Source organism: Schistocerca serialis, chromosome 11 (assembly GCF_023864345.2).
Source record: "Schistocerca serialis cubense isolate TAMUIC-IGC-003099 chromosome 11, iqSchSeri2.2, whole genome shotgun sequence".
Taxonomy (NCBI): Eukaryota; Metazoa; Arthropoda; class Insecta; order Orthoptera; family Acrididae; genus Schistocerca; species Schistocerca serialis.
The window spans coordinates 143905347-144049525 of NC_064648.1; the positions used below are offsets into that span (position 1 = coordinate 143905347).

General features: G+C 43.3%; 1 protein-coding gene across 3 annotated transcripts; it reads left to right on the forward strand.

Annotated features, from left to right (window-relative positions):
* The first annotated feature begins 30102 nt into the window (after positions 1-30102).
* On the forward strand, positions 30103-101215 carry LOC126426950 (ankyrin-3-like). 3 transcript variants are annotated; one of them, XM_050089064.1, is made up of 4 exons: positions 30103-30220; positions 80388-80961; positions 84990-85136; positions 100771-101215. In XM_050089064.1, the coding sequence occupies exons 2-4, from the start codon at positions 80399-80401 to the stop codon at positions 101156-101158; spliced, it is 1098 nt and encodes a 365-aa protein (XP_049945021.1). In that variant the 5' UTR covers positions 30103-30220; positions 80388-80398; the 3' UTR covers positions 101159-101215. The 3 variants fall into 3 exon arrangements, with proteins under 3 accessions (XP_049945021.1, XP_049945020.1, XP_049945022.1); XM_050089063.1 differs by lacking the exon at positions 30103-30220 and adding an exon at positions 47305-47429; XM_050089065.1 differs by lacking the exon at positions 30103-30220 and having other exon boundaries at positions 78064-80961.
* The last annotated feature ends 42964 nt before the right edge of the window (positions 101216-144179 follow it).

Here is a 144179-nt window from a genome sequence, read left to right on the forward strand (position 1 = left end):
ACTTTATGGACTTTAGCGAGGTTTCCTACTCCAGTTTGCCACTGCGTGGAGTTCCCTTCACAATCACGGCTCAGAAACTGACTGGGAAGGACAAGCATTGACTAACAGCTGATATTTCTGTCAGGTTTGTAGCAATTTTGTGCCGTATTACATGTTTGCGAGATGGAAATCATTCGTTGCAGACATGTTGTAAAATACGCCTTGATACGCCAACAAATCAGGCAACTTCATTCACCGTGTAGCTATTGGCAGCTCCAAACACGGCAGCAGCTTTCTGTCACATCTCCACGCAAACAGATCTTTCGGTGTTCATTCAACACAATCGAGTGGCACATATCATCGACAGTCGCGTCTGCACGCTTTGTATCGCTTCTGTTGTGTGCGCAAATCGGTAGGAGTTGTCGCTATGATACAACGTGACGTCACAGCACTGAAGAGTCACTGACTAGAAGATGTCTCCGAGAGTGGGCTCGAATTTTTGAAACCATTATACGGTGATGGTCCAAGGCGTCACACCCTGCAGTCGGTCACACTGGTGCGCCCTCGTCTGTGAGTGATCGATGAAAAGAATTTCTGAATTTCGTGAGTAGCTCTACTAGAGCGTTGAGTAGGTTCGTATCTCGTTACAGACTTAGAATTCTTTTATTTTTTAATCTTTATTGAAATCACTTTGATCGTTAATTTTATTCAAATAACAGTTTTAAATGTAACATTTTTTATTCCTTTGTAACGTCAATTTATTTACACTGTTCATTCTTTCAATTGCTCTCATTTTTTCTTCCTAACATTCTTCTACCACTTGGGATACTTGTGCATGTGAATTTAATTATTGTGATTTATTGGTTACGATTTAATTTTTTTCCTTTTATCGTCTTATATTCTCGTCCATGTTATCGCCTTCATTATTTTTATTCCTGACTTTGCTACATACAGTTTTACTTATAACCCTTCTTAATTTGCATCTGCGTTGTTTTGTGCATAGTGCAATAAGAATTTTTTTCTAAATGTCAATGTGTCAGTTGCCATCCAAAAAAGCTATGCACCTTGTAACAAAAAATATGTTTTTGACACCATACCACAGTCAATAGGAGTAGGTTTGTTTCGTCTTTTGTTTTTTGAATGATAAAATGGCATTTTAAAGCGTTTAAATATTATGATAGATAAATTGAAAATAATGATATTCACATGCACAAAGATTCGAAGTGGAAAAAGAATGACGGGAAGAAGTAATTACAACAACTGAAACAATTAATACACTGATTAAAGTAACGTGATAGTGGAATAAAAATTTAAAAAATCACTTTCTTTCCAGTTAATTGAATAAAAATAACACTTAAATCAATACTCGATGTTAACAAATTTCTCTTCTTCAGAAATGCTTTCCTTGCCATTGCCAGTCTACATTTTATATCCTCTCTACTTCGACCATCATCAGTTATTTTGTTCCCCAAATACGAAAACTCATTTACTACTTTAAGTGTCTCATTTCCTAATCTTATTCCCTCAGCATCACCCGACTTAATTCGACTACATTCCATTATGCTCGTTTTGCTTTTGTTGATGTTCATCTTATATCGTCCCTTCTAGACACTGTCCCTTCTGTTCAACTGCTCTTCCAAGTCCCTTGCTGTCTCTGACAGATTTCATCGGCGAACCTTAAAGTTGTTATTTCTTCTCCATGGATTTTAATACCTACTCCGAATTTTCCTTTTATTTCCTTTAATGCTTGCTCAATATACAGATTGAATAACATCGGGGAGAGGCTACAACCCTATCTCACTCCCTTCCCAACCACTGCTTCCCTTTCATGTCCCTCGACTCTTATAACTGGCTTCTGGTTTCTGTACAAATTGTAAATAGCCTTTCGCTCCCTATATTTTACCCTGCCATCTTCAGAACTTGAAAGAGAGTATTCCAGTCAACATTGTCAAAAGCTTTCTCCAAGTCTACAAATGCTAGAAACGTAGGTTTGCCTTTTCTTAATCTAGCTTCTAAGATAAGTCGTAGGATCAGTATTGCCTCACGTGTTCCCATATTTCTACGGGATCCAAACTGATCGTCCCCGAGGTCGGCATCTACCAGCTTTTCCATTCGTCTGTAAAGAATTCGCGTTAGTATTTTGCAGATGTGACTTATTAAACTGATAGTTCGGTAATTTTCGCATCTGTCAACGCCTGCTTTCTTTTGGATTGGAATTATTATATTATTCTTGAAGTTTGAGGGTATTTCGCCTGTCTCATACATTTTGCTCATCAGATGGTAGAGTTTTGTGAGGACTGGCTCTCCCAAGGCCGTCAGTAGTTCTAATGGAATGTTGTCTACTCCCGGGGTTTCGACTTAGATCTTTCAATGCTCTATCAAACTCTTCCTGCAGTATCATATCTCCCATTTCATCTTCATCTACATCGTCTTCCCTTTCTATAACATTGCCCTCAAGTACATAGACCTTGTATAGTCCCTCTATATACTCCTTCCACCTTTCTGTTTTCCCTTCTTTGCTTAGAACTGGGTTTCCATCTGAGCTCTTTTCTCCAAAGGTCTCTTTAATTTTCCTGTAGGCAGTATCTATCTTACCCCTAGTGAGATAAGCCTCTAAATCCTTACATTTGTCCTCTAGCCATCCCTGCTTAGCCATTTTGCACTTCCTGTTTATCCAGGTCCCATCTCCTTAAAATCCCACCTTTTTGCAGTTTCTTCAGTTTTAATCTACAGTTCATAACCAATAGATTGTGGTCAGAGTCCACATCTGTCCCTGGAAATGTCCTACAATTTAAAACCTGGTTCCTAAATCTCTGTCTTACCATTATATAATCTATCTGAAACTTGTCAGTATCTCCAGGCTTCTTCCATGTATACAACCTTCTTTTATGATTCTTGAACCAAGTGTTAGCTATAATTAAGTTGTGCTCTGTGCAAAATTCTACCAGGCGGGTTCCCAATCCATATTCACCTATTACGTTTCCTTCTCTTCCTTTTCCTACTATCGAATTCCAGTCACCCATGACTATTAAATTTTCGTCTCCCTTCACTATCTGAATAATTTCTTTTATCTCATCATACATTTCTTCAATTTCTTCGTCATCTGCAGAGGTAGTTGGCAAATAGACTTGTACTACTGTCGTAGGCGTGGGCTTCGTGTCTATATTGGCCACAATAATGCGTTCACTATGTTGTTTGTAGTAGCTTACCCGAACTCCTATTTTTTATTCATTATTAAACCTATTCCTGCATTACCCCTATTTCATTTTGTATTTATTCCTCATAGCACTGATGTAAATAATGAAACATGGCAGTTCACCATTGGCAAGTGCAAATTCACTACGGTGACCCACAAGACAATACGTTCATTCTGATACTGTTCCGAAAACTCTGTGTTACATCTACATCTATGTACATAAGTCAGCAAGCCACCGTATGTTGTATTGTGGAGGATACCATGTACCACTACCAGCGATTTCCTTTTCTATTCCACTCGAAGCGAGGGAAAAAAAGATTGCTTACATGCCTCCGCAAGAGCTCTAATTTATCTGGTGTTTGTGATATTTATGCAAAATATATGTTGCTCACTGTAGAATTTTCTGCAGGCAGGTGTAGCTATTTCATGGGAAGTGTGTCGTCTTCCCTTTAGGGATTCCCATTTGAGTTTATGAAGCGTCTCAGTAGCAGTCTCACGATGATCAAATCTACTGGTAACAAATCTAGCAGAATGCTTCTGTATTGCTTCAATGTCTTTCTTTAATATTACTTTCTGAGGATACCAAATACTCTAAGAGTACTCAAGAATAGGGTTGCCTTAGTGTTGTATATGTGGTCTCCTTTTGTAGGTGAGCTACACGTTCCTAAAACTTTTCCAGTAAACTGTAGCTGAAAATCCACCTTTCTTACTGCTGTTTGAATGTGCTGATTACATTGCATATCACTTTGCAATGTCATGTGTAGATATTTAACCGACGTGGATTTGTCAAGTAGCACAGCACTGTCACTGTGCTCAAACATTACAGGATTTTTCTTCCTACTTATCTGCATTAATTTACGTTTTTCTACGTTTAGAGAATATGGCCATTCATCCAGACAAAACAGAAATTCTGTCTAAGTCACACTCTATAACTTTTCAGTCACACAAGGAGAACATTTCCGCATATACTACGGCTTCATCATACGGTGAGGAGTAAAAATTCTGCAAATTCTTTACTAAACAAAGGCAATTAATAACAAACTCCTTTTCTTATTATGGAAAGAAAGATGTTCCAGCTAATAAACCCAATATCCACCAGCCAAACAGTTTCTTTTTCTCTAAATATTATATGCACCTGCAGATGTTAATGGCACTGTATCACTTGGAAGTGAGTCTGTACAGCCAAACTAACTTACTGTGTCTCCATCCAGCTCGCATACTCAAAGTGTAACTATGTTCTGACAATTACGTCAAATGCATTTTCATCTTTAGTATGGAATGGAGATGTAGACGAAGAGAATTTTTAACGACTGTGCAGTGGCCAATAGCCAAGTAATGCTTTTCGCAACCACACTTCTTTCGTAGGTGTGGCCCTGGTGGAGTCGGTGCCGCTTTGGCCTTATCTGTAGTGTGCACAGGATCACACGGACCCACTGTCCCACCCGGACTTCTAACACTGGTCTTCTTTTCTTTCAGTGCTCAACCCTGAGGTTGGTTTGCAGCAGAGCGCCATTCCTCTCATCTGTCTGACTTTGTCTTCATTTCCACGTATGTGTTACATCCAACGTCATTCATGATGAGTTGCATGTGTGATATCCTTGGTCACCCCCACCGATTACTTCCCTCAGTAGCTCCTTCTGCTGTTGTTCCAATCATTTTGTTGTGTCGTAGGACGTGCCCTACAAGTTTGTCTCTTCTTGTTTAGATGTGCCTCCACAGACATCTGGTTTCCTGTACTCTTCCAAGCACCCCATCATTTGTTACTTTTTGTCTCTCCAGCTGATCTTCATCGTCCTTCTATAGCACCACATCTCCAGAGCCTCTAGCCGTCTTCTCTCTTCTCTTCCAATTGTCCAAGTTTCACACCCTTGTAGGGCCACACTTCAAACGAAAGCTTTCATGATACGTTTCCTCATTTTCAGACTGATGTTGTTGCCGGAGAGTAAGTTCCTCCGCCAGTTACATGCAATTTTGGCCTTTTGTATTCTGGTCGCAATTTCTTTCCAGCTTCTACCATCCCTTGTGATTTTGCTTCCCAGGTAAGTAAATTCCTCTATGACTTCCAGCTCCTCTCTTCCAATTCTCATTCTCAGACGTTCATATTCTGCTCCTGTACTGCATACCATCACTTTAGTCTTTTTCTTGTTTATTCTCATTCCACACTGATTGCATAGAATTTTTTCCATTGTTCTGAGGACTTCCCATAGATCTTCTTTTGTCTCTGTGACTATAGCAATATCATTTGCATAACGTACCATGTCTATCTTCAGCCCACTAATTTTGATACCCACCTTAGTAGTTTCTCGAACATGGTCTATACCTTCCTAGATGCAAGCATTGAATATAAGAGGAGCGAGAGCACATCCTTGTCTTACCCCTTTTCTAATATTTGCTTCTTGTTCCTGGTGACAGTCCCTAATCTCCGCCACCTCACTCTTATACAAACTGAGTATCACACGGATGTCTTTGTACTTTATTCCACTTTTCCTCAGCACTCTGAAAATCTCTTGCCAGATAACGTTATCAAATGCCTTTTCCAGGTCTACAGAGGCAATACAAGTTGGTTTATTTTTCTGTCATTGCCTTTCGATAACGAGTCTTAGTGCCAGAATCGCCTCTCTTGTTCCCAATCCCCTTCTGAAACCAAACTGATCTTCACTCAGCATATCCTCCACCTTCTCTTCAATTCTCTTCAGAACTAATTTTATGAGAATTTTCGATGCATGTGATATTAGACTTAGAGTTCGGTACTGTTCACATTTTGTAGCTGGTGTCTTCCTTGGTATTGTGCAACGTAACCTTCCAGTACTGGTGGTGGTAAAAGTATATTGAAAGGTGGCTACACTGAGTCACAGCGCCAGAGATCGCGCCAGAGAGTATTGTTCCGCCGCCTCCACTGGCAGTGATTATTGAGACGTAGCGGCAAGCAGTTCTTGCCGAGAAGTTGTGGTGGACACTGCTTGTCGTGAAGTCGGAGTGAGATGTGATAGTGGAGAGTGTTGTTCCATGTTTTATGCAGTTATTTGATGGGAGAGATAGCAGATGTTATTCTAATGGAGATATTGTAACGATCAGAATGCTTTCCGTCAATATAAATGAGGTAAAAAATTCACTTTTCCTTTTATTATTGCAATGTTTTAAATAATGTGTCATTACAGGTTCAGTCAACAAAGCATCTGGCTTGTGTTCTTGTATTAGAGTGTAATTCTGCTTTCCTTACGCAATTATAGTATTTCTAATTTTCTTTTATCACGTCAGTATAATTGGTATTTAAAAGTTCTTGTCTTGTTGAAGAAGAACCGTGCCAGATGTGCGTTGAGTCATACTACCACATACAGAACAGCTACACTTGTGCTTGTTGTGGCGTTGGTTTTATAGTTGCTGGGGACTTAATTAATTAATTGTGTTAATGAAAATTTTCATTTCATTCCTTGTTGTTGTTCTAAGCCGTCAGATTGCGTACTAAAACAGGGCCAGCCGTTTACGAGACTTGCGTAATCGGATTTACAGCTACAAAAAAAAAATATATCTGCAGTATTATTTTAATTAAGCCCCCATGCACGTGGCGACCGCTGCTTCGGATCGTCCCTTGGAATCTTCTGATTGTGAAAATAGTAGACAGTAGTATTGTTGTAGTAAATTGTAGTTTAGTAATTGTAGTCTATATTGCATGTGTAGATTTGGTAATTGTCATTCTTCTAATGGTATTTTTCAAAATTTATTTTTTTTGTTGTCTTGTATACGCATTTGACAATTTAGTGCAATTATTTCAATTGTTCGTTAATCGTGTTTGAGGGAAACATTTCGTGTGAATGATATTGTTGATGATAAAGTGTCATTGTGTGTAATTTTCATATAGTGACGAGTTTTGTATATTTTGTAAATGATTACGCGATCAATGAAAAAGGCAAAAATGATGAATAGTGAGAATGACGAAATTGTTGATATGGCGAACTCGCCAACACAGGAGAACAGTGTGATGAATAATGAAGTTGAAAACAATTTAATAAGTCGGGAAAATAGTCCGGAACCATTTCAAAATTTTTCTCATTCAGAAAATTCACAGAATACAAGATTGACGATAGAAGATTCTGGAATAGTATCGAACACAGATAGCTTTACAGCTATGCAGAAGGAAGTTAGTTTTGTGGGAAATGTTAGGGGCGAAAAGAATTTCGAACCGGCTGATATGGAGCAGTTGATGAGTGCAATATTAAATTTGGGATCACAGTTACGATCTGAATTAAAAACAGATAGGGAAACAATGGAAATACGGTTAGACTCACTGGGATCACAGTTACGGTCTGAATTAAAAGCAGATAGGGAAACAATGGAAAAACGGTTAGACTCACGAATAGGGACATGTTTCAAAAATATGAAAGATGAGTTAAAGAAAGAAATCAGAGAAGAAGTACAACCGATTTTGAACTCTCACAATAATAGATTAATTGCAGTAGAGATTAGACAAAGGGAACAGGATAGAGAACAGGAAGAAAGAGATCGCATGATAGTACAGAAATTTTCAGAGTTAAATTTACAACGTGCACACGATAAGAAAGAAATATTTGAGAGAATCGAGGAATCCGTACCAAATGACAGAATAAATAGCTTAACGCAACAGTGTGAACAGTTAACGACTAAATGTGACAATACCGAAACCCGAGTCGCGACACTTACGGAAGACGTAAATAAACAGAAAGAACAATTAGGTGATTTATCGGAAAGAGTTGAGGAGATTTCAGATAGATTGACAAGTCTTAGCTTAAATGGGGACAGAGATTCAGATGATACAGCTCCATTGCCATTTTCAGAAACCGAAGAGTACCAGAACATAAATAAACATGTTGAAAATCAGGGAAAATTTAATGAACGCGTGAAAAGGGAATTTGAGGCATTAAAAAAGCAAGTCAAACAAATTGAAGGCGAAATCGTAGGAAAAGACGGCAAAAGAAATTTAGAATCACAGATACCAGAGGGGTTTGAAGAAAGTAATTTGTTTCATTTACGGAATGCAACAAGAGAGCGCCAGGCGCGCGAACTTGACAATAATCGACATTGGGACTGGGACAGACGCGGTAGGTCTTTGTCGCCACGAGGCGAAAACTTTGACTATAAACAGTTTTTGACTGTTCGGAAATTTAAGATCTTCCGCAATTCTAAGAATGACATACATCCATGTGCGTGGTTAGATCAATTTATGTACGCACTTCCACCAAATTGGCCACTAAGTCACAAACTGGAATTTATGTGTGGATATTTAGAAAACGAACCGGCGACGCGGATGCGCGCACTCATTAGAGATTGTAATAATCTGAATGATTTTTATCATGCATTTCTATCGGCATATTGGTCCGAAAACACGCAAGACAGAGTCAAACACAGTCTTATCATGCAGCGTAATTTCAAACAGTCTGAATTCCGCACGCCAGCAGAATATTTTGAAGACATGATTCGAAAGAATCAGTTCCTTTCCAACCCTTATAGCCCGACTGAATTAATTCGCATTTGTTTAACTAAGCTGCCACAATCCATAAGACAAATTGCTTTAGCTGGAAGATGTAAAGACGACATCGAGACTTTTAAGACTTTGTTGCAAGAACTTGAGTATGACAACGACGACGGGACTTCTTGTAACTTTTTCAGTAACAGTAATTACAATAGATTTTCAGAGAAAAGGGATAGTGATCGGAACGGGCGGTATATGGGTAATTTTGACAATGACAGACGTAACAGACAGGACAATAGATACCAGCCTTATGACAATAACAGACGTTCTGACAGAAATTACACAGACAATTATAACAACGGTAATTCGTACCGGAATGATCAATCATATGGAAACAGTAATCGGTATCACCAAGACAGAAATTATTCATACAGTAATAGAAATTCTTACTACAGAAATAATCAGGGTAGTAGATACAACAATAATTTCAGAAGTGACAGTCGAAATTATACAACAAGTAGTTATGCAGACAGACAGGAAAACAGAAATTTTAATAACAGACACAACCAAGAATTTGTATCTAACAGACAGGAGGGACCTAATTGGCATCCTCCACGTGACAGAACTTCAGAGAGACAAGTGCTAATCGTAAAAATGGATCCGCGAAATGACGCGAATAATCAAAGACGTGACGCAAACAATCGACAATGACTAGCAGCTTCGGCTTCTGGCAGCAATATGACACTACGGCTTTACACTACGTACGCCTGGAAGACATGAGAGACATTTTGTTAGACGAAAAGGAAAATAATGTAGACGCATTTTTACATCCTGTTATTGAAGTATGTGTGGGTAAGAATAAGTTCACTGCAGTTTTAGATTCTGGGAGCCCATTGAAAGTCATTTGTGAATCAGTTTTTCGTATATGTGAAAGGACTATTACCTGTCCTGTGTTACCTATTTCTGAAACTAAAATTCGAGGAGCGATTTCTGGAAAAGGTGTAGAAGTTAAACAACAGACCAACCTAAATTTCAATTGTCAAGGATACGAATTTTCTGCTAATTTTATTATTGTTCCATTACTCAGTACACAAATTATATTAGGTATGGAGTTTCTTAACGCACATAAGGCAATTTTGAACTTTAAAGAAGGAAGTGTGAATTTGACTGTTGCCGGAATGCCGAAATGTTTGAAATTTTTCGAGTGTTTAACAAGATCTGAGTCAGATACAAAATGTTTAAGGTTTCTTACTTCTGATGTTTTCGTTGAGCATTATGACGACAATGTGTTTATTCATGACAATGACAATAGATACAGAGACGCGATGGATGATATAATTAATAGCGAAGAATTAATTAATGAAAAGGTTAAGAAAGCTGAAGTGCCAGATGACGTTGCAAGAGAAGAGCTGCACCAAATTTTGACTTCACATGCTACAGTGTTTTTGTCATCACACAGGAACTATACAAGGCTTACAATATTTATTTAAAGTAAAAGAACACACACCATTTCGCGGGAGAACGTACGCTATTCCATTGGCTTACAGAGACAAGGTTAAGAATGAACTTCAGTACATGTTAGATCAGGGCATTATTGAGCCTGCAGTCAGTCCTTATACTAGCCCATTACACGTTGTTCTTAAAAAGGATGGGTCAATTCGTTTGGTTCTGGATTCCAGACAGATAAATAATATCATCATTCCTGAAACTGACCGCCCACAAAATTTAGATGAACTTCTTCAACATTTCCATGGAATTAAAGTTTTATCCACGATTGATATGCGCGCAAGTTTTTGGCAAATAGAACTCCACCCTGATTGTAGAAAATATACTGCCTTTTTAGCCTTTGGTAACTGTTACCAGTTTCGGAAATTACCGTTTGGACCTACTGTATCTTCAGCAGCATTCATTCGTAGCTTAAATGAAATTTTACCTGTTTATCTTCGTGACAATATTACTTCATATGTTGACGATATTCTTATTGCTAAACATTCTTGGAGTGAGCACAACAATATTTTGGATTCATTATTACGTATCTTTGCAAGAGTTGGCATTACAGTGAACTTGGAAAAATCTGAATTTGGACGTTCACAGGTGAAATTTCTCGGTCGCATTATTTCTACAGAAGGTATTCTTCCTGATCCAGAGAAATTAGACGCTATTCGTAACTATGCTGTTCCTACCACAAAACGTGATGTTCGTAGTTTCCTTGGTGCCTGTAATTTTCTTAGACGCTTTGTTAGATTGGACAATTTGGCCACACCTCGTTTATGTGAACTATCTGGAAAGAAATCTAATTGGTGTTGGGATGAGGAAGCTCAGTCAGAATTTGAACAACTCCGTGATGCTTTAGTTGCTGCTCCACTTCTTTCACACCCGTATTTATCTAAAGATTTTTGTTTGGCGACGGACTCATCATACAAAGGCCTAGGTGCACATTTATTTCAAGAGATAGAAGAAGACGGCGTTGTAGTACAAAAGACTATTGCATTTGGAAGTCGTGTTCTCTCTAAATCAGAAAACAATTATTCGATTACGGAACTCGAAGCTTTGGCTGTTGTTTGGGCTTTTACAAAATTTCGCACATTTTTGTTTGGCAGACATACTAAGGTTTATACCGATCATCGAGCTCTGGAATTTCTTATGTCGACAAAATTAACTCATGGCAGATTGTCACGATGGGCGTTGTACCTACAGGAATTTGATTTTAGTATTGTTTACATACAGGGTTCTTCAAATATTGTTGCTGATGCTTTATCACGTGCACCTATGGGTTTGAAACGAAGTGCTGAAGAGGACTGCAAGGAAAACAATTATTGTTTGATGTATATTCAAGGTGTTGCGTTTGAGAACTTTATTTCGTCTTCGCTCCAGGACATCGCTAAGGAGCAAAATAAGGATCCAATCTGGAAGGACATTAAGGAGAAGTGGAGGAGAAAGGAAAGCGTAGCGATTAGACAGCATTATTTAGTTCGCAATGACATTCTTTTCAAACGAAAATCGGTCGACAACTCTGTTTGGTTAGTTTGTATTCCTGATGAGTGGGTTAATAAGCTGATTTGGTATACGCATCTTATTTTAATTAAGCCCCCATGCAATATCTAAGTAGGTAGGTTACCGTCGCTTTGACCTGTCCAACCGCTCTTGCAAGCTACCGTCTGCAGTAAATGGTTTCTTAAATGTGTGTGGACCACGAAATTGCTGGCCCCTGCGAGTTATTGCTGGGTATTAATAATTTCTAGCGGAAGGTTTTAATGAACCGGTAAAAACTGGAACGCAACGGATAACGCATTGTTTTTTTTTTTTAAACCACTACAGAAGGCACCTATACAGGGCTTAATAGGCAGTACATAGCTTTTCTTTGCTTTCATGACCCAGAATTCACCTGGGGTACTCACTGCCACCTATTTTTTATGATGGACGGAGTAAAATCAGTGGGCATTAAAATCCGATACTTTTCCTAGTGGCACGAGTATTTTACTTAACACACAACATCGCCAACAAATCAGATCGTTATGGGGGTGCACAAGAAACATCACTGCAATGCTATTCGACCCACATGGCCAAGTTTCAGTAGCCAACAGAGCCCAGAAAAATATGGACACACACGATTATCCCTTCCCTATTTTACACTCGCTCACTGTCGTATGATTATTCATCGTGTACAATATACACTCCTGGAAATTGAAATAAGAACACCGTGAATTCATTGTCCCAGGAAGGGGAAACTTTATTGACACATTCCTGGGGTTAGATACATCACATGATCACACTGACAGAACCACAGGCACATAGACACAGGCAACAGAGCATGCACAATGTCGGCACTAGTACAGTGTATATCCACATTTCGCAGCAATGCAGGCTGCTATTCTCCCATGGAGACGATCGTAGAGATGCTGGATGTAGTCCTGTGGAACGGCTTGCCATGCCATTTCCACCTGGCGCCTCAGTTGGACCAGCGTTCGTGCTGGACGTGCAGACCGCGTGAGACGACGCTTCATCCAGTCCCAAACATGCTCAATGGGGGACAGATCCGGAGATCTTGCTGGCCAGGGTAGTTGACTCACACCTTCTAGAGCACGTTGGGTGGCACGGGATACATGCGGACATGCATTGTCCTGTTGGAACAGCAAGTTCCCTTGTCGGTCTAGGAATGGTAGAACGATGGGTTCGATGACGGTTTGGATGTACCGTGCACTATTCAGTGTCCCCTCGACGATCACCAGTGGTGTACGGCCAGTGTAGGAGATCGCTCCCCACACCATGATGCCGGGTGTTGGCCCTGTGTGCCTCGGTCGTATGCAGTCCTGATTGTGGCGCTCACCTGCACGGCGCCAAACACGCATACGACCATCATTGGCACCAAGGCAGAAGCGACTCTCATCGCTGAAGACGACACGTCTCCATTCGTCCCTCCATTCACGCCTGTCGCGACACCACTGGAGGCGGGCTGCACGATGTTGGGGCGTGAGCGGAAGACGGCCTAACGGTGTGCGGGACCGTAGCCCAGCTTCATGGAGACGGTTGCGAATGGTCCTCGCCGATACCCCAGGAGCAACAGTGTCCCTCATTTGCTGGGAAGTGGCGGTGCGGTCCCCTGCGGCACTGCGTAGGATCCTACGGTCTTGGCGTGCATCCGTGCGTCGCTGCGGTCCGGTCCCAGGTCGACGGGCACGTGCACCTTCCGCCGACCACTGGCGACAACATCGATGTACTGTGGAGACCTCACGCCCCACGTGTTGAGCAATTCGTCGGTACGTCCACCCGGCCTCCCGCATGCCCACTATACGCCCTCGCTCAAAGTCCGTCAACTGCACATACGGTTCACGTCCACGCTGTCGCGGCATGCTACCAGTGTTAAAGACTGCGATGGAGCTCCGTATGCCACGGCAAACTGGCTGACACTGACGGCGGCGGTGCACAAATGCTGCGCAGCTAGCGCCATTCGACGGCCAACACCGCGGTTCCTGGTGTGTCCGCTGTGCCGTGCGTGTGATCATTGCTTGTACAGCCCACTCGCAGTGTCCGGAGCAAGTATGGTGGGTCTGACACACCGGTGTCAATGTGTTCTTTTTTCCATTTCCAGGAGTGTATTTTCAGACCGAAACTACAATTTATCAATGCGGCAGTTGCTCCAACCGACCATGTGGCGCGAAAGCAAATTCACAAAGAAAACATATGGAAAATAAATAAAAATCCCCAAAACATTACTGTAAATGGAAGAGCAGATTAAAATATCCAGAATGAGATTTTCAGTCCGCAGCGGAGTGTGCACTGATATGAAACTTCCTGGCAGATTAAAACTGTGTGCCCGACCGAGACTCGAAGTCGGGACCTTTGCCTTTCGCGGGCAAGCGCTCTACCATCTGAGCTACCGAAGCACGACTCACGCCCGGTACTCACAGCTTTACTTCTGCCAGCACCTCGTCTCCTACCTTCCAAACTTTACAGAAGCTCTCCTGCGAAACTTGCAGAACTAGCACTCCTGAAAGAAAGGATATTGCGGAGACATGGCTTAGCCACAGCCTGGGGGATGTTTCCAGAATGAGATTTTCACTCTGCAGCGGAGTGTGCGCTGATATGAAACTTCCTGGCAGAATAAAACTGTGTGCCCGACCGAGACTCGAACTCGGGACCTTTGCCTTTCACGGGCAAGTGCTCTACCATCTGAGCTACCGAAGCACGACTCACGGCCGGTACTCACAGCTATACTTCTGCCAGCAAGTTTAGTTCTGCAAGTTTCGCAGGAGAGCTTCTGTAAAGTTTGGAAGGTAGGAGACGAGGTGCTGGCAGAAGTAAAGCTGTGAGTACCGGGCGTGAGTCGTGCTTCGGTAGCTCAGATGGTAGAGCGCTTGCCCGCGAAAGGCAAAGGTCCCGAGTTCGAGTCTCAGTCGGGCACACAGTTTTAATCTGCCAGGAAGTTTCAGATTAAAATACATTGAATGAGTGAATTTCCGTTAAGCATAGAGCAGTAACGTGACCGTGAGCTTAAGGCACATGGTGCGTTGCCTGAACAAGGCACTGACGCAAGGCCTACTGAAATGCGAGTAAATTAAGAAAATCAATTCCCTTACGGTGTTCAGTGGTAATCTCGCACCTGATTTCAACATCTGGACTTCATTACAGAGCAGATTTGAGACAATCTAATATCTATGTTAACATTACCAAGACGAGAGCTGCGTCTCCGTGTCTGTCCCGCACCACGACCCAGGAACAAGTGCTCTTCCAACCGAATTCGCCTAACCGTTCCGCTTACAAACGTGGTGTGGATGGCGTGTCAACCTGATAGAGCCAGTACGCGCGCCTACGTGTCATCTTTGCCCTGACCTGCAAACTTGGTCTCTGCTAAACTTGTTCGCACTTGGGGGGTTGGTACTACCCTACCCCAGAACGACCATTCATGCAGTGTTACAATCTGTGCCTAAAGCTTTCTGCTAGTTCACACATTCACTCATTTATACCGTTCAGGCCGCACAAATGAAAGGAAAATGGGAAATGTGGGACACAACACAAAAGAATTCAATAAATAACACTGTTTAGTCCATTCTCTCCTTTTGGACACGAGCCGAAGTATTACCTGCAAGAGAAGAAACTCTTGCTAATAATTTCTGCATGCTAGCAATTTAATAAAACATTGGAACGGTACAACAAGTTCCGTTTCATCACACTCTGGTATCTTCGAAGAAAATGGACTTGGGGCTGGCTTTCCGATGGAACGACAGTCCAGAACATTTTTCAATTGATGCCACACGGAGGAGACCCTAATCTCCACGCTGCACCAATCCGTTTTATATATATATATATTTAACATGCTTGCTAGGCACTGTTCAAAGTACAACATTGGACAGTTAGTCTGCCAAGACCGCACAAAATAATATCATTGACACAGTGACAATTGTAACAAATAATCTCAGCATTGTGAATGTTCTATAAGTGACATCATCTCAGGTAATTAATCTCAATTATAAAATACAGATGGGTACACATTACGCAAACACAATGAATTATTGCAACAAATATTCAGAGCATCCTTGAAGGTTCTAGAAACGATATCACCTTAAGTAATTAATCACAATTGTACAATACAGATGGGTACACATTACGGAAACACACTTAATTGTTTTAACACACTGTGAATTGGAACACTCATAACAAGGGGGCAGTTAGTGGTTCTCAATAGGCATCACCGAAGTACTGTTCAAAATATTAAAATGAGTAAATATTCACGTAATTACAGAGGCAAATAAATGCACATAATGGAAACACTCTTAGTTATGTCAAGACACTGTGAGATGAAACATTTATAGCAAGGGTGGCAGTTACTGTTTAACATCACATCAAAAATGAATAAACAATCACTTAATAAAAATATATCTCCTTCAGGGGCTACAAAACATTTTCTATTATTTGTCTTAACAGAAACTCTAATAAAAGCTCTAATTTCAGTTTCATTAGTTATTGAGTGTGCTAGCCTATCACTAAACCCTTAATAAAGCATTCTCATTATTGATTGCAATAAAGCTACGTGGGCCATGAAAGCAATGTCATGAACAATTATATAGGCACAAATAGCTCACAAAACAATATCCCTCTACACATGTCTTAGGTCCAGTTAAGATCAAGTATCTTATCTCTCCTACACCGAGGCTTGTGGCCGCCTTGTCATGACACACACTTAATTCTGGCCAGACAGGACTGAGAGAAACATTGTCGGCCTAGGTTCTGATTAACTCATTAGGCATACATTTTGATTTGGGGCAGAAAATTTACCCCATCTTACATCCCCAGTTTCAGGCTGGTGGATGACAGACTAACGACATGCACCTTACTATACTCCTAACTTTAGAGATAATACTTTATGTCAAAGCCAATGGTCCTCTCCTTTTCCTCTCTGCTCAGAATCTGCTACGAAGTCGTCAAAGGTGGATAAACCAATGACACGACTAACCTAGGACAAGTAACACTTTATACATCTTACTCAACACATTCACATGAATAAGATACAAGATCCTCTCTTGAGGTTAGAGTGGCATGATACAGAAACACTTGAAAGAAGGGGCTAGCTCTCTGGTTAGGTCGGGTATCACTGGCACTTCCTACACTTCAGTAGCCACACAGCACTGCTAAGTCACACGCACACAATCTAGGGTTATTGTCGGGGAGGGCTTTCTTCCAAAGTAACTTGGGGGGTAGCCTATTACACTCTGCCGACTCTCATTCCTCACACGCTGTCTCCTTAAGTTTTATTGCGCCCAGCGCCATTGTCTCCTGCGAAATTCTGATGGCAAGCTAGTCATCCATTGGCAGTGAACACACTGTTAAGGGGAGCCGGAGATGGTGAAATCCAAAAAAGCGCTAAGAGCGCGGAACATCGTCTCTTTGCTGTTTACCGTTTCGAATTAGTTCAGTGTTGCGCCTGTTGTTGGTAATATTATACTTCTTGTATAAAGCGTTGTTCTGGTTACGATGCCACGTTTTAGTAACCGTGTATATAAGAAGAGGAAGAACGTAGGGAAAAGAAAATTAACACTAATACCAACTTGCAATACTACAATTACTGAAACAGTGCGTTCTTCTGCTAAGCAACACATGGCCGGCCATAGCCCTGTGACATCTTCTAGCAAATACTACCTTGGGGATGGTGACTCCAAAGGTTTCAAGACTATACAGGAACTGAAACCATATGGAAATGAATTTGTAGTTGAAAAGTTGGAATGCATTGCGCATGTGCAAAAGCGTACGGGTGCACAACTTCGAAGGCTCAGACAAACTTTGGGTTCGAGTAAGCTCAGTGATGGAAAGACAATAGGAGGGAGAGGCAGGCTTACTGATGAGGTGATTGAACGTCTACAGAGATACTATGGGTATGCTATAAGGCAAAATACTTGTAATGTTAGTGACATGCGAAAAGCAGTGTGGGCATTGTTCCTTCATACTGCCTCTTCCAATGAATACCCTCAACACAGCCTGTGCCCAAAAGATTCCTGGTGCAAATATAATGCAAAAAAGAACTATGATCACAAACATGGTTTACCAGCGGCTGTGATAAATGCAATAAAACCAATTTTTCATGACTTAGCACAGCCAGAATTGTTACACAAATGTCTGCACAGAAAGACGCAGAATGCTAATGAGAGCGTAAACAATTTGATTTGGAAAGTGATTCCTAAAAGGGTGTTTGTAAGCATAAAAACACTGCACTTTGGTATTTATGATGCAATAGCAATCTACAACCAAGGGAACAATGTGAAGTGTGAAGTTCTGAAGGCATTAGGATTTACAGCTGGGGTGAACACTGTACGAGCACTAAGAAATATTGACAGAGAAAGGATAAGAGGAGCAGAAAGAAGAGAAAGGCATATAAAGTATGATGGAACAACAGGCTAGAAAAGAAGACAGAACAGGAAGCTTTTGGAGGATGAAGAAGAAGACCCTCATAATCCATCCTATAGTGCAGGAATGTATTGAGAAACTTTGATAGCCATTTCCCATAAATTAGAATTTTTCGAATATAAGGAACATTTTCCTAAAATCTACTCAAGCTAGAGAGATGAAATTTTTATACAGCACTCCTAGTGGTCAAACTTACATTGTGACACAGCCATTTGGCAATATGTTCAGTAGTTTCATTTCAGTTTAATTATAAAGCAATTATTTGTAAAAAAAATTTGGGTCATTAATAAGAAAAATAATTGGAAGGAAACTAGAAGAGATACTCCAAAATCCCTCTGTCATAACTGCAATACTAAACCATTCTATATGTAAAAAAAATTCAAATTTTTCTATTTGGTAGTTTATTCATAAATGTTCCTCAAACTTAGTGATTTTAACATGGCCAGCATAGGCACCTCCGGCTCCCCTTAAAGTGGTTGCCTTTGTTGTCCTGCAAGCACCATGACTAGTGGAATGGGCTGGACTAAAGGTAAAGCAGTTCCCGTAAGCCCACTTAAATCACCTGTCATACAATCGTTCTGAACGTTTGTTTCCCTTTATGGCTTGAAGTTTTCCTACTGTCCTCATTCAACCACTTTACATCTTGTATCTAGAGTGTCATCATCTTACGTCAAGATGTCATTCATGACTGCAATCGGTACTCCCTCCTGTTACCTCCCTGGGGCTTCCTCGTCATTCAGTCGTGCCTTCATTCCTCTGGATGGTTTACCTCCAGGAACCTTAACTTGCCTCCGTCTGATTATCCTTGCTATGGTGTGTCACATACTCCTTACCAAGTTCAGCTCGCTCTCGGGGTCTCTCAAAGTCATCACCGCATAAGTCGGTAACACTTCATAGCGCTGCGTCTCTGCACAACACTAAAACACAAATACCACAACCACACAAAAAAATTCGGTGCCTTTTGCAACCGACAATTGGTCCCGTTGCTACCTCGGCGCGAGCCTTTACTACCACATAAGCGCATCTATGGCGCGTTTCCCCATCAATATACTTTGCAAAGGTCTACCTTTCCCAGCGTAACTACTTCTCGTTTCCCTTCCGAGCGATCCTCGCTTCTCCAGAGCAAATCACCACCATAGCGTACGAATATCTTCCTTCGACACTCGTTTTACACACTTAGCTTCTAGCTTATGACCAGGCAAGGACAGCAAGAAGAGTACCAAATCCATTGCCCAAGATGTTGTGGAGTTCTATGATTATACTGAACTAAATGGTTGCCTGTACAGGATGACCCTCCTGTCCCTTGTTCTTACTCTATCCATTTTTTGATGTTGGATATGTGGTGCAAGCGTCTTGGCTTACGAGACCTGACAGTTTCGATTTCAATGGCGTTCCCTAGAGGGTCCTGAATACACGTTGAAAAACTTACTGCTAACATGCCGGTGTCTTTTGGACAATCTATGAGTCCTCACGAGAACCTTATCGCCAATTTCCAGTACTAATTGTCTAACGCGTCCCTTTTGTCGCCTTTTTCTACTTAACGCCTCCTTTCTGATATTTGCAATTGCTAACTCTACTACTACCCTGTGTCGTTGTCGCCTTTCTGGTGGCCAATCAACCAGTTCCCTAATTCTGTTGGGAGGTGACTGATTCTTCAGGACCAGTGTAGGACTGAGCTTCGTCGTCCCATGTGGAATTTCGCTCAGGATTCCTTGGAAGTCTGCCAGATATTGGTCCCACTGACGGTGCTTATTGTGGCAGTAGACTCTGCACAGTTTTCCTACTTCGTTTGTCATCCTTTCTGCGGGATTTCCGGCGGGAAAACAGCGGGAAATGAACACCGGCTTTATCCCTTTCTGCCTCAGAGTGTTTAGCCAACATCTCGACCGGAATTGTGGACCATTATCCGAAATTAGTTTCTCGACTCTTCCTACCTCTCTTAGGAAATGCCTCTTAAGAGCAGACACGACTGTTTTTCCGGTCGCAGAGCGCAATGGGGAAAATGTCAGAAACTTGGAGACTAACTTCACCGCAACCAGAACATATCTATAACCCTGGTTAGACTGCGGGACCGGCCCAAACAGGTCCACCGCTCCTAATTCCTTTAGCCGATTTCGTATTATAGGGTGTAAGGGTGCTCGACAACACTGGGTCGAGTGCTTCTCTCTCTGGCAGACTTTACACGTTCTCAATACTCGTTTGATTCTACGCTCCATGCTGAAGTTGCATAAAGCACTTCCGCACCCCGAAGTGGCCGTAACTGAGATGTGTATATCATATTAATTTATTGATTATTTCTCCCGGCACACAGACCAGCCATTTATCACTGTTGATTTCCCTTCTGCAAAACAACACGCCCTTCCTTAGCGCGTAAAACCGACGCCACTCTCCGGCGCTACCGTCCTGCAGCTGAGTCTTAATGTTGCCCCACACCTCATCGCTGTCTTGCTCTCTTGTCATGCTACTCAGCGCCGCTCTTGAATAGTTTTCAAATGTCACTGGGCTCATGTACATTACATCGAACCTATTCTCCTTGAATTCATCATCTTTCCCTTGCGTCAGTCCAGTCAGACCTCGCGATAAGGCATCAGCTACCACGTTTTGCGGGCCAGGAATATGGAAGATTTTGAATGAAAATTCTTGAAAATACAGGGCCCAGAGCAGTAGGCGGTTGTGCGTAAGCTTCGCCGTCATGAGAAACTGCAAAGCCTTGTGGTCCGAATACACCTTAGTAGTTCGCCCAAACAGATAGTACCGAAACTTAGTGAACCCCCATACAATGGCTAAGGCCCCTAGTTCGGTCACCGTGTAGTTTCTCTCGGCTTGGTTTAAAACGCGACTTGCGAAAGCCACCGTTTGCGTGAGAATATTTCCGTCCCGGTTTGCCTCTTGGTAAATGGTAACGGCTATGCCATCACGTGAGCTATCGCACGACATGCAAAATTCCTTCCCCAAGTCGGGATGAATCAGGATAGGCGCGTTTAACAATGCCCCTTTCAGGGCGTCGAACTCCTGTCGTGCCTTACTCTCCCAATTCCAGATTGTTCTTTTGCCTGTTATTTTTCACAGTCTTGGGGTAGTAACACTTTCTATCTTAATAAAACGTGTGTAGAAGTTGACTAACCCAAGGAAGGCGCGTAACGTGCGCTTTGTCCGTGGTGTCGCATATTCCCTTATTGCTCGCAATTTCTCGGGGTCACGACGGTTGCCTTCTGATGAGACTTTATGGCCCAGGAAGTGAATTTCCTTTCTTCCGAATTCAGACTTGGCCATGTTGACACTGACATTTCTATTTATCCTTCCAGTAATGACGCGAGCACTCTGTGATGTTCTTCCCACAACTCTTCCGCGATTAACACATCATCGATGTAGCAAGTAATTCTTTTACGGAGCGCCTCCGGTAAAACCGTGTCCAATGCGCGTCTAAAAGCGGCAGAAGAGACACTCAACCCGAACGGAAGCCGTTGGAACTGGTAAGATCTGCCAAAGCAGAGAAATGCCGTGTATTTCCTACATCCTTTCGCCAATTTTACTTGCCAGTAGCTTTTTCGCAAATCGATTGACGTAAGTATACGTACCCCATGAAATTTCTGGAGCAGGGTGTCGAGCATGTCTGGCCGATCGGTTTCCGTCTGAATAATATTATTAATCTGCCTAGAATCCAGAACTAGACGGATCGACCCGTTCTTCTTCGCCACAATGTGTATAGGACTATTGTAAGAACTTATTGCAGGCTCTATTATGGCCTGCTGCAGCATAGTCCTGATTTCCTGTTCCACAGCCGCGCAGTGAACAGTAGGTATCGGATATGTTTTCGCTGCAAACGGCGTATGGGGCTTCACTTTAAATTCATACTCGAAATTTTCGATAAGGCCAGGTGAATCTGCAAACACGGTTTGGTACGTTGTGAGAATCTCGCGTAGTTGTTCCCGCAATTCAGTCGATCCTAAATGACGCGTTTTCTCGTGGATTACCTCCTCGACCGTTTTCGCGTCAGTTTGCTCTCCCTCCTCGGTACTCCAAGCACATTGCACTGACATGGTGAACTTCACCACTCGGCATGGCAATGGTGTAAGCCCCTGTCACCTCTGGTCACGCTTCTCTGTCTCCGCGTTCCGTATCACCGCGGGAATTACGTGGCTCCTCTGGCATCCCGTCCGCTGCGTGCCGTGCATTATGCTCGTTAGGACGGAACCGCTCTTCCCTAGAGCGTCCCCAGCCTCTGCTGCGTTGTCGCGGGCTCCAAGAGGCACACCCACGCCTATCATGGCCACGACCGTGATTATTATTACCAGAAAACTGAGGTCTCCAACTCTGGTTGCGCCTTCGCTTGACATTCTCGTCGCGGTTTCCTTCAAACCTAACGGCGTTTTGCTGCTCACTTATATTTCTTTCAGTACCCAACTCTTGCAGCAGGTTCTGAAAGCCACTAACTTCGTCCATGCCTCTTCCCGCAATTGTAATTTCTTTGCGCAGTTTGCTCGGGAGTTTAGTAAGACAGATTCTATTGAGTTCCTTAGGATTATACGGTGCGTCAAGGAACTGATTGTTCTTGACCGTGTCTTTGTAGTATTCTACCGGGTGTCTGAACGTACTGTCGACGTAGTTCTCTCGCGTTAAGATGCCCAACTTCACCCACTCTTGCATGCTCCGAGACCAGAACTCGCTGCGGAAAGCCGCCTTAAAGTCCTCGTACGTTCGACAGTCCTTAAGCATTATTTGCATTCGGTTAGCCGCTTCACCTCGCAGGTGACTGCACGAGAATTTTATTCTTAGCACATCTCCCCAGGAGCGAGGCAGCGAGTGTTCAAACTGATTGAGCCGCATCGAGGGCGCTACGTCGTGGTTCGGGTCGGGGAAAAGAAAATAAGATTGCACTGAGACAAAGTGTCTCCTGCATTCTTCTTCATCAGTATCAAAAATTCATACCATCATCAGTCGTGCGGGTAGGCGGCTCCGGATTACGCCTTAAATTACCGAGTCTCCCTTCAAAATCACGGTATTCCTCTTCTTCTCTACGTCTACATTCACTTCTGGAACTTTCTGCTCCCCTAGCCGCATTACTAACAGAATTACTGCCGTTGGCGCTTTGATTTTCCTGCAGCTTATTATGCAGGTCAGCTATCATGCCCCGATTGCGTGTGTTAATATCCACCTGCAACGATTTAAACTGCAGAAGTGACTGAATTTCTGCGGATTCCGCAACAGGAACCGGCTGTGTCCTGAGTCCGTTCCATTATTCAGCGCGATTTCCCCTACCGCACTCGTCAGGACGCCTACCTGACTGATGACCTTATCAATCTCGTCTGCTTGCGCCGTTAGCTGCTCACTGTGAGCGGCCACCTGTTCGCTCATACGAGCAACCACTTCTCTCTGTTCCGTGCAGACGCTCTCTAATAATTCTCTAACTTGCGACTCGGAAGGAAGCACTATTTCTCGCAGGGACAGATCACTTTCAAGCACTGTGACCCGATTTTCGAGTCTGCTTGTGGCCTCACTGACTTCGGTTTGCACAGACTGTATCCCCTTTAACATGGAGTCAGCCAGTGCCTGATTTCCAACAGTGGCTGTTTCGACTCGGGTTTCTAACGCTTCTAGGCGTTCCTGTTGGTGCCCTAGCTTGTGTTCTTGTTCGTCGAAAGGGCTATTAATTGCACCTATCTGTTCATCTAATTTTCTTGTTAGTTCCTCTAGTAATGCCTTATTTGAGTTATTAATTTGTAAGGTCAAGTTATATTACAACGTCTTGTTTGAGTCTAGTAATGCCTTATTTGAGTCTTCTAACGCCTTATTTACCCTCTTCTGATCATCGGCTTGCTGCTTCATGAATTGCAAAATACTTGCTAGCAGTGGGTTTTCGTGGCCCATATTTCCCACGCTAGCCTGTGCTGTGAAAGTTGGCACAGATGCACATTCCTGAGTCGCACCCTCACTCATGCTGGTGGCTTCCAAGGTCGCCTCTGCACTACCTGCCTCGGGCCAGAGTCCTGTTACAAACGCACGAGGCTCCATTGTTTGTCCGTGGCCCGCGGTCAGCTCACCCTCGAAATTCATCGCCCTGGTTTGGTACTCCGCAACAGCCGGCAATCGCTGCATGCTGCACACACCACCATTTTAGTTGTGCAACATATCCATCTCTGCTATGCTTTTCGCGCGCACTCTAGTAATAATCTGACTCATTAACTATGCTTACGGTTTTAATCACTGTCCCCTACACACTATACAACATACAATAAAATAAGCCGGAAATATCTAATTAACTGATCTCATGTACCAAACACCCGTAAATTCTACAGTACGCCAAGACACAACAAAATCAACAGAATACAACATAGATAGAAGCAATGCTCTATTCAGCAAAAGCAGAATTGTGCTCCACTATACAAGAAAAATTTTTTTTATTTCATTCAGTTTTGTTAATTTAATGCAACCTAATTACTGATCAAAAGGACCTGTGACTCGAAATCCTGGCAGGGTCGCCATGTGCAACATAACCTTCCAGTACTGGTGGTGCTAAAAGTCGACCTATGTAGGTAGATTACCATCACTTTGACATGTCCTACCGCTCCTGCAAGCTACCATCTGTAGTAAATGGTTTCTTAAATTCGTGTGGTCCACGAAATTACTGGCCCCTGGGAGTTATTGCTAGGTATTAATAATTTCTAGTGGAAGGTTTTAACGAACAGGTAGAAATTTGAACGCAACGGATAACGCATGTTTTTTTAACCACTACAGAAGGCACCTATGCAGGGCTTCATAGACAGTATATGGCTTTTATTTGCTTTCATGACCCAGAATTCGACTGTGGTACTGACTGCCACCTATTCTTTATGATGGACGAAGTAAATAATCAGTCGAGGGTAGAGATTAATTAATATTTATCCAGTACCGATGGTATTTCAACAACTAGTCGTGTTTCTCTTGATATGTACATCATCAAAACCGGTCTCTAGTTAACATGGTTCAGTTTCGCCACGTAATTATGGAATGGGACAGATGAGCACAGACCTGGCTTCAATGTAATACTATACAACTGCACAATTATACCTAAACCCTTGGCTATTACATGCAGTTGCTATAGATTACTCAGAACAAGTTCCGCAAAGACAATACAAGCAAAACTAGGTCAGGGTGGAAGAGTATTTCGCAAATTTTTATCAAATCAGTGGGCATTAAAATCCGATACTTTTCCTAGTGGCACGAGTATTTTACTTAACACACAACATCGCCAACAAATCAGATCGTTATGGGGGTGCAGAAGAAACATCACTTCAATGCTGTTCAACCCACATGGTCAAGTTTCAGAAGCCAACAGAAACCAAGAAAAGTATGGACACACACGATTATTCCTTCCATATTTTACACTCGCTCACTATTGTATAATTATTCATCGTGTACAATATATTTTCAGACCGAAACTACAATTTATCAATGCGGCGGTTGCACCAACCGACCACGTGGCGCGAAAGCAAATTCACAAAGAAAACATATGGAAAATAAATAAAAATTCCAAAAACATTACTGTAAATGAAAGAGCAGATTAAAATACATTGAATGGGTGAATTCCCGTTAAGCACAGAGCAATAACGTGACCATGAGCTTAAGGCACATGGTGCATTGCCTGAACCAGGCACTAAAGCAAGGTCTACTGAAATTCGAGTAAATTAAGAAAATCAATTCCCTTATGGTGTTCGGTGGTAATTTCGCACCTGATTTCAACATCTGGACTTCATTACAGAGTACATTTGAGACAATCTAATACCTATGTTAACATTGCCAAAACGAGAGCTGCGTCTCCATGTCTGTCCCGCACCACGACCCAGGAACAAGTGCTCTTCCAACCGAATTCGCCTAACAGTTCCGCTTACAAACGTGGTGGGGGTAGCGCGCCAACCTGACAGAGCCAATACGCGCGCCTACGTGTCATCTTTGCCCTGACCTGCAAACTTGGTCTCTGCTAACCTTGTTCGCACTTGGGGGGTTGGTACTACCCTACGCCAGAACGGCCATTCGTGCAGTGTTAAAATCTGTGCCTAAAGCTTTCTGCTAGTTCACACATTCACTCATTTATACCGTCCAGGCCGCACTAGGGAAAAGAAAATAGGAAACGTGGTACACATAAAAGAATTCAATAAATAACACTGTTTAGTCCATTCTCTCGTTTTGGACACCAGCTGAGGTATTCCCTGCAAGAGAAGACACTCTTGCTAATAATTTCTGCGTGCTAGCAATTTAATAAAACATTGGAACGGTACAACAAGTTCCGTTTCAATGATACATTTCTGGAAGTCTGTCGGTATCTGTCCTGTGTTATATATGGACGTAATGAGTTTAAGCAGCATCATTTTCGTGCTGTCACCAACGTTCTTTATTAGTTCTGCAGGGATGTCATCAATACCCGTTGCTTTGTTGTCTCGTAGTTCTTTTAGAGCTCTGTAAAATGCTTCTTGCAGAATGTCTTGTCCCTTGTCACCTTCGTCTTCTTGCCCTTCTCTCCCTATTACTTACTCGGAAAGAGGTGTTCCGACGTACAAGTCCTCTATGTATTCTTTCCATCTCTTCACTAAGTTTTCACCAAACAGCAATTTCCCCTCTTTGTTTTCTATTGTGCCTAAGAGTGTTGTTTTACGTTTGTTAAAAAACTGATTTGCCTTTCTGTAGGCTAAATCAGTTTTTTCCGTTTTGCATAGTTTCTTCCACTTCCCTGCACATTTCTGTAGAGTGAAAATTTCATCCCAGAAACGTCCCCCAGGCTGTGGCTAAGCCACGTCTCCGCAATATCCTTTCTTTCAGGAGTGCTAGTTCTGCAAGGTTCGCAGGAGAGCTTCTGTAAAGTTTAGAAGGTAGGAGACGAGGTACACCCAGAAGTAAAGCTGTGAGGACGGATCGTGAGCCGTGCTTGGGTAACTCAGATGGTAGAGCACTTGCCCTTGAAAGGCAAAGGTCGGGAGTTCGTGTCTCGGTGTGGCACACAGTTTTAATCTGCCAGGAAGTTTCAAATTTTCTTTTGCTTTCCTAGATTCTCTATTAACTAAATTCCTTAGTCTTCTGTATTCAGCTTTTCTTTGTTCATCAGTTGCATTTTTGTATAATCTCCTGTTTTCTATAAGCTCAATAATAATACAGGTAGTGCTTCATTAAAAAAAAGAAACAGAAAAACAGGGGATACTGGTAGTGGTCAAAATCACATGTACTTGTCTGCAATTGCAAGTCAAACCCTGATACATAAAATCAGCCCCTTGGGTATGGAGCATCCAAACTGACAACGTACAGACATCTGTTTGGATGTCTACCACCAGTGCTGGTGTTATGGTAATGAACTGCTAACTGGTTTTCATCAGTCATTTTTAGCCTACCATGCAGTCTCATTATCATTCTACATTTTGTTTGACCAGTACTTAATTAACAGCTAGTTGTCTCATCGTTTCCAGTGCAAGAAACCGCCTGCTCTAATCCAATAGTTTCTGAGTTGCTGAGTTACTTTTCTGTGATGGACATTTCTATTGGTAATTCCGCACCTCTGTGTGATTGGCTGTTAAGAGGCGGTTAACTAGATTATGTGATCAAAAGTATCAAGATATCTGGCTGAAAATGACTTACAAGTCCTTGGCACTAGCCATCGCTAATACTGGAATTCAAAATGGTGTTGGCCCACCCTTGGCCTTGATGACAGCTTACAGTCTCGCAGGCATACGTTCAATCAGGTGCTGGAAGGTATCCTGCGGAATGCAGCCCATTCTTCACGGAGTTCTGCGCTGAGGAAAGGTAGTGACGTGGGTCGGTGAGGCCTGGAACGACGTCAGCGATCCACAACATCCCAGAGGTGTTGTATAGGATTCAGGTCAGGACTCCGTGTAGGCTAGACCATTGCACGAATGTTACCGTCGTGAACCACTCCGCCACAGACCGCGCATTATGAACAGGTGCTCGATGGTGGTGAAAGGTGCAATCGCCATCCCCGAGTTGCTCTTCAACAGTGAGAAGCAAAGAGGTGCTTAAATCATCAGTGCAGGCCTTTGCTGTGAGAGTACCATGCAAAACAACAAGGGGTGCAAGCCTCCCCTCCCGCCATGAAAAGCCCGATCACACCATAACACCACCGCCTCCGAATTTTACAGTTGGCACTACACACTCTGACAGATGATGTTCACCGGGCATTCGCCATACCCACTCCCTGCCATCAGATTGCCAGATTGTGTACTGTGATTCGTTACTCCACACAACGTTTTTCCACTGATCAATCGTCATATGTTTACGCTCCTCACACCAAGCGAGGCGTCGTTTGGCATTTACCGGCGTGATGTGTGGCTTGTGAGTAGCCGCTCGACCGTGAAATCCAAGTTTTATCACCTCTGACCTAACTGTCATAGTACTTGCAGTGGATCCTGGTGCAGTTTGGAATTCCTGTGTGATTGTCTGGACAGATGTCTGCCTATTACACATCACGACCCTCTTCAACTGTCCGTGGTCTCTGTCAGTCAACAGACGAGGTCGACCTGTACGCTTTTGTGCTGTACGCGTCCCTTTGCGTTCGAAAACATTGGACTTAGGGATGTTTAGGAGAGTGGAAATCTCGCGTGCAGACGTATGACACAAGTGACATCTGTCACCTGACCATATTCGAAGTTCGTGAGTTCCGCTGATACGGAGTAGCTGGCAGTAGGTAGCAGCACACTGCACCTAATATGAGAAACGTATGTTTTTGGGGGTGTCCGGATACTTTTGGTCACATAGTGTAGCAGCGCTGGCCCGCCGCTGGACCGAGTGACGTCATCTGGAACCAGGGGCCGGCGCCACGTTTGAAGCTGCCGCTCCCGTCTCTCTGAAAACGTCGAGCGCCCACCATTGTTTCCTTTCAACATACAGTGCCCGCCCCCATCCCTGACAACTGTGTTCCCCTCGTCTCTTTTAAAACTGTTGCTGTCCACTCTAATCTCATTCAAAAAATGGTTCAAATGGCTCTGAGCACTATGGGACTTAACTTCTGAGGTCATCAGTCCCCTAGAACTGAGAACTACTTAAACCTAACCAACCTAATGACATCACACAAATCCATGCCAGAGGCAGGATTCGAACCTGCGACCGTAGCGGTCGCGCGGCTCCAGACTGAAGTGCTTAGAACCGCTCGGCCACCCGGCCGGCTAATCTCATTCATCTCTTTTATAACTGAATCCCAGTATGTTGACGTGTGAGCTAGGGCTCTCGTGTTTTCGAACTGTAGTTCACGTCCGTTTTCCAAGTAAAGGTCAGTTATGGTCAACTTGACAAGCTCCCCTTGTTTAGTATCTTATGCTCAGTACAACGCTCTGCAACTGTGAATTGTTTGACGGATGTAAATGCTGCCACATTTACAAGGAACGCCGCACATACTGGGCACATGAACAGCTGTGCTGTCTTTAAGGGGGTAGGACGTCAAACGGCCCGACTTGTAACAGGAGAGGCACCACAGGACATTTTATTCAGAAATCACACTCATAGCAGTGGAAGTTCAAAAACATAACAAAATAATTTTCTTTTTACATGTGGAATTTCAACATTTTTCACCCACTATTGGCTGCATTTGTTGCTATAGGTATACTTTTCTTCATAAGTAAGAAAGATTCTACTATGAATTTGGCACAGCATACAAACCATACTTACAGCTGTATGAAGCTCTAGAGTTTACTTAATTTATGAAAAAATGAGTAAGCTGTTACATTTTAAACTTTATGTTTAGATAAAAAATCTAATTTTATTGTCAATTATCTCAGTTTTTACCAGAGTTTTTATAGATTCGGAAAATTCTAGATTTTCATACACCTGTAAGCATGGTTTGTACGTTGCGCCAAATTAACCGAAGAGTCTGTCTTACCTATGAAGAAAAGCCAATAGCAAGTGAAAAAATGATGAAATTTAATTACTTTATTTTTTTTAATTTATCAGCAATAGCAAAATTATGGGCTACAGTCTTCGTATTACGTTCGCATGTTGTGCGCGGGGTCGCTGGAAGCGCTGCCCCCTGTGTGAGGCCCCGTAGCAGACTGCAGTTGGTACCTGCCGGCCTCGCAGCCGTTGGCAGCACTGACTGCGTGCCACAGCCCTGCCGCTTCAGGCGTCTGTCGCATTTGTAGCGAGTCGTGTCCAGTGAGACGTTCTGCGTTGGGATTTCGTGCTGCTGTTTCTGCGCCGAGAATTTCTTCTGCTACACCCACACCCTTAATAAGGTAAGGACGACTGTTTTCATGCGTTCCCACAGTATTGAATTATTTTCTTTGTTTTCTTTTGGTTTGTTTCTGCAAAGTCATGGCAGCTGTAAGGTTTCATTTAGGTTCACTATGGAGACTATCGCGTATAAAGCAAACCGCGTTCGTTTATTACGCTCTCAAAATACTAACGAGTTTCATATTACAAATCTTATTTTAAAGTCCTACAGACATTCCTATTAATTCTGCTGTTCTACGGACTTTAGGCATGAGTGAAAAGCATAGGCTCGGACGAGATTTCTACTCGTATTCGCGCCATTTTGTTGAATTTTTTTTCCCGAAATGTAGGTTCGTGTTTGTACACATGTGGTCCATAAAAGGATTATTCTGCGTGCTAGGAATAACAGAACAGAATGACGGAACACTGCTTCTGCAAGTAGATAAGATGCTATGGCAACTTCGACTATAGAGGAATTAAACAATTACTTTCCGTCAGGATAGTGAGTAGACCTTGGGACAGTCTGATCCTACTCCTAATGGTTTGAAATCAAACCAAGCTAGACGCATTTTGACAGTTCCATAGTGGAGCATTGAATCAGATATTTCCCGAAGCCGTCGGCTCCACGAAAACTGCCGAATTTAGTACAACTAATCTGTTCGCGTCTTTCCCCCAGTCCTGCATTAGCAATCGTCAGCACGTTAAGTCACGCAAATGTACTTTAGTACACAACGCTGTTCCATTTAATTTCGATATCTTCACTTTTCTAGAGAAATGTTTTTGGTGACAAGGTAGTCTGTTGGGTAGTCAGTAAGACTAAATGTGTAAGTGCAGAAATTAATGAATTATTACGTTGACCTAAAATTGATCCTCTTGCTGGAAATGTTGACAAAGTTCCCGGCGTTAGGGACTTAGTCTTCACTTCTATTAATAATCGTGCATCTCCAGGCAGTGACTGTGCCGTACTCTTACCAGAAAAGTAGTCGGTTTTCTGATAAGGGGGTATCTGGACGAGTGAAGCAGTATCCCACGTAAAGGACCAGCACTGAAACACTTTGGCAGTAAAACCAGCCATCCTCAGAATCTCTTCTGATAAGTGTTTGTCAATGCTCAGAACGATATCAAAATACAGAGTATCAGTTACAAATCTCACTGCAGAACTCAACTATTATACATATTCTTGATGGAACAGTCCATAGCTGTACTTTCGGTTCATAGCGTGCCCGTCGGACACTACGAACGGGCAGTTCACCTGTGGACTGTTCCATCAAAAAATAAGTTGGGAGAAACTGAAGATTCACATACATGTCCTTGTCAAACCAAACCGGTGCTCCTGAGTAATACTTTATTAGGACAAATAAAGAATTATTAAACTGTTGTGGCTTTAAGAAGAACGCATTGTTACATCTGTAGTTGCCTACAGTATAAAGTGTGTTGCTGTTGCGTAGAGAAAAATACAGTTTATATCATAGCAAGCGGATCTCTTGTCATTAGTACGTTGGGAGTAATTTCATCGTCTTTTGTGTATGTAAATGAAAAATAGCAATGCAGGTGGTTGTAGACAAACTTCCACAAAGAGGGGCTGATACGATAGCCACCTCCTCACCTCCCTGAAATATGGGTTGTGTTGACAAATTGATCTGCATCCATAGATACATACATACATTGATCCTTGTTGCATAGCGCATTAATACATTTCGTAATGATGTGGGATGTATCACTTGAACATAAGTTTTCTTTACACAAAATAGTAAATATTTTTATAGTTAATACTTCATGTCTAAAGATTCATCTATTCAGTAGGCGCTGTCATTCAGGAATACTTTCATTTTCTTTTAAATGTTGCTTGGATATCTGCCGGTTTTTAATTCTATTTGGCAAATGACCAAATATTTTTGTGGCAGCATAATTCACACCTTCTTGTGACAAAGTGAGATTTAATCCAGAGTAGTGAAGATCTTCGTTACTTCTAGTGTTGTAGCTATGCACTTTGCTGTTATTTTTGAATTGGGGTGAGTCATTGACAAATGTCATAAATGAATATACGTACTGCGAGGGTACTGTGAATATCTCAAGTTCATTAAATAAATGTCCGCAAGGTCATCTTCGGTGGGCTCCAGCTGTTAGCCTGATGCTATGAATACTTTTCCTCTTAGTGACGAACTGCCCCCAAATACGATACCATGTGAATGAAAATAGGCATAGTAGGCTAATTTAATGATGTTCATCACCAAAATTTTGCAATAACCCCAGTAGCATAAGTAGCTCAACCTAATCATTTCAGCAGATCATTGATGTTTCTTCAAATTCAATGTCTCATTAGTGTACACATCCAGAAATTTTGAATACTCTGCCTTAGCAATAGACTTGCTTTCATAGCCTATATTTATCAATGGTGTTACGCCATTTACTGCACAGAATTGCATACACTTTTTTCTCAAAATTTAATGAGTCCATTTGCAGAGAACCACTTAATAATTTTGTGAAAGACATTATTTACAATTTCCTTGAGTGTGATTACTGTACTTGTATCATTAGCAAAAAGAACTAGCTTTGCATGCATTAATATATATTGAGAACAGTAAGGGACCCAAGACTGAACTCTGTGGGACACCATTCTTGATACCTCCTCAGTTAAAGGACTCTGCTGATTTTTGCAGACAATCTGTAGTGCTAATTTCAGCCTTCTGCATTCTTCCAGTTAAATATGAATTAAACCATTTGTGCACTGTCCCACTCATGCCACAGTACTTAAGCTTGTGTAGAAGAAATTCATGATTCACACCATCAAAGGCTTTGAGAGGTGACAAAATATCCTAATGGGTGATGTTTGGTTATTCAGTGCATTTAATATTTGATCAGTGAAAGCACATATATAGCATTTTCCCTTGAAAAGCCTTTCTGAAAACCAAATTGACATTTTGTTAGTACTTCATTTTTACAGGTACGTGATGCTACTCCTGAATACATAACTTTTTCAAGACTTTTGAATAAAGCTATCAGAAGTGAGACTGGCTGATAGTTGTTAGCATCAGACCTATCCCCATTTTGGAAATACGGAAGCGTCCGATCCCGCCCGTCTGCTTTGACGTCACAAATATGGCGGAAACGACCATAAACCACGATTCCAATATAAAGTCGTTACGTACACATTATGAGGACGAAAATACATCGAAAAACACACACACACTTTCCACAAAAAGCCTAATGAGACTAACGGGACAAGCGCGGGAAATGGGGTGTTTTTGGGTGGGGGGGCAAACCAAATATAAACTAATTTAGACACCCACCCCAATACAAAACACAAAACTCTCCAAATACCACTAAACACAATATCATCTGGAATCGGACACTTCCCTTGACCTATATAGCTCAACAGCAGCTCCCGATCCCATAAATTAGGATCAAACACTTTCCTTGGCCTATATAGCTCGAAAAACATCTCCCGATACCAATACCAACATACACAGCCACACATTGGGATCGACTTCCCTTGACCTGTGCACTGTTAATTTTATCCGTCATATCCATTGCTGAACAAAAACAACAACCGATTAATTTTACTAAAATTACCACACGATGTACAGCGAACACTAAATTAACTTTCACACAAAATCAGTTTACTCACTGAAACGAATTCCACCACAAACACAGCCAACACTCGAACAATTCTGGATAATGATCAAAAGCAAACTGAGCCCATTACACCACACAAACGAAAACCCTGAACGTACCACCAGAGCACAACAAACCACAACACGACGACATCTACAAACACGCCACACTCACAAACCAAACTCCGCGACGTCGTGACGTTACACACAACACCCTTACGTCACGGGTCAAAGCCGACGCGTGGGATCGGACGCTTCTGCCGACCTCTCATTTTTACGCAGTTTTTGAACAACAGAGTATTTCAGTCTATCAGGAAAAATACATATCTGGCTGAGACTCCTACTTATTCGTTGGGAACAAGCTTTCAGTACTCCGTAGCACAGCGGGAGGTCTACGTTGGTGTGGAGTAAGGTGGTATGGCTGTGAGACGGGTAGGACAATGAACGTGAATGCGAAATAAAGGGTGGGGCTACGGGGTTCGTATGTAGCATGTACTTCATCATAAGAGCAAACCAGATGTAAACAAACGCAAGCGCGATGATTGGTCAGCAGCCATAGCTCTCTTAAACTGGTGGTGTTCCGCTCTTGGAAGTAGGTCCAACGTAAGTGTTCGGTAGGCTACTAGTATGTCAGTGCGGAAGAACCTTTCAGACATTCTGACGTATTAACAGCCATCAACGTCTATCTTAATCGTACTTTACCTACATAACTTTTATCTTAAATTGTGTACAGTCACAGTCTCTGTAACCAGTACTTGTGCTCTGATTGTCTCGCTGTTCATACGTACCGCGAAAATGGACGACACTGCTTCCTGCTTCGTAGTGAAACACGCGCGTGGAACACCGTTAATGGCGAGAAACAAGTAGTTAATGTTCTTCACAAGATTACAGACAAAAATCAGCTTTTGACTTTTTCGAGTAGGACTATGTATCAGAAATAAGGGAGGTGTTAACTACATGCGTGGCGTGATAGACAGGGTCGTAGACTGACCATCGTGTGTGCCGGCGGGCGGTGGTTCTACACTCCACGTGGTGCGCAATTTTCTTTGTTAGGTTTGAATACCTAAAGCATTTAAATATGAAACTCATCACATCTACATATACATCTATATGGTGACTCTGCAATTCACACTCAAGTGCTGGGCAGAGGGTTCATTGAACCATTTTCATACTACTTCTCTGCCATTCCACTCTCGAATGGCGCGTGGGAAAAAGGAACACCTATATCTTTCCGTTGGAGCTCTGATTTCTCTTATTTTAATATCATGATCATTTCTTCCTACGTAGTTGGGTGTCGACAAAATATTTACACATTCGGGAGAGAAAGTTGGAGATTGAAATTTCGTAAATAGATCTCTCCTCAATCAAGACTGCCTTTGATTCAGTGACTCTCAGCTCAACTCGCGTATCCTGTCAGTTACACTCTCACCCCTATTTCGCGATAACACGAAATGAGCTGCCCTTCCTTGAACTTTTTCGATGTCCTCCGTCAATCCTACCTGGTAAGGATCCCATACCGCGCAGCAATATTCCATCAGAGGATGGACAAGTGTGATGTAGGCTGTCTCTTTAGTGTCCTGCCAACAAAGCGCAGTCTGTCTCGCCTTCCCCACAATATTATCTATGTGGTCTTCCAAATTTAAGTTGCTCGTAATTGGAATTCCTAGGTATTTAGTCGAATTGACAGCCCTAAGATTTGTGCGATTTATCGTATACCCAAAATTACTCGGATTTCTTTTAGTACCCATGTGGATGACCTCGCACTTTTCTTTGCTTGGTGCCAATTGCCACTTTTCGCACCATACAGAAATTCTCTCTAGGTCATTTTGTAGTTGGAATTGATCGTCTGATGACTTTACTAGACTGTAAATTACAGCGTCATCTGCAAACAGTCTAAGGGGGCTGCTCAGATACCTCCTAGATCATGTATGTAAATCAGGAACAGCAGAGGGCCTATGACACTACCTTGCGAACGCCTTATATCACTTCTGTTCTAGTCGATGATTTACCGTCTATCGCCACGAACTGTGACCTCTCTCGGAGAGGAAATCACGAATCCAATCACACAACTGAGACGATACTCCATATGTACGCAATTTGATTAATAGTCGCTTGTGAGGAACGGTATCAAAAGCCTTATGGAAATCTAGGAATATCGAATCGATATGAGATCCCTTGTCGACAGCACTCATTACTTCATGGGAATAAAGAACGATATTTTCTGAATCCGTGTTGGTTATGTATCAATAAGTCATTTTCTTCAAAGTGATTCATAATGTTAAAGTACAGTATGTGCTCCAAAATCGTACTGCAAATTGAGGTCATTGATTTGGGTCTGTAATAAAATGGGTTACTCCTATTTCCTTTGAGTATTGGTGTGACCTTTGCTACTTTCCAGTCTTCAGGAACAGACCCTTCGTCAAGTGAGCGGTTGTATATGATTCATAAGAAAGGCGGTGTTGTCTGCATACTCTGAAAGGAACCTGATTGCTATATCAGCTGAACCTGAAGACTTGCCTTAGTAAAGTGATTTGAGTTGTTTCGCAACACAAATCTACTTTTGTCACTCACGCTAACAACTGTTCTGATTTCGAGTTCTGGAATATGTACGTCGTCTTCTTTCGTGAAGGAATTTCGGAAAACTGTATTTAGTAACTCCGCTTCAGCGGCACCACCATTGGTAACTTCTCCATCGCTATCGCCCAGTGGCGGTGTTGACTGCTTTCTGCCACTGCTGTACTTTACATACGACCAGAATCTCTTCGGGTTTTCTACCATATTTTGAGACAATGTTTCATTGTGGAAACTATTAAAAGCATCTAGCATTGACGTGCACACTATTTCGAGCTTCCGTGAATCTTAGCCAGTCCTCGAGATTTTGCGTTCCTCTGAATTTGGCATGCGTTTTTCGTTGCTTATGCAACAATGATCTAACGTGTTTTGTGTACCATGGTGGATCAGTCCCGTCTCTTAACTTAGGCGGTATGAATCTATTGCTGTCGATACTGTATCTGTGAATTTGAGCCATATCTTCTCTACACTTACTTAGCTTGGAAGGAATGGAGACACTCTTAGGAAAGCATCAAGCAGGATTTTTATCTGCTGTTGTAAATAGTTATATTTTGCGTTTGTTTTTAGTGGTTTTGGTTGATATGGTTTTGCGCCATATATGGCAATTAACTCATGAGTCACCAATTTTAAGAAAAATGCAGATCTTGTAGTTCACAATTACATATCAACGAAAATTTCTGGTTTTCATTGCAAGTATAAATTCTCAATTACCGATATTTTATAAAAGATTGCAACAGATGGTTGAAGATAAAACGTTATATAAATAAGTTTCTTGGAGAAAAATTGTAAAGTCAAGTACGCTCTTCGCATATGCCCATTGTTTTGTAGGACAGATGTGATCTAACATGAGCCAGAGTGATAAATGGCGCAGAAAGATGGAAGACAATTTTGATGGCGTCGAGCACGCTGCACAAATGGACTATTTTTAGAGTTGTGGTCGTAACACTGCAGTCTGAACCCGGCAGAATTGATATGGAGCCAAGTTATGGGATTTGTCGCGAGAAATAACAAGACACTACGCTGTCAAACGTACTGCAACTAATGCGCGAAGCTTTGTGACACGTCGCTGCCTAACGATGGCGAACTGCAGAACAGCACGTCACGAAAGAGGAGGAGGAGGAAACGTGGACATTTCTGTGGCTTGGGGTTCTGTCTCTGATAGACTCGTTATCAACCTAGCTGTACTGAAGTGTGTTCAGCGGTGTCCGATGTGGAAGGAGTTCAGAGATTACCAGACAGCTGACTCCGATACCTTCAGTGGCTTACGTATTTTACTACATTGCGCTACTAAACTGCGCTTTTACGCCACACGCAGCTCATGTGGAAAAATTACCCTCGTTAGTCACGAATTTTCATCACTCCTGCTTTTAATTACAATACTATGTTCGCTAATAACGATGGCATGTTATATTTTCCGTCCGGTCACGTAAAGAGAAAATCGCCTGAGTTTTGCCATATATTATTTCCTTCTGTTTAAAAATTCACATCCAAAGCTGTATTGTCCTCTGCTCGTCTCTTTCTACGTCTGAACCGCCACTGCTCACACCAGTGCACGTTAGCTGGACCACTTGCCCGGCCAGCGCTGTCAAATCTGAACGCGCCGGTAAAGCTGTTGTCCCGTATTACAGCACAAGTCGATACGCACAGCATAAAACGAACCCTCATCATCGTACTTGATTGCACTTGTGACCGCTTGGCATTTGCTCCACCTGAAACTAAATCCAAAGAGCTTCCAGCAAACGCGGAAGAGTACATAGTGTAATGTTTACATGAAGTTTAATGTGATGAACGGAGTATATTCCGATGTCCAGACTTGCAATACATTCAACGCACTTGGCCGTATATATCATGCCTTCCAAATTAAAATCTTAACACTGCTAGGGCACAACCACGTACCGTAAAACAAGACTCCCCACCGAGTGTCCCAGCGATGCCACACACTGGCTTTGACCTGTGTCGTGATTTCACGGGACTCTCTCTACTCCCAGTGCAGAGGCAGAACACAACACTGACGTTTGTTTCCCTCCCACATTGTTGCTTGGAAGGCGGGGTGTGCTGACACTTTTCTGCAGCTGAGACTGAAAGGGCAGTTTGTGATTTGGTGAAGTGTATGAATGTGCTGTGATGGAAACAAACTAAATAGTCCTTGTTACTACACGTATTTTGCGCATACTGCGTTTTCGTGAGTGGTTTATCCGGCGTTTTCTTCGTCGGTCAAAGAAGATTGGCAGCGGTAGCAACAGGTGCGGTATTTTCTTATTCCTAGTGTGGACACATCTCGTAGAGTACTGGTCCGTATTTCCTTTCACGAAATTCGTGCAGCAAGAATCGTCATGTGCTGTTAAATGTGCATTCAGTCTGCGTCGGAAAACATCTTTCTGTTCACTCTTTAGGTGTTTCTGATCATGTGATCTTCTGATGCAAAGCTGTAAAGTGTTATATGGAACCGAGAATTCAAATGTTGGTTCACTCATCAGTATGCTAATGAATAGACAGTAATAAATTTGTCATCGGGATGGAAATTTCATTTTTAGCTACGTAATGCATACGAAGTTGTACGGAGAATTTTCCCGTCATTTAGAAGTCAGTAACTTTTCTCATGACTTCAGTTGTATCGTTTTGTTTGGTGGGAAACAGCAGTCGTAGTAGACGCCAGGTTATATTCAGTTTCCGCGAAGCGTAAGTGGTGCATTTCGGAGTCATTATTTATTAAGTTGCACACCACGAAACTCTGTGATCCATTTTAGGGTACATAGGTATTGGAAAACTGAAACGCCCTTCGCAAGTGTGCAGTCCAGGCATGCAGTACGAGCATTGGACAGCGTCTCCAGTACTTGGAGCTGGAAGAACGGTTCTGCTCGCTTGGTCGGCTGTCTTCCTGTGAAGACAAAAAAAGGAAATGGCGGAAGACAAGACTTTATGTGGGCCGTCAAGAATGGTTAAAAAAAGAAACTTATCACACTGTTACCCCGTGAGTTGAAGACATTTGCACGTGACTGTTATAATTATTTATCCATAAAAAAACGTAATCATTTGTCATGGCTGCTACTGGATAGGAGGTCCTAAATTCCGTATTATGAAACAGCACCGTTTCAGGGCAGCTCTATATGGAAGATTTTTTAAAACACGACACTTTCTTTCTGATGTGTTATCAGACGTCATATAAGGACGTATCGGCTGCTAAAGCCTTCATTACAGTCAGTTTACGGTGCGGGGGCTGATCTTCCAGCGGTTGATTGTGAGGCAGCGGTTGTAAGCGTTGAGTTACAGAGCAGAGGGTAGCTACGGAGGTGACTCGCGTCCTACCATCTCACCTTCACGTTTGTAACAGTTCTGGGACTTCTTTATTAAGTTAATTGCAGTTAGTTCTTAGATATTAGACATTGTGTACATACAGTAGTTCCCTTTCTCTGGAGGCGTGCGTCTCAGGTCTGGGTTGTCATTGTCAATAATTTACAAATCTACATATTAAGTGTGAAACTCGCAAATGTGAATAAATATTCACACGTTGATCATCTGGAAAAGCAAATTGCCATTCAAAACAAAAAGCATAGAACTGAACGACACATTTGCCACAGAATAAAAAGGTAACGTAGTCTCAGCTATACATAAAATTTAGCCATATGTGAAGTGTACAAAATACAATTTACGGGCTAGTTTTTCTAGGCCACTTCTTTCCCAGACAAAAATCTCCCATTAAAGGCTCTCTTCAACCACCTATATTACGCTTTTCTTGATTTTATTACACAAAATGCTACAGATAGTGGCGTGTTTTCGAGAGATGCTAGCTGTGTTGAGGTTTCGAAAAGGCTTTACTTACTGGACACAAGGTAAGTGAGCTGATCGTTTACCTCACTTGTTAGAATGACTGCCCCTCCCCTTTTTTTCTGACTACGGACCAACTCCACACATCAGTTTTCAGATGTTTTAAAAATAAGTTTATTTTCTTGAGAAGCTTGAATGAGCAGGTTATTGGAATATGTGCTGGCTGGCTTAAGATTCTTTTTGCTTGTAAATCAGCAAGTGGTCTCACTTTTGGTGTTGATGAAGGTGTATTAGCAAGAGCAGTTGGCACAACTTTTTCAGTAAGTTTCGGAGCTAATTCTTGCCAACATCTCTCCCTTATCCACAGCCCGGTCCACATGAATGCAATACTTATGGCGTCAAAATAACGTCACGTTTGCAGAAACTCCTGTGAACTGCAAGTTGCCCTTAACACAGCTCCGAGATCACACCACAGCGCTACGGAAGACGAAATACACTACTGGCCATTAAAATTGCTACACCAAGAAGAAATGCAGATGATAAACGGTTATTCATTGGACACATATATTATACTAGAACTGATATGTGCTTATATTTTCACGCAATTGGGGTGCATAGATTCTGAGAAATCAGTACCCAGAACGTCCACCTTTGGCCGTAATAACGGCCTTGATACGCCTGGGCATTGCATCAAACAGAGCTTGGATGGCGTGTACAGGTGCAGCTGCCCATGCAGCTTCAACACGATACCACAGTTCATCAAGAGTAGTGACTGGCGTATTGTGACGAGCCAGTTCCTCGGCCACCATTGACCAGACGTTTTCAATTGGTGAGAGATATGGAGAATGTGTTGACCAGTGCAGCAGTCGAGCATTTTCTGTAAGCAGAAAGGCCCGTACAGGACCTGGAACATGCGGTAGTGCAGTATCATGCTGAAATGTAGGGTTTCACAGGGATCGAATGAAAGGTAGAGCCACGGATCATAACACATCTGAAATTTAACGTCTACTGTTCAAAGTGCCGTCAATGCGAACACGTGGTGACCGAGACGTGTAACCGATGGCGCACCATACCATCACGCGGTGTGATACGCCAGTATGGTGATGACGAATACACGCTTCCAATGTGCGTTCACCGCGATGTCGCCAAACACGGATGCGACCATCATGATGCTGTAAACAGAACCTGGATTCATCCGAAAAAATGTTTTGCCATTCGTGCACCCAGGTTCGTCGTCGAGTACACCATCGCAGGCGCTCCTGTCTGTGATGCAGCATCAAGGGTAACCGCAGCCATTGTCTTAGAGCTCATAGTCCATGCTGCTGCAAACGTCGTTGAACTGTTCGTGCAGATGGTTGTTGTCTTGCAGAAGTCCCCATCTGTTGACTGAGGGATCGAGACGTGGCTACACGATCCGTTACAGCCATGCGGATAAGATGCCTGTCATCTCGACTACCAGTGATACGAGGCCGTTGGGATCCAGCACGGCGTTCCGTATTACCCTCCTGAACCCACCGACTCCATTTTCTGCTAACAGTCTTTGGATCTCGACCAACGCGAGCAGCAATGTCGCGATACGATAAGCCGCAATCGCGATAGACTACAATCCGACCTTTATCATAGTCGGAAACGTGATGGTACGCATTTCTCTTCCTAACACGAGGCATCAGAACAACATTTCACCAGGCAACGCCGGTCAACTGCTGTTTGTGTATGAGAAATCGGTTGGAAACTTTCCTCATGTCAGCACGTTGTAGGTGTCTCCACCGGCGCCAACCTTGTGTGAATGCTCTGAAAAGCTAATCGTTTGCATATTACAGCATCTTCCTGTCGGTTAAATTTCGCGTCTGTAGCACGTCATCTTCGTGGTGTAGCATTTTTAATGGCCAGTAGTGTATTAATAATAATAGTAACCTCAGAGTTTTTCAGATGATCCAGTTATCTGTAATGTACTGTCTGCAAGAAGCTGCATAAATATTCAGTCAGATCTTGATAAGAATTCAGAGTGGTGAAAAAACGGCAACTTGATTTATATGTTCATAAATGTAAAACTGTGCCTCCAGAAAACTAAAAAGTAATATTCTACGACTATATCATGGAGTCACTGTTGGAGTTGGCGGACACATAAAAAGTACCTGGTATGAGAAGGAATGAAGACATACGCTTAGTTGTAGGTAAAGCAGGTGACAGACTGCAGTTTACTGGTGGAGAGCGGTCAGCCTACAAAGGACTTTGCTTACAAACCACTCGTACCACCGGTTCTAGAATATTGCTCAAGTGTGTGGGACCCGCACCAGATACGACTAACTAGGGATACTGAACGTATACAGAGAAGGGCAGCACGAATTGTCATGGATTTGTTTGACCCGTAGGAGTGTAACGGAAGTACGCAAGTAACTGAACTTCCAGACTCAGACAGGCCCAAACCATCCCGAGAAAGTCTATTAACAAAGTTTCAAGAACTGCCTTTAGATGGTAATGCTAGAAATATACTTACAACCCTCTACGTACCGCTCACATAGGGATCGTGAGGATAAGATTACAGTAAGTACTAAGCGTACAGAGGCATTCACTCTTCCCGCGCTCCATACGTGAATGTAACAGGAACAAACCCTGACAACTGGTACTGTGGGACCTACTCTCTGCCGCGGTCGTTTGCAGAGCATGTAGATGTAGATGTAGATGCAAATGTAGAAGATGCTGTTTAGCATCGTATTATCACAGCGTCTTCCGTAGTTTCGGGCAATTCTCGTTCTCATTTTCTTTTCTTTTTTCATCGCAGTGCATCTTAGTTTTCGTTACATCACAGACGCAGGATTTCTGCTGCAGATTTCTTCTGCACTTTTTCGAGCCAGCCTATTCATCCACAGTTGTGCCTACTTGTACTTCGGTCGATTCCAAGTTGAGCTCCCATTTTCTCTTTCAAAATTACCGAATGCTGTTTCTAATTTCAGCTCGCAAGTACTGTGGATTCCTATAAAATTTTAATGATTCCAGTGTAAGTGGATTGCCTGTAGCTATTTGTTATGATTTGCCTAAGGCTTCTGTGCATGTACTGTATTTGCAACATCGAGCGTTTCCTTAACTGTACTTTCCAGTTCCAAAACTCCTGCTGTTTATTCCCTCCAAAGTGTCTCGATAATGTCCGTACTTGGCTTACATACAGGGTGGCGCACGAAATGTGTTACCATTTTGTTTTTGAATATAAACTTTGTCAATACAATCTGAAAGGAACATATACTACAATGAGGAGCCGTCCATGGAGATTAGTTCTAACTGAGCACATGCTCAATATGTCCGCCATTGGGGAGCCAATTTTGTCCGTCATTGAAGCGAGCTGGAAGCCTGAGTGAAATGATCTGTACGTCGAAATGCTCGTGTAAAAACTCATAGTCCAGACCTCAATCCATGTGACTTTCTTCTTTGGGGGTACCTAAAGGAAAAAATTTCCCCGAAACGTCCACTTGATTTAATGGAGCTCAGAAAACTTGTTTTTCAAGCTTGCACTGAAATTGCGGAAGACATGTGCCGTAGGTAATCACTAACTTCAGTATTCGTTTGAAGGAAGGTCGGAAACGAAATGGTGGACATATTGAATATGCGCTGAGTTAGAACAAATCTCCATGGGCGGCTCTTCATTGTAGTATATGTTCCTTTCAGATCGTATTGACAAAGTTCATATTCAAAAACAAAATGGTAACACATTTCGTGCGCCACCCTGTATGTTGCCAGTGAACATGGGCATTCGTTTTAGTAGATTAAAGAATTCCCTATGATCACCATCAGTCACATCCCCCATGCTCCTGTTCTAGCCACCTGGCAACCAGCCTTTCCCGCTCACTCTTTTCTGTTCTCCTTCTATCCCACTTAACCTGTTTCCTGCCTCTCCAAGTGCCGCGAGGTTTGAGGCGCCGTGTCACGGATTGCGCGGCCCCTCCCGCCGGAGGTTCGAATCCTCCCACGGGCATGTGTGTGTGTGTGTGTGTTGTTCTTAGCATAAGTTAGTTTACATTAGTTTAAGTAGTGTGTAAGTCTAGAGACCGATGGCCTTAGCTTCTTCAAATTGCGCAGTGTCGCCCTTGATTTTAAGTTCTGAACGTTTCTTCCATATCATCATCAATTTCTGAGCTCAGTGATTCAACTGTAGTCGTTAAGGTGCCATATTCGGCAACTAAATCTCAGTTCAGCTCCTCCTTTGACGCCAGCAAGTCTGCAGTCTGCCTTTAACTCTTCGCTGTGTGCTTATTCTTTTTATCAGCGTGGCCAAATTGGCCAATCATGTTCTGCTCAGAGCTACATGCTCTGCTGCCCTCTGTTCACTTATCGTTGCTTCAGCCTCGCCCGCACTCACGCTTAGTAAATTGTGCACTCGACCCGAAACACTGCTAGCTGTGAGTGGAACAGGCTGTGCACGTCCTAGATCTAAACATCTCCGCTGCACCACTGAAGTCTGGCTCACTCATTTCTCTCGCATCGGAGGAACCTACTGTTTAATTTTGCACATTTTCGTGGCTAAAATTGGGGAGAATCTATCTCCTACACGTCTCTGTACCTTCGCAGTCTCTTTTTTGGGCATTTCGCATACTGACTCCTCACCACCTTTTTTTCTTTTCTCCTCGTACTGCTTTTGGAGCGACTAACGTAACTATTTTCGAATAACGCAAATGAAAATCTTATACAGAAAAAACACTACCTGAAACACACTTAAATAACATGCTGAATTTTTATTAAGTTCATTACACTGGTTAAACAAGAGTATTCATCACAAGCAACCTGATAGAATGAAAATGAGCTTCACACGCAATTCCCAGCGCAAAATCGTCACACGAGCATTAATTACATTTAAAAAACTCCCCAATGAAAAGGATTACGACGAAAAGCTCCCAAAGTACCATAAACACACTTCACACAAAATTCAAAGCAGACATCAAAGACGACACTGTTTCATAAAGCAAGCAACAACGCTAATCAACCACAATGAAGAAATTGTGAGAGATCTGTAGAAAATAAAATTTACGTATTAGTACACCCTAACAATGTCACAGCATCAACATAAGATCCCTGGGGTGACCGAAATCCTGTGCAAAAGGGTCTCGCCATTATGAAGGCTACCTGTTCTCCGCAAAATTCAGATTTAATGGCAAAGTCGGTGTTCCGAATGAAACCTGTTTCTGACTTCAAGTACCAACAGCCACCAGGCAAACGGAGGTTATTTTCGTTTCATTGAGCACGCACCAGACACACAAACTTAGATTGTGACTGAAATTCGTTCAAGTACTGGAAAAATAGCAGAGAAAACCACCACCTGCCAGACTGTTGTATGAGCTAAGGAATGAAATATCCTCGTACTGGATACACAAGACAACATATTACAATTTTATTGATTGATCGCTATTAAGGGAAGATAAGAACTGAATGATTTTAGGGAGCTTGACTAGGAAGCAGAGTGGTTCTATGAGGTGGTACGTAAAAAGCCACTCGACATTTATGTCTAAATTAAAACACACGAAAATATTAAATGGTGCTTAAACTTCGACATATGGTACGTCTCTCTCGAATGCAGCCTCCAAATCCGGAACCCAATCTGCCAAATATGGGGTAGGATTTACTTGATCCAGACACTGACCATATCCATACATTATATAGTTTTGAAGAATGCTTGCTTATTCTGCTTTTAAGTACACTGGGACAGAGAGCAACTACTTTCGACAGTCAACTTCTGAGGACAAAGGCCCATTGCAAGAATTCACTATAAATCCAATAATTAGACAGTAGTTACCGAGTAAGAACACCTCTACTCTGTACTTGTCAAAGAATTTTATGTTCGGTGCTGGCCTCTAATATGAGACACACTAACACCTGTGGGAATGAAGTGGTTCTGGCACTACAGATTCCACCCTCCAAAGGGAACTCACAATTGAAAACATTCTTTCCACGACAATATTTGTCTGGTACAGCAGGAGCAAATCTCACAAGCGTGTCTATATTTTTACATGAAATACCTGTACTTTTAAGTGTATTGAATACATCGCATAGTCTCTCATCTGTTTCCAAATTAGCTTTTTGTAATTCCTCAAGTTTCTGGGATACAATGTTGTTCACGCATCCTTCTCGTCTGAAATGTTGCACATGAGTCTACTACCTTTAAGAATTATCAGAAAATTTAGAAGTTCAGCCCAAGAAACAGTATTTTTTTTGGTATTATCCAATGAAATGATTTCAGAGGTTGAAGTGGAGAACTCTACTTTTCCAAACAAGTCACAAAAGTGTCGAAGTGTCTCAGAATTGGTAAAAGGCTCGTATTTTGACTGAGTGAAAGTACCTTCCTTTTCCAAGTTAATTAAAATGGTATTGATTATTTCTTGAAGCAAGTTGAAAGCGTGGTTATTTCCAACTTTTGCATTGAATTTAAAAACATTTTCAATGTGCATTGTGTGAAATGAAGCCAAAGAAGTGACTGTGGTTCTCGAAAATGTGTTTCAGCAACGTGGGACACCTATTCTAGATAGAAAACAAGATTTCAAAGGTTCATACATATCAATAACTTTCGTAACTGCTGGCAACAATGACAACCATCTAGTTTTAATACTACCAAGAACTTTCCTGTACCCAGTATCAACGAAATCACAGAATGATTTCAGTTGGTCCACACGTTGAGGGTAAATGTGTGTCGTGCTCAGTGTAACTTGAAGTTAAAGTAGTACGTGAGCCCAGGCACCGATGACCTCAGCATTGATATCCCTGTAACGTTCTTTAACGACAACTTGTCACACTCGTCCGTCATTTCTGGAGTAGGAAATGATCGATACGAATCGCGAAGCTCGCGCGGAAGTCACTGGCACTCAGCACGATGACGGAAGATGTTGTGTTCACACCTCTCCTCATCCCGTGACCAAAATGCAGCGTCTTTGTTCCATCTTTGCGTTCACCAAAAGCGGTACTGGGAAATCGGTTTACGAAATCCGGTTTTTGGGGCGCCAGGCGAAGGGGGTGTGTGTTGCCAGCTGTATAGCGCGGTTCGAGATAACTGACTGTGGCGTGGATGGGACGCTGCCGGTCCGGCAGTGCCGACACAGACGTAGACGCCCTGCTGCAGCCGTTCCCTCGCCTGCCGCGCGAGCTGGCAACGCCGCCCCGTGTCGTCAGCGCTGGGTGGGACAGCCGGCTGTCTGTGCGGTCCAGTTGTGACGCAGCAGCCTGGAGGGAAGCAGCGTGCCACGTTGTCCTGCCTGCCCAGACAGAGCTCGTGTATCTTGTGTCTCCACGGGAATACCTCAGAAAGGTAAGGCAGGAATTTATGGGAGCGGCGGATGTTCTGCACGCTTTTGTGTGGTTTTTGTCGCGTAACTCACTTACTGCTCTTGTCGAATACTTGTCTTAATTTGAAAAATTAGGACCGCTACGAACAAAGGGGTGGCTAACAGTGTGTTAAATTACCGTCTTGAGTGTTCAGTACTTTATAGGTCGTTACTTATGGCCTTGCTCCAGTCCATGAAAACTTGAGCGAGAATAACTTGGAACGAATGGAAAATAACGCCACATTCAGTCGGCTAGTGTTTCGATGTGCCAGTGTAGATTTCCACGGAATTCACGTACAACAGGCATTTAAAATGAAAACCTCGCGTTCTTGATTATGTTCGTAGGACGCAAGTACGAAAACCATCAAACGCAGAACTTTGGAGTAAGCGAGTTTCAGTGCGACAAGGCGTGTAGCCGCATGCAGGCGTGGCAGAAATTTATTTTTTAATGTTTCGCGTAATGTGGCCGAATTCAGACATGTAAAATGTTGTCAAGATGTACTCATTCAGAGGTATAATCTTAAATTGCGGTTGTCACACAGTAAGAGAAGTACCGAAGTTGGAAACATTGCGCGTCGCGAGGTAACGTGACTAAGGGCGCTGAAATACGCGGACGTTAGTCAGCCAGTATTTCAGAATGAGGGCCGTTACCGACTTCCAAGAAACTGCACGCAAGACTACGAGAACTGAAGAGATTTTTCCGCTACCCCGCGGCGACGTTGTAGCTGTTCATGGAGTCAACTTAGACATCAGACGTATCGTTGTAATTTATCAGTACCTACCTATTTGCGACGGAGTTTGCAGACAGTATCCCCACACCCCTTAGGGTATCTGCAAAAATTACATCGTCGTACGGCCCACACTTCAGTAGACATGACGTGTAAAAAATTTAGACGCGCGATAAACGGGCTTTTCTTTAAAAAGCAGCGCAAATTAAGCAGACTATGTTTACCCAGTATTTCAGAATGAGCACTTGCTTTCGAACACACATTAAGAACAATTTCAAACCGTTTGTAAACTTTATCTCGCTTACATGCTTAACGTCAGATGTTACACACGTAAACTCGTGTGCAAAGTAATGAGACGTCGGAAGCTGTTTCGTGCGTGGGCGTTGCGGATCCTGAAATCCGTTCGCGAATCACAACTCGTGGCGTGACGCCGACACGCTTGTGGCGATGAGACGCAGCACTCGCCTTCATTTGCGTATTTTCACAATGTTCTGGAATTAAGGTTATGGTCAACGAGCAATCTGTAGCTTTCCCCAACACCCTCATTACAAACAGGCGACCATCTGCGTAGTAGTTGGCGAATTCTTGAGAATTTATCGTAATGTTTGTGCTTCACGAAATAAACATTTCGTATTTTTTATCGCTCTGTCACGTCTCCTCGTTTGTGATTTGCTGATGAAATTTTTTTAGCACTCTGCAACGCTGCATCGCTTTGTTGGGCTGTTCTCGTGTTACTATTTGTCTGATGAGAGAGCCCGGTGTGTCGACAAAGCAACGCGTCAGCGATCTGTGAGGCGCGCCGTGTTGTGTGCGGCCTGCGCTTCAGTCGTGTATTATGTGAGGGAGGAATGAATGTCGGTGATTCTGACGCCGTCATTTACCAGCTTCTTCATTGGACGTTGAAATGACACGATTAAAGTGCAGTGTAGGTTTCTATGTGCAGGCACTAATGGCGGCAGAACCTAGATTTAATTTGTGCCATTTCCAGTGCAACAATTGCGAGAATCGGGGTAGATTTGTTGTTAGTTTCCGTCAGAGGGCTGAATCACGTCAGAATTATAACATTTGTGGGGGCATTTGCTAATTATGTTTGACAGAAACCTACAGTAAACATTATTTCGTTTAGCCAGGTACTGTTACAGAAGCCTTACCCGTTATTGATGGTAAGTCCCAGTTTCGGAATCGTCGGTGGCCACTGACGTCGCATTTACAGACACTTCGGCATGACAAAGTACTGAAGACGACGCCGTCTTGAAGAGTTCAAAAATGCCATGTATCAGTTAGACTGCACATCGTCGTAAAACGCAAATTTGAATACCAAAACCATAAAATTGACAATTTTATCTTAGGAAACGGGTAGATCAACACGACGACTGTTCAGTGTGCTCCCCTCATCCACTGCCAGCAAAGAACGCGTGACGTCACGGAAAAGTGACTGTCGTCACACGTGAGGGACAGGATGATTTGATAAAAGTTGCGCGAATTTTATGTATAATAAGTAACCCGGAATCGGTGCTGTAAATGCCCTTCACTTTCGTGACGTGGAACTATGTGTGATGGTTTTCGTATTTATACTCGCCTATCACAAAATACACAATGCAATTGATGCACGTCGCATTAAAGACCTGTTCAAAACGTATCGTGTGTAGCGAGATAAGATTTGCTGAATCGTAGAAAACTGTGGCGTTCACGGATGAACAGTAGCGGCAGCCAAAACAGTTTCCTAAAAAGGCCTCCATTTAATCGCGATTGTGTGGAATCAGCTCTTTAGGTCACACATAGATATCCAATAATAAGGGAGTAAGGTCACTCGTGACTTGGGAATGTGTACAGTGTTTCCGGGTGCTTTCAATTCATTGGGTGTTCTGTCCACCAGTAAAATGTGATAGCTGCATAAAATTTCTCACTGTGGTGTCTCACATGATACTTGGGCCGGCAGTAAACGTGACTCAACGTGGAGACGGTGGCGAGGTGTCGCCCTGACACGTGGCTGAGGGTAACCTGCGTGCAGCAGTAACCGTGCTCTACCACTGGCTGCTTGCAGTCTCAAGTTGAGCCACTCGCAGAGCTCCATCGTGGGCTGTGACTGCTGTATGGCAGCGAAACTTGGTATGCTAATGCGCCCTTGCGGAACCGATTTACACCGGAAAGAAATGTTCCCATATCTAATGCATTGGGAACGGAGTGTGGACAGGAAGGGACAAACAAGTGAGAAAGGCAGAATGTCGATATTGTTAACCGCCACTTGCAGAACTTGTTCAGTATGATCACCGGAGACTTCCGCGAGGTGTTGCACAGTGACAGATTCGGACCTGGTATTGGAATTGATTTCCTCCGGCGCCAACTGGTTTCGCGTTAACGCTTTAGCATGTCTACAGTGTTTCGCTGCCTTACCATATTCAGACCACAGTGGACTTGGGTCAGTAGCTGCATTTTACTTACAAGCACCCGGTACTTGAATGTCTCAGACGGAGAAAAAAACGGTTCGTGAAAATTTCTCTGTCGCCTTGGTGGCCCATGTGGTCATAAACCATTTAGTAGTTAATCAGTGAAAAAAACCTGCAGTTTTCTCAGACTTACGTCGTGTGTTTCACTTTTCTCAAAGCATCAAGGCTCTGCAAGTACCCGTATTTCCAGTACAGGCGGCTGCCTAAACTGCAGCAGCTCGCAGCTGCTGATAGCGGCCGTCGACATTGACCCGTTGCGTAATGGTGTGCTGCGTGACGTCACACGGATACAACAGAACGCGTGGCTGCTATATTATTTGTAAAGTGTGTTGTGGAGAAGTGGTCCGTTGCTTAGCCAGAGTTCTGGTACAGGTTGTCAGGTTACAGTATGGTTGTCACTCAGCGGAGCCAAAGAAATGGAATGTTACAGTAACAATTTTTGTGTGGCACGTATTTCACGCATGTTAGCTTTCGGAGAGTGTTCTATGTCCGTTTTGGTGATGCACAGTTGGAATCGGCAGGTTCAGTGCTGGGCACCGCTTGTCCCTAGTGTGGAGGCAGGTTTACACCTGTGCAACTTTGCGTGTGCGAGAGACGCACGCAGCCTGTGCAGTCTGTGCAGCCGGCCGGCCAGCCGCGCACGCCCCCGACACGTGAGCACGGCGCCCCGCGGCAGCCCCCACTCTCCGGACGAGTACAGACCGCGCTCTCCCGCCCGCGGTGTTTTTCTGTCTGTTTTTTGTACTGCGTCTCACTGTTGCGTTCCTGTGTTTCGCGCCCTTTCAAATTTTCGCAAGCCCATTGGCCGAGTGGTCTAAAAAGAAACAAAATGGCTCTGAAGATCATCGTGCATACATACCTGCGACGCGAGTTCTCGGCAACATCCAGTATGGCCTCTACTTTGTGTAGTCAGTGATCGAGTGGCCTTCTGCTAATATTTCAAGTTCATTTGAGTCAGCCACAGTGCAATGAAACCCTATTTTAATCGCTAGATTTTCGAAAATAAACATTAAGAGAAACAGGGCTGTAGTAGAATTATAAACATTATGACTTAAATATAGGAGACAACCGCAATTACGACACACACAGTTTAACTACAGAAACCCGTGACCAGTTTCAGATTTTCAAACATCCATTAAGTGCTTTTGCAAGCTGATCAGTACTTGCGTTAACCGCCTACGGCCAATCCAGCGATGCGAAATTTCGTCGTTTAGGTAGCAACAAACATCGATGCTCCCTGAAGGAATGAGTAGTCGAAACAACCACAACTGCAACATATCGAGCTAAGATGTACCCGCCACAGTTGCCTCACAGTATTGAAACGGCCCATTCAGCTTCGCCTGTCACACTGCACAGGATACATTAACCCTCGGCGAATCTCCTTCATGCGCCGAAATTACGTGAGGTTTTTCAGTACGGCTCACTCTCACATTGCGGAGATAAACTTTTTCAGTAAAGTGTTAGTTGCTTTCTCGCTGAATGTCAGCGTGGGGGCGAAATGTCCATCCTCAATTGATCCCTGCAATGTGGCGCAAATCTAAAGGCGCCGGCCGTAACAGTCCGCTTTTAATTGTTGTAAGGGATCCAGACGGTACGGTTTGGAGTGTAACCGCCGACGCACTGTCTTCCACACACTTTGCTGCGGTGTTCAGAGTTAGTGGCTTCAGCGTGCTGTTGACTTGTGTGGACTGCGTACAGAAATCTTGTTCAGCCCCCCCACCCCTTAAACGGTTTTTTTGCAGCTGCCACATTTGGTCAAATACCTCGCATGTTCCAACACATGAAAAGTCTTGCCTTGTCGGCATTTTGGCAAGACGCTGAATTCGTAATGGCATGCAATCATATTCGTACACTTAATACTTCGGAAAAATGTGAATTCTGGAAACGAGTGAATCGTTCATGGTAGCCCTCTGTTCCGCCTTTTACCCGTCGTCTTTAGTTTCTACACCAGTACGGTGCTGAGCAGCTCAACTCATGATCTCGATCCCCTTGCTCATTTTACACAAGGCCAAGAAGTCTTTAAATTCTTAGTCAGTCTGGTTGACAACATTGCATTTACGGATTATTTCAATAACGTACATAATATCTGTACACATAATGTGCTTCCAGGAACACCCGCGAAATGTTAATCATCAAAGTACTTCTGTGCTCTTACAATTAACCACTGCAGCGCCGAATATTTAATTCACAGAATCTGGTACTTTCTGAACACCCGTGGTTACACTTCACGTGCTGACTTTAATCCCAGTACATACACTGTGTACCTTAGTGTCGGGAATCTTTCCGTAAGCAGCGAAAGATAATGTACGTAAATTATAAGTATATGCCTACAGAAACCAGATGGCAGTTATAAGAGTCGAGGGACATGAAAGGGAAGCAGTGGTTGGGAAGGGAGTAAGACAGGGTTGTAGCCTCTCCCCGATGTTGTTCAATCTGTATATTGAGCAAGCAGTAAAGGAAACAAAAGAAAAATTCGGAGTAGGTATTAAAATCCATGGAGAAGAAATAAAAACTTTGAGGTTCGCTGATGACATTGTAATTCTGTCAGAGACAGCAAAGGACTTGGAAGAGCAGTTGAATGGATTGGACAGTGTCTTGAAAGGAGGATATAAGATGAACATCAACAAAAGCAAAACAAGGATAATGGAATGTAGTCTAATTAAGTCGGGTGATGCTGAGGGAATTAGATTAGGAAATGAGGCACTTAAAGTAGTAAAGGATTTTTGCTATTTGGGGAGCAAAATAACTGATGATGGTCGAAGTAGAGAGGATATAAAATGTAGGCTGGCAATGGCAAGGAAAGTGTTTCTGAAGAAGAGAAATTTGTTAACATCCAGTATTGATTTAAGTGTCAGGAAGTCATTTCTGAAAGTATTCGTATGGAGTGTAGCCATTTTTGGAAGTGAAACATGGACGATAAATAGTTTGGACAAGAGGAGAATAAAAGCTTTCGAAATGTGGTGCTACAGAAGAATGCAGAAGATTAGATGGGTAGATCACATGACTAATGAGGAAGTATTGAATAGGATTGGGGAGAAGAGAAGTTTGTGGCACAACTTGACCAGAAGAAGGGATCGGTTGGTAGGACATGTTCTGAGGCATCAAGGGATCACCAATTTAGTATTGAAGGGCAGCGTGGAGGGTAAAAATCGTAGAGGGAGACCAAGAGATGAATACACTAAGCAGATTCAGAAGGATGTAGGTTGCAGTAGGTACTGGGAGATGAAAAAGCTTGCACAGGATAGAGTAGCATGGAGAGCTGCATCAAACCAGTCTCAGGACTGAAGACCACAACAGCAACAACAACATGCCTACTTCTACTGAACCCATATTACTCCTCTGTGGTACACAAGTTAATTATGTACGTACACGTAACCGATGCGGTTCCGCGTGTAACTGACGTATACAAAGACGCAGGTATCGTTAATACGTCGAGTGTAAGTGTTTGAATTCTAAAATTGGATGTAGAAGTTCGTTATGTGGAGAGCCAAGTACGGAAAACCACTGCATCAATGGCTTTATTCTTCTTTCAAAATAATGCTGAGAAATTTATACACAAGTGCTTTCTAACGCTTAAATACCTAGTGTATGGTGAGCTGTCAGTGTTGCTGTTCATTAACTTGTAATTCACGCCCTACCTACCCTTAGTTCACTTACAGTGTCACTGAAGCGTCGTTCCTTTCCGTACGTAAAACTGCGATTACAAGTTACGAAATGCCACAGTAGGTGAAGTAACGTCCTCTATAAAGCACTGCAGGACCTTTGCTTGTCTCTGAGTTGCACAGCTGATACAATGAATTTTCGTTACCACTCCCGAATAATTCCGTCTCTCGTTTATTTACAATTAAAATGCTTAATACTTGGGCAAATCTGCTGATAGCAAATGTCGTTCTCCTTACTGTTTCTCAAAATATGCCCCCGACCTCCATGCCTTCTTTCTTCTGTCGTGTAAATTTTGCCAACTCCAAGGAAACAAGACGACCGGCAAGTCAGGGATTTTTGTCTCCTTATCTAGGAGTTTCAAACAGCTGTTTCTCTTTCTTTTTCTCCTACAGAAATTAGTATTGCGTATTTACTTATACTTACTGCGTGTACAAATTATTTCCTCTTTTTACTTATTTACATAAAAATATGCAAATAATCATTACCACCTCGACGGACGTAAAACATGAAAATTATATCTATGGACGGTTAGTCTCTAATTTGGCTAAAAGATAATTACTACCATCTTGGTAGCCTCTTTATTGTAGGTGCTTCAAAAATATATTAATTACATCATGGACGGTGCAGTTTTTATAAACTCACGCAAAGCTTTATTAACGTGGCTTTTCTCGACCGAAATATTTCAGACAGGACTAAAGAAAACGATGGCGTCAACTCTTACCAGTTTTTGTGTGGTGATCCACAGTGCGGACCTTACTGTAGTTAGTTTCTTACTGTGCTTAGTTTGAAGCGTCAGAAATTGAACTTGGTATTTGAATCTAAAGTAAGTGCAGTTTGCGGGGATGACGTCATATAGCGATATTTTGCGCGGTTATATTGTAAGAATTCGTACCTGTAACTACGAGATTTCGAGGGATTTTTTCCTTGCTCCTGGTTCAATACAAAGCCACTAAATGTGGCACCAGTGCTCCGGTAGTATAAAACCGAATACGGCGACCGGTCAGTCTCTTCTGCATCAACGACTCAGAGCGCAGACGACAGCCACTTACTGGGAACTGTTGAAAGTGACCAGCGCAAATATATAAGGGTTACTGCAAAAAACAGCCGCCTTAAAATAAGTTCTGACCATCTTACTCGGCGCAGCACAAGGGAACAGACAGGGAAAATTTAGGTTCCTCTTCCGCCCACGAATGGCGCGTGGGTAGGGTGATCCTCGGTAAGGCGTCTTTATTGGCCGCAGTTTCTCGATTTTTCTCGTCGTCGTCATTTCGCTGCAAGCCTGGAAGCTTCGAGGAGAGCGCTGGCACGGCGGAACAGCGGTTTGTGGGCAGGAAGCGGGCGTCCGCGCACTGGAGATAACTGCGAGTCGCCAGTCCAGGGTCAGCGGGTGACGTCACGCGGCGAGGCTGGTGGAAACCGGCTGCTGCGAGCACACTTGTGGGGATGGGGAGGGGAGGAGGGGGGCGACGGCGGCAGCAGCAACACTGACGTCACGGCGCAGCGAAGAACGGCTTCGGTGAACAAAGTACCCACCACCACATTCCGCAAAGTCGTCTCAGGTTTGGATCTGTTGGTGGTTTCTTAGTTTTACTGCATGCCCCATCACGATATTAATTTTGTGGTGCTTTAGGTTTAGATTTGATTGATACACGACAAGTGTGTTGGAAAAGAGCACTGTAACGTATTACGGTTATGCACATGACGGTATACAGTTACATTCATGACGGTGCATTTTGTGTGCTTCATATCGTTTGAAAGCGATGTTTCACGCTGAGAGAAGGTAATTAGCGACTCGGCCGGGAATCGAACCTGGGACGCTAACCACGGACTGCGGACTCTGCTGCACCGACCGTGAACACGACTGGGTCTGGGATGCGCTGTGTAGGGCTCACCACCTCTTTCCTGCTAGAAGTAGTCTGTTTCGAAATTCTTCCGTTCATTACCGCCTTCACAACGTCGCATTTTGTCTCTCTGGAGGGGGGGGGGGGATGCGAAGACGTTCTACAAAACAAAAATCTACTCGCATTTTGACCTAGAACATAGGAATTTCTTCTCAGATGGGTCTCTGATAAGAGCCGTGCTGTCCGTTCAACGGAAACAACGATTGTGTTTTCCGGCATGGAATATCCGCTGACAAACTTCGGGGTCACGTTATTCTGTTCACACTTGTTTATAAATGAAATGGCCACGCTAGTACTCCGAATTGTGTAGGAAAATCATATTACAAATCTCCTACTTTCAAAAAGAAATTCATAGCTCAGATCCTCAATAACAGAATTGCGGAATTGTATACAAAGAAAGGTTGGTTAAACGAGAAAGCTTATTAGTTGTATCTTGAAATATCGATGCACTATTCGAAGTCTTAAAATTATCGAATACATAATGATTTCATTGGTAAAGAGAAAGAAGAAATCGCTGCAAGGCATGCGAAAAAACTGTCAAATTTGTCCAACGGTGTTACCAGAGGTAACCAACAAGGATGTTCCAATAATACAGGATTCACACCCACGTTCTGTGAACGTGTTATTAATAAAACTTCTATAATGTTTTCAACAGCTAAGACCCAGTTACTGTCAAAAGCGCTGAAATTCAATATCGCACCTGCGATCAAAGAACCACACGTGGTAGACAATTTCATAGCAGGCCTTAAATTAGGTTTGGAGTGTACCAAAACGCCAAAGAATGTTCAAACGCGGTTAGGCTAAGAATTCTGTGAAATCTTAGAAAATGATCTGTCGCTCAATCAAAGCATTACGTTATAGACCGGTGAAAAGTATTAATGGTAAACTGGAGAATAATGGCGCCCTAGTTACGAAAGCCGATAAGGGGAACTCGTTAATTATAGCTTCCAAAGCGGAATACATAGAAAAACAGCCATTTTTCGATCAAAATGGCATTACTTCCATCGAATCAGATCCTACTCAAGCGTTACAGAAAGAGATAAGAACAAGTTAGCAGAAAACCAATAAATTAATAGGAGTGTTTCTAAAGAAATGACTCCTGAATATGAACCCGAAGCCTCCCATACTAACGAGACAATTCAAAGTTCACAAAAACTTCCATCCGATACGTCCGATCATGGACAGTACAAATAGTACGTACCACAAGCTGGCTGCCTGTTTACATTACAAAATTAAGGACAACTTCGCTTTCCAGAAAAATTACTTTCAGAAACTCTGTCGAATGGTAAATGAACTGAATAACGTAATCTGCCATGCCACATCCGAGCTGGCCCCCTTCGAGGTTTCCAGCCTCCGCACCAACGTACCTGTAGATCGGACTTACACTTCCATAAGAAATTACCAGATATTGAAATTGATGTGCTCATGAATCTCCCGCGCATTGTTTTGAAATACAATTACTTTTCTTTTAAAGACAAAATATACTCACAACCGTACTGGTTAGCACTGGGTAGCCCTCTAGCAGGGATTCTTTCCGATATATTCATGGATACGATAGAATCTCAATTTTTTGTTAGTAATATATAGATGGCGGAGAAAATAAAGTTGTATGCCGAGATACATGGATGATATTCTCTTGGTAATTGACTCATCCCAAGAAGACATAGATCAGATACTTGCACTGTTCAACGATCTCCACGAGAAAATTTTTACTCTTGAAAACGAGTCACCCAGTATGACGTTGTAGATCTTAAGTTATGTATAGTCGATGATCACATAGAATGTGACATCTTCATCTCCAGGAAGCATAAGTTTTTCTGAGAATGTCATACCTGCCGATTCTGCACACCCGCTGGCGCATAAAATGGCACTTTCTCGTTCTAGTATACATAGAGCGATATCCATTCCCCCATCCGCAGAAGCCTTGGAACACGAACTGGCAACCCTGGAAACAACAGCCCGAAATAATGGCTACGAGCTTGAAATAAAGAGACGGCTCTAAGACAGGAAAGTAGATAATAATAAAAGTTCCACGTTAGGTTATCGTGCTGGAAGTCAGTCCCTTCATAGGTAAAGTTTCATATTAATTAGGGCGTCTTCTAAAGAACCCGGGGTTCCAGACAATTTTGCCTACTAATAGTAGGCTGCAGAAGAACCTGATTCACACTTTGAAAAAGCCTAAATTGTCATTATCCGGAGTTTACAAGATTGCATGTGACAATTGTCCGAAATTTTACATCGGCCAAACAGGAAGAGCCTTAATAACGAGATGTAAGGAAGGAGCCTATCCCTACTTAAATTGCGGATGGCAAGCGTGGTTCGACATTCGCCGAACACTTGGTGCAAACGGCTCACACACTCAACCCTCCTAATAATGCTCAGCTCTTGCATTGCGAAGTTCCCGTACTACATGACAAAAAATAACCTTAACGACCAGCTACAGCTGCGAAGCAAAAACTTTTTTGAAGGTGTTCAACCGTTATTCCATCCGCCATAATCGTAGGGAGTAATCAACATGTTTTAGCACTCCCGTTTTGCCGAATAGCTGGGATTATCCGGTATTTCAAACCCGTAGTTATCCCCATGCGGTCAAGTTCGATGTTTAGCTCAAATATGCTAGGTTGGCTTAAAATAGTAAACGCATTGGTCCCTTCACTTTTGACGTCCAACAAATTATTACAAATGTTAAGACAGTCGCTTTGTCTGTGCTCCTTACTGGACAACGTGTACGTCAATTTCGTTAGCCGCACCTGGTTATTCATAAAATTTTAAGTTCAGGAGTACTCGTTGGTACGAGTGTCAACACACACTGTCGCGCATGCGCTCTCGAGGCTGTGGACAGTACCAGCACAACGTCCGTTGCTGCCGTACAGCGGTCGCGGAGTGGGGCCGTGGCTGTTTCCCGGGTAAGTTATTACAATGTGGCGACGTATTTCTGTATTATAGTTTTTAGTTTCTGACGTTGACCAGTATGGAGAAATCGTAGTTCCTTTTATTCTGAAGAAGGTTGGGTTGTCCCAACTGAAACCTAGGTAAATCTAGGTAAACATTGCAACTGGGGCTGTTGTTAGTTTCAAATTAATATTTATACAGTTGCGGACAGGGCCGCGAAATGTTGAAAATGTTATAATAACCTCATCTCCTCTTCATTACTGCTCATACATAAGCAGCTTATTTTCTGGAGTTGGGCTGCTCCACACGCCGGGCAGGGCGGCGTGAGGCGCACACAGATTGTCCCTGCAGCTGAAAGCAGCGTCGTGCCGTATTCGCGGTGCGCACTAAAGGCTGCCGACACAGACTGCCGCATATCGGCGGCCATATTTGTCTGCACGACATGCAGCCCGTCTTGCTCTCTGGAGTGCGTTAGCTTTATTCACAAAAACGTGATACCTGGTTTTGGTAGATACATGCAGACATCAGTTTGAAGAGGTACGGGCACAGACAAATTTCAGAACTACCGATACCGGCTGTGTTTTACACATAAGGACGACGTCGTTTTGAGATCTCGTGATAACAGAAGACAGGAATGTGCTGCAGGAAACTCGTGCCGACGTCACTCGCTATTGCAGTTCGCTGATGAGCTCGGAATAGAAATGAAAGAAAACTACAGGTTCCCTTAGAAACGTCCTTCCGTGCAAGAAATACAACTGCGTCTTTGCAAAACAAAACGAAAGCTAATCCTAACGCTGATAAAGAAGAGAGCATACTTTTAAACTGGGCCAAGCCATAGATCCAGTCTCTTGTGTACGCTGTGACAACAGTATTGTGGGAAATCGTAACCGATTAGTCTCCGTCAATGTACGATAATTCCAATTGTATATTCCCGTGTACCCAACGAGATTCTAAATCGAAATACAGTGATACGTAGTTCTGAAATAAATTCAACTCCATGTTGGCAGTGTACGTGTTAATCCCATCTCCGGATCACACTTCAGTGCCCTTGAGAGATGCAGACACACTCTTCTCACGATTGCAGCTGTGGTAAACATTACCAAATTGTTTCGCATTCTACGAACCCGAATTGACGTGAGCTGTGGAAGTTTCTGCGGCATTCGCGTTAGAGTTCAGATCCGGCCCAAATTTTCGTGTTTCGCAAACAGCGGCGGTCAGTCCGGAATCGCGAAATTCTAATACAGTACCCAATAAATGTGAAACTGTTTCCCATCTACACGAACCTACCGTTATATATAGGGATATGTTTGTCAAGCCCTAACAACTTGTATATCGGAAAAAAATCAGAATAAATGGCGATTTCGTAAGTTTTTCATTACTGTGTCAGATGTTAGGCTTGCATATGTTCCGTATAAAGGAGATAACCTAAAGTGAATCGTTGCCACTGCCGGGTTGCTTATACTATTGTAAAACTTGCTGACACTTTGGTTTTGTAAAGCACGATGGATGAAGCTTGCGTATCTAGACACGTTGAAATTTGTGCCGTAAGGCGTGGACGGATACCTCAGCTGGCAAGAGTGAAGCTTCCACGTTGGCAACCTCATGTGGGGCGTAAACGTCTCAACAGCCAGAATACGCGGGTGTGGTTGACGCTTTGCTGATAGGCGCGGAAGCAGATACTCCGGCTGCGAGGCTGAAACACTGAGGAGACACACAGCCACTGCGAGAGAGAGAGAGAGAGAGAGAGAGAGAGAGCGGTCTGCCACCGGGGAGCGGCCGCCCGCCGCGGCCAGCCCAGGCTCCACAGAGGCCGGGACTTCCCCGGGCAGCTGGCGCAGTGCGGCCACAGCCGCGGAAAAAAAGTACCTGTTGCTGTGGGGGAGAGGAGTGTGCGGCAGCGAGGCTGACGCGGCGACGGACCGCAGAATGGCCTTCCTGCCCCAAGTACCCTCCGTCACACACCGTAAAGTGGTCGGAAGTAGCTGTTCTTTTTATTTTTGGATCGCACTCCAGCTCAGGACTCATTTTGTACTGCTAGATGAAGAATGTCGTGTCAGAATCAAAGTTCATCGACGAAGCATGTTCGTCATAAACGATAGTGAAATTTAGATATAGCTGTGTCATTGCTTAAAAGAGCTATTTTTGTTTCAATTAAATCTTAAGGTAGCTTTAGTAGCTTGCTAACTGTTGACTTTGCTTTAAAGTGACTTCACATTTTTTCACAAATTACAGAATGGTTCAAATGGCTCTGAGCACTATGACACTTAACTTCTGAGGTCATCAGTCCCCTAGAACTTTGAACTATTTAAACCTAACAAACTTAAGGACATCACACACATCCATGCCCGAGGCAGGATTCGAACCTGCGACTGTAGCGCTGACGCGGTTCCAGGCTGTAGTGCCTACAACCGCTCGGCTACCACGGCCGGCTATTTCCTATTGTACTTGGATGAAACGTGAATAATTCATAGTCATACCAATAGTGTTTGACGGTATTTTGCGTGATACTTTAAAGTCCTTCAGGAATTATGTTGAATGACGAGCTGCGTTAGCGTAATGGTGAAGGTGCTTGGCTGCTAAGCAAAAGGTTCTGAGTTCAAACATTGTGCGGTGTTTAATATTTCCTTTATTTAAAAACAATATCGAAGTGTCTTCATGAATTTCATTCGTTTGAATGTAATTATTTGAAATTTCTAGTGGCAACTAAAATCGACTATACGGAAAGTATACGCTGTGGACTTTTGCCTCTGCAAACACTTCAAAATTTCGTGCAATGGTTTACTACACTTAATCTGCGCAATAACTGCGTTGAACATCGAAACAAAATCGTCAGTTATGTGGGGAAGTTATCAGTGAAGATGATGTGTTAAAATCAAATTTTTGGGCCAGATAGATTATGTGAAATCGAATAAGTGTGTCAAAGCAGTCGGAACACCATGTGTCTGCACAGGCGAGCAGTGCAGTGATGACAAAATGGCGCACAGCGCGGAATGCGGGGAGCACGTGTCTGCAGCAGCGAAAGGGTTAATGCGGCTGTGGCGGCTTTACTTCATAAACTGCGCGCTCTCCCTAAAAGTAAGTTTGCGAACTATACTATACTATGGCGCTGCTTCTCTTGGCGCGTACAACTGGCAACGCAGCAATCTCCCGCGTCTGGGCGGGTATGCGCGAACCGCCGAGATAAAAGAATTGAACTATACCACAAGTAGACACAATGAGGTTCTTGGTAAGCTATTGAGCTCTCTGGTCGCCAATTACTTGTTTAATGAGACACTTTCAGAATTCTTTCACAGTAGCTGTTCCAAAAATGAATGTTAAAATTATAGTGTGTTTTGGCAAGAAGTACAATTAAACCGGTCAACAAGAGGAATGTGACCGTTACTCACAAAATAGTGATGCTTCTTCGAATTAGGAAAGGTTAGCAATTGACACAAAAATAAACCGCCAATGCTGTTGGAATTGTGATTGAATCCCATAACCCATCGTATTTTTAACACTGAGCGACTGGAATGGAAACTTTACAAAGTATTTTATTCCTTTTCTTCATCTGACGAGTATTAAAACTAATGACGAGCGTAGCCGTCGGGCAATACGAGACGCACACGCCGTATACTGGTTACTGACAATGCGATTCGCGAATAAAACGGTTGTTGCTGAGAAAAGTAAACAGTTGATAAGGTGACAACACATTGCTCAGTGAGCTGAGAATAATGCGCGCGACAGGAATACGGCAGCTGGCCGTTTGTGCTTTGTGAGAGGAAGAGATCACGTCGTTCGAAAGACATCGCCATGTAATTAGATCTGCCTTCATTGGCAATACAGTTCAACAAGTTAAATACATCAAATCACCACAGACTTTCACGATACTCGTACTTTCGAAATAATACCGACCACTACTTCATTTGTGTAGACTGTTGTATAATTACTTTATTAATGCTGAGTGTGTGTGTGTGTGTGTGTGTGTGTGTGTGTGAGAGAGAGAGAGAGCAGAAGCATAAATGGTCGTGAGTAAGCTATCGTTAAAAGAAATATGTCGTATGTCATAGTCCCGCTTTCCTGTTTGACGATGACAATTACCTTTTATTTGTTTTTCCTAGTTCTTACGCTTGGAATTGTCGTAATGCATGCGATCTAATGCGTAGGATTTGGGTCTAAGAATGTAGTCGCTGTCATGTTGACGCCAGGTACACTCAGCTGTGTAATGTCCCTGAGCTGTGGAAGTCATTTCTAAAGCTGAAGACAGCGTCGTGTTTTATTTCGAGGCTCGTCTAAATGCGCTCTGACCTGCAGCCACAGAACATCGCGTATCCAGTGACATACGTACTTTTCTATTAAGTGAGTAAGCTTTACTTTGCAGTTGTTGCCGGTAGTAATACCTTGAATTCAGTATAAAGAGCGGCAAAGTAGAGACTACTATTACAATTAAATAGCCGCCCAGAACAAGGTTGTAACAGACAAAACTAATTTCCTTTTTCAGGAAGAAGGAAACATTCTGTTGCACACAGGTTTATACCGCGAATGACAAAGTTACAATGAAACAAGTGTACTGACCTCGTTATTTGACTAACAAGCACTTGTAAGGGTCACATGTAGATTAAAAAACAAGTACTTGAAAAATAATCTTGCTCTACATACCTCATCTGGTGATTTTGCGACTATTAACACCTCTTCTTTGATACCTCTGTACACTACTGGCCATTAAAATTGCTACACCACGAAGATGACGTGCTACAGACGCGAAATTTAACAGACAGGAAGAAGATGCTGTAATATGCAAACGATTAGCTTTCCAGAGCATTCACACAAGGTTGGCGCCGGTGGAGACACCTACAACGTGCTGACATGAGGGAAGTTTCCAACCGATTTCTCATACACAAACAGCAGTTGACCGGCGTTGCCTGGTGAAACGTTGTTGTGATGCCTCATGTAAGGAGGAGAAATGCGTACCATCACGTTTCCGACTTTGATAAAGGTCGGATTGTAGCCTGTCACGATTGCGGTTTATCGTATCGCGACATTGCTGCTCGCTTTCGTCGAGATCCAATGACTTTTATCAGAATATGGAATCGGTGGGTTCAGGAGGGTAATACGGAACGCCGTGCCGGATCCCAACGGCCTCGTATCGCTAGCAGTCGAGATGACAGTCATCTTATCCGCATGGCTGTAACGGATCGTGCAGCCACCTCTCGATCCCTGAGTCAACAGATGGGGACGTTTGCAAGACAACAACCATCTGCACGAACAGTTGGACGACGTTTGCAGCAGCACGGATTATCAGCTCGGAGACCGTGGCTGCGGTTACCCTTGACGCTGCATCCGCAGACAGGAGCGCCTGCGATGGTGTACTCAACGACGAACCTGGGTGCACGAATGGCAAAACGTCATTTTTCGGATGAATCCAGGTTCTGTTTCGGCATAACGATGGTCGCATCCATGTTTGGCGACATCGCGGTGAACGCACATTGGAAGCGTGTATTGGTCATCGCCGTACTGTCGTATCACCCGGCGCGATGGTATGGGGTGGCATTTGTTACACGTCTCGGTCACCTCTTGTTCGCATTGACGGCACTTTGAACAGTGGACGTCACGTTTCAGATATGTTACGACCCGTGGCTCTTCCCTTCATTCGATCCATGTGAAACCCTACATTTCAGCAAGATACTGCACGACCCCATGTTCCAGGTCCTGTACAGGCCTTTCTGCATCCAGAAAATGTTCACTGCTGCCCTGGCCAGCACATTCTCCAGATCTGTCACCGATTGAAAATGTCTGGTCAATGGTGTCCGAACAACTGGCCTGTTACAGTACGCCAGTCACTACTCTTGATGAACTGTGGTATCGTGTTGAAGCTGCATGGGCAGCTGTACCTGTACACTCCATCCAGGCTCTGTTTGACTCAATGCCCAAGCGTATCAAGGCCCTTATAACGGCCACAGGCGGTTGTTCTGGGTACTGATTCCTCAGGATCTATGTACTCAAATTGCGTGAAAACATAATCACATGTCAGTTCTAGTATAATATATTTGTCCAATGAATACCCGTTTATCATCTGCGTTTCTTCTTTGTGTAGCAATTTTAATGGCCAGTAGTGTATTGTTTTCCAGCAGCCGTGAGTCGTTTACGCTTCACGTAACGCCACCGACTCACACGTTGTTTACACTGTTTGCCTCTGTTCGTGTGTTCCTGACAGTCATCTCTGTACTTCCTCCATGTTGAACTTCAGCTGTCAGGTCGTGACAGCCGTAGGTGCTCGTATTTCGTTTCTTGCCAAACTGCAACATGGCTGCTAGGAAATGTCACTAGAACACGAAAAGAAAATACTTCCGGAGTTCGCTCCCACATCAGGCTATTATATCACATGTTGACATAAAGTTCAAAACAAGAAATGGGTCTGCAATTCTTTATCACGTACGGACCGATGGAAATACGTTTGCCGAACTACAACATGGCGGACGATGCAAAGCACATAATTCCGCAGATGCGCTACAGTTCTATACTCAGAGACCAGACTTCTTCAATCATGTCGTGTAGAGGTGACCGGTTTTTGAGCACTGGCTGTAAGAAGTGTACTGGTTGTGTCCGCCATCTTACGTACGGATATACCATCGTTCTGCCCAACGCAAACTTGGCAATCTGACGCCAACACAAGAATTAGTAGACAGTTCCGGTATCCCTACCTTGCGCCAATTACTGTTAACAACCTTTTTCCATGTAAAACCCAACTTCTGTAAAAATGAGGGTTGCAAACTTGTTCTGGGCGACTATTCTATGTGCTCAGTTTAATCTCAGAACGAACGAGTTTTCTCGTTGTTTTGGTGATACCTGAAGGCAGCGACATGCAGTTTTGACCTTTATACAGGTCATGATGTAGGTAGGATAGATTCAGCTTGCTATTAAGTGGCAGAGCAGAAACGAGACAGAATGATGGCTTCCCTCAGAAATGCTTTTTTACGAAACAGATGTTATTGTATGTTAAGAAGTCGAACTATGACAGTGTTGACGATGAAATAGGTAACACAGTTTGGAGTACGTGCTGACTGAGTAAAATACCCTCGTATTTCTGGTCCTGCCCCAGAATGCAGCCGATGTAATACTGCAATAATTACCAACGGAGGGGGGACCTTGTCGGTTTCGGATAGTATCACAGCGGGCATTAGTGCCAACTAAAATACTGATCTCGACAAGATTTCTCTTGATATTGTCTTTTCACTCCTGTTACGCTAGCGAATGGCGCGTGGGTAGGGTGATCCTCGGTAAGGCGTCTGTATTGGCCGCAGTTTCTCGATTGTTCTCGTCGTCGTCATTTCGCTGCAAGCCTGGAAGCTTCGAGGAGACGCGCTGGCCCGGCGGAACAGCGGTTTGTGGGCAGGAAGCGGGCGTCCGCGCAGTGCGGATAACTGCGGGTCGCCAGTCCAGGGTCAGCGGGTGACGTCACGCGGCGAGGCTGGTGGAAACCGGCTGCTGCGAGCACAAGGTTGGGTGGCGTGGGGGGGGGGGGGGGGGGGGGCGACGGCGGCAGCAGCAACACTAACGTCACGGCGCAGCGAAGAACGGCTTCGCTGAACAAAGTACTCACCACCACATTCCGCAAAGTCGTCTCAGGTTTGGATCTGTAGGTGGTTACTTAGTTTTACTGCATGCCCCATCACGATATTAATTTTGTGGTGCTTTAGGTTTAGATTTGGTTCATACTAGAGAACTGTGTTGGAAAAGAGCACTATAACGTATTACGGTTATGCACATGAGGGTATACAGTTACATTCATGACAGTGCATTTCGTGTGCTTCATATCGTTTGGAAGCGATGTTTCACGCTGAGTCGGAAAAGACTGGCGCGTAAAAAATGTGTACGCCACATGAAGTTTTCAGGCAGAAGAACGTTTCCTTCAGCTTGTATAAATCATACAGAAGTGTACATGTTGGCATAATTTCACAACAGTAATTGTATAAATTTTTCGTTCCGGTATAGATACAGTGAAAGTTCTCTGTGGACTGGCGCGGACACACACACACACACACACACACACACACACACACACACACACTTATTAGAGTGGTCCTACAAGGCTTTAGTTTTTACCGACTGAGCTGCGGAACCATGGAAACAGACTGAGGTGGCGGTGTTGGCCGGGAGATTTGCACCCGAGGTTGTTCGGCCTGTAGGAGAAAGCCGTCCCGTTTCCTTCAACTTGGCCGATCTGCTCGGCGGTGGAGATGACCCGAAGTTACGGGGGCGGCGCAAACACCCAGACCCCGAGAGAAGGAAACTAGCGACTCTGTCGGGAATCGAACCTGGGACGCTAACCACAGACTGCAGACACTGCAGCACCGACCGTGAACATGAGTCGCTGTAGGATGTGCAGTGTGGGACGCTCCTCGCCTCTTCCCTGCTAGACGGGGTCGGGTCAGATAAGGTGAGGAACTCGAAGTCTTCAGGGGGTGCGGACCTTACACTGTACGCGTCGTCTAGGAAGGTATTGCCCCAAATTTCAACCCGGAAGGGGGTGAAAAGGGAATGAAGAATGTTCTGAAAACTGGAATCTGCTTTCTCAGTCAGAAAATAATAAAAAAATACGTATTTCTGTTTTGCTGAAAATGCAGCCCCGAAGGGAGTCAGATTGTTGTTGTTGTTGTTGTGGTCTTCAGTCCTGAGACTGGTTTCATGCAGCTCTCGATGCTACCCTATCCTGTGCAAGCTTCATCTCCCAGTACTTACTGCAACCCACATGCTTGTGAATATGCTTAGTGTATTCATCTCTTGGTCTCCCTCTACCATTTTTACCCTCCACACTGCCCTCCAATGCTAAATTTGTGATCCCTTGATGCCTCAAAACATGCCCTACCAATCGATCCCTTCTTCTAGTCAAGTTGTGCCACAAACGTCTCTTCTCCCCAATCCTATTCAGCACCTCCTCATTAGTTATGCGATATACCCATCTAATCTTCAGCATTCTTCTGTAGCACCACATTTCGAAAGCTTCTATTCTCTTCTTGTCCAAACTAGTTATCGTCCATGTTTCACTTCCATACATGGCTACACTCCAAACAAATACTTTCAGAAACGACTTCCTGACACTTAAGTCTATACTCGATGTCAACAAAGTCCTCTTCTTGAGAAACGCTTTCCTTGCCATTGCCAGTCTACATTTTATATCCTTTCTACTTCGACCATCATCGGTTATTTTACTCCCTAAATAGCAAAACTCCTTTACTACTTTAAGTGTCTCATTTCCTAATCTAATACCCTCAACATCACCCGACTTAATTCGACTACATTCCATTATCCTCGTTTTGCTTCTGTTGATGTTCATCTTATATCTTCCTTTCAAGACACCATCCATTCCGTTCAACTACTCTTCCAAGTCCTTTGCTGTCTCTGACAGAATTACAATGTCATCGGCGAACCTCAAAGTTTTTATTTCTTCTCCATGGATTTTAATACCTACTCCGAACTTTTCTTTTGTTTCCTTTACTGCTTGGTCAACATACAGATTGAATAGCATCAGGGAGAGGCTACAACCCTGTCTCACTCCCTTCCCAACTACTGCTTCCCTTTCATGACCCTCGACTCTTTATAACTGCCATCTGATTTCTGTACAAATTGTAAATAGCCTTTCGCTCCCCGTATTTTACTCATGCCACCTCAGAATTTGAAAGAGTATTCCACTCAATATTGTCAAAAGCATTTCTCTAAATCTACAAATGCTAGAAACGTAGGTTTGCCTGTCCTTAATCTTTCTTCTAAGATAAGTCGAAAGATCAGTATTGCCTCACGTGTTCCAGTATTTCTACGGAATCCAAACTGATCTTCCCCGAGGTCGGCTTCTACCAGTTTTTCCATTCGTCTGTAAAGAATTCGCGTTAGTATTTTGCAGCTGTGACTTATTAAACTGATAGTTCGGTAATTTTCACATCTGTCAACACCTGCTTTCTTTGGGATTGGAATTATTATATTCTTCTTGAAGTCTGACGGAATTTCGCCTGTTTCATACATCTTGCTCACCAGATGGTAGAGTTTTGTCAGGAATGGCTCTCCCAAGGCTGTCAGTAGTTCTAATGGAATGTTGTCTACTCCCAGGGTCTTGTTTTACAGTGCTCTGTCAAACTCTTCACGCAGTATCATATCCCCCATTTCAGCTTCATCTGCATCCTCTTCCATTTCCATAATATTTTCCTCCAGAACATCGCCCCTGTATAAACCCTCTATATACTCCTTCCACCTTTCTGCTTTCCCTTCTTTGCTTAGAACTGGTTTTCCATCTGAGCTCTTGATATTCATACAAGTGGCTCTTTTCTCCAAAGCTCTCTTTAATTTTCCTGTAGGCAGTATCTATCTTACCCTAGTGAGATAAGCCTCTACATCCTTAAATTTGTCCTCTAGGCATCCCTGCTTAACCATTTTGCGCTTCCTGTAGATCTCATTTTTGAGACGTTTGTATTCCTTTTTGCCTGCTTCATTTACTGCATTTTTATATTTTCTCCTTTCATCAATCAAATTCAGTATCTCTTCTGTTACCCACGGATTTCTACTAGACCTCGTCTTTTTACCTACTTGATCCTCTGCTGCCTTCACTACTTCATCCCTCAGAGCTACCCATTCTTCTTCTACTGTATTTATTTCCCACATTCTTGTCAATTGTTCCCTTATGCTCTCCCTGAAACTCTGTACAACCTCTGGTTCTTTCAGTTTATCCAGGTCCCATCTCCTTAAATTCCCACCTTTTTGCAGTTTCTTCAGTTTTAATCTACAGTTCATAACCAATAGATAGTGGTCGGAGTCCACATGTGCCCCTGGAAATGTCTTACAATTTGAAGCCTGGTTCCTAAATCTCTGTCTTACCATTATATAATCTTTCTGAAACCTTTTAGTATCTCCAGGGTTCTTCCATCTATACAGCGTTCTTTCATGATTCCTGAACCAAGTGTTAGCTATGTTTAAGCTATGCTCTCTGCAAAATTCTACCAGACGGATTCCTCTTTCGTTTGTTACCCCCAATCCATATTCACCTATGTTTCCTTCTCTCCCTTTTCCTACACTCGAATTCCAGTCATCCATGACTATTAGATTTTCGTCTCCCTTCACTAGCTGAATAATTTCTTTGATCTCATCATACAATTGATCAATTTCGTCATCATGTGCAGAGCTAGTTGGCATATAAACTTGTACTACTGTAGTAGGCATGGACTTCGTGTCTATCTTGGCCACAATAATGTGTTCACTATGCTGTTTGTAGTATTCTACAAACACTCCTTTTTTTTATTCATTATTAAACCTAGTCCTGCATTACCCCTATTTGATTTTGTATTTATAACCCAGTATTCACCTGACCAAAAGTCTTGTTCCTCCTGCCACCAAACTTCACGGATTCCCACTATATCTATCTTTAACCTATCCATTTCCTTTTTTAAATTTTCTAACCTACCTGCCCGATTAAGGGATCTGACATTTCACGCTCCGATCCGTAGAACGCCAGTTTTCTTTCTCCTGATAACGCCGTCCTCTCGAGTCGTTCCCTCCCGGAGATCCGAATGGGGGACTATTGTACCTCCGAAATATTTTACCCAAGAGGACGCCATCATTTACCCACACAGTATAGCTGCATGCCCTCGGGACAAATTACAGCTGTTGTTTCCCTTGCTTTCAGCCGTTCACAGTACCACAACAGCATGGCCGTTTTGGTTAGCGTCAGAAGGCCAGATCAGTCAATCATCCAGACTGTTGCCCCTGCGGCTACCAAAGGCTGCTGCCCCTGTTCAGGAACCACATGTTTGTTGTCTGGCCTCTCAACAGATACCCCTCCATTGTGGTTGCACCTATGGTACGGCTATCTGTATCGCTGAGGCACGCAAGCCTCCCCACCAACGGCAAGGTCAATGGTTCATGGGGGAGGGAGGGGGGAGAACTCGGGACAGAGACTAGATATAGCTAGGTGTTTGAGATACAAGTTATATGTGTCAAATGGGGCCACGCATTGCTACTAATGGCCGTAACTGTGAACGTCATTTGGTGGTTAAAGTGATTTTTTAAAATGAAATCCTAATATTGGAGTAAAGATTAGAAACATTTAACGTGGAAAAGGATAAATTATTGGTCATGGCAAGGTTCAGTGCAGGTCGAACAAGCAAATACGTCTTCAGATGTAGCATGGATTAACTCTGAATATAGGAGGGATACAGCAGAACACAATGTTAGATACAAACCAGAAGAGGTGTCCTGAGGGAAGACAGGCGAGGGACTCGCTCAGCGACTTGCACACCAGTGATCTCAGGTTTATTTATACGTGTTCTGTCTCCCAAGCGTCCAAATCACATTTATACTTGATGATTCATTTATTATTTCCAATAAACACATTAACTGAAACATAAAGGCCAAATCTCTTCTCGATTTTCAATATCCAACGTCACTAATTGGAATTTCCATGAAACAAAACACAACTTGAGAATGATCTATAATTATCTTTAATACCTCCATTATAGGCAATGATACATGATTCTTTATGCGCCTTCCAGTTTGTATCTAACATTGAATTTTGCTGCATCTTTCGTATTGTGAATTAATCCATACTAGAACGAAAAACATGATTATTTTATCTTCATTGAACCTAGCCACGACCTTAAATTATGTGCCATTTCATTCCTCAGACCCTGCAAAACACTTAAATAACCAAAACACGATGAAATAATTATTTTCCAAACTACTTTTTATTTAGTCAGAAATCTGTGGTAATGAAACGAAAGAAAATTCCAGACAATTAGATCTTATGGACCTGTACTTCTGGTTGTAGTTTCAATTGATGCTATAGATGAATCCATCAGTTGTCCCTTAGGTAAAAATTTATATCTCCGAAAGTACTGAAGTTATTCACTTGAAATCAGCTGTTCCAGCGTGAGAACCAAAATTCTGCTCTCCTCCCAGCTCCGTGGTAAGCTACGCTTTCGATGTAAGATGACAATTCGTAATAATTAGCTACATTGCAAACCCAGAGAGTGGTTGAAAAAGTGTTCATATAGCTGACATGCCCAGTTTCATCTGGTTGTTTCATTCAACTGACAGAGTGAATAAACAGTTGATCAGCCACTCACGTCTTGCTGCATCAGTGACCTGCCCGTCATCCGTGTACTGCTTGCCGTGGAGTGCATCCTTCGTTGGACCAAACAGACGGAAGTCGGAAGGTGCGAGATGCGGGTTGTTCAGCTGTGAGTGATCCACCGGTCACCCTGAATGAGAGCACGTCCCCACATCGCAGGAGTCACAGCCGTCTGCAGCTGACCGACACGTGGAGGTCGGCCAGATGTGCACAACCTTGCTGCGACGATGGCGCTGCTAGGCCAGGCGTGGATCACCAGTAAGCTCTTCTGACGCTGACAGACACCTCCCACTAAGACTCGCGGTGCTTCTGTTCACTGCCAAGTCTCCTCAGACATTCTGCAAGCGGGTATGAAGATCTCCGATGCTCTGGTTTTCATCCGAAAGAAACTCGGTGACCGCTCTCAGCTTGGGTCGCACCTCCTTTACAGACGCCATTTTGGAGGCTACTTATGGTGCTGTCAGCTGATGGAATTCCATGAAGCTGTAGGGGCTGAAGCAGAAATGTTCCACGATGTCTCACAAAATTTCGCATTTTTCCAACTGAAATTGGCCGAGAAAAAAGTGTAGCGTTGCAGATCGAACGCCCCCGTAATTTTATAAGTAGCTCAGTTGGACGATGATTGTGCTTATGTATTTTAATCTGGGTCCTTTATCTTGATGTGGCTAGATTCTTCACAATGCCTGTCTTCTTCTCAGCATCTGGTAGCAAGAAATGCGTGTGTTTGAGAATAGCTCCTCCTTAGATTTCTCCCTGAGGTCACTGGAAATCTAATATCGTTCTCGGCCGAAAACACTAACATCTTACTGCTATCTGAGCAGCACAGTGAAGTCGCTACCACAGCCAGGACAGACACACAGCCAAACCAGTTACAGAAGTACTGGCTTGCACGTCAACTAGTTCCGAAAATGACGAAGAGATTAAGGAAATGCTTTTTGAGAGAGGAGAAATTGCTCAGATCTTTAAGCGAGATGAAAACTTGTGATGCGGCACTCGAAATTGATAGTCGGAATACGAAGTGGAAGGAAAGTTGGAGGAAAATGAATTGAATTAAGGGAATGAAAGGGGAAGCTGCCTGGCAGAATTTTGCACAGAGCACAATTTAACCACTGCTAACAGTTGGTTTGAATCATGAAAGATAATTGTGTACACGTTAGGAGTCAGAATGCACCTCACTATTTGAGACATACTATACAGTCCTAATAATTACTATTATTTGGCAAATAAAAATGTGCTCGGATCGAACCTTGTTCTCTCATAACGACTCTGGAAGTTGCTAATGTCCATTCCCATCAGCTGGAAGATTATTTCCTGAACCAGAGATTACGAGTTGCAATTTTCATTTTAATCAACGTGGAAAGAAGTCCCCTCTTAAGAAAAACTAAGAAAGACATTGTTACCTAACAATCTATCCGGACTACGATATATTGTCTTAGAAATATTGGACCATGGTTGGCTGTCTATTCAGAAAATACTGTCTGAAAAACTAGTTTCGTCGATTATTTGACTATTTCTAGACCAGTTGGTTGATAAAGACCAGATGCCATCAGACATGTGGAATTACAGTGGAAGGCCCCATCACATCAAAAACGCCTCTCAGGGGTGGAAGAAATTGATAATATATCAAAAGCTCAGCCAAATGTTTAGTCATTAATAAACCAAGAGGACGTAGTTCTTTCGCTGATTAATTTCTAATTCGGGTGGAAAAAGAATAAAGAAGTCTGCAATTCATACTGATGAGGCGACTGTAAAGATTCCAAATTGATGGCACCGTGAAATCGTTTCTGACTTGTGTGACCCACACACGGAAATTACTCTGTAGAAGAAAACATGACCACCATTGGAAATTATAAAAATATTGAAAAGTAGTTTAATGCACGTCGTACTCATTGGAAAGCTTGTAAACAACTTTAATGATGGACGAAATGAGACCACTTCCTCACGGTTTTCCTGGGAAACGACACACCGACAAGTAAATACCTGTTGCAATTTGTGGAACATTCGGTAATGAAGACCGGTAGGGCTACCTTAAAGGTCATGCCTCTCCTAGGGCACCATCACGGCACTCCTATTGAGAGAGACTCTATGAAGAAAAACCTGTGTGGGTGGACAGCAAACAGAAAACCGGTGCAGAAGACACAAATGACAAGCAGCCACGTCCACTCATTCGCCCTTGGTCTGCAGACCTGCTGCAGACTGCTGCACGGTGTGTGGTCGAACCACTGTCCTCCCGAATGTGAGTCCAGAGTGTCTCACCGCCGCGCCCTGCATATCTACATCTACATCTGTACTCCGCAAGCCACCTGACGGTGTGTGGCGGAGGGTACCTTGGGTACCGCTATCGGTTCTCCCTTCTATTCCAGTCTCGTATTGTTCGTGGAAAGGAGGATTGTCTGTATGCTTCTGTGTGGGCTCTAATCTCTCTGATTTTATCCTCACGGTCTCTTCGCGAGATATAGGTAGGAGGGAGCAATATACTGCTCGACTCTTCGGTGAAGGTATGTTCTCGAAACTTTAACAAAAGCCCGTACCGAGCTACTGAGCGTCTCTCCTGCAGAGTCTTCCACTGGAGTTTATCTATCATCTCCATAACGCTTTTGCGATTACTAAATGATCCTGTAACGAAGCGCGCCGCTCTCCGTTGGATCTTCTCTATCTCTTCTATCAACCCTATCTGGTACGGATCCCACACTGCTGAGCAGTATTCAAGCAGTGGGCGGACAAGCGTACTGTAACCTTTGTTTTCGGATTGCATTTCCTTAGGATTGTTCCAATGAATGGCATCTGCTTTGCCGACGATCAACTATATGATCATTCCATTTTAAATCACTCCTAATGCGTACTCCCAGATAATTTTAACTGCTTCCAGTTGCTGACCTGCTATTTTGTAGCTAAATGATAAGGGATCTATCTTTCTATGTATTCGCAGCACATTACACTTGTCTACATTGAGATTCAATTGCCATTCCCTGCACCATGCGTCAATTCGCTGCAGATCCTCCTGCATTTCAGTACAATTTTCCATTGTTACAACCTCTCGATACACCACAGCATCATCATCTGCAAAAAGCCTCAGTGAACTTCCGATGTCATCCACCAGGTCATTTATGTACATAGTGAATAGCAACGGTCCTATGACACTCCCCTGGCTTACCTGAAATCACTCTTACTTCGGAAGACTTCTCTCCATTGAGAATGACATGCTGCGTTCTATTATCTAGGAACTCCTCAATCCAATCACACAATTGGTCTGATAGTCCATATGCTCTTACTTTGTTCATTAAACGACTGTGGGGAACTGTATCGAACGCCTTGCGGAAGTCAAGAAACATGGCATCTACCTGTGAACCCGTGTCTATGGCCCTCTGAGTCTCGTGGACGAATAGCACGAGCTGCGTTTCACACGACCGTCTTTTTCGAAACCCGTGCTGATTCCTACAGAGTAGATTTCAAGATTCCAGAAAAGTCATTATACTCGAACAGAATACATGTTTCAAAATTCTACAACTGATCGGCGTTAGAGATACAGGTCTATAGTTGTGCACATCTGTTAGACGTCCCTTCTTGGAAAACGGGGATGACCTGTGCCCTTTTCCAATCCTTTGGAACGCTACGCTCTTGTAGAGACCTACGGGACAGAGCTGCAAGAAGGGGGGGCAAGTTCCTTCGCGTACTCTGTGTAAAATCGAACTGGTATCCCATCATGTCCAGCAGCCTTTCCTCTTTTGAGCGATTTTGTTTCTCTATCCCTCTGACGTCTATTTCAATATCTACCATTTTGTCATCTGTACGACAATCTAGAGAAGGAACTACAGTGCAGTCTTCCTCTGTGAAACAGCTTTGGAAAAAGTCAGTATTTCGGCCTTTAGTCTGTCATCCTCTGTTTCAGTACCATTTAGGTCGCAGAGTGGACATTGTTTTGATCCGCCTACCGCTTTGACATAGGACCAAAATTTCTTAGGATTTTCTGCCAAGCCAGTACATAGAACTTTACTTTGGAATTGATTGAACGCCTCTCGCATAGCCCTCCTCACACTACATTTCGCTTCGCGTAATTTTTGTTTGTCCGCAAGGGTCTTTGGCTATGTTTATGTTTGCTGTGAAGTTCCCTTTGCTTCCGCAATTTTCTAACTCGGTTGTTGTACCACGGTGGCTCTTTCCCATCTCTAACGATCTTGCTTGGCACATACTCATCTAACGCATATTGTACGATGGTTTTGAACTTTGTCCTCTGATCCTCAACACTATCTGTACGTGAGACAAAACTTTTGTGTTGAGCCGTCAGGTACTATGTAATCTGCTTTTTGTCACTTTTGCTAAACAGAAAAATCTTCCTACCTTTTTTAATATTTCTATTTACGGCTGAAATCATCGATGCCGTAACCGCTTTATGATGGCCGATTCCCTGTTCTGCGTTAACTGTTTCAAATAGTTCGGGTCTGTTTGTCACCAGGTGGTCCAATATGTTATCGCCACGAGTCAGTTCTCTGTTAACTGCTCAAGGTAGTTTTCAGATAAAGCACTTACAAAAATTTCACTGAATTCTTTGTCCCTGCCACCCGTTATCTATGTTTGTCTCCCAGTCTATATACGGCAAATTAAAATCTCCACCCAGAACTATAACATTGTGGGGAAATCTACTCGAAATATTTTCCAAATTATCCTTCAGGTGCTCAGCCACAACAGCTGCTGAGCCAGGGGGCCTATAGAGACATCCAATTACTATGTCTGAGCCTACTTTAACCGTGGCCGGCCGCGGTGGTCTAGCGGTTCTAGGCGCGCAGTCCGGAACCGCGCGACTGCTACGGTCGCAGGTTCGAATCCTGCCTCGGGCATGGATGTGTGTGATGTCCTTAGGTTAGTTAGGTTTAAGTAGTTCTAAGTTCTAGGGGACTGATGACCACAGACGTTAAGTCCCATAGTGCTCAGAGCCATTTGAACCATTTTTTTAACCGTGAGCTACACCCAGATCATTTCACATTCCGGATCTCCGTCAATTTCCTTCGATACTATAGCACTTCTTATCACTATAAACACGCCTCCCCCCTTGACTGTCCAGCCTGTCTCTGCGGTATACATTCCAATCAAAGTTTAGGATTTAATTACTGTTTACGTCTAGTTTCAGCCAACTTTGTCCCTAGTACTATATGGGCGTTATGACCGTTTATTAATGAGAACAGTTCTGGGACCTCTCTATAGACGCTCTTGCAGTTTACTATTAGCACATTAATATTGTTATTCCCTGTTGCATTTTGCCTACTCCTACCTTGCCGCGTCTCAGGAGGCATCCTGTCAGGCCTAGGGAGGGAATTCTCTAACCTAAAAAACTCCCATGTGCACTCCACACATAGTCCGCTACCCTTGTAGCCGCTTCACGTGTAGTGCACGCCTGACCTATTCAGGGGGCCCTACGTTTCTCCACCCGATAGCGGAGGTCGAGAAATTTGCACCCCAAATCTCCGCAGAATCGTCTGAGCCTCTAGTTTAAGCCTTCCACTCGGCTCCAAACCAGAGGACCGCGATCGGTTCTGGGAACGATACTACAAATAGTTAGCTCTGATTCTACCCCGCGAGCGAGGCTTTCTGCCTTCACCAATTCCGCCAACCGCCTGTACGAACTGACGATGACCTCTGAACCCAGACGGCAGGAGTCATTGGTGCCGACATGAGCAACAATTTGCAATCGGGTGCACCCAATGCTCTCTATCGCCGCAGGCAGGGCCTCCTCCACATCTCGGATGAGACCCCCCGGCAAGCAGAGTGAACACTGGCCTTCTTCCCCGACCTTTCTGCTATCCTAAGGGGCTCCATCACCCGCCTATCGTTGGAGCTCCCAATAACTAATAAACCCCTCCCCCCGTGTGCCTGCTCGGACCTTGCTGAAGGAGCAGCCACATGTCCACTCACAGGCAGATCGGGCGTTGCCACACAACCAGCCTCCACATTGACCCTCCGCCTCGTGCGCCGCGAACGACGCTGAAACCGCCGCTCCCCTTGGGGAGAGGGTGGCCCAACCGCGCCCTGTACCCGCGAAGATGTCTCGACAGCAGGGACAGTGGGTGACGCATGTGTAACACCTGGGGTGTACCTTGCGACGCACCAGACTCCCCACTGCCGCTACACTCAGAGGCAGCAGCCTGAAGACGGCTGACCACGGCCATCAACACGTTCAGCTGTTCGCGGACAGTGGCCAGCTCCTCCTGCAGGCCACTACTTGCATTTCACACACGTTTCTCTGCCAGTTACATGGCGCAGACACGTACGAAGATTGTGTCTCCAAAATATGCTGAAGGTGATCGGGACCATGGCTCTCTGTCTTCTAATAATTCAGACGCGATCCCGCTCAGTATCTTGGCAAGTTTGTGATTACCTAGAAAACCGTTTGAGTGAAAGAATCTGCGAAAGCTCAGTCTAAACTACAGTCGCATTGCGAGTGTCACAATAAAGTAGAAAACTACACCACTGATCTCGGGATACATTAAAGATTTATAAGACAATGACGTCTGTTTCTTAGACGAGGAACATGTCGATGCTCGAAGACTGTATGGAAATGTGAACGGCTTTACAGCTTTTACCACTTAGTTTATTGACATGCAACACCACTTGGGTGTAGGAAAATACGGTAACAACGCCTTTAAACAACAGTAAAAAGTCGTTCATTATGCGATTACAACGCCAGTGTCCAAATTTTTGAGCCTATAACATTGAGTGCATACTTTGTATGGGGAGGCGAAAAAACCACAAAGCGACATAAAACGGAAACAAATGTACAACTAACGAGGGATGGGAAAGGAAGACTTGGGTTGGTCGGGTGGCTTCCAGAAGCCTGCAGTGTACGTGTTGGCCTGCGACCCTGCGCTGACCTCCGGCGCTACGCTCTGTTCAGCACTGCCTCGGCGTCTCGATCCAAGTCGGGCGGGCGCGACAGAAGCCTTCGGACGAATTCTTTGGCGCTCTGCTAGCACCGTAACGGTCCGGCAGACGTCTTACGCTGGTGGAATGGAGATTCTGATTCGGCACGTTTCGAAAAAAGTGGACGCCGTTCTCGCAAAACCCACTTGTCTGAATTTCGGAAGCCAGTTTACACTGTAGGGTGTGGAACTATTTCACTGACTCCGTCGTTTGCCCCTCATACGACCAGGAGAGTCAAGAGTGATGTCGGAGGTATGGCAGATCTTGCTTTGGTTCAGCCATGACGTATGTGTCATCTAATAAGTACCCGAACGTTCTGTGGGGCAAAGATGCTCTACAAACACGTCCACGCCAAAAGGAGATGCAAATTTATATTTGTGCGAAAGTTCCACAACACACGTTCTGGAAATGGAGGCAACGAGTTTCATTCCTAAACTGCTCAACCTGGAAATACCTGGGTACACCATAGCTCGCAACAATCGGATAAAATGGCGACATGATTTATGATTGTATTATGCAGCATTCTTTACCACGGAGGTGGGCGCTGCATCTTTTTCTGAAGAAAGAAGACGCAGGTATCAATCTGTTCAAAGGAGAGTTAAACATACCAATGAATTTAGACTAGTGGTTCAAAACCGCTCAAATGGCTCTGACCTCTATGGGACTTAACATCGGATGTCATCAGTCCAATAGAACCTAGAACTACTTAAACCTAACTAACCTAAGGACATCACACACACCCATGCCCGAGGCAGGATTTGAACCTGTGACCGTAGCAGGCGCGTGGTTCCGGATTGAAGCGCCTAGAACCACTCGGCCATGGTGGCCGGTCAAGTTTAATCGTGCCTACCCTGAGACATTCACCGAGGAAACTGATTTCTGCATTAGATGTACATTGCTTGTGATCAGGTGTCATGGATCTGAGGAACTTGAGATAAGGAGGAAGAAAATTTTTCCTAGTTAGAGGTGCCACCAACTTGGATTTAAATATAAGTCGTGTAACTTTATGGCTGAAACACGTTTGTTGCTTTGTTAATTTTTTTGCTATGACATAAATAAACCATCTTTTGACTGAGAACGATAACATTTTTAGAAGGTGAAAGCAGTCTATCGTAGCACCGCAGTGGTAGTTACAAACCTTAGGTGATCGCAAAGCAGTACGGGCCCTTGTCATTTGAAGGAAACTGGTGACGTTGCAATTGATTTAGGGTGGACAACACTTTCACAGCTGCTGTTTCATACAGGTATGCATGCGCCTCGTACAAGTGTTGAGGGTGCAGTGTGAGGGCTGCTCAGTGGCACTGTGTTTCAGGACCACCCACCATGTCGGCAGTTACGGAGGTTCAGAACAACACAACCGAGGCCCTGGCCGCCCTGGTAGATGGGGGTGAAGACGCCCTGGTGACGCTGGTGGCGGGCGAGACGAGGGTGGCGGCTCACAGGGCCGTGTTGGCGGCCGCGAGCCCCGTGTTCGAAGCGATGTTCGCGCACGACATGCTGGAGGCCAGCTGCGGCCAGGTGAGCATCGACGACGTGGAGGGCCCGGTGCTGAGGCTCCTGGTCGCCTACACGTATACCCTGCAGGCCCCCCAGCTGCCCGACACGGCCGCCCAGCTGCTCTCGGCGGCCGACAAATACGGCTTGTCGGCCCTGAAGGCTGCCTGCGAGCGGCAGCTGATCTCGCAGTTGGCCGTCGAGACCGCAGCGGCGACGGCCGTCACGGCAGTGAGGCACTCGTGCCCGGACGCCTCCAGGGCTGCCGTCGCCTTCATAAAGGACCACCCGCAGGTGATGGCCACGCGGGGCTGGGCGGACGCTGTGCTCGAGTACCCACAAGAAGTCATTGAAGTCTGCAGTATGCTCGGTGAGCCACCGGCAGAAGCCAGGTAAGCACGATTCCCTTTTTGGCAGTGCTAGTGTGAATTTGACGTCGTCCTTGCTTTGTTCGTCCTTGCTTTGTTCGTCCTTGCTTTGTTCGTCCCTGCTTTGTTCGTCCCTGCTTTGTTCGTCCCTGCTTTGTTCGTCCCTGCTTTGTTCGTCCCTGCTATGTTCGTCCCTGCTTTGTCCGCCGTGGGTTTCTTTGCTGCCTACATAGCATAAGACCTTAATGTCATCTACTTACTGATCGTCGGTCACGATGCTAAGTCTCTCGCTGTTTTCACTTCTTCTGCTTCTTATCAATTTCGCCTTTCTTTGATTTACTCTGATTCCATATTCTGTACTCATTAGACTGTTCATTCCATTCAGCAAACCCTGTAATTCTTCTTCACTGTCACTGAGGGAATCAGTCATCAGCAAATCTTATATCATTTCACCCTGAATTTTATTAATTCCACTCTACAATCTTTCCATTATTTCCATCATCGCTTCTTCGATGTATAGATTGAACAGTAGGGGCAAAGAATTACATCCCTGTCTGACACCCTTTTTAATCCGAATACTTCATTCTTGGTCTTCCACTCTTATTTTACCTTCTTGCCTCTTGTACATATTGCAAATTACTCGTCTTCTCCTATAGCTTACATGTATTTTTGTCAGAATTTCTAACATCTTGAACCACTTGATATTGCAGAACGCTTTCTCCAGGACCACAAATCCTATGAACGTCACGGAACTTCAATTTTCTTTTCATTCTCTTGTGTATTATCCTTGTCAGAAACGTGGATGCTTCAGCTGTTAAGCTGATTGTGCGATAATTCTCACGCTTCTCTGCTCTTGCAGTCTTCCAAATCGTGCAGATTATATTTCTCTCAAAGTCAGATTGTATATTGCCAGACTCATACATTCTACACACCAGTGAGAATAGACCTTTTGCCACCTCTCCCAATGATTTTAGAACTTCTGATTGAATGTTGTCTATACCTTATGCCTTCTTTGATCTTAAATTTTCCAAAGCGCTTTTAAATTCTGATTCTAATCACCACTGTTTTCCATACCGACTCCTGCTTGTTCTTCTGTCACGCCATCCGACAAGTTGTTCCAATCAGAGAGGCCTTCAGTGTACTCCTTCCAACTTTCCGATCTCGCCTCTGTGTTTAACACTGGAATTCCCATTGTGCTCTTAATGTTACCACGCTTGCTTTTAATTCCGTGGAAGATTGCTTTGACTTTTCTATATGCTGCGTCAGTCGTCCCAAGACTCATTTCTTCTTTGATTTCTTCACATTTTTCGTGCAGCCATTTCGCCTTAGCTTCTCTGCACTTCCTATTCATTTAATTCCTAAGTAACATATTTCTCTATTACTGAATTTTCCTGAATATTTTTGAACTTTTTTCTTTGATTGATCAACTGAAGGATTTCTTATATTTTCCATGGTTTCTTCGCAGTTAGCTTCCTTGTACCTACGTTTTTCTTTCCAACTTCTGTTACTGTCGTTGTTAGAGAAATCCATTCCTATTCTACTGAACTACCTATTGAGCTGCTTATTATTGCAGTATCTGTAGCCTCAGAGAACATAAATCTCATCTCTTCTTTCCTTAGTACTACTGTATTCCACCTCTTTGTACATCGATTGCTCCTGACGAGTCTCGTAAAATTCAGCTTACTCTTAATCACTGCTAAATTCTTATGTCTCTATATCTACTCCTGGGTATGCTTTACAGCCCAGTATCTGATTTCAAAATGTTTGCCTGACAATAATATGGTGTGAGTTTAAACCTCCCGTATTTTGATTCTTTTCCAAGTATACCCCCTCGTCTAGTGATTTTTGAACAGACTATACCAGCTATTACGAGGATAAATTTACTGTAGAACTTAACTAGCCTTTCTTCTCTCCTATTCCTATTATCAAGTATATATTCTCGTGTAACCCTTTCTTCTACTCCTTCCCCTACAATCGCGTTTCAGTCTCTCCATGACTATTACATAGTACTGAATTACCTGTTCAATATCCTCACTTTTTCTCTCTCTTCACCTTCAACTTGCGACGCCATCATGTATACCTGAACTATGCATGTTGTTGGTTTGCTTTTGATTCTCACGATAACATAACTATACTCACTTTCCTCCCTGCCTTTCTATTGACACTGAATCCTACTGCTGTTGCTACTATCCTATTCTCATGTGACCAGAAATACGTTTCTTATTTTCTGGCTTCCAACCACATTCGAACTCCTCACTTTCCAGCTCCCGAATCATAGAATGTTATCCTTTCGTTGGTTACTCAACCTTTTTCTCGTGGTCACCTCCCTCTTGGGCCACCTCGCCTGGAGGTTTGAATGGGGGACTAGTCTTTTGCTAATGGAGAGACCGTTATGGCTCTTATTGAATCACATGCCACATGTCATGTTGATGCACGTTATGTATCTTTAAGCAGTTGTTTACATTGCCTTCTGTATCCTCACGGTGTTGATCATTGCCAATTTTTCCTCATTTAGGAGCAGTTTCAGACCTCAAGGGAAAGAGAGTGCCCTGAACCTCTGTCGGCCCCTCCGCCCTCTTTGGAAAAGCTGTTGGCTGAAAGAGGGTGACACCTGATGCTGGAAGTCTTCAGACACCAATGCTGATTATTCGTATTCAAAATTCAAGTGATGGTGAGGTTCAAACCTGGGACTCTGGACTTTCCTGATTACTAAAAAAGACGCTACCCCTAGGTGACTGGCCCCAAAGAGTAGGGTATGACTCCCTGAGATATCCAGTAAAGCAGGAGCCATGAGCACTGGGGCTAGTCGTGCACACTGGGGTCAAACAAGAAGAGAATAATGCAGCCAGCACAGTAATATTGTCACACTCAAGGCTGTGCCTTACAATCACATTTCCTTCTCGTCTCTGTTCAACTATCGCCCTGAATATTTTCCGTGCATTCCCTTTCACTAAACAGACAGGCAATCTCTGCCCCCCCCCCCCCCTGTCTTGTTTGAAGTTCCCCATGGCGTTACCAGAGATCGTCCACGGAATCCTATGAGGTTTTCCGCTACTGGGATACAGCAGATTATATTCGCTGTCCACCTACAGGTGTACGACATATCTCCCACAACGTCAGTATTGATGTGACGTTTTCATCCAGCTATCATTTGTTGCCTCTGTCTCTCGGATACATATGCTCCATACAAGTCTATTTTGTTTCCTTTTCAATTTAAAAAAAAATCCATATTCAATAGACTACAGGTTACTTCACAAGTTGTAAACGTTGTCCATCAGATAAAATTGCATACACTGCGTAACCCATTTTTTTCTTTTAATGTTGGCCTCTACTGCAAACTGCTCAATTCGAAAATTGTTGTTTAAGAAGCACATCACCACTGCTGTCTTTTCAATGAATCGAAATGTGGAGACATTACATGCATATATACAGTTCTATTTGCTTTACTCAAATGCAGATTTTGAATATACTCTCGATAACTTTTATAGCATAGCTCTTGTAATTCTTGTCCATCTTCTTCATTCCCTCGGGCTTCACATCAAACAGCGCCTGCATATCCATGACCATATAGTTTCAACAGTAAGTTGATACCCCAACTTATCAGTTTGTTTCTCTCTCTCTCTCTCTCTCTCTCTCTCTCTCTCTCTCTCTCTCTCTCTCTCTTCCTCCTGTGATATAATTTAGCAACCATATATCAGTTTTCAAATTACCTCACAACCAAAAGTAGCAGCCAGTTGACTTTAACTGCTTCTAAATTCTGTCTGAAAGTTGTTCTGTCAGGGCAGCAAAATTGTTGGCCCTTATGTTTGGAATTTGGTTTGTGCTTCATTTTGAACAATTTGTTGTTTTGCATCTTAAGCTACGCCAGTGGGGAATATAGCAGAAGTAGTGCAGAAAAAGACCAGTTAATTGGTGGCACAGTCACGTTAAGTGACAGGCTGGTGTTGTTGGCACTGAGTGTTCTGTTGCCCCGGTGGACAGTCCCTCAGCTGTACCGCCTGCAGTGAGCCCCTGTGTGAACACGCCCACCCACACAGTGTTTCTCTGTGCAGTTCGCCGACCGCCACAGGGGGCGGGTCCACCCCCAACTCTGACAGTCAACCCCACAGCGGCCACAGCCGGTCTCCTGCTGCAGCTGCGCCTCCCACGTCTGCCCGACACACCCCTCCACCTGATGACGCAGCCGTCTCGCGCTTCCGGTGAGTTGTGTTGCCACACGTGCCCAAGTCTTACCCTCACAGTACTGCTTATTTTGGCATTAATCAGCCGATATACTAAATAAAATAAAATACAGATTCCTTCAGTTTTTGGATAGAGGTTACAGTTGCCATTAAACATTACTCCTTTCTCACTTTTTTGGCTATGATATTTTGAAGATTGAGCACATATGCAGAAGATTTCTCGTTCTCTGTATTTGCCGTGAGAATTACGTTCAGTTCAGAGTCACTCAACTGTAGTTACGTAGGAAGTGTCCCATACAAATCATACCCACTCCCAAAGATTCTTTATATATTGATGCGTTGAATCTAGATTTTGTTTTGAGTGATGATTGTGTGTCTTACAAATTGATTCTGAATTAAATGGGCGTGGAAACGGGATTTTTCACACAATTCCACTCAACAAAACTTATGTGAATGGTTGTAGATATAAGTTATTGAAGACACTCAGGAAGAAATGGAGAAAGAAACGTAAACAGAAATACAAGTAATAATGACAAAAAGTTAATATTTAGTACAGTAATGAGGATACAGCTTGTTTTGGGTATGTCTTAAAATGTAATTCGAATATTCCTTAAATGGTTCCCTGGTCAGTTACATCTGTAGTGACTACTGAAAATCTGTGCCGCACTGGAACAGGAACCCAGATTTGCTGCTTATTGCAGGCAGTCTCCTTGAGCAGTAGGCTGCCTGAGTACACCTCCTCTTCCGACTCAGCTTCTCATCGACACTTGCACTAGAGTTTATCCCGGGGGACTTGTGGGAAGAGTATCAAAAGGGAAATCTAATCGGTGAATGTTATCCTACTTCAGAGGATGTACATGAGAACCTCTGGTGGTGGTGTTTGCAAACCATGGGTAAAAAACATCATCCACAATGGCATTTCCAGTTACGCCAGCAAACGCACTCAGCTGGTCTAATGGTTGAGGTATCTGCTCTCGAGAAGTAAGAAATGCAGTGGGTGTGGCTGAGTGGAGATGCGTACAGCACTGTATGGCTCGTCACTCGTAAACAAACTCCTGTATTCGATGGATGATGGAGGTCACCAGGTGTGATGAGTAGTGGATTTGATTCACAGAGGAGAAGTTTTGTATAATTCCATGGTATAGTTAACTTTTATTTTTATATATAACCAACAGCAGAGTTTCCACAATGATGATGGTGCCACTACAGCTGAGTTACTAAATACAGTTTTCCTTAATTCCTTCACGAAAAAAGACAAAGTAACTATTCAAGAATTCGAAACCAGAACAGCTGTTGGCGTGAGTGACATAAAAGTATATACTTTAGGTGTTGCGATACAACTCGAATCACTTAAGAAAGGCAAGTCTTCTGGTCCAGATGGAATACGAATCAGGTTCCTTTCAGAGTATGCAGACACAATAGTGCCTTTCTTAGCAATCATATACAACCGTTCACTTGGCGAAAGGTCTGTTCCTAAAGCCTGGAAAGTAGCACAGGTCACACCAATACTCAAGAAAGGAAATAGGAGTAACCTATTGAATTACAGACACATATTACTGACCTCAATTTGCTGTAGGATTTTGGAGAATACACTGTACTCGAACATTATGACTCACCTCGAAGAAAATGATTTCCAGAAGGGTTTTGATACCATTCGTAACAAGAGACTATTACGTGGTGTATACGGCCCGGAAGATCCAGGAAAGCCCCAGGAATTTTTTCATCTGCAGGAAAACCAGGAAAAACAGGGGAATTTTCTAGAGTCCCGGGAGTTTTCCATTGATTTAGTTTTCATTTAATTTTTTGTCATTTTGACTGGTAATAACCGATACTCTAACAAAGGACATTACTGTATTCCGCTACTGCAGAATAATACTGCAGCAACAAAATATGAACGAGGGAATGAAATATAAATTCCAAAGGAAATGCTTCATATATAAACAAAAAACACACAGCGCTCATACAAGCGTCTGCCAACAGCAAAATGTGTGAAAGGCTGTAAGAAGACAATGCAGTGCTTAGTAACAACAAATTACCTCCGATGAGCGTTAAGTCTCAACTGTTCACATCAGATTCATTTAAGCAGTTACAAGCGGAACCACGCGCATGCGCAGTTGAGTCGCGTCAGAGTAGTACCTTCTCCCGCTTCTGGAAACAGGAATGTCGCTGTTGGTTCTGTACGCAGCAAACCGGAGTATCTGAACCGGGCGGCAATTTCGGTGGCGAGGGGGGCAAATTCGTATTGTTGAGGAAAAATAACCTTGTTTCACAAAGCGCCTAGCATCTAGAGCACATTGGTCTATCGATTATTCAAAAGAGTTTGAAGCTCATCCCTGTTGCTTTTTGAACATTTTTGATCACATTCTAAGTTGAATTCTGAATGAATCATAAGTTGATTTTTGAATGCGTGCATAGTGTACGTGACGTACCTGCCAGGGGAATCCTCGTCGCATCTGGAAATAAACTTTCCTGCAGACAAAAGGGGACGGGGCTACACGAGCTGAGCGGAATAAAGCCGCACGGGTGAATGTAATATGTGTGTGTGACTGACTGGTATGCAGATGATGAGCGAATAGCTACGTCCATAGATTCAGACTACCAGAGTGGAAATGAATGACTAACAGGAATAACAGATACGACATATTAACGTATTATCTTGTCGCTGTATCAAAGAAAATGAAAGTTTGACAGAAAATTTTTGACCAGGTCGCTACACTAGAGAGGGCAAGTTGTACATTTCCTGGTTAGCAGCCGCTTAAATTCCATTCTGGGAGTAGCGCAGAAAACGCATTGTACGAACACGTAATAACGCCTAACCGGAGAATAATCGCTGAATAATTACTAAACCGGTGATTCTGGCAGAGTTAGTAGAGTTAACTGGAGAATTGAGCTTTGACAATGATAGGAATAGTTACAGATTTAGGGATGAGAAGCTTTTGTTAGAACGAGGAAGGGGAAGAAACGGGGCGGTTCCAAATTTATACAAAAATTTCCTACTACTACTTTTCTACTTTTCGAGCTCATGCTTAAGAAACTGGAGCTTATGAATGAAACATGAAACTATTTCCTAACATAAAGCCTTTCGCTTGTAGTAGGCCAAACAGGCATTTCATATTATTACTTGGCAGAGTTCTATTCTGCCATATTATAAAAATGACCCTTATTAGCAAAACAATCTCGCTTGTTTCGTGTGTGTTACAGCTGCTGCAATATTAGAAAGGCCTATTTTCTTTCGTCCTGCAAACAGTGAAAATAGACGTAATGAGATCGAGAAACACCAGTCATTGGTACTATTTGTATTAAAAGCTTTTTGAGTATTAGACAACGACATCTCGATTTTTCACGTAGCAAAACATTTGACGAATTTTGATTAGGTAACAGATTCTTTCGCAGAAAGGAAAGCACGGCAAGTAAAGCTGGAGCAAGATTAGTGAGAAAAGAACGCAAGGATTGAAGAAATATGTACTGTCTTGCTTGTCTCTTGTCTTATCTGGTTTTGTCTATCCTATACTTGATTCTATGTCACACAGAACAGAAAGTTATCAGCTATTAGGCAGTAAAGAATCCAGATTTTCTGAAGAGTTCTTCTTCTTCCGGTTACAAATAATTCCATCCAGTATTAATTGCGAGGTTATTTTGTTTAAAATCAAAGGACATTTTAATTTTCGCTGTCCTGAATGTACTTCGATGGCATCCGTTACAAAATACACATTTGAGTCCCACAGTGCGAAGTGCAGTGATGTGCAGTGCAGTAAGAGAACGCTGTGTGAAGAGGCGTGGCACTGCACTTCAGCACACTTAAGACCAAATAACGCGTCTTAAATTTCTTCGTTCGAAGTTATATGTTTTATGCATAGGACTCTTCAGGAAGAAGTGCTCTACAAAATGAACATTTTTTGAAAAGTTTTTTTTGACGCCCTATCTCAAGCGCTCGAGGAACGGGGGGGGGGGGGGTGATCTGTGTTCACATTTAGTGACTTTGCTGTTTCCTCTTTGTTCACTGCTGTCATGTCAAATGAAAGAGAGTGGTTTCTGTGGCTGGGATATATCAAGTGAATTAAAATACGTTCACACAATTATGGAAGATTAAAATATGTCATTAGTTCCAGATTTTAATACAATTTCCACCTCTCTGACAGTCAAGCATTAATTATCTTGCAGAACAATGAAGTAATTTTTGTCGCTTTGCTGAAGTAATTCGGCTTTTATTAACCTTTTCCGCAGAGGCATCCAATGTATTTGAAACGAAATTTTTAATTCCACAGTACTGGCTAGTTTCAACTAGTCGCTGTATTTCAAGTGCAAGTTTTCATCTTCTAGCACGTATGGCATTATGCCATAATAAAGAACCAAACATTAGATAATGCAGCACTGGTACTCCAAGAAAATTTACATGTGAATCTGGACATACGAATGTGCGCTTTAAGCACCAGTTTAAATGTGCACATTTTAGTATGGTTCACGAAGTTCTGATCTCTTGGAGTACCCTGTGACGTCTTACTGCTTTTACAACGTAATGTAAGATCTTTCAATGTTTTACACGTACGTACATACGGGCTTCCTACGTCATGTTAGCTGCGCAAGCTCGGGGCACCTCTTACCTGGCGCTCTCCGGCAGCTGCTGGAACGAACCTGTTTCCAGCAGGTCGTGGAAAAATATTGCTAATGCTGGTTTGACAAGCGTTACTTTCAAAGTAAATATCCTTTAACGTAAGTTGGACTATGCGCGAGGATGTACCATGAAATTCTTAAATCACAGTGTGTTTCACTCCATTTAAAAATCAACTCTTTGATGACAAGCCATTTACAAGAATTTCCAACCCTGGAGATCAGACATTTGTCATTATTAAAAATTTTAGTGCCACATTTGTGTGATGTATCTGAAAGTGTAACACGCGCAAAAAATCGACATCATTTCGAAAGATAAGCTTCTCTTGCAGCTTATTAACCTTAGTGACCAATATTATATGTGGAAGCTTTGCTTTTCTTGTAGCAACACTATGTATATTAATGTAAGCCATTAACTTGTGTGTTACCGCTGCTTAACAGGGATGTTGCTATTGGCTGACTACATCACGCATCCTATGCCCTGAGTACTCGCTGTCATGAGCTGGCGAGATCACGTGACATGAGCTGTGACTGGCTTACAAAAGCGCATCGCAATCTCGATTTCAGTGATTCGGAAAGTAACATGTGGTGTTTGGTGGAATTTCAATGTGTGCTGTCGTAATACGAAAATACGCAACGTACATGTTGCTGCACGTCAAAGATATTTCCAAAACGTGTCTTTTTCCCTGAGTTTCGTTTTCTAAAGTGCCAGGAAATTCTACGCCCATGTCCATAACCATTCAAAGAATTGATAAGTTTTGCACTTCCGAGGGATAATATACCGTCACTTAAGACGGAAAAAGTGTTTTCATGTGGGAGAGTGTATTTTTAAGCGGGAAATCTGGGAATTTTTCCTTGTCCACGTATACATCCAGTATTAATCAAATTTGATACGTATGAAGTATCGTCTCTGTTGTGTGACTGGATTCTTGATTTCCTCGCAGAGATGTCACAGTTCATACTGATAGACGGCAAATCATCGAGTAGAATAGAAGTCATATACGGCGTTCCGCAAGGTAGTGTCATAGGCCCTCTGCCGTTCCTGATTTACATAAAGGGTCTAGGTGATAATTTGAGCTGCCCCTTAGACTGTTTGCAGAAGATGCTGTAATTTCCAGTAAAATCATCAGACGATCAATTCCAATTACAAAATGTTCTAGAGAGAATTTCTTTATGATGCGAGAAGTGTCAGTTGGCACCAAACAAAGAAAAGTGCGAGGTCATCGACGTGGGTACTAAGAGGAATCTGCTTAATTTTGGATATACGATAAATTGCAGAAATTTAAGGGCTGTCAATTCGACTAAATACCTAGGAATTACAATTATGAGCAACTTAAATTGGAATGACCACATCGATAATATTGTGGGAAAGACGAAACAAAGACTGCGCTTTGTTGGCAGAAACTTGGAAGATGCGACAAACCTACCAAAGAGAGCCTACATTACACTTGTACGTCCTCTGCTGGAATATTGCTGGGCGGTGTGGGATCCTTACCAGGTACGATTGGCGGAGGACAGCGAAAAAGTGCAAAGAAGGGCAGTTCATTTCGTGTTATGGCGCAATATGGGTGAGTGTCACTGACATGATTCGCGAGTTGGTGTGGCAGTCACTGAAACAAAGGCGGTTTTCTTTGCGACGAGATCTGTTTACGAAATTTCAATTGCCAGGCAACAAACATAAATTTTTCAATTTTCGTGCATACAAATCATGTGGGTAATAATGCGTAATTTGGCACAGGAAGTACATAGCTACAAGTAAAAAAAATTTAAAAACGCTAAATATAAGATGACACACACCTACATGTATTACATGCACACTGAAAACATCATTGATAGTGTCGAATTGTATACTTAGTGTCCAGGATGATAGTAATAATTATGCGGCACATGCTGATATCAAAATCAGTATGCTCCGTAGAGAATGTGAAACAAAGCAGAAAAAAATTGAACACCAGGATGAGATGCAAGACTTGGAAAGGTAAGAAGTGGGGAAATGTTTAGGATGCAAACACAACAGGTTATGTTACAACGAAAAAAGTGAGAAACTTAATGTTAGAGAAGGAAGCAATGGACTTACAGCACACACAATAACAAACTAGGACAATGAAAAACAAAGAATAAAGTTGTTGGGGATGAATTGGTAGCTTTCAGAGAAGGTAGAAAAAGATCAAATAGGTAAATAACAGGGCCAAATAGAAATCCTTGGTTAATGCAGGAGATACTGAGTTCAGCTGTAAAAAGAAGAAACTATAAAAATTCAGCAAATAAAGTAGGCAAAAGGAAATATGAATGTTTAACAAATTATTGACGAGAAGTGGAAAATGGCTAAGGAGGACTGTGTAGAAATTGTGTGTGTGTGTGTGTGTGTGTGTGTGTGTGTGTGGTGTTCTCAGAGCTACTGACAGTTTTGGGAGAGTAAGGCATGGCAAAACTCTCCCATATGGTATGACACAAATCTCCCATCTAGTGTGCAAGATGTATGAGGGAGGCGAAATACCCTCACATTTCAAAAATAATATGAGATTTCAGTTCCAAAGAAAGCAGTTGGTGACAGGTGTGAGCACTAATGAGATACCAGTTAAGTCATTGGGTTGCAAAGTATGAACATCAGCTCCTTGCAGAATAATGGAAAAACTCGTAGAAGCTGATGTCGGGGAATATCAGTTTGGGTTTTGTTGATGTCTAGGAATATGAGGCAATACTGACCCTACGATTTCCGTTGGAAGATACACTACTGACCATTAAAATTGCTACACCAAGAAGAAAAGCAGATAATAAATGGGTATTGATTGGACAAATATATTATACTAGAACTGACATGTGATTACATTTTCACTCAATTTGGGTGCATAGTTCCTGAGAAATCAGTACCCAGAACAACCACCTCTGGCCGTAATAACGGCCGTGATACGCTTGGGCATTGAGTCAGAGCTTGGATGGCGTGTACAGGTACAGCTGCTCGTGCAGCTTCAACACGATGCCACAGTTCATCAAGAGTAGTGACTGGTGTATTGTGAAGAGCCAGTTGCTCGGCCACCATTGACCAGACGTTTTCAATTGGTGAGAGATCTGGAGAATGTGCTGGCCAGGGCAGCAGTCGAACATTTTCTGTATCCAGAAAGGCCCGTACAAGACCTGCAACATGCGGTCGTGCATTATCCTGCTGAAATGTAGGGATCAGCAGGGATCGAATAAAGGGTTGAGCCACGGGTCGCAACACATCTGAAATGTAACGTCCACTGTTCAAAGTGCCGTCAGTGCGAAAAAGAGGTGACCGAGGCGTGTAACCGATGGGACCCCATACCATCACGCCAGGTGATAGGCTAGTATGGCGATGACGAATACACGCTTCCAATGTGCGTTCACCGCGATGTCGCCAAACACGGATGCGACCATCATGATGCTGTAAACAGAACCTGGATTCATCCGAAAACATAACGTTTTGCCATTCGTGCACCCAGTTTCGTCGTAGAGTACACCATCGCAGGCGCTCCTCTCTGTGATTCAGCGTCAACGGTAACCGCACCCACGGTCTCCGAGCTGATAGTCCGTGCTGCTGGAAACGTCGTCGAACTGTTCGTGCAGATGGTTGTTGTCTTGCAAACGTCCCCATCTGCTGACGCAGGGATCGAGACGTGGCTGCACGATCCCTTACAGCCATGCGGATAAGATGGCTGTCACCTTGACTGCTAGTGATAAGAGGCCGTTGGGATCCAGCACGGCGTTCCGTATTACCCTCCTGAACCCACCGATTCCATATTCTGCTAACAGTCAATGGATCTCGACCAACGCAAGCAGCAATGTCGCGATACGATAAACCGCAATCGCGATAGGCTGCAATCCGACCTTTATCGAAGTCGGAAACGTGATGGTACGCATTTCTCCTCCTTAGACGAGGCATCACAACAACGTTTCACCAGGCAACGCCAGTCTACTGCTGTTTGTGTATGAGGAATCGGTTGGAAACTTTCCTGATGTCAGCACGTTGTAGGTGTCGCCACCGGCGTCAACCTTGTGTCAATGCTCTGAAAAGCTAATCATTTGCATGTCACAGCATCTTCTTCCTGTCGGTTAAATGTCGCGTCTGTAGCACTTCATCTTCGTGGTTTAGCAATTTTAATGGCCAGTGGTGTATTATTTAGACAACATTCTGCATCACTAGAAATAAGTCTTCTCGCCACGGCAACTAAAGACAGTCTCTCTAATTTAGATTTTTTTCACAGTTTCCGGAAAATATTGAAGTTGCTTTTTTGAATTTGTACTGAGGCACAATTTTACTTTCACTGTGTAAAGGAGTGTTGTCGCTTTTTGAACTTTCATCAGGTCCAGTGTGTAATTTTGATTATGTGAGGCAAGTATATGTGACACCCATTGCCCCGGGGGGAGGGGCGGTTTGAATGGAATAAGACGATTTCAAATGTGAAGAAACAGGACACCAGTTGCGTTACACAATTTTTATCGGAACTAGTGTGCTCTTTCTTCACATCGACATTCTTCAAAAACAGACGTTGAAAATGAACAAAAATCTAAACGACAAAACTGGTCGCTGCAGTGGACTCGGGGAACTGCTGGCGTAATCGGCGCCCAGCGCTACCAACAGAAACGGCAAACTTTCAGATTCACCTCACAGTTTTGGCGCTACAGCTGCAGGGTCGCTGGCGTTTGCAGAAATGAAAAAGCAGGGAAGTCGACTTGAAGTGTTGCGGACAAATTCGATACGTGACGAAACCGAACGATGGACCCACGAGACACCTTTCAGTGTGCCACTTACATGCAGTTACCGCAGCTTGCACGGTGGTTGTCGGGAGGCGTGAACATCCGTCGTTTTCCTTTCAGTTCTTGCTCTGAGGGGGATAGCTTGTTGATGTACAGAGTATCCAATAATAAATCAATACTCCAACGAACAGCTCTAAAACCGGCAGTGTACTTACAACGTGCAGCCCATATTTTTATAGGCAGGCACGTTGATGATTTGGCGCTGATATATCCATACTTTCCTCGATACATGGGGAGCAGATAACGGTATTTTACTAAATATCGATACATTGGATACTGTACATTTTAAAAATATCAAGTCATAGGCAAGCTCTATCATTCCGCAATCGACGTCTGTTAAAACCCGTCGTGCGGCCATCAAGACGTCGGAAAGACTTTCCCAGGAGCCACCGCAGTAGAGGTGACAGCGCGGCCAACTCGCCGCCCTTTTATACCTTGTATACGCGATACTGCTGCCATCTGTATGTGTAGATATCGCTATCCCATGACCTTCTGTCAGCTCAGCCTGTCTCTGCCTGGAAGCACCCGGGTGGTTCTACAGCGCAAAAGGCCTGCTGTCAATTAGAAATCAGAAACTACTCGAAATTGTACGTAGACGGAATAGATTTTAAATAAGCTAAACATTTATTCAAAACAACTGATGCCTTGTCATCCACAAACTAAATACTTTCCTTAGTGAAGTGTGGTTTCACATTTTAATGAACAATATGATGAAATAGCACACCATCGACTGCTAGACACATTTGGAATCGCTGTTTGAGCGAGAGAGATGTACTGGACAAGCTACATTGGATGATACGTTGTCGTGTGGTCTGGCGCGTATCATCTGACATACCTGGGGTTCATGACAGACTCTATCTTTCAGTGCTCCCCGTAGAAAGAAATCCATTTGAGTCATATCAGGGCACCTGGCTGGCCTTTGTACTGCAGCATTCCGTCCCATACAACGGCCAGGAAACTTTCCATTCATTGGTCGCTTTGGAGCAGGCGAAGAGTCTGGGCAGTGGTCGTGTTCGATCCACATACACTGTCGGTTGTCCACGGAACTATCTCCAGAAGAATAGGCTCGATGTTAGTAAGAATATGTGCATACGTATTTCCATTTAATCACCCCGTGGAAGAAGTAAGGTCCCACAGTATAATTTCATATCGTGCCAAATCATACATTGGTAATTCAATACCGTTAGTATTCTACCTGATGAAGCGAGCGCACATTTTCAGAATCGTTTGCCATGCACTGCAGCGCAGAAAGACAAAATTTTGAGCCACGTTCAAAATCACGTCCTCAGGAGTTCTCAGTGGAGTGTCAGATGGTAAGGGTGGCATCAATGTAAATGCGGGGTGCGAGAGACACTCGTCTGCCTGACCCCTCATTCAATGAACACAGGATATCTTAAAGAATACCCGCTCTGTATTTAAATTCCTTCGTCCGTTTCTGAAGGGTTGCCCTGCAAGGCAAAGGAATTTCTCGCTTTCGGAAATAAGTGTATGCTTTAGGTGACAGAGCTCTTAAAGTTAATGGATGGGCAATGTCCTCCGAATTCCACTTTGCCCTTTTATTTTCATTTAATAGACATCTTATTTGTGCCGGTGTAAAACACTTTGACAATACACTATTTACACTTTTGTGCAATACGACTTTTGCTTTCACGTCAGATGACTCTTCTGCTCGCTTCGACGAAAGAACACGTCGGAGATCTTTCGTTTTACTTCGTAAGGCTGCATCACATTTTTTAGTGCCGCTTCTTTCTGTGCATTCAGTTTTTTTAAAAGTTCAATCTCGGCCCTCAGTTCCTTAATTTCCAAATCCTTATTCACTACTTCAGTGGGTTCATGAACGCAGTCTGTACATGCGGTTCGGTCGACTTTCTTTCTTTCGGCGGCACAGTTTCTAAAGCTGTCAGAGATAGCTTTTGCAAACTTCTTGCTCCACAGCATTGTGCACGTCTTCCGGATCTCTAAAGCATAAATTTAATTTTAATTTTATTATTCGTAAAATTATTTACCGAGTAGGCCTACTACTCCTAAAAATTACTATGCAACTGCATTAATTTCTCACTAAAAATCAGATAAATTGACGAAAGCGATTAAATATGAGTGGCATAAGCGGCTGCAATAGCTCAGTTTGATAAAATGTAAATATACAATGTAAGAGGAAATACAGGTATACGAACCCATAACCTCCAACATGGGAGTCAGAAACCACACCACTACGCTGCCAAGTCAACTGGTCAGCATCAGCTATTGTTACAGAAGTAAATGTAAACAAATTACGCGAAATATGATGATTTTGTCATTTTAACTATATACTAGCTTTAAAATACTCAACATATCGAGAATACTTAAAAAAAACGGCTATTTCTAAGACAAATGTAGCTATTATATCCAGGAGGAAAAGCAAATACACTTGAGCAACATTATTTATTGCCTGTACAATATAGCGAGTCATTCACTCCCGTAAAGCAATATAGTAATGCGTCAAAAAGCATTGCATGTATGTGAATTCGTTTGTATTACGGTAATTTTTCAGTTCCAATTATTGAAGGTGTTATGTATGTGCAGACGTCTTACCCTTTCGTTTGCATCACCGCTTTCCACAATTTCTTGTCCACGCCAGTTCGGAATGTTTATGCAGAGGATTGCTGCTGGTAATAACTTCTTTCTTGAAGGTAACTCTAGCTCATTTCTCAAATCCTGTTCATAATCTTCTGGCCGATAAGGAGCTGACCACACACGTGCAGTTTCCGCATTCACTTCGTCCTTGCGTTTGCACCGAACTATCCATTCACGTCGCAAGTGCTCATCCTTGGGAAACACGTGATAAGTAGCGTCAGTCGTCGTCCGAGCACTGTTAAAGCAATGTGCCGCGGCACACTTACAGCGAGCCTTGCTCGTGGCTGTCTCAAAACTGAATGCTCGGCGCTGCAGCCTCCTCTCCTCTCCTCTCCGTGACGTCAAGGCGCGCGAGGGCGTCTGCGAGTTTTTTACTCGCTTGGGGCCGGAATGGCCGGCCTGCTTTTCCTATATGCCTCGGTTCCGAAATGCCGTGCCGGCGATTCCGCGGTGCGCGCCTTAAATCGATGGCGACGCACTGTGCAGGCCCATCCGCGCAGTGTCCATTTTTGGGTAAATGAGTTGGCACCACTGCGAGACAGCAGACGATAGCCACCTCCCGAAACACGACATTGTGGAGTAAATCACATCAACACAGGAGCAGAAATCAAAAGCCAAGGTTGCTACATAAATTACGAATATACATCAGTACCGAATAGCTGTTCATCTAAAGGCATTTTCATCTACAATTCCCTCCTAAATGGATGGATATATTCCAAAGCGATTATAAACGAAATGTGGTGCAATTATACCGGAGAACTGAAGACTTGCTCTTCCATTGTGTTTCCTCTAAGAGGTAAAAGTTCCCCTTGATTGTGTGGATTGAAGCGCAACCATTCTTGTGATACGAGTAATTTTTTTTTTGTTTTTACGGCAACAACTAATTTGTGTAATGTCAGCACTAGTTTTTAGCCATACAAAAGTCCCTATGGTTGATCAAATTACCTATTTTGAGAAACTCCTTGCAATGACGGATTTATACTCCAAATTTCGTAGTGCACTTTCTTGGCGGCTCTGGCAAACCGCGTGGTTTATTTTCGGTCGCCTTTGTGATGCGTCCAATAGCGGCAAGGCTGACTTGTGTGTAAACTACAATCCTTTCTTTTTGAGACTGGCAACATTAGCCCCCAGTTCTCTCTGTGCCGACTCTTTAATACAATCCGTGATTGCAACAGAGGTGACTGAGCCATTTTTACCCCAAAGATCGCAATTCTTTGCATTGTGCAGATTTTCCTGTGATGTGGTGCGCTTGTCGATCATCTCTGAATAACATATTCGTACATGTCCACAGAGCATTTCACACGGTCGATTACTGTCAACTGTTGAAGGAGATAGAAACGTGTGGAATAGGTTCCCATGGACCTCAGCTCTTATGTGACAGAACCCAGTATGTTGTCCTCAGTGGCGAGTGTTCGCCAGAGGCAGGAGTGCTCCAGAAAAGGGTGGTGGGGCCGCTGTTACTGTCTGTATACATAAATGGTCTGGTGGACAGGTATCTGCGGCTGTTTGCTGACTGTCCCCTAGTGTACAGTAAGATGTCGTCGTTGAGTGAGTGTAGGACGACACAAGGCGAGTTGGACAAAATTTCTAGTTGGTGTGACGAATGGCAGCCATCTGTAAATGTAGAGAAACGTAAGTTGATGCAGGTGAGTAGGAAAAACAGACATGTAATGTTGAGGTACAGCAGTAGAGGTGTTGCGCTAGACACAGAGGCGTCGCTTAAATGTCTGAGCGAAAGTTCGCAAAGTGATACGAAATGGAACGAGCGTGAGAGGACTGCGGTAGGGAAGGCGGGAGGTAGACTTTAGTTTGTTGGGAGAATTTTAGGAAAGTGTGGTTGGCCTGTAGATGAGGCTGCATGTAGGCCGCTGGTGCGACCTATTCTCGAGTACTGCTAGAGTGTTTGGTATTCGCAACAGGTATAATTAAAGGAAGACAGCTATAGGACTGAGAGCTGAGCTGATGCTTTTGCTACCGGTAGTTTCGAGTGACGCAGAGGTATTGTGCAGAAGCTTCAGGAACTCGAATCGGAATCACTGGAGGGGAGGCGAAGTTCTTTTCGAGGAATTCTGTTGAGAAAATTTAGAGAACCGTCTTTCGAGGCTGACTGCAGAACAATTCTAGTTCCGGCAATGTACACTTGAGACAAGGCGTGTGAAGATAGGGTGAGAGGCATTGTCGCTCGTACAGAGGTATACAGGCAGTCGTTTCTCCCTCGCTCTACTTGGGAGCGGAACGGATAAAGCAGATGACTGCAGTCAGTTGAGAACTTTTTATATGTACCAGTTACTACTATTGTTTCATATGGTTGCTGCTCCACCTACATTGATTATTTTGTACTGAATGCAGCAGTTTTATTACGTCTGTAGTTTCTAGTTGGTATTTCACTTGTCTTTGGAGCTTCTTACTGGCTCTCTCGCTTGGGATCAGCCTTTAACTTGCATCAGCTGTGGAGAGAGGTTCCCGCGACATTGGTTAAAGTTCAGCAATGCCAGATCTATACAAGTATTTTGATATTTGTAAGTGAACATGCGATAATGAATCAACACTCTGTTTGTATTTCTTACAGGCACCTGATTTCTTTCTGGCATGATCTAATTTATGCATAGCATTAGATACAGGAAATACAGTACTTTTTTGAGACTGGTCTAAAGTTAGGGTTTAAGTCTTTGTACTACTACTGAAAGAGAAATTTTACTCGGAAGCAGCGTAGCTGGTGTACACTTGAAGTTTACTTAGACCTTTTTAAGTATAAATGTAAAGTTTTACGCCTTCTGTAGTGGTGTGTAACTTATTTTGTGCCCAGAATTTTCAGAAAATGCAAAAAGTTGCACAAAGTTAACATGACTGAATATAGTAGTTGTGCAGGATACCGCCTGCCACAGACCATATGGTGGCTTGCAAAGTGTGTAAGTAGATGGAAATGAATGTTCCAGTGGATGTATCTCTTGTTGCATGCATGATTATATGAGCACATGTGACGATTATTATGCAGCGGGTAGTTTGTGTGTGTGTGTGTGTGTGTGTGTGTGTGTGTGTGTGTGTGTGTGTGTGTGTGTGTGTGTCAGGGAGAGCCGACCTGGTGGCCTTGTTGTATTTGAAATATGTCGACCGACTTATTGTGTACGAAGCAGTGACTTTTATATTTTATGTCGGTATGTCAGGAAATTTCCATGTTACTGGTCTGAATCACTTAGCTGTCTGGTGGGGAAATTGCATTTCAGTGCTTGCAGATGCGTTTAGTTTCTATTGTTTTCTTCCTAAGTGACTGAAGGAATTGGTACCCAGAGAAGGTCGTTTTAGGGGTGTGTTTGAATGCAGATGAAGGATTGGGTAGCAACTGCATGCAGAGGTGAAAGGAGGCGGATCTGTGGAGTGAACTATGAGGGAATGTGCCAAATGTATTTGTTACAAAATGGAGTGCACCTATTTTTAATGGGAGATGGGTGAAGTTTTTGATTATGGGCTAGTGCTGTGGATCTGTCTGTAATACGCTGGTTAACCCGTATCGCAGAAGCGAGATTTCTAGATTTGTGACTTGTCGCTCGGAAGAAGTGTATTCCGAATTGTTGGCAGTTTTGCGGCTGTGACAGTTTCTTTCATTTGGTGTGTGTGTCTCGATAGTAGAGAGTAAGTGTGTCGATGTTTTGTGCAGGAGCCTTTCTGATGAAGAGCGAGGCAGGAGGCTGATGAAGGCGGCTGAGGAGGGGGCGGTGGAGGAGGTGCGGGCGTTGCTCGCGGCTGGGGCGGACGTGGGGGCGAGGGGCGGGGGCGGGTGGACCGCCCTGCACAGGGCTGCACAGAGAGGCGACGCGGCTGTGGTGCGGCTGCTGCTCTCTGCGGCGTCCGACCCCAACTCCAGGAATCAGTGGGGGCAGACGCCGCTGCACTGGGCGGCATGGAATGGCCAAGCAGAAGCGGCGGCTGCGTTGCTGCAGGCCGGAGCCGACAGGGGGGTGAGGACTAATAAGGGGAACACCGCCCTGGACATCGCCAGGCGGTACAACCATCAGGAGATCGTCAGGATGCTAACACAGAGTTAATACACGCTACTAGAGGAAATGACATCCTGCACTTCATTCTACATGATATTAAAATAAAAAATTGAAAAAAAAAGATCGCTTTCTCTATTCATTTCTACCTTTTGAAGTCCACACAATTTCTCCAGTAACACCACAACTACTGCAACAACAGGAGACATCTGTAAACCAACGTGACAAACCTTCCTTTTCAGAATTCACTCTGTAAAACATTTCACAAGCAATTTCTGCAAAAGCTCGGCAACAATTGCAAAATACTCCATTCATAAACTCCACTTCTCTCTCCCTCTCTCTTGTGTTTCTCGTCCCATATACAGTATTCAAACAGCTTACAAGAATACAGCCGACCTCTCTCACAACCGCCTGTATTTCGAAATGTAAACACCCAGTCTCTTCCAAGACACAAATGCGAGAATACCGGTTGTTGTGCGTTAATGTTAGTTCTTTGCACCAGTCTCCTACATTACCTAATTACTGCAAACTATTTGCTAGCAGTGTCTATGTTGCTACATTACATCACTGCGAACTGCACCATTCTCATATTACTGCCATATAAGCTGTTCAGTTAGAATGTATCTTCACTTGCGACCTCACACTGAATTCACTTCTGTGCGTGCACTGCACAAGTACATTTCATGTTTAATTGCAATGTCACATTGGTAGCAGTGCTCACACCACATCATGCTCACACCATCTGCAGCCTTCTTGCCAGCTCACCTTCAAATAAAGAGAATTGAAGAACCACCTAAAATCATTAGACTCCTAAACACCTCCCTTGCTGCTCTTACAGAACAAACTACCATCTCTCAGGGAATTATACTCAATCGCGTGAGACATGCAGCCATCACTGGAATTATACGGCAGTTTCCCAAAGTACACTTTTGCGTCTCTGTACACGCTTTGGAAGCAGACCACACTTGGAACATTCATTCCCCTGTCTGCTGTGATACAGTTAGACTTGGCATCCCCATGCGTGCATGTGTGACCAAAGCGGCAGACTGCATTCTGAACAAGAGCTTCTGTGGCCCTCATGTGGCGGCGTTACACACGGAAGCTCCTCAACATTCTCTGTGAGGAAGCAGCGGCGCCAGGAGACAGTATTGACTTGGTGAGTGACCTCCACGGCATTGATGAATACTTCAGGCTCTGCCAGTTGATCCTCAACATAAATAAATGTAATACACTGTGCATACACAGGAAAAGAAATCCACTACTGTACAATTACACTGATGATCACAAATTGCTGGAAACAGTAAGTCACCTACCGTAAAATATCTAGCAGTAACTATCCAGAGCCACCTTGCGTGCAATGACCAAAAATACCAACTGGTAACAAACTGCAGTACATCTTTTCTCAGCGATTCCATAATCACATGTTTTGGGCTCCTAAATCCAAATTTCGTGCTTCCTGCCCTGTAGTATGTCGACTTCACAACGAAAGCCTCAAAATTTTCCGACTTTTCTCAGATTTTCATTTATTTCACAAAGACTACCTGTCTCTCAAAGTTCAAAACCCAACACAGAATTAAATTGGACAAACTCTTCTACAACATGCGGCAATCAGCAGTGATTTTCTGACAACGAGTGGTGACCGCGCTAGAGCGTCCTAAAAAAACGGCGACTCCCCAAAATTCGGATCGCGCCTAACGCCATTCACCTGTTGCACTCTGCTATTACGGCACTTTCGAACGGTATGGCACGCTTCAGTAGACGGAGAACAGCCCAGAACTCCATCTGTGTTCTTCGCATCGTCAAACACAATAGCACTCACGGCAGACATCTGCTGTCCAAACAGACGTCATATATTTTGAAACGTGTTCGCATTTATTTAAACTAGTGCTTCTAAGTGTGTGGTTGGTATCTGAGAAATGGCAAAAATTTATTTTGATAACGAAATACGTAAATCTCAGTCCAGTGCGACAGAAATGTGTAAAAATTAAATTTTGAACGGAAGTATGCGAAGCACATGCTACACGATGCGAAATCCAGGCTAGCCCGTACAGTGACCAATTCGCCTGCGAGAGCGCAGGTGGTTTTCAATGTAATTTATACATACCATTTGTTTGCAAAACAGATAACTGAAATTAAAATATTGGTCCTGAATACTGTGAATCCTTATCTTCAAACTTGTAAACAATAACTGCACCAGATCTGAAGTCGTGTCTATTGTGCAAATGAAGATAAAATGTAACGCATCCCGCATTGTGTCAAAACTGCTTTAAAATTCACAAGATAACGCCTTTCTGAAATAACTTACCGATTTGGAAAGTCTGAAACGATAATTTCACAGATACGTTATGGTGTGTGGCGGAGGGTAGTTTGAGTACCACAGCTGTTCCGGCCTTTTCCTGTTGCAGTCGCGATGCTAGAAATATCTTTGAACTACTCGTCTATTAAGAGCTCTGAATGGAAAGTAAGAAACCCGGAGAACATCTGGCGTGCATTTCCTCGCCATGTTACAGTTTTAGGTGGAACCTTTAACCTGCCACCTCTGCAGTGGGCGACATAGGTGGCTGAGAGCGACGGCAGGGTCAGGGAATCGTGAGAAACTGATCCAAGTGCTTTACTCAAAAACTACCTCAGGCCATTAATCTGAGAAACGAGTCGTGAAGACAGCATCTTACACTTGCAAGTGACAAATAGACCCGAACTTTTCGAATCTGTTACGGTAGAACGGGGAATCAGCTATGACAAGAGCGTTACAGTGTTACTGAATACGACCGTAAAGAGAAATAGAAAATAAGTTGGGAATATTATTGTGCTTAGCAAGAGCGACGAGAAACAGGCTTCAGCTTTCCTTTCCTCTGCAGCAGCGACAGCGCGGGTATCAGTGGAAGAAGTTGAAGAGCATTGTGAAATACGCTTCAGACAGGTGTGTACCGACCAAATGCGTTTCAAGCCCAGTTTCACAGCGATGAGTTTAGGGCACTTTTTTTCATTTAAGTATGCGTCTGCGCACGCCAGATGACGAGGTAACAAAGAAATTTCCGAGATCCGAATTTCATCGATAAAAATGATGCCAAAGAAACAGTTATTTCCGGAAAGAGCAACATAATTGTAACATGTTGCATTACTCTCTACGTAACGAAAGCCTGTGTAAACATTCGGTCTTGTCTGTAAGGCAGAAACGCTTACGACACTGTTATTCACGTGCAAACAGCAACAGGTGGCGTCAGACAGCCCGCGCAGACGGCCGGCGCAGTCGCCGAGGGGAAACTCGCAGGTGGGGGAGCGACGCAGAATGCGGGCAGCGAATCCGGCAGAGGGCCGCGCATGCGCAGAAGCAGCGGCGGGGCGGGAGCAGGCGGTAGGGGCGGTCCGACCACGGCGGCGGAGAAAAGACCGGCCACACGACAGGGGGGGCCGAAACTAAATCAGGACGATCACTTCCGACATAAAATCTGTAATACTGTTTAGCGATTACTGCTCCAGTTGTACTCAACAATTTCAAAGTCGGTGATGATCGCAGACACCGGTGTCCGGCTGCCATTTAATGTCCCAGTATTACAAAGATATTTTCTCTCGCCCTCCCAGCAGTTTCGCAGTTACGTCACAGCACGCTACATCTGTCTAATGGCAATCCACTATGTACTAACACTAAACATTATTTCGATAACAACCTCTGTTAAAATTAGTGCTCTGGATGATTTAATACATGTAATGTTTTATTTTTGCAGCAAGTCTCTCAATGACATCAGCTGACTTTCAAGCTGTCATTACTATCCATGCAGAAGTAAACAGCGCAACGGCAGTTCTTTTAAGGGATGGGTTTACACCTGAAAACGTCCAACTTTATCCCAGCAGACGTGCAAATGCATGTTCTGTCGCTGAGACATTCCGCTTAAATATTTACGCACCATCCGGGACTGACGTTACACATGCACGGTCGGACTATTTTTTTAATCAGGATGTCCCACATCTTCTGGTAAATATGTATATGTGAAGCACACGCTACACGAGGTGAATTAGAGGCTACTCAGTATATCGAACAATTCGCCTGCGAGAGAGCAGGCTGATTTCAGTGTAATTTGTATATGTCATTTGTCTGCAAAACAAATTACTCTGATTAAAATGTTGGCCCTGAAGATTGTTCATCTTCATGTTTAGACTTCATTTACCTGTTTAAAACATCTAAAATGATATATTTTCACAGATACATTGTGACAGTCGCTGTACCTTGCGGTGGACATGAACATTGATGGTAATTAAATTTGTTGGCCTAGCTGTGTGAACGGAACGCTTCTCTGTTCTGGAACCAGTTACTATTAAGAGAGTGACGGAACTGTGAAAAACGTACGGTACAGGTCCAGCGCGACAGCCGTCTGGAGGCAGAAAGGGTGCCAGCATCACAGAACCAGCAGAGGGATTCGATACGCCCGCGCATGCGCAGAAGTACGCCTTCTGCTTCTCGCTCGGGTGGCCACCGGGCAAGTGGAGAGTTTCGTAACGCAGATTTTGCGCCTTTTTCAGGGAGTGACTCTTCACGAACACAGTAACTAAAGGATGTAGAAAAAGAGCCGGGAGGACGCATTGTGACAGGAGTTGCGAATGTGGTCACCTCTCTAAACCTCTGCACTCCCTCCGCATCAAACAAGAGAGCTCCAAGGGAAAGATTTTTCAGCCATCGACTCAGAAGGCGCGACACCCTTCTGTGGCGCCCTGCAAAATCTGGCTGCAGGTCTGGACACGGAAGCCGCAGCTGAGCGGCGCGCCGCCACACGCACTCACTGCACGCACGTCTCGCCAGTGTCAGCTTCGCGGCCTGACAGACTCCACACCACAGCGGGCTGTGAGCAACTGTGCAGGATTACGACGCAGCCCCTGTCAGCTTCTCTGACCGTGACACTGTAGTTGTGAAAGCAAAAGGTCTACCTCGTCCCAAAATAATTGGCAGAGGATAATGGAAATTAAATTGTAACCTCCTCCACATAACATCGGTGAATATACATTTCATTGCTCGGTACAAACGCTTCTTCCGTAACGCGAGTGAGTCGCGGCTGAATCTTGCAAAATCCGGTGTTCGGAAATTATTTACAAATGTCGCCTACAGGATTGAAGTAAAGCGTGAATTTCATTTTGAATTATTTGAAACTTGTAAGAATAATTAGTAATTCTCACTACATCATTCAAAAAAATAATTCGTTCACATGACATATCAGACTGTAAATAATACAAAACATGTAGGCAAGTCCTAGATACGACTTACTTATTTACAGAATTTTCGTTCGGGGGGTAGTAAGCAGTTATATTATGTATAAAATGCTGCACAGGCAACCATGTCCTGCAGATAAACTCATGTGTGTTTCTGGAGAAACACTGGCCACGGTGGCTGGAAAGGAACAAGTAGGGGGGGACCCTTCGACTGCAGGCGACAGACTAACTGGGCGACATTTTGGAAGAACATTTCCTCCAACTGACAGCAAAGCGAGGCCGTGGAGATGGTGTAAAGTGTCTGGTAGCAAAGCTAAAAAAGCAACTGGAGTGTGGGAAAGGAGAGAAACAACATACTGTTGTCCAATGTGTGATGTTGCGCTGTGCATGCCAGAATGCTTTGAACCATTTCACACGAAAGCCAATTACGTATACAAATTATTTATAAAAAATTGTAATTTAATTTAGTTGTGTATTAAGATATTATTTAGTAAATGCCTTTCAGTTTGTTTGTTTGCAGACTTCAAAGTGGTGGTTTGTTGTTCCGGTGAGAGGCAACGGGGCCAGCGTGTGTGGGCGGTGGTGTTGTGACGTCACCACAGTGTGTCAGCAAGAGGCGCATGCCGTGGTCTTCAGTTAACGATAGACTATCGCAAAGAAACAGCAGAGACACTCACCAAGCTCTTGGTAATACGACATTAGATAACAACCTTTTTCTTTTCCGTTATTATCACGAAATTTTAACACTGTTAATGTAGTAAAAATTGTGGTATCGATAGCTACGATGCCACGGCGTAGGTGCAAGTTCCCAAGGTGGCGGCACGCCTGACAGCGGCCTCTAGCCGGCCGGCGCTGTGCGGCTCTGCGCGTTCAGCCCACTTGATCAAAGGGCAGGCGGCCGGGACACTGCGCTCCCTGTCGGCGCTCTGCTCTGCTCTGCTTACGACGCGTCTAAGGCTTCGCACCCACGTACAAAGTTAGGCATGCCTCTGTATGTATCCATGCACCAGTAAACCACTTTTACTTATTTGCAGTACCGACGAGTTTTACCTTTTTCTGCTCCTACTCACTTCCTTCATTCGTCCAACCTTTCGGTTTCAGGAGCAGACCCACGCGCCTCCCTCCAGGCGGGATAAAAAAAAAATATTGACCAGATGTAATTTCTTACCAAAAGAAAGAGGGAGGTACTGATTTGTGTACGTTTAAAAGCGTGCTTCCGGGCAGGGCGTCTTCACTTTACAAATAAAACGCAGTCGACATCAGAGTAAACGGTGGCAGCGAGAAGATCCTCGATAACCCCATGATAAAGAACTGCACAACGATTTTGTTACTATAGTTTATATACGAACGTCTAGATAGAATTTGAAGCGGCAGAATGTAAAGTTGACAATGTTAACCAGATGCAATTACTTATCAAACGAAACAGATTCTCATTTTCCGTCATCTCAGGTCCAGCTTTCGACTGCTGCACCTTCCCGTTGCAGATAAAACGCACTCGATGGCAGAGTAAATGGTGGCAGCCACAATATGGTCGTTAACCTGCTGATAAAGAACAGCTCCATTACTGAATTTCATGTAGGAATCAGGACATAGCATTTGAGGTAGCAGAATGTAAAATTAAAAATGTGAACCAGGTATAATGACTCACCAGCAACCGGCATTACAGTTTCAGCCGAGCTTTTCAATGGACGAACGAGAAATTAACAGACTAGAGCTTTCTTCGCGCACAACAACACACAATGGTGTACACAATTTTCCACTGACACGTCTTTTGCTACCGACAATGCAGGTGGGTAATCGAAGACAAGGTTGACAGCTTTTAAGCACCAACAGACGGTCCCAACAACACACTGAATGGGACAGATTTCCCAGCACACCGTTAATACACTTCCTACTGATTCAACTTTGCTCTCGCCACATTTAGTTCTGAAGAATAAAAATCCGCCGGTCAAAATAAAAGAACTTGTTTCTGTCCCCAAGTCACAGCGTCTACGTCATCGTGAACTCATTGACACTGCAGTGGCTAATACAACAGAGGCAGGTGAGAAGAGGAAATGCTACAAATGAAGGTGAATCACACTGGAATATCTCAAGTTCGACAAACAGTTTTAGTTCGAGCACATCCATTATCTGGTAAAGCAAGGAACAGGTGTCAGAAATTTGTATTACTTTATAACTGACAATTTCGGACTCGACGAATCCCACTTCCGAACGCAGGACATCTTGAAACACTCACAACGAAAGCTTCGAGAGGTCTTCATCACATCACCAATATAAAACCGTTCACTAAATAATTGGTTGACTTCCTACTCCTTAATGATAACACCACCATACCGACATATAACAATTACGTTCTGACAACACGTACTTCATTTTCGTATGACATCAACCGTTTGTACACAGTAGTCAAGCTGTTTCTATGGGTTTTCTTTCATTCGCACGAAAATAATATTTTTCCTGATACAGTACTACAAGTACAAGCCATTTCGTACGTCTATTTTCACTGCCTTATGACTCTTATGTAACAGATACAATGATCGTTACAGAGCATATACCACGTCATGTTCTAACATAACTGACCCAGATCTTTAGAATACATCATTTTACAAGCAAAGGTTACGTAAAAGAAGACAGCAATGAGTTTTTCGAAGAAGAAAAGGCATCACAGAAGATAAAAGCAACATGAGAAACAATAACATCGAATTTTGCTCGTCGTAATGCATTTTCTCTTACAGGATAACGTACAGAAGCATGCAGTAACGGATTCCAGATAGTACTGAGAAAACAGGTAGAGTACATTTATTTGCACAGGCATAACGCGTACTCTCAACAGTCGGAGGAGATATTTAATTTCAGCGTCTTCCACTGAGATACTCTTAACACGGAGGCACAATCAGGGTTTCTTCACTGACTGTAAGAGATTTACTACAGATGTCGTATGTGAAGTGAAGACAAGGATTAATTGTAGATGAAGTATGTGTAGCAATGAATTATGGAATTGTATATTGAAGATATGATGAAATAATAGGAAGTGAGGATTGCGAACTTTTTATGACTATTATGCAGGCGTTTATGATTTATGATATGAAGTGTGGCATATTGATGCTAGAGGTTGTTACGGATTACGTGATGTTTTTAGCCTTGGTGCGTGATTTGTTGATTGTGTTTTGCTGCGTATCTATGACGAGTGCTATTTCTGACGGCCTGTGACAAGGTGTTGCAGAACGATAATACGAGGCTATGAAGTTACGGGAAGATAAACACTTTCATTCAGCAGAATGCATCTTTTTGTGAACGGCAAAGTGAAGGATTGAAGACCCTTATTGCCATGCCATGTACTTGCTTTGATCGATTTGTGACTTTGCTTGAGCTAATCAGTTTTCTTCTCATTCACAGGATAATATCATTTGTCATTGTTTTCCGCCTATAGTTAGTCGACTTCATCGGAAAGAGATAATTTCCTATTTATTTTCATTCTGGACGTTGACTTTACTTGTTCACAGACATTAAGTACTCGTGTTGATACTGCTTAAATTTTGCATTTGGGGTAATTATAAGTAATTGGCGTGTGCACAAGTTAAAGTTTTCGGAATACAGTTTCATTTGCTTTATGTTTTATGACTGACAGATGACAGACAAATGTGATAATTTCTTTTTTCCTCTACAGCAGTAAAATATTGTTCACATTTCTTTCCTGTCCTTCCCTTTAGGCTGTATCCTTCCACGAGTGTACTCAAGTATGTAAAAACATACACTGTGCAGAAATAACTATTGTAATCTTGCATAACGACACGAGTGGTCGACTCATGGACGTGTAAAATGTAAGAAGACTCATAACAATGTTTGCCTATCGATTTTAGATGACTTCACAGACATTTTGTTAAAAGTAACGTGGAGGTACCTTCTGTGAGCGGTCTGGCTCTGAGTTGTCACTGGGTTTGTTACTGACACGTACTGAGTGCACCAAGTCTGTTCTCAGCCGCCTCCCACACAGTCACGATACGACGCTTTCACTTGGAGAGGTGTTACAACGTCACGAGTGCTGGAAGACACTCCAACATGTGCTACATAGCGTAGTGTGTACTCTCAGGCCAACAGCTGCGTGTGTGAAAACCACGAAAAGACATTGCTTCGATACATACTTGCTACGACTAAAAGACAATATAATCACAATTAGTCTCACGAGATTTTGTGCAGAATAACGACAAAAATAATGCCATCAATGTAACCATTTTCTTCATTTGTGCACACTTCTTTCAAACGAAATGTAACGTATTCTGAGTACACCCGAGCACCAATGTAAACAACATTTGTAACTTGACTTGGCGTTCACCTGAGCACGAAATGGACGAAGCTTTCTGCAAAATAATTTATGAGCGACTAGGCGCCACTACTTAAAAAACAATTACATTATGCGGTAAGATATTTTCATTCCAGGATCTGTTTGCTACGAAAATCGTCAATGGACAGGGATCATTTCACCAACAGGAGCATTAACACACGAGGACCACTTTCTTTTTATTTAGTAAATCAATAGTTAGGTTGAGGATTTAATCAGTTTGCACATTTTTACAATATGAACACAGTAACAGAACGTATTATCACGCTGGAAGATATAATAGACGCGTTATTGCAGGGAAAAGAACAGCCACAAGAGAATGTGTATCGTGCGATTATCAACATATCAATTGACTCACGTAATTTCACCGCGGTAACTGACTATGGATCTCCAGTTACATTGATTAGTGACGCAGCATGTAATAAACGCAATCTGAATAATTCTTGCCCTACAGTCGTATTAGATAAGTCTAAAGCTAGAGGAGCAGTTTCAGGAAAAGGAGTAGATGTAAACCTAGAGACACACACCTATAGTCTGCTGCTCAAGTCGACATATTTTATGCACAAGTGTTGCAACACGGCGTGGTATGGTCTCGCCTAATATCTGAAGTAGTGCTGGAGGGAACTGACACCATGAATCCTGCAGGGCTGTCCGTAAATCCGTAAGAGAACGAGGGGGTGGAGATCTCCTCTGAACAGTATGCTGCAAGTTTGACAGCCGGCGGAAGTGTTTAAAATCAGAAGAGTGTTCCTGGAGCCACTCTGTAGCATCTCTGGACGAGCAGGATGTCGCATTGTCCTGCTGGAATTGCCCAAGTCCGTCGTTGTGCACAACGGACGTGAATGGACGCAGGTGATCAGACAGTATGGTTACGTACTTGTCACCTGTCAGGGTCGTATCTAGACGTGTCACGGGTCCCACATCACTCCAGCTACACCATTACAGTGCCTCCACCAGCTGGAACAGTCCCCTGCTGAAATTCAGGGTCCACAGATTCATGAGGTTGTATGCACACCCGTACGCGTCCATCCACTCGATACAATGTGGAAGGAGATTCGTCCGACCAGCCAACGTGTTTCCAATCATCAACAGTCCAGTGATGGTGTTGACGGTCGTAAAGCTTTGTGTCGTGCAGTCATCAAGGGTACACGAGTGGGCCTTCGGATCCGAAACACCTTTTCGATGATTTTTCGATGAGTGGTTGGAATGCCGACACTTTTCGATGGCCCAGCACTGCAATCTGCAGAAATTTGCGGAAGGGTTGCGCTTCTGTCACGTCGAACGATTCTCTTCAGTCGTTGATGCTCCTGTTCTTGCAGGATGTTTTTTAGACCGCAGCGACGTCGGAGATTTGATGTTTTCCTGTGTCCTGATATTGTAGGTACACCACTGAAATGGTCGTCCAGTAAAATGCCCACTTCATCGCTACCTCGGAGTTGCTGTGTCCCATCGCTGGTGCGCCGACTATAACACCACGTTCAGACTCACTTAAATGTTGATAAGCTGCCATCGTAGCAGCAGTAACCCATCTGGGTAGATGTACTACATTTCGTATAGGAATTTGTAGATATCATTTTTATCAAATTAAAGAAAGAAAGACACATCCCTACATCTCAAAGGCATCTTTCGAGCAGGGCATGTTCTGTTTGCAGATGAAAGGCAGTCGACTGCAGAGTTAATGGTGGCAGGCAGGAGGTATTCGTTATGCTGCTGATGAAGAACAGGAGAATAAGCGTATTACTGCATGACGTGTATGAATCTGTAATGAGTGAGTGAGATGACGGAAATTAATTTGTAAAAAGTTAATCAGATATAATTACTTACCAAGTAACAGAAAGTGGTTTTCAGTTATCCACATGTTAAAGACAACGTAGGTGTAGTTTATCTTCTCTTCGCAGAATAGTAGTAGCGAGGTCTCTAGAGTTGTGGTTCCCGTTGTGGATGTCCTGCAATGTAAGTCGGTGGGTGAACACACGGCATGGGTTCTGGAGCATCCGAGTGCAGACCTAAGTGAACGAGACACGATGAGTGTGGAATTACTTGTAGAAGCACAGGCTGCTCCTGCAGGGGGACCGGAGGTAGAAATTAAATTTTGACTTTTGGCTCGTAAGTAAAAATTCGAAAGAAAAAGTTTGACATAAATTGAGACGAAGTGCTGATGACGTTCGGTCGTATTACCGTATATCGAATCACTCCCGTCTCCGTTAAGTATTCAGTTTCCCCTGAAAGTGTTCCAGCGCTTGCTCTGAACAAGCTACACCCCCTGAATATGTGCAAAAGTAGCGCACTGAACTTCCATAAAAACACCGAGTTGTTTTAAAAGCTTCACGGTTTTGAGGCCATTGCCATTCAGCTGCACCCGCAGTACAACTGATCGAGGAGAAAGTGTGTCTCTGACTCTAAATTAAGTGGTTTATAGGTCGCTGCTCTGTTTCACTAGGGCAAGAATCTTTTCTCTAGCATTATAGAAGCACAAAATATTTTGAGTACTATTCCACGGAAACGGTGGCTATGGAACGATGCTTCAATACCCTACGACCAGCAAAGACTTGGCTTAGAGCCGAATCGAGACAGACGAGGGAGACTGGCTGCGTTGTTCCTGCTGAGCGAACATCGAAACTACGTGAAAGAATACGGCGAGATTTCAAAGAGGGAAGTATCAGAAACATCTGCGTCCAATCCAAGAACTTAAATTATTGTGATGTTACGCGAGTGCATTCTTATGTTTAAAATGTTTATTGAAAGCAGTTTGTCGCCAGTTTTCTGTTTTCTCTATCGAGAAATGATGCCTGGTTTGCCTACTCCCAGATTTTTGCGAATAGTATGACCTGCCCCCTCCCGCCACAATTGCTCTAGTTTATGTCGTGGGTACGCCCTTCGATTTCGCATTCATGGGGACGAATCGTGAGGATAAAGAGTCGCATGCATAAAAAGACATCTTTGTCCGGAGAATATTATCAGAGCAAAAGAATATTCTCTCAGAAAGTTTTCAGTTTCGCATGAATGAAAAATCGCAAGCGTATTCTGTGGCGAGAGAGTTTCCTTCCCACTTCCTCCCCACCTCCCTGAGAAGGTTCTCTTGTGTGTGTCGTCTGCCGTGTCACGCGTGACGTCAGACTTCATTCAGCTCGCTCAAACAGGCAAACCGTTCAGTGTACGAAGATGGAATTGGCCTCAGTGTGTTCTGTAAAGAGTTGCACTACGTTTAGATTTCACTTTTATGTGCGGCAGCAAATAGTTAAGACGATTAAAGACAACTGGAAAAACGCATTTTCTGCGATCGTATTGAGTATACGACTCGTACGAACCTTTTCTGTTACTGAAGTTACGTGAACACATTATGTGAATGAAATCTTAAAATTACATCATTTTTCATCGACTCCAAACCGAAACTATGGCCGAGTTTTCTAAGAAGAGAGAATTTTGTTCAAATACGACGCAGAATGGTGTGCTCGCGTGTCAAGGACGCAAGCGATCGCCCGTGGGGTTCGTTACGAGAAACCGATCGCTAGATTTGTAATCAGCCAGCTATTAATTTTTCTGATTCGTCTATATTCCGAACTTAACGAAGTGAAAGATTTACGGTGTGAGAAGACATGAATATCCGGAAACGTCAGCGGCATAGGTGCTGTGTGTATACCAAAGTCTTCTCGTACATCAGTGTGAAAACTTGAGTCTACTAAATAGCAACAAAAACATTTTAATTTTCACTTCTTTTGAAAGGTCGTTCATCTCTTCTTTCATGATTTTTTGGAAGGAAATTCGCAACGCAAATAATGTTTTTATTGTAAGGCTCGTAGAAGTTTCTACGGTTCCTCTCTTCTGTATTTCTTCGGGTACGTATACCTTCTTGCCTTACAGGCAATATAAACTTTGCCTTTAATACCAAAAAGTCTGCAAAAGCTAACGCCATCAAAACTTAGTCATTTCGATGTATGCTACAGAGCACACTTCAAAAAACGGAAAATGTTCACGGTTCGTGATCGCTCCTCTAGTTTTATTCATACGAAATCGTAGCATGTTCTTTGTTTTTAGCGACTTCTTCCACCCATTTACTCAAGCTGAGAAATTTCTTGGGTGAAGTATATTTTCCGACTCGTTTTATTCGCGCGAACCTGGGAATGTTCTCCACAATTCCCAGTATAAAGTACATTCTCCGTTTTATTCATACGACCAAAGGTCGCGATTATGTAAGTTGCACGAAACCATGATGATGCACACTTAGAGAGGTAATTCGGCTCAGAAAGTTTCCACTCTGGTAGGCGGCAAGTACTGGGTGTCCAGCAGGCTGTTTCAGAAACTGTTACATTATTCACTCTGAAGCTGCAAATCGAAATGTACAATTCTGTCCCAAACACAGCAATACTAGTTGCGACGAACGTTTACCGCACAGGAGGCAATGTACTGTTTTTCTCCGACGTTAATACCACATACCTGTCAATTTCTGCGGGCTTTCGGCAGAATCGGGTCGGGCCAAGAGTTATTTTGGTCCTTTCCAATTAATGGCGTCCAACACTGGGTTGCCAATCGCCAGAAACGTTGTATTAGATAGTGTTTCCGTGTTTATTTCTGTTTCCTTTCTCTTTAATCTTCACTTCTTCCACTTTGGGATTCCGAAATCAACCCCTTTTCCTCTTCCATTTTCCTCAGCAGCGACGTCCCTGCAACAGTGCCGCTCTCACTCCAGCCTAGCGACTGGAGAACTGAAGTCGGTGTCTGAACGAGATCTCTGTCACGGCTGGAGTTTAGCGTGGAATACGACTGAGTAAGTGCTGCCAAGCTTAGCCCGAATTATGCACAACTTTTCTCCCTTTTTTTTTAATTTACGATTTCCCAAGACCATTTGAAATTTAATTTTCAAGGTTACTGCGACCCCATGTGGTGATTAAAGTACTTTAAAGAGAAAGCGTGTAATCCATTTGGAGTTGTGGATGATAACAAATCGAACACCACATTGCATTCCAGCATTGCTGATGGGGGGCGCCACGAACTTGTAAGTCATTTTCAGCCAGGTATCGCGATACTTTTGACCACATAGTGTATGTGAAGGCATCGTCAAGATCTAAAATGGATGTTTGAGCATCAAGAAAGTGCTTAATGGTCCAAGTCAACGACAGACAGGTAGCAAATATGGTTTCCAGTCATTAAACGGTCGAGCCACAGAATGAACATCAGTACAGTAGTTACATGTGTAATGAATCTGATCTCAAATTATACTACGGAAGATACTGGTTGACGTGGCCAAAGATGAATAACATGTCTATGTTGGACAATCCAAGTCCACAGGAAGATCATAGGTACAGAAAATCTAACATCTTTGGAAGAACTATGTTATCTGTGAATACATTTATAAATACATCTGTGGAAGGGCAGTGTTATCTGTGAGCACAAGGTGTAAAAAGTATGTTTGTAGCACAAAAATATGACATCATGCCACGTCTTTACTGGTTTAAATGAGAAAAATGTCCATGGTTCATACATACCATGGTACAGAAAATTGCGAAAGTTTGCCATAAAAATAGTTTGCGTTGTAATCAATATGTGGCAGATCATTACAGTTTCAGGCCTATGGCCTGAATGCCAAAGTTGACAGCGACATGAATCAACACACCGGCAGCTCAAATTCGCGCAGTCTCTACTAATTCAGTTCTAGGGAGATGAGGAGCCAAGATAACATGGGAGTACTGCACTGGTGTTAAGGATGCGAATTACATTGGCACAAGGATGATAAGGACGCCTCATTTAATGATAAACAGAAAAAAACAGTGAACATATTCTAGTGCCCGATTCCACCCTCCGCTTTGACCATAGAGTGAGGATTCACACGCACAGAATTTATGTTCTGTTGTCGACACACATTGCCACAGTGGTTGTGTATCCTTGGGTTGGCATAGGTGTGTGCGTAAAACGTCCTATAAATTTTGAATGTCGCCAAATTGTTAGTTCAGATAGATTCCAATCGTATGTGCTGTGTATTAGGGACAGGCGTTATGCAGACACCATAACAACTTGCATTTTATACTTGGAATAAATTGTTCTCTCAGCTTTGACGAGCAAAATGAGCAGACATCACGTCGCAGCACCGCCACGTCATGTAACGTCAATTCGCTTAGTCTGTGTCAGAGTACAGTATTTCAATTGAGGAACTAAGGTTACTAATGGCCAAAGCAAACCTCATAACTTGTGTTCTTGATCAGTCTTGTTTGCTGAAGTGCTGAGGCGTGAAACAACACCTCAAAACATCGACATTTCTATGTTATGGGTGAGTGGGCGTCTCTTCTGTTATTGCCAAACCTAAACAATTTTTCGCTTTCAGATATCTCACAAAGCTTGTGTGAGAACATCCAGTGCAAAAAACCTCCAAGTCGGCATCGAACATTTACAATTTGCCACGAAATCCAAGCACAATAAGAAAATGGAGAGTAAAAAGTTACAAAAGCACAATATCCACTACCATACAACGAGTTAACTTACGCTGATAGCAGATGATGATACAGTCGACACTTCATTCCCTGGAAACCGTGACCTGCCGTGACGTGAGGTGACGTGACGTGACGTGACGGTCTGTTGACGACTTGTCTGAATGCCGCCATTTGAAATGCATTGTGGAATGTTTCCACACGACGAGACTTGACGGCATCCCGAGATCATGCGACAATTTCAGCTTAATGTTGACAACATGCACACCACGCAATGCTCACACCAGAGATTTTTCTACTCTATGGCTTTGATCGACGTCATATCTGACTCACAGATGCTACTTAGAGGCGACATCTAAAGGCAATGAGGTTCAATCCTAAACCAAAGAATGTATCACGAAAAAGACAGATAATATACATACATACAATAAAATTTGATTGCAGCTCATGCGATTAATTACATAATTATAGGCTATATTGCAAATAAATTGAGCTAACAAAAAAGAAAGTAACAACATAAAAAATCATACATGCATGAAACAAATTATCACAGTTCACGTGTGCAAGTGAAAGAACCATGCATATCCTTTAAAGTCCACTACAATATCACTCGTAGTAAACTCGTAATTTACATCTACATGGACAGTTTGCAAATCACACTTACGTGCTTGGCAAAGTGTTCATCGAACCATTTTTCACAATGATCCTCTATTATTCCAGTCTGAAACGGAATGCGGAAGAAACGAACAGATGTACCTTTCCGAGCGAGACCTGATTTCCTTATTTTATGATGATGATCGTTTCTCCCTGTGGATGTCGGAGAAAAAAAAATGTTTTCGCATTCGGAGGAGAAAGTTAGTAATCGAAATTTCGTGGTAAGGTTCTGTCGCAACGAAACATGCCTTTGTTTTAAATATGGCCGCCCCAAATTCTGTATCATGTCAGTGACACACCCTCCCCTATTTCTCGACAATACAAAATGTGCTGCTTTTCCCTGAACATTCTCGATGAAGTCCGTTAATTCTACCTGGTAATGATCCCACACTGCACAGCAGTATTCTAGAAGAGGACGGACAACCGTAGTGTAGGCAGTCTCTCTAGTAGATCTGTTGCATCTTCAGCCAATAAAACGCAGTCTTTGGTTCTCCTCCCCCACAATATTTCCTATGTGTTCTTTCCAATTTATGTTGTTCGTAACGGTGATTCCTAGGTATTTAGTTCGATTTCCGGCCTTTAGATTCGACTGATTTATCGTCTAACCGAAGTCTAACCGATTCCGTTTAGCACTCATGTGGATGACCTCACACTTTTCATTATTTAGGATCAATTGCCAATTAATACGAATTGTGAACTCTGTGACAGGAAATCACGAATCAAGTCACTGGCCAGCCTGTGACGATATTCCATAACCACGCAATTTGACTACAAGCCGCTTGTGAGATACAGTGTCAGATGTCTTCTGGAACTCTAGAAAGACGAAATCAATCGGAAATCCCTTGTCAATACCACTCAATACTTCGTGTGAATAAAAACTAGTTGTGTTGACTGTGTGTTAATAGACCGTTCTCTTCGAGATAATTCATAATGTTCGAACACAATATATGTTCCAAAATCCTGCTGCAAATAGACGTTGGTAATATGGCCCTGTAAACTGATGGATTACTCCTACTGCGTTTCTTAAGTATTGGTGTGACCTGTGCAAGTTTCCAGTCTTTAGGTTACGAATCTTCCGTCGGGGAGTTTCAACACTCAGTTTCGCTACAATCCTGTGTTCACTAATCTCAGTATATGTTTTGGTGCTCGTTATGCGAAAGTGGGTGTTTCGGGCAGGGACAATTTAAAATCAAACACAACAATGGCAAAATGACATAATTAGAAACATATAGGAACGTACACCTACAGACTCCAGACAGATCAACACAAGGAATTCTAAAAAGTTTTCAAAGCAGAAATAACAGGTTACAAGCAGCTGTACTTCAAAGATTCAAAAGGCAAACTGACTACCAACAACAAACACAACTCTGAATTACTAGCAAAATGCTCCAACAACCTTCTAAACTGCGAGGAACCAACACAAAGACAATCTTTCAGACAGCCTCTAAAGGAAATCCCGCCTTGAGAGTCATATAACTGCATTAGACTGAACAATACACTGGCCAGCCAAAAACAACAGGGCGCCAGAAGAAGACAGAGTATTGGCTGAGATGTGAAAACTAGGAGGGAGCGGGCAGCTGAAACCTTTTACGAGGTTACGAAATACTGTTGGGAGAAAGGAGGAGTACCGGACGACTGGAAGCAAGCCACAATCCATCCGCCACGTAAGAAGGGAGACAGGACAGGCACACACATATGTTGTTCAAATGTGTGTGAAATCTTATGGGACTTCACTGCTAAGGTCATCAGTCCCTAAGCTTACACACTACTTAACCTAAATTATCCTAAGGACAAACACACACACTCGTGCCCGAGGAAGGACTCGAACCTCCGCCGGGACCAGCCACACAGTCCATGACTGTAGCGCCTGAGACCGCTCGGCTAATCCCGCGCGGCACCCACATCTACCGAGCTCCCTACTGAGACCTCTACTGAGTATGACAGAACACCAAGCAGAGAACACAACTGGCGAGTACCAAGCGGGGTTGAGGAAAAATAGTTTTTGCCCAGAAAAAATTCTTAACTTGAAAACAATTATCAGGATCAGAACAAAGAAGAACCTCAACACAGTCGTTACATTTACTGATTTCAAAAAAACTTACAGTTCTGTAAACAGAGCACAGTATCCTTAACACTGGAAGAAGCAGGTGCTGACAAAATCAGCAGACAGTCAGTCAAACTTATGAAGATGTGTCTGTAAGTGTCTGTTAACTTATGAAGTTAAATTCCTAAGGAAATTTCTGAAGCCTTCAGAAGTAGCACAGGAGTTCGGCAGGGCGACGGTGTCTCACAGATCCTCTTCAGTATGATCTCAGACAAGGTCACGAGAGAGAGGAATAAAGAACCACAAGAGAAAAACATCGACCGAATCCATCTAGTAGAATGGGCAAGAACTGGCGTGGAATATCTTGTTTCTTTTCTGACTATATTGCTATGATTTCTAAGGATAAAACAGATGCAAAGATAATGATAGGAACACTGTACAAAACTGCATCTCCAACCTGACTACAAATACCGAAAACGAAAACAGAATGCATTGAACATAAACGCAATAGAGAAAAATATATACAAACACAAGATGGAAACGTCCAAAGAGTTGATACGTTTAAGTATCGAAGAGAATGGATACAATCGAATGGGTTAGATAACACTACAAGCAAAGAAAGATCAAGGAAAACGGAATTAACAAACAAAATGACCGAAAACTGATATAATAAGAAATCAATATCATTCCAGGCAAAAATTTAACGCTACGCAACAGTAATTAAACCGGATGCAATATGCACATTTGAATGCCCAACACCGAGTACAAGAGGTGAAGAAGAAGAACTGGAAAAGCAGAAAAACTTCAGAGCCACAAAAGAACAAAGGTAACAGCTTGACGAAGAGGAGAAATGAGAAGCTAGAGAGAAACATAGGAACAATCGCAGACATAATAAGAAAGAGGAGATGAAAGTTTTACGGTCATATTTATAGAATGAATGACAACAGGCTAACGGAGAAAATCTTTAATTTCATTTCGAAATTAAGAAACACCATGAGATGGCTGGAAGAGACAAGAAAGAGCCTGAGAAAACTAAACCTCACAGAAGACACCAGACAGGACAGGGAAAATTTCAGGCTAGTGATCAATACTGTGAAATTTCTTATCCGACAACAAAACTCACAACCTAGGACAGTGATGCCAAATGAACAGAGCCGGCCGGTGTGGCCGAGCGGTTTTTAAGCGCTTGAGTCCGGAATTGCGCGACCGCTACGGTCGCAGGTTCGAATCCTGCCTCGGGCATGGATGTGTGTGATGTCGTTAGGTTAGTTAGGCTGAAGTAGTTCTACGTTCTAGGGGACCGATGACCTCAGATGTTAAGTCCCAATGTGCACAGAGCCATTTGAACCATTTTTGAACCAAATGGACAGAGGCAGGCCGTCAGCCAATGCATATAGAGATTCTGGGAAGGATACAAATAATGTACCACTGTCTTAGGTTCCAAGCTGTCTATAGTTGACCGAATTCAGTAATAAAAAACTTAGCAAACTTAAGCTGGACACAAGCAGGAAATAAGGAGTAATCAACACAGAATACCTAAAAGAAGCACTGAAGAGGTAAGGAAAATTCACGAGAAAATGCCAAATGTTGGAACCGATCACGAGAATTGAGCTACATATTTCAGTTCAAGATATCGAGTCCAAGTTTCACTATTTTCAGCGTTTCTGCACTAAGGGAGTGCAGTTCTTTGTTACAGGATTTCTATTCTTGATGTCGCACTCTGTACTACTGCGACAAATAAGAAATTCTGGAATCAACAACTAAACTTGACGTAGATATCTCAAGTGCAGAGACAAGAAATAAAAAATCCTAAAAAGTAATAACAATACACACTTAATGAAATGTCAGGGAAAATAACGAACCGTGCAATAGAGACCTACAATTTACCTATATAGGCCTAGCTGTCGTCTTAGTCTCCTGCCTAACCTCACCCTCATAAATCGTGCAGTTTGCGGAAAAAATACAGCCAAATATTCGTGGGAATCAAGATTATAAATATGCGAGCTAACCGTTCCATTCGCACCAATTATGCTGTTCATTCGATTCCTGCCCGACCTCACATTCGGAAATCATATCTTATTGGGAAATAAATAGCTAAATATTTTATGAGAACCAGGTATGAAAAATACGATTGCTGCTTGATTCACTGGCATCAGTTTAAGCTGCGCGCTGAGGTTGCGGTGCTGCCTAACCATACTCTCGGAAATCGCGACATATCTACAATAAACGGCACAGTTTACTTCAGGCACTGAGACAACCACAGATAACATTTAATGACGGGACACTTTCATCTTTCGCATCGAAGATCGATGATGTCACACACGACATCGCTGGTCAACGCTGACGGGTGGGATAGGACACTAGAATTGAACCAAAGTAGTACTTAATGCCTGAAATTCATATCTAGGCTGATGGAAAATCTTGTAAAAATAAATTATGCCTTACGATATGTCCATGGAGGACGCGTGTTTCAAGAAACCATGGCGGTGTGCTAACGTTGTCGAACATCATTCAAACGATCGAATGAACGTAGCAGTTGGAAAGGCAGCTTTGTAGGAGCATTTATAATTTGCTGACGCCCGATCTTCCTGTAATTAAAAGATGCATAAAATTAATCTTTCTCCTACACAGACTGCCTTAGACAGATTCGTATGAATTATCCGCTCGACTGATTTGTAAAATTATATTATTCGTAATATAAGTGCTGTGTGTAAGATCTCCATATTTATAAAACATGCAGGAGTCGAGAATTAATGTTACGCATGCGCAGCAAGGTGCAGTCATTTCGGTGGCCGTGCTTTGGCAGCGACCACACTCTGCTCGGTGACTCGGCACAGACCGCTGCCGCTGCTCCGCGCTGTTGCCGCATTTCTCTGTTTCTGCAGACTCTGCTGGCAACGGGGACAGCAACAGCCGCCTTGCTCGCCTTTAGACTCAAACCGTTGCTGGGATACGGCGTGGGCCGATGACGAGAGCCGTGTATTGTCGACAACTGCGTCACGTCACGGTTTGTCTTGTTTACTGTAAGGGGGTACAGTTGATTGAACAATCATTTTTGAAACGACCTTAGTGCAAATTTTGACAAAATGAGTTAAGAGCGGTAACGGATCCTACACACATAGATACATTTTTTTTTTTTTTTTTTGTATGAGAAGAGCTTTATTCCAGATATTGTAAATGTGTTACTGTGACTCGTTATAGCGGCATCATTTATGAAAGGGCTTTACTCCTGGAACAGCGCCCTTTCAATGGTGATCATACTAGCATGCCATCTACCGAATACTTAATGCACTATATCTTTACGTTTCTCTTTCCGTAGTTGAACCGTTGCTATTTCTGAAGAAGCGTTGTGAAATGTAAAAATGACTCCAAGTATTGTGTTGGAGAGTAGTGACAGTACCAAGAAAGAAATAAAGAAAGAAAGAAAAACGTATTGTTGGAAAACATGAGCAGAACGCTGTAAGAACAGCCACAGTAATTTGTCATGAGTACACTAACCCTTTCAGCCATCTTCCTTTATACATTTTGAACACAGTAGTTACATTCAGACGTGGCTTCTAAACACACACATTCACGTCCGATTCCAAAGTTGAGGAATTTTTGAAGGCTGTCGCCCTGTTTCCTGTATCTTTTTGTTTTTCGTGTTCTGTGCTGTACTCTACGATAATTCATCATTACTTGGACACGAATTAGGGTTGCACAGTCTCCTCAGACACGTAGATAGCGGTTGCACAGAATGTATTGTTACAGTAGAGCAGTGCAGGGCCGATGGGGGTCGACTACTCAAGTCGCATACGTGACGGCGCAGCAATAAATGCGCCGTGAGTGGCAGCGTTAGGCAAAGTGAGAGGTTTACAGCGCGTGTCACGTGACACGGCACTACAGCGCGACACGCACGAGTGGCGCGGGTGTCCAGAGCATACTGCGACGCGTACACCACACCTCACACGCGCCGGCTGGCGACGCTCTGCGCTGACAGAACCGAGGCGCGCGCAGCCTGTTATCTTCCTCAAACGATTTTACAGAAACAATTGACTGAAAATATTTGATTTTTGCCTTACTTGTATCGTTATATGTCAGCTTCGTGACGAAGTGCACATCATCTCGCTAACGACCATTCTTATTGTGATGTACACAATTTTAGTAAGACACTACGCAAAATCAAAAAGTTTGCAATGAAAATTAGGGGTCGCTGTGATTTTGCGTTTGGTACGTATTACACCATATGTTGCTGCGTATGAAATTTAGCTAACATGTAGAATTTTTGTTTAGATTTGGGAGAAGGTCTCTATCTGCCTCCGATCTCGAGAAAATGGATCCCATGTAGCGCGCTCACTTCCGATCTCACGCCCGCCAGAATGAAATCCTCGCAACATCTCTCATATCTCCTAAACAGCTCGAGACATCGAAACGAAAGTTTGGCGAAAGATAGCACACAAGGAGGAGAGTGTTTTGCCAACTCTTAAGCACACGGAACTTTCTCATCTATGGCGATATATCAGTACTTATACTTCCCTTTCTATTTACTTCACTCCAGTGACTGTAATTTTTTAAGAGTTATTGGCAGCTAGCGAAACAAGAGCTTCCTAGTATGAAAATAAACATGAAATTTCTTCTTGTATGTTACTGCAAACCGACACTATGAGGTTTTTCGTAAGCTATTGTTGCTCTGTGATTGCCAATTACTTGTTTAATGAGGCACTCCGTTTCGGAATTCTGTCTCAATAGCTGCTGTGAGATGAGTTTGGCAAATTACACTGTGACAAAGGACGTACAATTAAACCAGTCACCAAGAGAAATGTGGCCGTTACTCGCAAATGGTAATGCTTCTTCGAATGAGAAATGGCTAACGATTAACACAAAAATAGATTGCCAATTCTGTTGGAATTTTGGTGGAATTCCCGTAACCCATCGTATTTTTAATACTGAGCCACTGGAATGGAAACTTACCAAAGGATTTTATTCCTTCTCTTGATCTGAGCAGTATTAAAATAATGACGAGCGTTCCTTCAGGCGGAATGATAGGCACATGCCACATGCCTGTTACTCACCTACGGCTTGCCAAACTGACAATGTGCGGTCGCGAATAAAATAGTTGTTATTGAGAAAAATAAACAATTGATCTGTCGCGCAACACAGTGGTCAGTGTATTGTCAGCAGCGAAGGATAATGCGCGCGACCGGAATGCACAAGCTAGCCATGTGTGGCTTTTCAGTTGGGGTTCGAAAAACATTGTCATGAAAGTAGGTCTGCCTTTGTCAACAGTACAGTTCAACAAATTAAATATATCTAATCATAACATTCCTACTTTCGTAATAATACCCACCATTTTCTTCTCTTGTGTAGACTGTCGTATAATTTGTTTATTAATGCTGATAATGCGCACGCAACAATTGAAATGCATTTTCTCATCACGTCGAACCAATTATAACATTGTTATTTGCGACTGCTTTTCGACTGTTTCTAGCTTGCAGTGGAAATGTGATGTTCACATCCACGTAGTACAGTGTGTCGTATTACATCATTACATCCATACCTAAGTAATCACAGTGAGACTTCTATGCTTCAGATCTTGGACGCTTTTTACGAGGAACACAAACGGGTCACACATGTGGAGATTATCGCTTCCTAAATTTTTGTAACTGATCGTACAGATACACCAGCATACTAGTCAGCGAGAAGAGAACCTTCTTTTATTCTCCTGCCTTGCTTCTTAATCACATGATTTTATAATATTCCTTGCTTCTTTATTCACTACCCTCTGGCCCATCTTGCGATCTGAAAACATCACGGAGGCATATGGTGCAATTCCAGCGGCCAATGGCTCATCAGTTACTGAAGTATGCATTTTTCTTGGCAGAAGAAAAACAAAACAAAACAGAACTATACAGATATAAATAAGAGAAAAGTATAATGTACTAACGAAGGAAGCTGGATCGTTTAAATGGCGAAAACGAAACACTACCCAAAGGCAATAAAATTCAGTACACAGTAAGACAAAATTTATCGTATGGGCAGTACTACCACTGCTGATATGCGCCGTTCCGATGTGAGCACATAGCCGGGCTATTTTTCCGCTCCCCTCCTCAAATTTCCCACGCTGCTAGCTTGGAAAGCGCGACGCGCGGCGCGAGAAACTGTGCCGCAACCACAACGCCGCGCGACCTGGCGCGTCCCAGTCGCGTCCCAGTCGCGTCGCGTCGCAGTTTCCGCGGTCCCATTTGAACCTGTGGAGCTACAAAAACGTGCGCTGCGTTGAGTCGCGCCACACGCGCTATACGCGTCTCAATTTGCGCCAAGCCTAAACTAAATCAGGATGACCACTTCTCATACAAACTCTATAATACTGTTTAGCGATTCGAGTTCCAGTTCTATTCAACAGTTTAAAATTTACTCGTGATCGAAGACATCAGCACCCATCTGTCAAGTAACGTCACAATATCACAAAGATATTTTCTCCCGTTCTCCCAGCAATTTCGCAATTATGTCACAGGACTTTACATCTGTGCAATGTCACTCTACCGTGTGCTAACACGATATACTAATCCGAAAACAACCTCTGTCGCAATTGGTGCGCTACATGATTTAATACAACATGGCACGTTTGACGTCATATTCCTGTATCAAGTCTCAAGGATAGGGATGGCAACATTGCCTGACTTGGAAGCTATCATTAATATCGAACCAGTAATCAAATGAGAAACGGCTATTCTTTTAAGGGATAATTTTACTGTTAAAAATTTCCAACTCTAGCCCAGCGGAGACGCAGTTGCATGTTCTGTCGGCGAGGCATTCATTATAAATATTGACGCGCCATCGGGGCTAATTTTACACGTGCACAGTCGGATGTTTTTGGTCAGCATATCTCAACTCTCCTCGCAAATTAAAATAGTAGCATAATATGTGGTAGGGATTTTAATTATTTGCTGGATCTGCAGACGAAACTATAACACTTAATAAATGTGCAGAACTACAGCAACTAATTGGTTGCTTGCTCTTAACTGACGTATGGCGCATTCTCCATTAAGATCAAAATGATTTTGCACATTTTTGAAAGTGTGGTGAATTGAATAGATGGAAAGTACGTTTCACGAAGTCTAACCGGTGATCTAATTCAAATTGAAATTTTTCCTATTGAGTTTACGGACGATTGTGGCTTCGAAATGCGTCTAAAGTTAAGATTACCTTCACAAACGGACATCCTTCTCTTTAGAAATTCAATACCAGCTATCTTCCTCTTCGGGACCTCTGTTCCGAAATCGCTGGTACCATGAAAATTTGTCAACACAAACGGCAAAATTTAAAGCCAGTCACAGTGCAGAGGCGAGTTGCGCCAGGCCTGCTGTACGAAAGGCCCTCACCGGCTGCTGCTGTGACGCAGCTTTGTGAGGAGAAACTGCAGCCGAACTTCACAAACACTGCTTCAGGTGTCGCTAGGCCTTCTGCTGCTCCTGATAGCGACCCACACTGTCAACGTAAACAGATCAAGGCAGAATTAATGCGCTTCAAAACACAACACATTAGAGGGTGAGTTGGTAGGCAAGGCCTGCAGGGAAATTTCCAAATGAAAATATCGCACTGAAGCACTTTGAAAACGGAAAACACAGAATGGAAAAAAGACCCCCATGCATTCAGCATGAGAATGGCGACCGCTTAACAACGGAAACAGCTGTAAGTAAACACGTCGAGTCGTCTTCCGCATTTCTTTGCGCCCGCAGCCCGACTGACCCTTCTGCAGTGTCTTCCCCGTCACTGCAGGCTCAAACCTCACTCAGCTCGAAACACGGCGAATGCCCGCAGATCCCAGTTCACAGTGATGACATCAGACAATTTATAAAACAATATCCACAAATTAATCAGCAGGTCTATTGACATACAGTCAACACGGATTTAGACATCATCGTTCTTGTGAAACACAACTATCCCTCTACTCACACAAAGTGTTGAGTGCTATTGTCACGTGATTTCAAATTGATTCCGTATTTCTGGATTTACAAAAGTCTTTTGACGCTTTAGCTCACAAGCGACTTGAAATCAATTTGCGTGATTATGGAATATCGTCTCAGATATGCGACTGTATTTTCTTATTTCCTGTCAGATAGGTCACAGTTCGTACTAACTGACGGAAAGTCATCGAGTAAAACAGAACTTATTTCTGCTGATCCGCAAAGTAGTGTCACAGACCCCCTGTTGTTGCTTATCTATACCAACGACTTAGGAGACAGGTGGAGCAGCTGTCTTGGGTTGTTTGCAGTTGATGCTGTCGTTTATTGTCTAGTAAACACTAAGAAGATCAAAACGATTTAGAGAAGACATGAACTTCTGAGTGCAGTCCTAAGTGAAGGAGACACGATGAGTGTGGAATTACTTGTAGAAGCACAGGCTGCTCCTGCAGGGGGACCGGGGGTGGAAATTAAATTTTGACTTTTGGTTTGTAAATAGAAATTAGAAAGAAAATGTTTGACATAAAGTGAGAGGAAGTGCTGGTGTCGTTCGGTCGTATTACCATATATCGAATCACTCCCGTCTCCATTAAGAATTCAATTTTCCCTGAAAGTATTCCGGCGATTGCTCTGAACAACGAACATCCACTCAATATGGGCAGAAGTAGTACAGCGCACTTCCATAAAAACGCAGAGTTGTTTTAAAAGTTTCACGGTTTTAACGTAAATGCCGTTGAACTGCACCTGCAGTACAACTGATGGAGGAGAAAATGTATCTCTGACTCCAAATTAGGTGATTTGTAGATTGCTGCTCTGTTCAACTAGCGCAAGAATCTTTTCTCTACCATTATAAAAGCACTAAATATTTTGAGTACTATTCCATGGCAACGGTGACTTTGGAACGGTCCTTCAATACCCTACGAACAGTAAAGACTTGGCTTAGAACCGAATCGCTACAGGGAAGGGAGACTGGCTGCGTTGAGCGAACACCAAAACTACGTGAGAGAATATGGCGAGGTGTTAAAAAAGAAAGTATCAGAAAAATCTGAGTCCGACCCAAGAATTCAAATTATTGTCCTGTTATGCGAATGCATGTTTAAAGTATTTTCCTGTTTTATTTATCAAGAAATGGTGCTTGTTTTGCCTACTCCCAATTCTTTGAGAATAGTATGACCTGAACCTACTTTGACACTGACGACACTTTTGATTTGTCGTGAGTAGTTCTTTCCCAGGGAAATTTTGAGAAAAATTAACTGACAACCATGTCATACACCATGAAATATGCTATAAAGACATATAAGCTGCAATGGCGTAATCCTGAGCCCTTGTTAGGAATGCCGAAACTGCCTTTGTCCCCCACCACTCACTCCAAAAATTGGGGGAGGGTAAAAGGTTGGCAACAGGAAGGAGCATCCCGCGACCCTAAACCACTGACAGATTAACGTACTGACGCCGAGGTAGAGAAAAAAGAAAAAGAGCAGACAGTTTAAATGTCAACACCATTTTAGTTGATATCTTACAGTGTCCAGTCGGTAACATCCCAAAACAACTGTAATGCATTTCAACTCTTGTTTTCCTGCAAGTAATAACCGACATACGAAATTTTGCTAATCACTGCAGATAATTTTCGATTGCAGGTGTTCCACACGTAGTGACGTTCGAATTACTGATTAAAATTGCTGTATAAATCGCTGCTGTGTTTTGTGACCAATTTCTAGCGACATTGCTAGCGATATATCGGTCGCGTGTGTGCTGCTAGATGAACTCGTCGTCGGCGAACCTGTCACATCGTGGGATACAAAACTGTGTAAATGACGGTCACTGCTATAAGTTACGTATCACCGAAATGAAACACAGCATTAAACAATGACGAGCATAGTTTTTGAATGATATTTCCACCTTATGACTATATAAAACTTCCTTATTCTGTATTAATATCATGATTTTATATTGAGCAAGCAATAAAAGAAACAAAAGAAAAATTCGGAGTAGGTATTAAAGTCCACGGAGAAGAAATAAAAAACATTGAGGTTCGCCGAGGACATTGTAATTCTGTCAGAGACAGCAAAGGACTTGGAAGAGCAGTTGAACGGAATGGATGGTGTCTTGAAGGGAGGATATAAGATGAACATCAACTAAAGCAAAACGAGGATAATGGAATGTAGCCGAATTAAGTCGGGTGATGTTGAGGGTATTCGATTAGGAAATGAGACACTTAAAGTAGTAAAGGAGTTTTGCTATTTGGGGAGCAAAATAACTGATGATGGTCGAAGTAGAGAGGATATAAAATGTAGACTGGCAATGGCAAGGAAAGCGTTTCTGAAGAAGAAAAATTTGTTAACATCGAGTATAGATTTAAGTGTCAGGAAGTCTTTTCTGAAAGTATTTGTATGGAGTGTAGCCATGTGTGGAAGTGAAACATGGACAGTAAATAGTTTAGACAAGAAGAGAATAGAAGCTTTCGAAATGTGGTGCTACAGAAGAATCCTGAAGATTAGATGGGTAGATCACATAACTAATGAGGAAGTATTGAATAGAATTGGGGAGAAGAGAAGTTTGTGGCACAACTTGACTAGAAGAAGAGATCTGTTGGTAAAACATGTTCTGAGTCATCAAGGGATCACCAATTTAGTATTGGAGGGCAGCGTGGAGGGTAAAAATCGTAGGGGGAGACCAAGAGATGAATACACTAGGTAGATTCAGAAGGATGTAGGTTGCAGTAGGTACTGGGAGATGAAGAAGCTTGCACAGGATAGAGTACCATGGAGAGCTGCGTCAAACCAGTCTCAGGACTGAAGACCACAACAACAAAAACATCATGATTTTGGCCTTAAGTCAACAATGATAGGTAAAATTAGACATTGTCAAGTGATGTCATCGTCAAGATCTATTGTAATGGATGCCCCAGCGTGCAGAAAGTGCAGAATCGTATAAATCTATGGCAGACTGGTAGCTAATATGTTTTGCAGTCATTAAACAATCGAGCCACAGAATGAACATCAGCACAGCAGTTACATGCGTAGTGAGTTTGATCTGAAAATATACTATGGAAAATGATGGTTGACATGGCCAAATATGAACAGCATAGGTTGCAAGTCAATGTTGGACAATCCATGTTCACAGGAATATCATAGGTACATGTAATCATCTGTTATCTGTGACCACAAGGTGCAAACTGGATGTTCATATCACAAAAGTATGACAGCATGCCGAAAGAAATACCCACATCATACACTGGTTTAAATGAAAAAAATGTCCATGTGCCATATATAACCAGGTACAGACAATGGCGAAAGTTTGCAATTACAATATTTTGCGTTGTAAGTGATATGTTGCAGACCATTATAGGTGTCAGGTCTATGGCCTGAATGGCAAAGCTGACAGCGGAATGAACCAACATATCAGCAGCTCGAATTGGCGCAGTCTCTACTGATTCAATTCTAGGGAGGCGAGAGGCCTAGATCATGCGACAGTACTGCACTGGTGTTAAGGATACGAATTACACTTTCATCAGGACGATAAAGACGCCTCATTTAATGATACACAAACAGAAATAAACAATGAACAAATTCTAGTGTCCGATTACACTGTCGGCCTTAATCACAGAGTGCGCATTCAAATGCACAGAACTGATTTTCTGTTGTCGACACACATTGCCACCGTGGGCACGTGATCTGGGGACGGCGTACTGAGATGTGACAACGTTTCAAAACATCGACATTTCTGTGCTTTGGGAAAGTGGGCATTTGTTCCGTTATCGTCAAACCTAAATAGTTTTTCGCCTTCAGATATCTCACGTTGCTTGTGTAACTATATCCAATGCAATAAACATCCAAGTTGTCGTGGTACATTCACAATTTGCCACGAAAACAAAACACAATAACGAAATATAGATTAAGAAGTTACAAAAGCACACAATCCACTACTACAACACGAGTGAGCGCGGCAAAATAGGTTAACTTACGATGTTAGCAGGCGATGATGCCGTCGATACTTCCTTCCCGAGAAACCTTGAGCTGCCGTGACGTGACGTGACGGTCTGTTGACGACTTGTCTGAATGCCGCCGTTTGAAGTAAATTGTGGAATCTTTGGATTTGACGTGACGGGACCTGGCGCCCAAGGTGAACTGGTCTTAAAAAGAGTCATCCCGAGATCACGTCACAATTTCAGCTTAATGTTGACAACGCGCGCAGCACGCAATGCTTACTCCAGAGATTTTTCTGCTTTATGGCTTTCACCGACGTCATATCTGAGTCACAGATGCTACTTAGAGGCAATATCTGAAGGCAGTGGGGTTTATTCCTAAACCAAAGAATGTATCACAGAAAAGAAAGATAATACACATACATGCAATAAAATTCCATTGCAGCTCACGTGATTAATTACATAGCCAAAAGTTATATCGCAAAAAAATTGGGGCAACAAAAAAGAAAGTAACAACATATAAAAACATACATGCATTAAATGAATTATTACCACAGTTTATGGGAGCAAGTGAAAGAACCATAAACGGCCTTTCAAGTCCACTACAACATCACTCATAGTAAACTAGTAATCTACATCTACATGGATGCTTTACAAATCACACTTACGTACTTGGCAAAGGGTTCATAAATCCACCTTCACAATAATCGTCTATTATTCCAATCTCAAACAGCGCGCGAAAAAAACGAACACCTACATCTTCCCGAGCGTGTTTTGATTTCCTTATTTTATTATGACGATCATTTCTCCCCATGGAGGTCGGCGTCGACAAAATATTTTCGCATTCGGATGAGAAAGTTGGTGATCGAATTTTTGTGAGAAGTTTCTGCCGCAACGAAAAACGGCTTTGTTTTAATGATGTCCGCCCCAGATTCTGTATCACGTCAGAGACACTCTCTCCCCTATTTCTCGATAATACAAAATGTGCTGCCCTTCTTTGAACATTCTAGATGTACTCTGTTAATTCTATGTGGTAGGGATCCCACACCGAGCAGAAATGCTCCAAAACAGGACGGACAAGCGTAGTGTAGGCAGTCTCTCTAGCAGATCTGTTGCATCTTCAGCCAATAAAACGTTGTCTTTCTTTCGCCTTCCCCACAACATTTCCTATGTGTTCTTTCCATTTTATGTTGTTCGTAATTGTGATTACTAGGTATTTAGTTCAATTTACTGCATTGACTGATCTAACCAAAGTTTAACAGATTCCTTATAGCACTCATGTGGATGAACTCACACTTTTCGTTATTTAGGTTCAACTGCCAACTTTTGCACCATACAGGTATCTTTTCTAAATTCTTTTGCAATTTGTTTTGATATTCTGATTACTTTACTAGACGGTAAATGACAGCATCATCTGCAAACAACCTCAGACGCTTCCTCCATTCTCTCCGAAATCGTTTATATAGATAAGGAACAGCATTACTTGGGAAACGCTGGAAATCACTTCTATTCCCTTCGATGATTTTCCGTCAATTACTACGAACTATCAACAATGTGACAGGAATCTTTGTAATAGCTTCCCATCTACTGACAAATAGTCCATCGCTAAGAAACACAACTCCTCTCTCTGTTGAGCTTGTGTTTCTCATGGAATATAAACTATTCATACAACTTACAAGAATGCAGCCAATATCTTTCTCAATCTCGTATATTTCAAAACTAAAAGCCCAAACTCTTTGAAGGCCAAATGCCGGAATATTGGTGGTTGTCTAGCACATCACCCAACTCCATTAGCGTTTGTTGTTTGAACCAGTCTCCTACATCACCTGGTTACTGGAGCCTATTTGCTGGCAGCATGTATGGTCCTGCCTTAGATTAGTGTAAACTGCACCATACTCAAATTACTGCCATATAAGCTGTGCCGGGGCTAGCACCATGTTTAGCACTAAATTCAGCTAAATTTGCATATGGAAATGATGCTCTAAGATCCTGTTTCCTAACTCCGACTTTTTCTGTCGCACATGGATCAATAAGAGAAACGCAGACTGATTGTTATCGACCCTGCAAGTGGAGTAGAGAAGAATTGAATTTGATAAAAATTAATTTGACAGTAGAAAGTTTAATTAATGTCATGACAGATGAAAGGATTGCTCTACCTAACTATAGAATGAAAGATAACAATTGGATTTATTCTGACAAAATTCAAAATGAAAAACCCATGAAACATTTACAATACGCCAATTTGATAGACAGATAATCGCTGTGAAGGTGAAGTTGTCCGTAAACTAGCTTGTGACATTTATGACCAAGTGGTATGTGGAGCCAATAACGTGCAACTCAAATCTTAAGAAAAACGCCCAGTAAGCAGAACAGTAATTGCGCTACAACAGTAGTGAGAACTCAGGCAATGAAAACCCAAGACAGAACCAAGATAGGGAGAACGGAAACAGGCGCGCTCCGCTGAGCTCTGATCATCAGGTAGCAAAATTCCCTAATCTGCCGGTGCCGCAGAAATACATCACCAGGCTGTCTTCTTTACTGCAAGAACACGATCTGGCGTACCGGAGGCGATGGTTGGTTGCTTCGACGTCCCGTCATGGTGGTGATGATGTCGCGAGTATAGCCCAATACTAATTCTCGTGGCCCGGTTGTTCCAGACTTAAGATTTCCTAGCAGTTTCAATGCACCTCTGAGGGAGACGAAGAAGGCTCGCCACACAATCACTGACGGCACAGTGATTGATTTTAACAAGCAAAGTCACACCATAACTCCGATACAATCAACTTTAGCCAAAACTGCTCAAGACCGACCACATAGGCCGCTTGTGCGCAGAATGCTCAATTGCCAACTGTACTCGGAAAGTTATGTTGAAGTCGAAACTTCAGAAACTTCGTCAAACAGGTACAATTAAATGAAAGTATATTAGACGCCCAACGGGGGAGTCAGGTTGTCCAGAGCAGTGAGAGCTCAGTCTTGTAACCTACTCAGACCGAAAGGCGAGGCTTTGCACTGCTAAGAGCACCCGTACAAGTCGAACACAGGCCCCCATCACAGTGGTCGTGGTTAAACGTGCCAATCAGCAGCTCGAAAACCGGTGTAAAATTCCACTCTATTGCCGAAGCACTGCTATTCCAGTAATGGAGAATCTTGGCGCCAATTTCTGCGCCGATGTTGCTACGTCACGGAGCTATCCCCTGAGCAAGCCAATCGCAGTTACGATTTTGCAGAAAACGCGGGAATTTGCCCGCCAAGACTACCTGGGAACACGAGTCATTCCCGCTCCTCGCTCGTAGCCCTTCAGACACGAAGTTTCTGCGATGTAACGGAATCTCTGACCCCAGCCGCTCCTTCAGGCCCCTGTGGGCGTGTCGCCGCCGCTCTTATGACAATGTCGGCGTCTGGACAGCACCACTCGGCTCCCTCACACGCGTCGGCATAACCCTGTCAAGATCAGCAGAACCCGCCTGTCACCGGACCACCCGGGTGACGAGAGATGATAAAATGTGTGGCCATGAAGAGTAAATTTTAAGTGTCCTCTAACTTTTAGTCTTTTGTATCGGGATCGTAGAGCAAGAATTATTGGCATTGCGTTTATTACATGCTGCATCACAAAACAGTGTAACTGGAGAGCCGTAGTCAGTTGCTGCGGTGAAATTATGTGAGTCAGTTGGTACGTTTGTAACCGGATGGTATACATTCATTTGTTGCTGTTTCTTTGTCCTGCAATAGCGTGTGTCTTATGTCTTCCAACAAGATGATACATTCTGTTACTTTGTTCATATTGTAAAAATGTGCAAACTGATTAAATCCTGAACTTTACTGTTAATCTCTTGAACTAAACAAATTTGTCCCTGTGCTTCAATGGTCTGCCAAATAATGTTGTACATGAAATGGTCCCTGTGCGCTGACCATTTTCGTAGCAAACAGATCGTCAAATGAAAATGTCTCACCTCGTAATGTAAGTGCTTGGAAACGCAGTGCTTGCTTCTCTCCGCGCGCCAGTTCAAATTTCTTACTGCAGCTGCTGAGAGCTTACTGCCGATGCTCCAGACAGCAAGTAAACTATTTTATACACATAACTGAGTGAGGGACTGCTTTAAACAAAAATGACTTGGACTGAGGATGTGCACAATGCTCTTAGGTGAAATATGCCTTTAACAAACTGTTTTTACATTAACTGATATATTATTAGTTGTATGACATTTATGTTACAACATGCACTAACATTGAAAAAGGAAAACATTGATGTCAAATGCTTACTCTCGCAATTGTTAGAAAAATAATTGACAGACATGAAAAAACCCTTACAGTGAAAATTAAACAATTTTTAATGAAAAATCTCGATTTCCTTCACATGGCTGATTCAACAATGAATCTAGCTACGCGCGACTGCAGTGTCACAAAATAAAAAAATGTTTCCTTCATTCCAGCAGCGATGACAAAAACGAGCACACCTTCCAGCGACACAGTTGCTCTGAGCGAAGACTGTGAGCGAATAATGATAAACGATTCAGAAGTGTCTCTTAGCGTCTGAGACACACGTAGTATGTACAATACCCAGAAGTGCAAATAACAGCGATTACATCTTATTAACGATTTTAATATTACATCCTGCAACGTCGAATGCTGTCTACCGATTCCTATATGAAATGTAGCAACGGGTTTGTTCGCCTTCTTTTTATCAGCAGGTTAATGAGCATCTTACGGGTGCCGCCACTTACTCTGCCATCGACTGCGTTTTAGTTGCAAAGGAAAGACGCGCTGCTGCAAAACTGGCTTTCAAACGTAGAGAACTGATTACTTCCTTCTTTACTCTGGTAAGTAGTTACAACTGGCTACATTTTTAACATTACATTCTGCTATATCCAATACTATCTACAGATTCCCTTATGAACTGCACTAATAGCATTATTCTCCTGTTGTTTTTCAGCACATTTATGAATTTATTCTCGCTGCCGCTATTTTTTCTGTCAACAACTGTGTTTTATTTCAAAATGAAGATACTCTGCCCGAAAGAACGCTTTTAAACACACAGAAATCAGTACCTCCTTCTTTCATTCGGTAAGTAATTACATCTGGTTAACATTTTTACTATTACGTTCTATATATTAAAAGCATCACCTCGGTTCCGAGAGTTCTGGAAACTGTACATTTCCGCCCTTTCTACTGCTCACGAAAACCACATATATGCATGTTGTACCACCATACAGCGAGACTTCAGAGGCGGTGGTCCAGATTGCTGTACACACCGCTACCTCTGATATCCAGCAGCACGTCCTCTTGCATTGATGCCTGCCTGTATTCGTCGTGGCATACTTTCCACAAGTTCATCAAGGCACTGTCGGTCCAGATTGCCCCACTCCTAAACGGCGATTCGGCGTAGAACCCTCAGAGTGGTTGGTGGGTCACGTCGTCCATAAACAACCTTTTCAATCTATGCCAGGTATGTCCGATAGGGTTCATGTCTGGAGAACACGCTGTCGTTATCCTGAAGGAAGTCATTCACAAGATGTGCACGATGGGGGCGCGGTTTGTCGTCCATGAAGACGAATGCCTCGCCAGTATGCCGCCGATGTTGTTGCACTGTCGGTCGGAGGACGGCATTCACGTTTCGTACCTCCGTTACGGCGTCTTCCGTGACAACCAGCGGCGTACGTCGGCCCCACATAATGCCGCCCAAAAACAGCAGGGAACCTCCACCTTGCTGCACTCGCTACACAGTGTGTCTAAGGCTTTCAGCCTGACTGGGTTGCCTCCAGACGATTGTCCAGTTGAACGCATGTGCGACACTCATCGGTGAAGAGAACGTGATGCCAATCCTGAGCGGTCCATTCGGCATGTTGCTGGGCCCATCTGTACCGCGCTGCACGGTGTCGTGGTTGCAAAGATGGATCTCGCCATGGACGTCGGGAGTGAAGTTCCGCATCATGCAGCCTATTGCGCACAGTTTGAGTCGTAACACGAAGTCCTGTGGCTCCACGAAAAGCATTATTCAACATGGTGGCGTTGCTGCCAGGGTTCCTCCGAACCAAAATTCATAGACAGCCGTCATCCACTGCAGTAGCAGCCCTTGGGCGGCCTCAGCGAGGCATGTCATCGACAGTTCCTGTCTCTCTGTATCTCCTCCAAGTCAGAACAACATCGCTTTGGTTCACTCCGAGTCGCCTGGACACTTTCCTTGTTGAGAGCCCTTCCTGGCACAAAGTAACAATGCGGACGCGATCGAACCGCAATATTGACCGTCTAGGCATGGTTGAACTACAGACAACACGAACCGTGTACCTCCTTCCTGGTGGAACGACTGGAACTGATCAGCTGTCGGACCCCTACCATGTAATAGGCACTGCTCATGCATGGTTGTTTACGTCTTTTGGGACAGTTTAGTAACATCTCTGAACAATCAAAGGGACCGACCGTGTCTGTGATACAATATCCACAGTCAACGTCTGTCTTCAGGAAATCTGGGAAGCGGGGTGATGCAAAACTTTATTTGATGTGTGTATTTGAAATAAAACATTTAGTTCAAAACTACTGACCAAATTTGCCTGCTTAGTCAGCTTCATACCTGTTATCGCCAATAGTGCGGAACGAAAGACTTCGTTTCAAATAAACAAACTTCCTAAACGGAAAAAATTAATAGATGCAAATTTCTCCACAGAACTGACAGAAATAGCTTCATTAAGACATTAATGGTTGATTGCTAATAAGGTGGAAATAATACAAAATCAGAAAAATGAACCTACTAACTTATTTTAACCTTTCATTATTACGAGAATGTATATTAATTCACTTGATGGCTGCCAGACACAGAAATGTGTTTCCTTTTCATTTGACGTAGGAGCTGTAAAGGAAGAGAGACCGGCAATATCACGTAACATACACACGGGTCACGTGGAGAATGACCCCGCACTGTCACTCAGCTTGCTCTGCGCATGCGCGAATCTGGCATTATTAAAAATATTTTCTGGGTAGCATCTGGCTACTCGCTGCTGCTGCTCATACGGCAAACAGCCGCGTTTCAAGTGGCCAAGAGAGGGAGAAGGCACTGCTCATACGCGAATTCAGCTCTGCGCATGCGCACGAACGTGCTGGCAACTGCTCACAGGAACCTCGCGTTTGCTACGCAGTCGCCGCCGCGCGTGCGCAGTGACGCCTGTTTCCTGGCGCTCGCTGGCAGCTGCTCAGACGGACGTAAGCAGCTGTAGCAAGATGAAAGGCCCCAAAAAATTGTCGCCAGAAATAGAAAGAAATACTTTTTTCGTTGCAGATGTGATACAGGCTGAACTTAATTTGTTATCAGCGTATGACGCGGAATGTAGAAAGTAGCTGTATAGCGGAAGAGTGGAACTGTTTTCTGGCAACACTTCGATGGTTAATTCTGGTTGGGAAATACGGTAGCTTTTTAGTTTCATTTCGATCTGCTAAACACACAGATGTGAAAGTTACCGAACTATCAGTTTAATTAGTCAGAGCTGCAAAATACTAACGCGAATTCTTTACAGACGAATGGAAAAACTGGTAGAAGCCGACCTCGGGGAAGATCAGTTTGGATTCCGTAGAAATGTTGGAACACGTGAGGCAATACTGACCTTACGACTTATCTTGGAAGAAAGATTAAGAAAAGGCAAACCTACGTTTCTAGCATTTGTAGACTTAGAGAAAGCTTTTGAAAATGTCGACTGGAATACTCTCTTTCATATTCTGAAGGTGGCAGGGGTAAAATACAGGGATCGAAAGGCTATTTACAATTTGTACAGAAACCAGATGGCAGTTATAAGAGTCGAGGGGCATGAAAGGGAAGCAGTGGTTGGGAAAGGAGTGAGACAGGGTTGTAGGCTCTCCCCGATGTTGTTCAATCTGTATATTGAGCAAGCAGTGAAGGAAACAAAAGAAAAATTCGGAGTAGGTATTAAAATTCATGGAGAAGAAGTAAAAACTTTGAGGTTCGCCGATGACATTGTAATTCTGTCAGAGACAGCAAAGGACTTGGAAGAGCAGTTGAACGGAATGGACAGTGTCTTGAAAGGAGGATATAAGATGAACATCAACAAAAGCGAAACGAGGATAATGGAATGTAGTCAAATTAAGTCGGGTGATGCTGAGTGAATTAGATTAGGAAATGAGACACATAAAGTAGTAAAGGAGTTTTGCTATTTAGGGAGTAAAATAACCGATGATGGTCGAAGTAGAGAGGATATAAAATGTAGACTGGCAATGGCAAAGAAATCGTTTCTCAAGAAGAGAAATTTGTTAACATCGAATATAGATTTAGGTGTCAGGAAGTCGTTTCTGAAAGTATTTGTATGGAGTGTAGCCATGTATGGAAGTGAGACATGGACGATAACTAGTTTGGACAAGAAGAGAATAGAAGCTTTCGAAATGTGGTGCTACAGAAGAATGCTGAAGATAAGGTGGGTAGATCACGTAACTAATGAGGAGGTATTGAATAGGATTGGGGAGAAGAGAAGTTTGTGGCACAACTTGACTAGAAGAAGGGATCGGTTGGTAGGACATGTTCTGAGGCATCGAGGGATCACAAATTTAGCATTGGAGGGCAGCGTGGAGGGTAAAAATCGTAGAGGGAGACCAAGAGATGAATACACTAAGCAGATTCAGAAGGATGTAGGTTGCAGTAGGCACTGGGAGATGAAGAAGCTTGCACAGGATAGAGTAGCATGGAGAGCTGCATCAAACCAGTCTCAGGACTGAAGACCACAACAACAACAACTGCTAAACACAAATGTATAAAGAAGAGGGATTTGCTTTGTGAAAGCGGAAGGAAAGCGTGATGCATTACGACTGTAACAACACTCATGTTGCCATTTTTACAGATATCAATGAGTCTGTCACTACTTTGTCTGTGGGTAACGTTGACCTTTGCACAAGTCCTGCACTTTCCAGCCGATTGACACAGGTAACAATGAACATTGAGCCATCCAGAGTGATAATGTATAATACCTTGTATAGAAATGTGGGTGCAGATACTGACTCCAAATCCGCCTCTTTACGCCTCTCAATGAAAGCGTCCTTTTATCGCAAATTCAGAGACTGGTTTCATTGTTCACGGTAGAGTCACTGTGAACAGCGGTCCTATTCTTTACATATCAGACGAAATGTACCAACACCTAAATATGAATTATATACTTTTAAGACCTTCTTCTCGGTACCTTCTTTATTATCTTTCTAGACGTGATTTTCTGCGATGTTTTCGAAGCCGGTAGTCCAACTTGGTGAAGCTACAAATTCTTTCGCTCCTTATATGGTTAGCAATATCAGAAACCATGTCATGCAAGATGGTGTTTCTGTCACCGATTGACTTTTCTATCGCTTCATAGAAATAGGTCCAAAGTGTGTGTATTAAACGTCCCGATTATTAACGACCTGATTTCACGTTATTCTGCATCTTCCTTTTTCCACCGACGTCTTTCGCAGTCAGTAAGGATATCATCGGATTGCTTTCCACCAGGGCTACCAGTATCTAAGCATTCCTTACCACACACTTCTCAGCATGTTCTTTCATCCCGAACACGAACGCTTTCCGTACTTGCGGCATGGAAATTTTAACTACCTACGATTTCTTCACTTCGGAGAACCAGCAGTCGGTTTTATCGAGCATTTCAGTCCCAACGAACCACATGCTGCACCACTTAACGCTCATCTGGGAGGTTGACAACAATTTTGTTCTTCACACAGTCCTTACAGGTGTTTGCCTTTGATGCGTGTTTCATTTTGATGCATTCAGTTGGGGTCTAGACTAAATCTCCGTAGCTAGCCGTGAAACTTCCACAGCGCTACCCATGACCTGTGTGTCGAGACTGAATGCAGATAATTTTTTTAACACGAATTACGCTCATCAGATGATGGTACAGGTTTATTCTCTGGTGGGCGTAGTGTAGCTGTGGCTGTGGATAAATGACGAAACGTATAAGCAGTGGGCGTGGCTCGAACTGTGTACGGCGTGAGATCGACTTAACGGCACTACTTTGAGTTCTGGAGGACACGGTGTGTGTTTTGCCGTAACCTCTCACACCTCGCTACAGCCGGCAGCTGGGTACAGGAGTGCGCTGCGTCACCTCTACACAGGGTGTCCAGCACCACGGCGACGGTGTGGAAGATTGCGTGCGACATGATGCTAAATGTGTAATGCAGTTCCTATCGCAATATTGGGTATAAATAGCAGAGGACGCGAAAAAACAAGACTAAAGCCAAGAGGCGTTCGCCATCCAGAGTAGCTTAACTTGGGTGGGCGGACGAGAATCGGTGTATTCAAGAGGTACGGTCGTGTTGGCGTCTCTCCAGACATACAGAATTCACAGCTGTCTGCCGAAACCGTGCAATATTTTATGCAAGGATGGCCGCCCTGCGCTGCGTACGATGCGGCAATGAAATTACATGTGTAAGTGGTGGTGAAGTGTTGGTCTGTTTCTACTGCACTCCACTCCGTTCCACCCTCGATTGGATTCAGGAGTTGATACTGCCACTAAACTGGATGCTCACGCTTTTTGGAAAATGCCCATAATGCAGAAATATCTCGTGTCGGCACTTAAATGAGAAATGGAAACGGGGTGTCATATTTTCTGTGTCAACTGTCTAGAAGTCCGGGCCACAAATCTGAATGAAGTTGTGAATTTGACAATTGCACTCAACTTCTGTAGTATCGGTACAACCATATTCGTTGTAGGTCTGTTGCCGACACCACAGGTGTTGCTTCCTTTCACGGCAGTAGCAGGCAGTGTGTGTCGGGCGGTCTGGCTGTGTACTCGGCTGGAAGCTGGCCTGCCGTGTGCTGGACACAGCGTTACATCAGGGGGATTTTGTGCTGACATACGTCGAGTAATGAAAACATGTCCGTATTTCACATACTTGTAACTGTGTAGTTTGTTATTGTTATGACACTGCGTATGGCTGACGTTTGCAGAAGAAATTTTATATTGCAACATAACGTTTTGTCTCGTAAGTGAATCAACTGTTATCAAAATAGCGTTTAGTGTTAGTACACCGTATACGACTATTAGGTAGATGTAAGCTGCTGAGATACAACTGCGAAATTACTGGTAGATCGGGGGAAAATATCTTTGTAATATCGTGACATTAACATCGAGACGGACGCTGGTGTCTGCGAACACGGCTGAATTTTGAATTGTTGAGTACAACTGGAACTCGAATCGCCAAACAGTGTTGCAGATTTTATATGCTAAGTGATAATCCCTATTTATTTTCGGCCTCCCCGTCGCGTGGCCGGTCTTCTCTCTCTCTCTCTCTCTCTCTCTCTCTCTCCCTCTCTCTGCTCGCAGCGCCCCTACCGCCTGTTCCCGCCCCGCCCGCCGCTTCTGCGCATGCGCGGCCCTCGGCCGGATTCGCTGCCCACATTCCGCGTCGCGCCCCCACCTACGACTTTCCCCGCGGCGTAAATGTCGCCCCTGAAGCTACTTGTACGTGGATAAAAGTGCCGTAAGGATTTTTGCCTAAACCACCAGACCGAATGTTTACGCAGGTTTTCGTCACGTAGACAGTAACGCAGCATGTTACAGGTGTTGATCGCTTCCCACAAAGAACTCTTTCTTTGGCTCGAGTTCCATTGTTGACATTCGGATCTCTGACATTTCTGTGCTGTTCTCTCGTGTTCTGGCGTGCGCTGACGCGCACTTGTATGGAAATCAGTGCCTTAAACTCATCGCTTTGATCCTACAGCGTACTGTACGATGCTCTTCAACTCCTTCCATTGATACCCACGCTTTTAGTACTGCAGAGGAAATTTTGGTGCCGACTGCTCAGGTAGTCTGAAGCCTGTTTCTCGTCGCTCTTGCTGAGCAGAACGACCTTCCCACCTTTCTTTGTATTCCTGTTTACAGTCGTCTTCAGTGATGCTGTAACGGTCTTGTGATCCACAATTCCCTGTTCTACCCCAACAGATTCGAAAAGTTCGAGTCTCTTCGTTACCGGCAGGTCTAAGACGTTATCTTCACGAGTCGGTTCTCAGATTAATGGCTCGAGTTAGTTTTTGCGTAAAGCACTTGGATTAATTTATTATGATTTTCTGGCCCTACCACCATTCTTAGCCACATCAGTCTCCCTGTATAGATGGCAGGATAAAGTTTCCACCTAAAACTGTAACATGGACAGCAAATTCACGCGAAATATTCTCCAGCTTCCACTGAAACTGTTCCGTCACTGTTGCTGCTGAGTCTATAGAAGCGTCCGATCACCACGTTTGATCCAGCTTTAATGCTTGTCTTGACACAAATTATTTTACATTCGGGATCTGCACTGATCTCTCTAATGCAATCCTACTTTTCACTGCTTTAAACACCAGCGGTCGACCTCTCTTTGCGACCTACGTTGCGACCGCAATTTAGAATCTCGTTGCTACTGACTTCGCGTTTCACTCAGCTTTCTGTCCCTACTGCTGTGTGACCATTGTTACTGCTTATAAGCGAGATTAGTTCTGAGAACTTTCCGTAGACGCTCCTGCAGTTAACTAATACCATGTTGAGAGAGTGCGAACAATTCAAGGCCAAGTTCTCCAGATTATAGCGTGCTGCATGCGTG

What these genes read in the sequence shown, in the direction of transcription:
- LOC126426950 (XM_050089064.1), top strand. Translation starts at nt 80,399, where the DNA reads ATGTCGGCAGTTACGGAGGTTCAGAACAACACAACCGAGGCCCTGGCC. An exon ending in GAGCCACCGGCAGAAGCCAG is followed by an intron (nt 80,962 to 84,989) that starts GTAAGCACGATT and finishes TTCTCTGTGCAG; the next exon opens with TTCGCCGACCGCCACAGGGG. An exon ending in GCAGCCGTCTCGCGCTTCCG is followed by an intron (nt 85,137 to 100,770) that starts GTGAGTTGTGTT and finishes TGTTTTGTGCAG; the next exon opens with GAGCCTTTCTGATGAAGAGC.